This window comes from Thalassophryne amazonica, chromosome 6 (genome assembly GCF_902500255.1).
Source record: "Thalassophryne amazonica chromosome 6, fThaAma1.1, whole genome shotgun sequence".
NCBI lineage: Eukaryota > Metazoa > Chordata > Actinopteri > Batrachoidiformes > Batrachoididae > Thalassophryne > Thalassophryne amazonica.
Window position 1 is genome coordinate 54,685,413 of NC_047108.1, and position 144,179 is coordinate 54,829,591.

The 144,179-nt window shown below is 42.5% G+C and overlaps 2 protein-coding genes and 1 long non-coding RNA gene across 6 annotated transcripts in view; 2 read left to right on the forward strand and 1 right to left on the reverse strand.

Moving 5' to 3' along the window:
• The first annotated feature begins 22,369 nt into the window (after positions 1-22,369).
• On the forward strand, positions 22,370-113,912 carry LOC117512205 (solute carrier family 41 member 3). 3 transcript variants are annotated; one of them, XM_034172194.1, is made up of 11 exons: positions 22,370-22,533; positions 26,583-26,928; positions 49,128-49,235; positions 51,868-51,939; positions 64,061-64,205; positions 74,753-74,899; positions 80,038-80,182; positions 84,245-84,324; positions 99,937-100,071; positions 101,482-101,630; positions 113,630-113,912. In XM_034172194.1, the coding sequence occupies exons 2-11, from the start codon at positions 26,617-26,619 to the stop codon at positions 113,801-113,803; spliced, it is 1,467 nt and encodes a 488-aa protein (XP_034028085.1). In that variant the 5' UTR covers positions 22,370-22,533; positions 26,583-26,616; the 3' UTR covers positions 113,804-113,912. The 3 variants fall into 3 exon arrangements, with proteins under 3 accessions (XP_034028085.1, XP_034028086.1, XP_034028087.1); XM_034172195.1 differs by having other exon boundaries at positions 22,370-22,529; XM_034172196.1 differs by lacking the exons at positions 22,370-22,533; positions 26,583-26,928 and adding an exon at positions 35,593-36,008.
• A 17,450-nt stretch (positions 113,913-131,362) lies between these two features.
• LOC117512206 (carbohydrate sulfotransferase 11-like) overlaps positions 131,363-144,179 on the reverse strand; it is a 67,814-nt gene continuing 54,997 nt past the window's right edge. The window contains exons 3-4 of one of the 2 annotated variants that reach the window (XM_034172198.1): positions 142,440-142,601; positions 131,363-132,097 (exon numbers count right to left, since the gene is read on the reverse strand). In XM_034172198.1, the coding sequence (XP_034028089.1) occupies positions 131,414-132,097; positions 142,440-142,601 (846 nt within the window). In that variant the 3' untranslated portion in view covers positions 131,363-131,413. Of the gene's footprint in view, positions 132,098-142,439; positions 142,605-144,179 lie in introns of both variants that reach the window. The other variant, XM_034172197.1, reaches the window with a different exon arrangement.
• Positions 136,925-144,179, forward strand: part of LOC117512208 — a 25,401-nt gene continuing 18,146 nt past the window's right edge. The window contains exons 1-2 of the long non-coding RNA XR_004561241.1: positions 136,925-136,937; positions 143,725-143,729. This is a non-coding gene — a long non-coding RNA (uncharacterized LOC117512208). The remainder of the gene's footprint in view (positions 136,938-143,724; positions 143,730-144,179) is intronic.

Here is a 144,179-nt window from a genome sequence, read left to right on the forward strand (position 1 = left end):
AATGACTGTGTCAAATGAACAGTTACTTTGGGAGACTCAGATGAGGAGTGCCACCTGAGGTGAGGGAATGTCAGCTACAACATTTTGACCATATGGCATGCTTCCTTTGGCATGATCCAGCATGCTGGACCCCAGCAACAAGAAAATCAGTCTGCCATGTGACTGTGGAAGACCGATTTCTACTTTTACTCTGTCGGGATGAAAGGATGTCTGTCTGGGTTACTTTTCAGGATTTGGGGTGATTCCATGAAGTTATGGATGTGGCAACAAGCAGCATCAGTGCATGGGCCCAGACCCGCCCTTATCTAATGAGTATATGAATGGACTTGGATTGAAGGAAAATTCAAGTACTTATTCACATTACTTTTGCCACAGGGTAAACACATTGTGCTTGAACAGGTGTTGCCTTGTGGATCTTGGTAAATGGGCAAACACACCTTATCCAGATCATCAGGTCAGGTCTAGAATTGTGCTCATTCTGCATTTTGCCACATGCACCAGTTCATAGAACTGCTTTGAATCCTGACTGGCAACTCTTTGTATCTCTCAAAACTAACCATCTGTCTGCCACAGTGAGGTATTATCTAGCGACACAATTGACAAAACAATTTACAAAATGAACATACAGGAAATTTTGCCGGTGCACAGGAAGGGAGGGTTGCAGAAGTAGACACCACACCCATCTCTGGATGGAACTGCACCTCAAACAGAGAGAAAAAAACAGAATCAGGCATCAGAACCCTGGCCGAATGTGCCTGAACACACCACGAGCGCACCGCCAGTGCTGCTGGAATATAGTCTGCTGAACTGCTATCGGACCGCAATCTTAGTGCATTCTTATTTGTTCTTACTGCATTCTGGCAGCTGTCCAGGTACTCTTACCGTGTTCCACCTACATTTGTACTGCGTATGGAGGCTCACTCACTCATCTTCAACCGCTTACTCCAATTAAGGGTCACCGTAGGCTGGAGCCTATCACAGCAGTCATAGGACACCAGCCTGTCGCAGGGCCACATATACAAACACATTCACACCTGTATGCACACCTATGGACAATCTAAAGTATTCAATCCACTTAACCTGCATGTCTTTGGATGTGGGAGGAACCCGGAGCACACGTTTGTGTGGGTTTTAAAACCACGTTTTAAAACCAGTTTGTTTTAAAACCCATCCATCCATCCATCCATTTCCCTCCGCTTTATCCGGAGTCGGGTCGCGGGGGCAGCAGCTCAAGCAAAGCCGCCCAGACCTCCCGATCCACACACCTCCCCCAGCTCCTCCGGGGGAACCCCAAGGCGTTCACAAGCCAGCCGAGAGATGTAGTCCCTCCAGCGTGTCCTGGGTCTTCCCTGGGGCCTCCTCCCAATGGGACGTGCCCGGAACACCTCTCCAGCGAGGCGTCCAGGGGGCATCCGGAAAAGATGGCGGAGCCACCTCAACTGACTCCTTTCGATGTAGAGGAGCAGTGGCTCGACTCCGAGCTCCTCCTGAGTGACCGAGCTCCTCACCCTATCTCTAAGGGAGTGCCCAGCCACCCTGCAGAGGAAACTCATCTTGGCCGCTTGTACTCGCGATCTTGTTCTTTTGGTCATGAGCCAAATCTCATGACCATAGGTGAGGATCGGAATGTAGATCGATCGGTAAATCGAGAGCTTTGCCCCCCTACTCAGCTCTCTCTTCACCACGACGGTCCAATACAGCGACCGCATCACTGCAGATGCTGCACCTATCCGTCTGTCGAGCTCACGCTCCATCCGTCCCTCACTTGTGAACAAGACCCCGAGATACTTAAACTCCTCCACTTGAGGCAAGGACACTCCACCAACCTGAAGAGGGCAAAGCACCTTTTTCCGGTCGAGAACCATGGCCTCGGATTTGGAGGTGCTGATTTTCATCCCGGACGTTTCACACTCAGCTGCAAACCACCCCAGTACACGCTGAAGGTCCTGATTTGAAGCCAACAGAACCACATCGTCCGCAAACAGCAGAGACAAGATTCTGTGGTTCCCAAACCAGACCCCCTCTAACACCCTGGCTGTGCCTAGAAATTCTGTCCATAAAAATAATGAACAGAACCGGTGACAAAGGGCAGCCCTGGCGGAGGCTAACGTGCACTGGAAACAGGTTTGACTTACTACCGGCAATGTGAACCAAGCTCCTGCTGCGGTCATACAGGGACCGGATAGCCCTTAGCAAAGGACCCCAGACCCCGTACTCCTGGAGCACTCCCCACAGGGTGCCCCGAGGGACACGGTCGAACGCCTTCTCCAGATCCACAAAACACATGTGGACTGGTTGGGCGAGCTCCCATGAACCCTCGAGCACCCGGTGGAGCATGTAGAGCTGGTCCAGTGTGCCGCGACCAGGACAAAAACCACACTGCTCCTACTGAATCCGAGGTTCGACCATCGGTCGAATTCTCCTCTCCAGTACTCTGGAATAGACCTTACCGGGGAGGCTGAGGAGTGTGATCCCCCTATAGTTGGAACACACCCTCCGGTCCTTCTTAAACAGAGGGACCACCACCCCAGTCTGCCAATCCAGAGGCACTGTCCCCGATCGCCACGCAATGTTGCAGATGCGTGTCAGCCAAGACAGTCCCACAACATCCAGAGACTTAAGGTACTCAGTACAGATTTCATCCACCCCAGGAGCCTTGCCACCGAGGAGCTTTCTAACCACCTCAGTGACTTCGGCCTGGGTAATGGATGAGTCCGCCTCTGAGTCCCCAGTCTCTGATTCCTCTTCGGAAGACGTGACGATGGGATTGAGGAGATCCTCGAAGTACTCCTTCCACCGCCCGACAACATCCCCAGTCAGGGTCAACAGCTCCCCACCCGCACCGTAAACAGTGCTAGTGGAGAGCTGCTTCCGCCTCCTGAGGCGTCGGACGGTTTGCCAGAATCTCTTCGAGGCCGACCGATAGTCCTCCTTCATAGCCTCCCCGAACTCCTCCCAGACCCGAGTTTTTGCCTCTGTGACCGCACGGGCTGCGGCACGCTTGGCCTGCCGGTACCTGTCAGCTGCCTCTGGGGTCCCACCTACCAACAAAGATAAGTAGGACTCCTTCTTCAGCTTGACGGCATCCCTTACTTCCGGTGTCCACCACCGGGTTCGGGGATTGCCGCTGCGACAGGCACCAGAGACCTTGCTACCACAGCTACAAGCGGCCGCATCAACAATGGAGGTGGAGAACATGGTCCACTCGGACTCCATGTCTCCAACCTCCCCCGGGATCTGGGAAAAGCATTCCTGGAGGTGGGAGTTGAAGACCTCGCTGACAGAGGGTTCTGCCAGTCGTTCCCAGCAGACCTTCATGATATGTTTGGGCCTGCCAGGTCTGACCGGCTTAATCCCCTCCCAGCGGATCCAACTCACCACCAGGTGGTGATCGGTCGACAGCTCTGCCCCTCTCTTCACTCGAGTGTCCGAGACACGTGGCCGAAGGTCAGATGATACGACTACAAAGTCGATCATTGACCTCCGGCTCAGGGTGTCCTGGTGCCACATGCACTTATGGACACCTTTGTGCTCGAACATGGTGTTCGTGATGGACAAACTGTGACTAGCACAGAAATCCACAGAACACCACTCGGGTTCAGATCGGGGAGGCCGTGCTTCCCGATCACCCCCCTCCAGGTCTCACTGTCGCCGCCCACGTGGGCATTGAAATCCCCCAGGAGAACAATGGAGTCCCCAGTCAGAGCGCTATCTGGTACCCCTCCTAGGGACTCCAGGAAGGTCGGGTACTCTGCACTGCCGCTCGGCCCATAGACCGAGACAACGGTGAGAGACCTGTCCCCGACCCGAAGGCGTAGGGATGCGACCCTCTCGTTCACCAGAGTGAACTCCAACACATGGCGACTGAGCTGGGGAGCAATAAGCAATGCGACCCCAGCTCTCCGCCTCTCCCCGTGGGCAACGCCAGAAAAATGAAGCATCCAGCCCCTCTCCAGGAGTTGGGTACCAGAGCCCAAGCTGTGCGTGGAGGTGAGCCCAACTATCTCTAGTCGGTATCTCTCAACCTCCCGCACAAGCTCAGGCTCCTTCCTGCCTAGCAAGGTGACATTCCACGTCCCAACAGCCAGGGGCTGTGAGCATGGACCGGGCCGCCGGGCCACCCGCCCTCAACCGCCACCCAATCCTCTCTGCACCCGACCCCCATCTATAGTGCAGTGTTTTAAAACATTTTGATAATTTTCTAATGCATTTTTTGGCAATATTTTTCAAAGAAAGGTTGGACGGGATTTTATTAATATCATTAAATGATTCAAGGAATCTGGAGAAATTTCAGTGTGTAAAGGGCAAGGGTGCATGCTAAAGCTGAACATCCATGATCTCCGATCCCTCAAATGGCACTGCATCAAAAACCATCATTTATCAATGGTTTATACAAATATATGAACAAGGGATTACTTTGGAAAACTTTTAACAGAGTTACACTGACAAATGTCAGTTAAAACTTTGCTGTGCAAAAAAAAGAAGCCTTACATATGTTAAACTCGTCTTTGTGTCAGGTTCGCTGGTCTAGGATGCACCAGTGTTTCAGATCTTTTTTGTTTTTGTTTTTTTTGGGTTTTTTTGGAAGAAATGGACACTGTCTGCTGTGGACTAAAGACGGAAAGCAACATCCAGACTGTTATCAGCAACAAGTCCAAAAGCCAGGGGGGTTGTGCTAGTGTCATTGGCAAAGGTAATTCACACTGTGATGGCAGCATTAATGCAGAAACGTACATTGGGGTGTAAGAGCACCATATGCTGCCTTCAAGGGAACATCTTCTATAGAGATATCCAAGTACATTGCCCTCCAGAAGTAGTACTTTAACACTTGGTATTTTACACAATCTAATTTGTTTATGCCATTTCAAATACAATAAACAAAAACAAAAAAATTCTAAAATTATCTTCCTTAAACTCAAACTGAAAGCAAATCTCTACAACCTGATATAATTTAATTAAAAATATTAAAGCCAAGATGATGGGTTTTAAGTAAGGGAATGCTTTGGTATATTATCTGGAAATAATCAATTTTATAGCCAGTTTTCTTCAGACAAATCAGTGGATGAATATATGAACATTTCCAAGTCAATGAATATGTCTTGGTCTTCAACTATGAAGAAATCAGTTACAAAGAAATACAAACAGTATGACACGGGGCAGCACGGTGGTTTAGTGGTTAGCACTGTTGCCTCACAGTGAGAAGGTCGTGGGTTCAGTTCCCGTGGCCTTTCTGTGTGGAGTTTGCATGTTCTCCCCGTGCTTGCGTGGGTTTCCTCCGGGTGCTCCGGTTTCCTCCCACATCCAAAGACATGCGGGTTAGGTGGAATCTTTAAAAGTGTCCGTAGGAGTGTGTGTGTGTGTGTGTGTGTGTGTGTGTGTGTGTGTGTGTGTGTGTGTGTGTGTGTGTGTGTGTGTGTGTGTGTGTGTGTGTGTGTGTGTGTGTGTGTGTGTTTGTTTGTCTATTTGTGGCCCTGCGACAGACTGGCGTCCTGTCCTGGGTGTACCCCACCTCGCGCTCTATGGCTGCTGGGATAGGCTCCAGCCCCCCGTGACTCTTAATTGCACTAAGCAGTAGAAGATGAATGAATGAATGAATGAATGACACTATGTGGTAAATCTGTGTGGAGAAGACAGTTCTCAAAAAGTGAGTGACTGCAAGAAGGAGAAATGGTAAATGGACTGCATTTATATAGTGCTTTTCCATCTGCATCAGATGCTCAAAGCGTTTTACAATTATGCCTCACATTCACCTCGATGTCAGGGTGCTGCCATACAAGGCACTCACTACACACCGGGAGCAATAGGGGATTAAAGGCCTTGCCCAAGGGCCCTGAGTGATTTTCCAGTCAGGCGGGGATTTGAACCCATGATCTTCTGGACTCAAGCCCAACACCTTAACCACTAGACCCAGACAACCCAGAAGAACTTATTTGCCCTATTGAGATATCCCATAATCCCTTGCGTGCCAGAGTGTCGCTGCAGTCAAAACAACATAGAGAAACCACATGATGACAATTGCAAATGGACATTATACTACTAAAACGTATTTTTTATGCTTTTCATCACATTAATAAGAGACTCCATGCATGAGACCCTGAAAACTTGCTAAACAAATATTCCAAATAATCCGTGTCTGCTACGTTTAGCCTGCATGGAATTTAATAAATGCAAACCGAATTTCAGACATCTTATTTATATTAGTCTGGAACAAACTGGACAAACAGTGCTGTAAAGGACAATAATCAGGACGTTAAAGAACAAACTTCACTTTCCAACAGAATGACATGAACAGGAAGCGATCGTGGCTCACAGCAACTCCCATTGAAAATAACGGAGAAACAACCTGAGCTTCTGGCATGTTTACATAAAACAAACACAATAACAACATCTATAAACCCAGATAATATATTCACCAGAGTTTTAGGTACAATATACAAAGAGTTTTATGTTGCGATGTTAATGCTGTTGTCTGTGTGCAGCAATTAAAGTGCAGCCCGATCAGAGCGTTTCAGTGCAGTTCTCAATGTTACTGACATCTTGCAGAGGCGAACTCTCCAAAGTTTTGTGAGATTTTGCGGGATTTGAAACCTCAATAGGGCAAATAGGCTTCTGTGGCAGTGATTGGAGAAACTGTGCATAGTGCATGTTTTACATTTTGTATCCCCAATTATACAGCTTCATGATGAAGAGGTATAGAGGAGGATTTTCACCAAAACATCAAATCCAGGCTTACATCTTAGAGGTACCTTTTGATAAATTGTAGTTGTACAGGCCTGGATCCAGACCGGTTTGGACCGATGCAGTTGCATCGGTCAGATTTTTTTACGCATCGTTCGTCATCGGTAAAAAATAAATCTCGAATAATTACTTTCAGGCTGTACTTTCAGGTTTTCTTTATAAGAAACTCCTCATCTATACCTCTTCATCATGAAGCTGTATAACTGGTGATACAAAATGCAAAGCATGCACTATGTACCGGTCCTGACGAGGATGGACAGGATTGGGAATGAACATATCAGAGCGACAGCTCAGGTGGGACAGTTTGGAGACAATGTCAGAGAGGTGAGATTGAGATGGTTTGGACATGTGCAAAGCACAGACCCAGGGTATATAGAGAGAAAGATGCTGAGGATGGAGCTACCAGGCAGCAGGAGAAGAGGGAGGCCAAAGAGGAGGTTTATGGGAGGACATGCAGGTGGTTGGTGTGACAGAGGAAGTTACAGAGTACATGGTGAGATGGAAACGATTGATGTGCTGTGACGAACCCTAATGGCACCAGCCAAAAGAAGAAGAAGAAGAAGATTGACTGACGGATCTAACAGGAGGCGCAACTGTAGCGCAACATGCCAGAGGGACTTTTCTTCATCCATGACAAGGATTTTATTGTTTTCAGATGTCATTTTCTGCAGGGCGTGTTGATGAATCTACTACAACTAAGAGGTAAGACTTTATATTTATTGTGTGTGTGTGAATTTACACCGCAGGAGGACCACAGGTTTCAGCCAATTAATGGACAGCATCAATTGACGTATTTTGACTTATGAGAAAGCATGTAAAAATCCATAAATTAGCCACATCATTGTTTAAGACACAGTGTTAAAAGCGTTTGAAAAAGTAGCGGCTTATAATCCAGAAATTACGCTATTTACATCAGCGTGTGTTCGCCATGTGTAGCTTTCTGTGCCCATGCTACATCACAGCATTCTGCAAGCGATCCGGGGAATTTTTCTGACTTTCAGAGACGGATATTTCAGTTGTAAGAGCTCCTTATTTTCATTTATATGCATCTATCATTAGTTTATAGCACAGTCTATCTTCCCAGGTGTATTTTATCAGTGAGTTTACTTTTCCTTTAATAGTATGAAAAGAAGAAGTCATCAGAGTGATGTGCACATCAGCAACACAGTGATGAGCAATGAACACACCCACGTTTTTGTAATTATAAGGGTGGATATGAAACCATGCGCAAAGTGATGCGTAAAATGGCACTAACAGTGGCTGTGTTAGCGTCAGAGGACCTTATAAATGGTGCAATCTGACGTGAGTGTATACTCAGGGAACGCAAGGATTTTCTTGCAAATGACGATATTTGGCTCGCAACCCGATGTCGATTACCAAGGCCACTCATACTGGAGTTGTGTGCAGAACTATGGCCGGCCCAGAGTGCAGTGTGGAGAGGAGCCAGGAGGCTGTCTGTGCCTACACAGGTGCTGACCACACTGGGCTTCCTGGAAAAAGGGGCATTCCAGTGTAAGCCGACCGATTAGTCAGGAGTGTGCCAGTCAACCTTGAGCCAAGCCATGCCAGCTGTGTGGAACGTAATCATCCGAATGTCATCCAGGTACGTCACATTCCAACTATAAAGCGCCATTTGCAGTGAGAGCTGGTTTCCCGAGCTATTGGCTGCACACATGTTCACATCATATGTGATGCGCAAATACACATCAGCCTGGTGGCTGGTACGGTGCTTGCTGTGTAAATAGTGTATTCATGTAATTGATCTAACAAAACCAGCATGGCCACATTCGGGCATGTGCGCATTCAAATATGTTTTTTATTATTATTAATGTTATTTTTATTATTTTTGCTTGATGGTGAGAGCTGCAGAGCTTCTTAACAGGCTTCCTGTGTTCAGTATTTGTCAATAAACGCATGTGTAAGTTGTGAATGTCACATTGTCAGCAGAGGCGCACCTCACCTTTTTTATGTCAGTGTGTGTGCTGTTCTGAGCTCACAGTGTGTCGGCCTCACACATACACGCTCTGTAGCTCCCATGAACATTTTTCCAGTTTCATGAGCATACCAAATAAATTCCCTGTGTGTCTCCATGTAATTTCCAGTAAGTCCCTGCGGCTGCTCCCTTGTTTGCACTCGGGGTCGCCATAGCAAATCTAAGGTGGATCTGCATGTTGAACTGGCACAGGTTTTACGCCGGATGCCCTTCTTGACGCAACTCCACATTACATGGAGAAATGTGGCAGGGGTGGGATTTGAACCAGGAACCTTCTGCACTGAAACCAAGTGCATTAACCACTTGGCCACCACCCCTGCAATTTCCAGTCATTTATAGTATAATTTCTTTCCTGTGTTCATGTTGTTTGATGTGACATCATAGGGAATCCCTGCTTAAAGGGCCTATTTACATGAAATGAAATATTTAAATGGGGCGTGGCCAGGGAGGAGTGTGGTTCCACGTTGAATGCCACATTCAGTTGGATCTACAAATAGAACGTTCGTGGATCCATGCCTACACACACTTTGATACATCTGAATGTTTCTGTGCTTATGCCAATTTCTGACTTTTAGTGTGTGCCATGTTTTAGTAGGAAATCCACGCAAGTCTTTGTACATGAGGCCTCATTAACTCAAACAACTGTATGTTGGAATAATATATGTGTGCCCACTTTTTCACAGTCTGGAAGAAGACCTAAACTGTTACCTTCAGCTGAGAGGAAATTTGACTTGATGTTCTGAAACAACCCATTTTTAACCACCAAGGCACAAGCGAGTCTTGAATTTCTTCTGGAGCACTAGTGTCATTGTCTGTAGTCAAGTGAGTTTTGCACCAACATGGACTGAGAAGCTGCAGTTCAAGTTCAAAGCCCCTATCCGAAATCAAATACTTCATGTCAAATCAAATGAAGCCTGGAAACGTGCTGGTGCCAAACTTTACTGCACCCATGACACCACGGACAACCACCCAGACAGAGAACCAGCCCATCCTCACATCTCAGTTTTTTCCAACAGGACAATAACACAAAACACATATCAAAGCTGGTTGTGGAATGGACAAAGCAGGCTAACATCCTGACCTTAACATTACTGAATATATCTGGACAGTACTAAGACTGTCTGTGCCAGGAAATCAGCTAATTTAACTGAACTCTAGCAACTGTGTCAAAGAGAGTGGCAAAGTTTCCAACCATAATTTAGTGTGCTGAATGTATCATTATGACTGCAATTTTGATTGCTTCTTTTAATGTGTGATAAAACTAAATATATTAAACCTGTTCAAGACATATTTTGTGTGGTCATTCTGTCTCGGAAACAGAACAGCTCAGAGAAAACACTGGATGCCAAATTCTGCTATGATGTCCAAAATGAATGTATGTAAACGTCTGACCACAGCTGTAAGCTAAGACGATTTCCTGGTGGTAAGATAAGATGTGCAGTGAGTGCAAGCCCTGAAATTTATACATATGCATGTATATTCTATGGAGTGTCTTTCACAATTGCTCAACAAAATATCCTCAAATTTATGAATTGATCCCCAAAAAAAAAAAAAAAGAACTGTGGGGATAAACACTTGGACTTGCACCTGATCAGTTATGAAAGAATGCCCATTTAATGTCAAAGCTATGCAGAGTAAAATAAGAAGAAATTAAGTTAATATTAACTCAGACTGGAGTGATACCGTACGGTCTATGTGTAATATTACGTTCCAACTCCAGTACTGAGAAATGAAGCCAAGTGCTTCCACTTGGCTTGCAGTTCCTTGGAAGTTTTGGCTCCAAAAGAATCATTCCCATAGACTCTCATGTTAAAATGTCCAAAGTTACAGCAGAAATAATAATGTTTACAACCTGGTACAAAATACGATTTTAGTCCCGTATATGAGGGAGGTTTTTCTTTTTTTAATAACTCAGTTTAAGATATTTTAATCTATAAGACTGGAGACTGAACAGGAATTTGTTTTTGTTATGAATAATTAGTGTCATGGTCACTTCGAGTATGAGCTGTGTGTCTGAGTCAGGGTCCCACTCAGAGTGGCTGCTACTTAGCTGCTGGGGACTCAAGTTAAGTCGATTGTCCTGTCTGAGTATCTTATTACAAATATCTGAGATTTTGTGGCTTGCTGTGCAGTGAATTCTACAAAGGAACCATCACAGTGCTCAGTGCTGAGTATAATTTAAATTATATGTAAGTACCATTTGCATAAATTAACAGGTAGTATGGTGACATTAGGTACACTGAGAGTGCAATGGTAAGGCAATGTGCTGGTCTAACGTTTAAACGTCCACACTCAAACCATCTGTTCTGAAAAACACCACCCAGTGCACAAAAACAAGCATAAATCGAACACCTGAACCAAAGTTAGTCTGTTAGCTATTTGGAAACTGCGAGATAGAGGGGTGGGGGTGTAATTCAGGATTCATTTATCCCATGCATGCTAATCTGACCCACATGTAGCAGCTTGCTCTGCGTTGTGTTGTTTTCAACTCCTCCCACTCGCTGCACTTGGGATGCGAATTCAAGATCTCCAACATGGGAGGCTATCTGACCAATCGGCTAACCAGTCACACTCACCCCCCCCCCCCCGAATCTCACTCCCATTTGGGTCACGGCACCAATGTAGTGGCTTGGTCTGCATTGTGTTGTGCTTGACCCGCTACACTTGGGATGTAAACCCAGGATCTCCAGCATGGAAGGCAGATGATCTGACCAGTTGGCCAAAAACCGGACTTTGGCCTGCGTGGCCACAGTATCCTTTGGCTGTTGTGGGTGTGAGGCCTATTGACTACCACATGCACACCTTTGTCACATGTGCACCACCTTTTTGCATCTTTAGCGTTTGGCTGGTAGTTAGATGGACTGCCGCAACATTTGAAGCTGCCCAACTTCAGCTTGAAAGACGTTCTTCAGAACACCTACAGAAGGCTTCACAGAGAGTTTGTCCTCTCTCTGTACAGTCTATCTGACACTGAAAGTTTTTGGTTTTGACATTATGAAGATCTATATATTGATCTGCAAGTTTAGTGTGCAAATTTTTTTCTTTTACGTGGAAATCACATATTGATTAGCTTGGCAGATGGATCGGGGCTGTGTCGGAGGACATTGTACCAGACCATCACATATGATCATGAGGTTTGGGTAAAGACTGAAAGAAAAAGGTCATGGATACAAACAGTGGAAATGAAGTTCCTCTGGCAGGTATCTGGACTTACACTCTGAGACAGGGCGAATCAGAGTAGAGACCCTGCTTCTTCACATTGAAAGGAGCCAGCTGATGTGGTTTGGGCATTTGGTGAGGACACTCCCTGGTACCCAGTGAGATCTTTCAGGTACATGCAACTGGGAGGAGGCCCCTGGGAAGACCCAGGACATACTGGAGGGATTATATTTTCCATCTTGCTTGGAAACACATCAGGATCCAGAAAGAGTTAGAGGACTTGGGCTGAGGATAGGGAAGTGTGGTGGACCCAGATAAGCAGCAAAAAATGAATTTGTGGACATCAGCTTTACTGAGCACCGACCAAGCAAATATTTCTTTCCCCACATGAGTTTACAAAGATGAGAAACATTTTTCTTCTTTCAAATACCATATTTTATACAGATATGACATCACAGATTAGCTACAAATACACTGAGCTAGCTGAGATGCTGTACGGTAAAAATGTCTATTTAAATGATGTCACCCATATCTCAGGTTGTTACAAGTCTTATAACCACTCCACAGTTCAGAGCATGCCTGCAATGCAAAGAACGCCTTTTATTTTCACATAAGTTCACATTTGTCGTGCATGTGTGAACTTCGTCTCTGCAAAAAGGTGTTAATGAGGTGCTGAAAATGCCAGAGCCGACACATCCGCCGTGATCTGACGCCAGTGAACTTCACAAAATGCACAGTTGACATACAACTAAGAAGAGAAAAAAAATCTCATAAGATAGAAATGTACTAGGAAAAACACGAGGTCATCTTCATCTTTCCTGGTTCTAATTATAGTTAATGTGAGTTGAAAATAAACTGTGTGGTTGTAAACCAGATTTCCATAACCTCCAGGGATTTTCCACCTCTGAATACAGATTTAAAAGTGATCCATAAGTATAACACAGATCATATTTCTGGAAGATTATGAGCTTGTTCTACACAGATGCTTACAGATGCCATGTAACTGAAACTCACAATACCTTCAGCACCTGAAGGTTCAGGGAAATTTCTCATCAAACCTGTCAGATTTAACACGAACCACTTTACAACAGTCTTTGTTGTGATTGTAGAATTTCAGAGATGGACTTAACTTGTCAAATACAATTCTAGAAGCCAAATTATAGTTATATATGCTGAACACATTTGTTTGCATTTTAGCTTCACTGTCATGTTGCAAAAAAAGTGAGAATTTTGCCAAATAAATTAAATTATCTACTTTAAAATACCCCAAAAAGTTCTTAAAGAAGGCACTTGTGAGGGCTTTTTTTAATCCATGCTGCCATCTAGTGGTCAAATAATGACTTAAAATACTGCATGTAAAAATGATCTCAATTAACAAAAAATCTGAAAGACTAAAAATAGCCTGAATAAATACTCACGTCCTTTAATATAACCATCACTAATACAATGAGTTGGTTTTAGATTAGGATGCATACTGAATATTTAATCCAAATATTGGAAAGAGTGTAGCACATTCTGTTAAATCAGTCTAGAATAAACTGTACCCAAAGCAGACTGTAGGGAGATCAGCAGGAAACAACTCTCAGATTATTGCACTTCTGCTTCTGCTTCTGGAATATAACAATGTTTGCCTGTTGCTTCACCAGTCACAGCTTTCAGTGCAGCAGATTAGAGAATATTTACAGAGGAACCTTTCAAATGCTGATACAACCACCAAATTTGGTACAAATACTCCTTAGACATTACTCTTGAAAAAGCAGACTATCCACTTGATTTTGCAATATCAAATCAAATCAAATCAAATCAATTTTATTTATATAGCGCCAAATCACAACAAACAGTTGCCCCAAGGTGCCTTATATTGTAAGGCAAGGCCATTACGGAAAAACCCCAACGGTCAAAACGACCCCCTGTGAGCAAGCACTTGGCAACAGTGGGAAGGAAAAACTCCCTTTTAACAGGAAGAAACCTCCAGCAGAACCAGGCTCAGGGAGGGGCAGTCTTCTGCTGGGACTGGTTGGGGCTGAGGGAGAGAACCAGGAAAAAGACATGCTGTGGAGGGGAGCAGAGATCAATCATTAATGATTAAATGCAGAGTGGTGCATACAGAGCAAAAAGAGAAAGAAACACTCAGTGCATCATGGGAACCCCCCAGCAGTCTAAGTCTATAGCAGCATAACTAAGGGATGGTTCAGGGTCACCTGATCCAGCCCTAACTATAAGTTTTAGCAAAAAGGAAAATTTTAAGCCTAATCTTAAAAGTAGAGAGGGTGTCTGTCTCCCTGATCTGAATTGGGAGCTGGTTCCAGAGGAGAGGAGCCTGAAAGCTGAAGGCTCTGCCTCTCATTCTACTCTTACAAACCCTAGGAACTACAAGTAAGCCTGCAGTCTGAGAGTGAAGCGCTCTATTGGAGTGATATGGTACGATGAGGTCCCTAAGATAAGATGGGACCTGATTATTCAAAACCTTATAAGTAAGAAGAAGAATTTTAAATTCTATTCTAGAATTAACAGGAAGCCAATGAAGAGAGGCCAATATGGGTGAGATATGCTCTCTCCTTCTAGTCCCCGTCAGTACTCTAGCTGCAGCATTTTGAATTAACTGAAGGCTTTTCAGGCAACTTTTAGGACAACCTGATAATAATGAATTACAATAGTCCAGCCTAGAGGAAATAAATGCATGAATTAGTTTTTCAGCATCACTCTGAGACAAGACCTTTCTAATTTTAGAGATACTGCGCAAATGCAAAAAAGCAGTCCTACATATTTGTTTAATATGCGCATTGAATGACATATCCTGATCAAAAATGACTCCAAGATTTCTCACAGTATTACTAGAGGTCAGGGTAATGCCATCCAGAGTAAGGATCTGGTTAGACACCATGTTTCTAAGATTTGTGGGGCCAAGTACAATAACTTCAGTTTTATCTGAGTTTAAAAGCAGGAAATTAGAGGTCATCCATGTCTTTATATCTGTAAGACAATCCTGCAGTTTAGCTAATTGGTGTGTGTCCTCTGGCTTCATGGATAGATAAAGCTGGGTGTCATCTGCGTAACAATGAAAATTTAAGCAATGCCGTCTAATAATACTGCCTAAGGGAAACAGGTATAAAGTGAATAAAATTGGTCCTAGCACAGAACCTTGTGGAACTCCATAATTAACCTTAGTCTGTGAAGAAGATTCCCCATTTACATGAACAAATTGTAATCTATTATATAAATATGATTCAAACCACCGCAGCGCAGTGCCTTTAATACCTATGGCATGCTCTAATCTCTGTAATACAATTTTATGGTCAACAGTATCAAAAGCAGCACTGAGGTCTAACAGAACAAGCACAGAGATGAGTCCACTGTCTGAGGCCATAAGAAGATCATTTGTAACCTTCACTAATGCTGTTTCTGTACTATGATGAATTTTAAAACCTGACTGAAACTCTTCAAATAGACCACTCCTCTGCAGATGATCAGTTAGCTGTTTTATAACTACCCTTTCAAGAATTTTTGAGAGAAAAGGAAGGTTGGAGATTGGCCTATGATAGCTGGGTCAAGTGATGGCTTTTTAAGTAATGTTTTAATTACTGCCACCTTAAAAGCTTGTGGTACATAGCCAACTAATAAAGATAGATTGATCATATTTAAGATCGAAGCATTAAATAATGGTAGGGCTTCCTTGAGCAGCCTGGTAGGAATGGGGTCTAATAGACATGTTGATGGTTTGGAGGAAGTAACTAATGAAAATAACTCAGAACAATCGGAGAGAAAGAGTCTAACCAAATACCGGCATCACTGAAAGCAGCCAAAGATAACGATACGTCTTTGGGATGGTTATGAGTAATTTTTTCTCTAATAGTTAAAATTTTATTAGCAAAGAAAGTCATGAAGTCATTACTAGTTAAAGTTAAAGGAATACTTGGCTCAATAGAGCTCTGACTCTTTGTCAGCCTGGCTACAGTGCTGAAAAGAAACCTGGGGTTCTTATTTTCTTCAATTAGTGATGAGTAGTAAGATGTCCTAGCTTTACGGAGGGCTTTTTTATAGAGCAACAGACTCTTTTTCCAGGCTAAGTGAAGATCTTCTAAATTAGTGAGATGCCATTTCCTCTCCAACTTACGGGTTATCTGCTTTAAGCTGCGAGTTTGTGAGTTATACCACGGAGTCAGGCACTTCTGATTTAAAGCTCTCTTTTTCAGAGGAGCTACAGCATCCAAAGTTGTCTTCAATGAGGATGTAAAACTATTGACGAGATACTCTATCTCACTTACAGAGTTTAGGTAGCTACTCTGCACTGTGTTGGTATATGGCATTAGAGAACATAAAGAAGGAATCATATCCTTAAACCTAGTTACAGCGCTTTCTGAAAGACTTCTAGTGTAATGAATCTTATTCCCCACTGCTGGGTAGTCCATCAGAGTAAATGTAAATGTTATTAAGAAATGATCAGACAGAAGGGAGTTTTCAGGGAATACTGTTTAAGTCTTCAATTTCCATACCATAAGTCAGAACAAGATCTAAGATATGATTAAAGTGGTGGGTGGACTCATTTACATTTTGAGCAAAGCCAATTGAGTCTAATAATAGATTAAATGCAGTGTTGAGGCTGTCATTCTCAGCATCTGTGTGGATGTTAAAATCGCCCACTATAATTATCTTATCTGAGCTAAGCACTAAGTCAGACAAAAGGTCTGAAAATTCACAGAGAAACTCACAGTAACGACCAGGTGGACGATAGATAATAACAAATAAAACTGGTTTTTGGGACTTCCAATTTGGATGGACAAGACTAAGAGTCAAGCTTTCAAATGAATTAAAGCTCTGTCTGGGTTTTTGATTAATTAATAAGCTGGAATGGAAGATTGCTGCTAATCCTCCGCCTCGGCCCGTGCTACGAGAATTCTGGCAGTTAGTGTGACTCGGGGGTGTTGACTCATTTAAACTAACATATTCATCCTGCTGTAACCAGGTTTCTGTAAGGCAGAATAAATCAATATGTTGATCAATTATTATATCATTTACTAACAGGGACTTAGAAGAGAGAGACCTAATGTTTAATAGACCACATTTAACTGTTTTAGTCTGTGGTGCAGTTGAAGGTGCTATATTATTTTTTCTTTTTGAATTTTTATGCTTAAATAGATTTTTTTTTTTTTTTTTTTGCAATATGCAGCCAGGTAGGGGTTAATGAAGTATTACACAGGGGTCAAAGTTAAAAGATGCCCCGATCCTATTGAAAAGTTATACCACATTGTTCGTCTGATCATAAAGTTCCAAAAAGGTATATCTTGGACTATTTTTGATTGAATGTTATGAAGTTATGGGGTAAAAACAGCAAAAACGGTGACAAAGGTCAATTTCAGTTTGTACAGGGGGCCAAAGTTAAAAGTTAAAAACAGAAGGTGAAAAACATTTTCTTCCGTATCTCTGCAACCATTGGAGAGATGATCTGTGCATAGTGCATAGTGTGCATACTGCATGTTTTGCATTTTGTATCACCAGTTATACAGCTTCATGATGAAGTGCTACAGAGGAGGGTTTTATTAAAAAGATGACCTGAAAGTTCAGCTACAATTTGCCAGAAGGTACATCTGAGATGCAAGCCTAGATTTAATGTTTTGGTGAAAGAAAATCCTCCTCTATACCACTTCATCATAAAGCTGTATAACTGGGGATACAAAATGCAAAACATGCAGTATGCACAATTTCTTCAATCACAGCCACAGAAGCCTGTAACCTCTTCTGGGTTGTCTGTGTCTTGGTGGCTTTCCTCATACCGCTGTCAGACATAGCTGGAATCACACAGAGTGGTGTCGGACTTATGAATTGACGCACATCCGAGAGGTGTCGGATTTCAGTTCCAAAATGTTCTGATAGCCATCTGCGGAAGTCCACACAGTTGGTCAAAATAAGCCGGCGGCCCCAAGTGTGACGCACATGTTCATAATTCTCTGGGCACTATCGAGAGAGGAGACCTATCCGACGGCGGTCCATGTGTTATCTGAGGACCATCTAACCGCAATTTACATATTCCGATTGCAGCAAAATGAGATCCAAAATGATTTGAGTGCATACGAGGGAACCTCGAGATAGATCTGGCGTGGCATGCTTCCCAGTATGACCTGCATGTGCCACGTATAATAATGTCCAAGGAACTGTTGAAATTTATGTGGCACACTTCATTACAATAATAATTATGAATAATTATCATGTACAGTGAATGTGAACAGTGGCTATCAAACTGAAAGCTCCGTGCGCTGCTTTCAGTTTGGTTTGGTATCGCAAATTTGAACAGGCTGTTATATCATCAATAGACCTTACAGTACAGATATTTGTCCATTCCTTCCCATGGGCGAAGTAAATAATGTGAACTATTGTCTCCATCATAACATGGGCAGCTGCCTCTCTCTGTGCTGCACAGTAACACGTCATTGCGTGCGTCAGGCTCGGAGCTGGACAGATCACATGCTGTAATACAACCCCAATTCCAATGAATACACCACAAAGACAAGATATTTAATGTTCAAACTGATAAACTTTATAGTTTTTGTGCAAATATTTGCTCATTTTGAAATGGATGCCTGCAACACATTTCAAAAAAGTTGGGATGGGGCAATAAAAGACTGGGAAAGTTGATGAATGCTCAACGAACACATAATTGAAACAGGTGAGTGTCATGATTGGGCATAAAAGAAGCATTCCCAAAAGACTCAGCCATTCACAAGCAAAGATGGGGCGAGGATCACCACTTTGTGAACAACTGCGTGAAAAATAGTCCAACAGTTTAAGAACTATGTTTCTCAACATTCAATTGCAAGGAATTTAGGGATTCCGTCATCTACAGTCCATATTACAATCAGATGATTCAGAAAATCTGGAGAACTTTCTACACGTAAACGGCAAGGCTGAAAACCAACAATGAATGCTCGTGACCTTCGATCCCTCAGGTGGCACTGGATTAAAAACCGACATCATTGTGTAAAGGATCTTACCAAGGCTCAGGAACACTTCAGAAAACCATTGTCAGTTAACACAGTTCGTCGCTACATCTACAAGCGCAAGTTAAAACTCTACCATGAAAAGCGAAAGTCATACATCAACAACATCCAGAAACGCCACCGCCTTCTCTGGGCCCGAACTCATTTGAAATGGACAGACACAAAGTGGAAAAGTGTGCTGTTGTCTGATGAACCCACATTTCAAATTGTTTTTGGAAATCATGGACGTCGTGTCCTCCGGACAAAAGAGGAAAAGACCATCCATATTGTTACCAGTGCAAAGTTCAAAAGCCAGCATCTGTGATGGTATGGGGGTGTGGTAGTGCCCATGGCATGGGCAACTTACACATCTGTGATGGCATCATCAATGCTGAAAGGTACATCCAGGTTTCGGAGCAACACATGCATCTAAGCAATATCTTTTTTCATGGACGTCCCTGCTTATTTCAGCAAGACAATGCCAAACCACATTCTGCGCATGTTACAACAGTGTGGTTTCATAGTAAAGGAGTGCGGATACTAGACTGGCCTGCCTGCAGTCCAGACCTGTTGCCCACTGAAAATGTGTGGCACATTATGAAGCGCAAAATACGACAACGGAGACCCCAGACTGTTGAACAACTGAAGTCATACATCAAGCAAGAAAGGGAAAGAATTCCACCTACAAAGCTTCAACAATTAGTGTCCTCAGTTCCCAAACGCTTATTGAGTGTTGTTAGAAGGAAAGGTGATGTAACACAGTGGTAAACATACCACTGTCCCAACTTTTTTGAAACGTGTTGCAGGCATCCATTTCAAAATGAGCAAATATTTGCAAAAAACAATCAAGTTTATCAGTTTGAACATTAAATATCTTGTCTTTGTAGTGTATTTAATTGAATATAGGTTGAAGAGGATTTGCACATCATTGTATTCTGTTTTTATTTACATTTTACACAATGTCCCAACTTCATTGGAATTGGGGTTGTATATGTTTACCTTCTATCTCTGGAGGAGATTTATCATGGTGCTCATGGCAGGCCATTACACCATTAATAAACATGCATCTTACCTCCAACAGCGGTCCAGGAGTGTTTCACAGTGCAGGATGTGGACATGAAGCCAGGATGGCAGCCTGTGGTTAGAATCCTCTCACCCAAAAGAAAAAAATGAATTCCATGTGATAATGCAACCATCCCAGTGTCCAGAGTTGCATTGTGCTGCTGAAGTCAACTTTCCAGTCCGCCTAACCTGAGTGTCTTTGGATGTGGAGGAAGCCAGAGCACCCGGAAAGAACCCACAGAAACACGGTGAGAACATGCAAACTCCACACAGAAAGGCCGAAGGCAGGAATTGAACCCATGACCTTCTCACTGTGAGGCAACAGTGCTAACCATTAAGACACTGTGCTGCCCCTGATTATCCTGTCATAAGTCAATATTATGACATCAGACCAAAGCATAGATATGAGCCTGTTTCCCACCACACTACATGAACAAGAGTTCTCTGCCGCTTAAAATGAGAATTTGGCTTTGTGATGCGTTTTGCTTTCTGTGGACCACTGAACAGTTTATTCATTGTCCTCTCTTAGTTATTTACCATGCTGATGCTACAGGTCATTTGACTAACACCACGGTGAACTCTGGATGAGCACTCATGGTGCTGCTTTTACTACAATATATCTTATTACGACAAAGTTCATATATGCTTTAGACATGTCTAACTCTGCATTTCCCGGTCATGTGTACAACTGCGGTGTTTCCATACTTTGGATTTTGAATTTGACTGCACATGTGAACTCTGGCTGTTCAAGATTATCGTTTTGACATCTGCTTGAAATGGAGATGACATGACTTAATAGTCAGATTAAGTCAACAAGAATATATTTATTATATTGCTGGATAAAAGTGACAGTGTTTTTACACTTAAAAGTCTAAAATGAAGAAAATTTATTTGAATTATATTGATCCTGGTTTTTAAAATTTATTTTAACATTCTAAAAAACAAATGTTCCAATACTGAAGAAAGTCAGTCCCACGCCCATTTCGATAAGTATGAAACATTTGTTGACATATACAAGGCTAAGCACTTCACGCAAAAAAAAAAAATAAAAAAAATGAAATAACATGAAAATTTCTCTCAACAGAAATACTGGAGCACAGACTTCTTAGATGACAAAAGCTTGAATGAGGGTGCAGCACAAAAGTCTGTTGGTTCACAAAACGCAATCACATTTTACCCATATTGCCATGACCACAATATTTTAATGTGAAAATGAATTAATTCCTCTCTCTTTTGGAACAGCCTCCATGCTGTGCTTCTGATGAGGGCAAGGGATGCACCAATATGATTGCAGATTTCCAAATTAATGGATATTTAGTGTTATTTTTTTTATGGATTATTTTTTTATTAGGATTATTATTTGGTGGCCCACTAGGCCTGTACTACTAGAGGAAACACTGGAAAGAAAATGATGCCAAATCAAGGGCCAGGCAGGCAGAGACAAACATCAACCTACTTATTTGCTCTCTCTCTCTCTCTCTCTCTCTCTCTCTCTCTCTCTCTCTCTCTCTCTCTCTCTCTCTCTATATATATATATATATATATATATATAACTTTACAAAGAGCCAGAAGAAAGAAGCACTGTATTAAAAAAATGTATTGGGGGGCTATAATTAGTGTATTCCTTCACAAGTACAGATGTGGTGTTCAAAGCACCTTTTGTAGTTTATTTGTCATAAATGAAGAACTGGGACGGCGTATAGCCGCTGAAGGAAAGAAACAGGAGGGGGGATATCCTTATCTGCAAAGGCCGTGAAATTCAAGAAGGTGCCTCAAGAGCCATGCGCAGTAACTCATGCACTGCACACAGCCACACTGTGAGCTTCAAATAAGCATACGTACAAATATATATATATATATATATATATATATATATATATATATATATATATATATATATATATATATATATATATATATATATATATACGAGCGTATATATATATATATATATATGAGCAAACAGAAAGTGCAACACTAACATTTACTACAAGATCATTTGCAACAGGCAGCAGTGGAAACAAAGGTAAGAAACAACATCTCAGCAAACTGCTCTGCTTTCGTACACAGAAATAATGATATTTAATCAGTCTTAAGTTTGAGTAATTAGTATTTTTATAGCTAACACTTTAAGGTTACATGTTTTAATAATACAATTGTTTCCAGGGGGCCCCAGGGCCTACAAACGTGTCCCAGCAAAGGACTATAACTGTTTTTATTTTTATTAACATTATTTATTATAACGCATCAACTCAACAGCAGCACTAATTCTAACTTGTGTTCAGTGACAACAGGGTTTTAATTTGTATGAAGTCGTTCAAAGACATTAAATGGAAGCAGCTGTTCAGTTTCTCCACAGGGGGCGGGACTACATGTCGACACTGTCGCGCTCGGCTTTTTGTTATCCAATCAGAAACCGCTTAGCTGTGTATCCATTGGTTACCGGGGCAGCGCTATTATGGGATGTACAGATGGCAGCCTGCAGCGGCGGACTGCTTGTCAATAGTTTGTTTTATTTTAAATTTCGTCGTTCTCGTCCGCCTTTAATGGATTTGGAAATAAAGCCCGTCAGTTCCCGAGGTTTCCAGGACTCTGTCTCCGATACAGTGCGTAAGGGGAGTTTTTATTTGTATCTTTAAAGCAGCGCTGTAGTTCTGGTGTTATGCTCTTGTTTCAGTGTTGGAATAATATAAAATCACATGTTCTCTCTCACGTTGGTCCATGTTTACGAACATATACCAGAATGTTCGGGAACGTTTTGTGGTTAAACGTGCGTGATATTGCAGACTTTTTACAATAAGTATTTATTATTTTGGCACACATGTTTTTGACAAGTGACAAAGTATGAAACAGTGGGAGGGGGAGGGTCCAAACCACCACCGCGCATGTGTAAGACAGGCTGGTCAGGTAGAGAACTAACAACTATAGCCTAAAAAAAAAATACTTAGGATGACAATGATAATTTTATCTTATGTCAATGAAAATTTGAAAAGGGGGGAAAAATAAGGTGTCTGGACAATTGGAAAAGCCTCGTAGTAATGATTCAATTTAGTGTGACTTTATACCAACTGATAGTTTCACTGACTTTATCATAACATAACAGTTAAGTGTGCATGTATGCCCTTTTTATGACATGTTTAATAAAAGTCAGGTATTAAGAATGCACTATATATATATATATATATATATATATATATATATATATATATATATATATATATATATATATATATTTTTTTTTTTTTTTTGCATCATCATGTGACATCCTTGATATTAAAGGGGGGGGGGCATCAAAGGTCACACAGAGTGCCTGAAGTTTTGTTTGCTCTGATGTTATCAAAATCAAAAGTTAATTTATTCAATGAGGGTATAATTACACACTTAATGATCAAAATTACATAAAAAGAGAATTTTCTTTTGATCAACCGAAATTAAAAGGAGGGAAAACCTATCATGTCATTTTTTTCAAAATGGTAATAAAATTGCAATGAATCAAATTGTCCTTTTTTGGTGGGAGGGACATGCACGCGGGCTGGGGTGCAGCTTAGCCTTTCTTTGGGATAAGTAAGGGGGCTGTGAAGGAAAAAGGTTGAAAGCAACTGCTGTAACTGCTTTAGTTTGTTTAATCGTAAGCACATATCATATCATCGCTTTCCTAAAATAATTGCCTAAGTCATGTTTTCATGTTTTTGAGAAAACACAAAGGAAAACACAAGAGCTTCAGTGGCTGAGTAGAGTTTCATTTTCCTGAAGCAGTTGCCATTTTGAAAATCTCCTAAAATTGCTTAAATCACATACTCTTTTGACTTAGGCAAAAAGTCACACTCTTGAGATAGATAGATAGATAGATACAACTGGGGTGCAATTGCTTGCTCTCCTCAACTGAAGATTTAAATGATTTTACTACAAATGGCTAGCATCACAGGGAGATGATTTAGGCATAAAATTTCACTTTTGGGAAAAATCACTTAGGCCAGTATTTTAGGAAGGTGACAATATGCAATTTCTACTGTTGAGCATAAACTATCAGGCACAGTGATTTCATCATTAACACTAAACACTCAAGCATAACTACAGCAGCACAACTGGGTCAACAGTCCCTCAGTCTTGGGACTCAATCTGAATTTGGCTTTAATTGCATTTTTCAAATCTGAATTGTGACTTATATGCCCTTCAGTTTATATTGTGTCATATCCATTGTTTTGGAATTATTGACACTTAATGATCAAAAATGCCCTATTTCCAGTATTAAATTTTAAGGAGGGGTGGTACGGTAGCTTAGCCTTAGCACTGTTGCATCACAGCAAGAACATCCTGAGTTTGCTTCAGACTTTGTTCTTTCTGTGTGAAGTTTTCTTGTTCTTCCTGTGTTTGGTCTGGCTTCTTCCCACCTCCAAAGACATAGATGTTAGGTGACTAGGAAACTTTAACTTGATGGCATGTGTGAGTGGGAGTATGGATGTGTTTGACTGTGTATATGTGCCGGCCCGACTAGGGGCCTGACCAGGGTGTTCTCTGCCTGTCACCCAGTGACTGCTGGGATCTTTAACTGGAGTAAGTTGCTCCAGAAAATGAATGACTGAGTTAAATGATAATGAACTCATGAATTCAGAACCTGATCAAAAACATACCAGATTTGCATTTTCCTCTGAGATGACTTCCACACATGTGCCTAATCAAGGACTTCATGGTGCAGGGATGTTCCTAGAGTACACCGTTCATGTGTGCACTTAAATGTAGGGTGACAACTGCAACAGTCATGTTCAAACATGACTCTAAAAATCCTGTCAGATAGGCTGTGTAATTATTTGTCATCTTATTGATGCGGTTGTGTTTTTTCTCATTACATTACAGAGAAATGCCTGTTAGAAGGCTCCTCTCTCTCTGCAGTGCCATGATGGCTTTTTAAACATAAATTCAATGTCGCTGACATTAATGAGCGAAGCTCTTCACTATCTGTGTATATATCATCAAACAATAATTTAAAATTGTATAATGGTTGCATAACCTCAAAGTAATAGGCTGCTTCACAATTGTTGTTACGATTCTTTTTTTATGACAATATTGTAATAATGTAAAGCCCTTCACCCTCTATGCTATACTCACCATGTTCCTTGAGATTTAAATTATAGTTAAAACTTCGACATAAAAGACAAATTATTGAAGATCACAGCGCTTCCGATTTTTTTTTTTTTTTGTAGCAATGAAATGTAAATTAAAAAGCTGAAATTGTAGCAGGCATATTTGTCTTTTGAATTAGAGATCAGTCCCACATACAATTTTTGGCATAATTGAGAGTCACAGTCACACTTTTCTGGCCTTTCTTTGTGGAAATTTAAATTTTTCAAATATTTTATACTTTAAAATACTCAGGTAAGCTAATCACAATGCTAGGAATACTCACAAATCAGGATAGGCATTGATAAGATTTTATCAATATCAATCCGATTCCCTTATCAATACCTCTTGTGAATTTTCTGTGCACAAAAAGTAGGATTTACAGGTTTTCTATGTGGTGGGCCAGCTACTGCTGATGGTGTCAGATGTTGTCCGTGTCAATGAATGGTGGCAGCTACAACCAGGGGCAAATGATGGATTACACAGGGGTTAACATGTAAATGCTCTAGTCATGTTGAAAAGTACACCATATTATTTGATCACATGGATTCAAAAAAGGTGTAGTTTGGACTTCCTATGAATGAATGTCATGGGGTTACAAACAACAACAGTGGTGACAAAGGTCAGTTTCAATTTGTACATGAATCAAAAATTGAATTTCTCCAGTTTTGGTAAAAGTAATGCAAATGAATGGTTTAGCTAATAGGGGTGTAAAAAGGAATAGTTTGCACCATCTCTTATGCATAGTTAACATGGTTCTGGGTAACATATGCCCTAAGTTGGAATGGAATGGATGTCGAACTTGTTTGACGATTACTTTCAGAAAGCAAGCACTCAACACTTTAACAGTTCCATTTATTAGTCTTATTTGGCCAACTAATAATTTGTGGTCAAAACAATTCTCAAATTTTGGAGGGGAAACAAATGATGAAAATTACTATTTGAGGTCATTGGAATTAATAAGTGGAAACAGGTTTGACTGTGTTGAATGCTTGGTATGCAAAGTAAGTCGTGTAATTTCCTGACCCAGACACTATCTTCCCCAGAAATGTGATCAAAATAACTTTTAAAATATTAAGTTCAGTCAAATGGGGTACTCACAAAGCTGCTGCTCTTGACTGTCAAGTGGTGACTTAAATGTTGTTTTTATTGTTTAAAAAAAAGCATTAATGTAGAAAATCAATGAAGTTGAACTAAATCCAGCTCTCCTGCTTTGGATAAAAATGTCAGCTAAAACAATGAAATGTCAAATGTTTGAGATAAAACCTCTCATCTATTACATGTCCTGAGGCTCCAGACGATATTTTACCATAGGGAATTCAACAATATATGAATATCATTAATCTTTTTAACTAATTCTCAAAAAATCAATTCAGTTATGTATTTTGCTAGCCAATGAGTGAGTGGCTTTGAATGTTTTGTTACTACCTTTACTTACTGTCAGGGAGACCAATGGTTTTCTTTTATTCTTTTCCCCAGAGGCTTCCATAAAACATTTCATGTATCTTGTGAAGGCCTCTTGAATTGTCATGTGTTCACAGATTAAGCAACCATCACGGTCATCACACCACCATTATGCCAAGTGAGGATAAAGCACCACAACAGACCCGCCAGAGGAGGAAGAACAAAAAGTCCCATTCTAAGGGGAAGAGTCACACTGGGGGTCCCAGGGTGCACGTAGAAGACAGCATAGATGGACAAGATGACCTCATCTTACCACCCGTCCTCCAGCCGCTTCCGAAAAAGCCAGTGGTGGAGAGACCCAAAGTGTCTGTGGCCGAAGTAGAGGAGGAGTCCTCTATAGCCATCTGTCTACAGGTGGTTTTTCCGTTCTTGCTTGCTGGGATGGGTATGGTGATGGCTGGCATGGTGTTGGACAATGTAAAGGTGAGTACATCATCACGCATCCTGTTTAAAGACAGTGGTGTCACACATCTCACTGCACAACTGACAGTGTCAAGTATCTTGTTCGTTCTGGATAACAGATTGCATGTGTATTGTAGAATCTGATGGTGTACTGCAGCGGTTATCAGTCTTTTTTGTGCCCTCCTGCCCCAAATAATTCAACCGGAGACTAATTATTCCCCCTCAAGTTCTTATATTTAAATACTTGAGTGGCCTGAAGAGATAAACCTGTGTAGTATTTCTGAAGAAGTAAGATACATTTTTGAGAAAATCCTGAACAATCATCTGCATCAGAATTAGACCTGCAGTGATTAATCGATTGTTAAATTAACCAACAGCTATTTTTTGCCAAACGTATTATATCCATAATGGAAATGTAATCAGTGCAAAACCTTTTAAAATATGATGGGAGAGGAAGGAGTGAAAACATAAAAGTGAGAAATCAGCCTTTTGCGGTGTCTGATTTAGCAGGTACACATCAGACAAAATGACAGAACAAAATGATAGGTTTGATATCGGCCTATAGTAATTCTTCAGGAGACCAGGATCAAGGTTTGATTTATAAAGTATTGGATTAATCATTGTGGATTTAAAGCATTTAGAAACAGATCCTGAGGTTAGTAACAGATTAATAATTTCCAATACAATTGGCCCAATTTTAGGCCACAGGTCCTTAAACAGTTCCTTTGGTGTAGGGTTGAAAAGACATGTTATGCATTTAGCAAAAGTTACAAGTTTCATCAGCGCACTCAATAGATCATTGAATAGTTTTAATGAATGGTTGAATAGTTTTGAATAAGAAATTTTCCAAGTTATTTGTTTTCAGCTTCTTAAATGTGAAGGGTTGTTTTTTTTAACCTTGATAACTAACTTTAAATTCCTTAGAGACATTGCTTTGAAGTTATTCAAGAATTTGAGATGGTCTGTTGCACAAGCACATGCATATGTATACAGGACATCTTAAATTTGAGTAACTTCAAAGCAATGTCTCTTTTCTTTTTTCATTGCCTGATTTTATATGTGTGTGACCACACTGTGATTCATGTCCTTCAGAACATCTGAGTGTGCCCTCTCAGTAGCAATGCCGCAAGTGCTTGTTTCTTGAAAGCTATCACTTGTGTCAGAGTAATTGGGGGATACAGTGGTCCCTCGCTATGACACGGTTCACCTTTCGCAGCCTCGCAGTTTCACGGATTTTTTTAGTCCAATTTTGCATGCTTTTTTTTTTTTTTTTTACAGCGCATTTTGTTCTGCGTCCTCATCAAGCAGGCCGGTCGCAGCTCCGTGAAGGGAGAGTACGCGCATTGTGTTCTGCGTGTCTGTTTATAAGAATCTTCTCGCCCAGAAGAAAAAAGAGCGCCAACAACTACCCATAACTGTGTTCTTCACTCGGAAAAGACACCCGCACCGAGGTGTGACTCAGTGGAAAAAGGCGCGACAGCGGCACGGCACCAGGATGAAGAGGCGCGATCAGAGGAACTGTGAAATACTGGTCAGTCACTATTAATAATTTCTTATGTGTCCAACCTCGTAGGTTGATCGTTAAAATTAAATTCATTAGTTCTAAAAGGCATCATAATTATTTGTAGGAAAATGTTCTATTTTTATTTCTCAAAAAATGTTTGGGCCTGAAAACAGGTTGGTCTTATTTTTCTACTAAGGTTTGAACTTTGAGAGTGTTTACACACGAGAGAAAAGTGAGAAAATGTTAATGCCTATTTGAGAAAAGTGTATAAAGTGTGTATTGAGGGGTTTTACAGCCTTAAAACGTCTATAATAATTGTAAAAAATAACGCTGACTACTTCGCGGATTTCGCTTATTGCGGGCTATTTTTAGAACGCAACTCCCACGATAAATGAGGGACCACTGTATATTATTCCCACAACATGCTCATAATTAAGTTCTAGACCTCAGGAGGCTCCCAGCCACCATGACCCCATCCGTTCTCTGCTCAGGACAGCATTGGGGAGGTGTGGTGCACACTCTGTCCCACTTCTTCCTCAACTCCTGATATTTCGGAGGGATACTGTTCAGTGCTTGGACCCTGACCAATGTGCATTCTACATCAGGCAACTTTGAGCAGACCACAAAGCATTTTATTCATGCCACGACTATCATAACAAGAAAGTTCACATTATTTTAGGGGGGAGGGACCACGACCAGATGCATGTAGGACACAGTGTTCTTTTGTGCATAGTTATATCCAGGCAACTAAAGCAAATACCTGTGACACTATCAGCAGGTTGTGAAGACACATTAGCAACACAACATGTAGATATCTTGTAGCCATTTGTTCAAAAATAAGTCTGCATTGGTCAGAGTTTTAGCACAGACTTAATGGGCTGCAGCCAGATGATCATTTTGACAGATGAATGAAGGCTCAGTGTCAGTTACGTCAAGAAGGCTTATCAATGCTAAGGGGAATGGTTTGTTTGACCCTGTGTCCAGGAGAGGGATTGTTTTGGTGGGGTCAGCATTACAGCTTAGAGTGTCATTGTCAGCTGTTCTCATTTCAGATCACAGCTGATTTTTGTGTAAGAAATATGAATGCCATGTCACATTGAAGATGACTTGTCTCCAGTCCTTGTCCCTCTGGTGATTCAACAGGGTGGTGATAATTCATGTATGCAGATTAGGTATACAAAAAAGTTCTTCTAATCTCTGAAAAATCTCCAGTTATTCAGCTGACAATCATCTTGCTTAAATTATTTCCTCTTCACGCATTTTCCCATGAATAAAATTAGTTTGCGACCATCAAGTCATCAGTTATCAAAACACTGCTGGTTGGATGATGCTAGTATTTGTCGCTGTTATTTAAATCTTATGATTGCAAATTTATTAGCAAAATAGTACATGATTCTAACTACATAAAATAACATGACATCTTTTGAGGTTTTTTCTCCAGCTCCCATAGACTTACATGTAGGACGTGCATTAGTTTATTGTACTGTATCCCACCACATAGGTGCAATAGAAAACATGTGGCTTCACTTTCTGTTTATCAGACACACTGCTGTCTGCTTTATATTTTGATAGAATTTACTTCCTTTTATCCTCTCACTCTCCCACATTGATAAATGGACTACGTCTCTACAGTATTCCCATGTGGCCTCCTGCCATTTTGTCCTTACCGCATCTGCTGCTGGCTTCAAAGTGATGGCAGAGTGATAGTCATGAGTTTGGCTAAGCACTGTGTGTCAAAGCAAAGGGGATATAGAAGGACAATGCGAGTCATCACTCTGAATGGAAGCCAGATAAAGACAAAAACTCTGTGACCACAGCACTTGATAGTTATTGCTGTTAGAGGTCAGATTTTTAAATATTAATCCCCGTCTCAACCAGCACACCTTGTTGTCATAATAATTAATGAATTTGTTATTGCTCACTCTACTTTAAAAATGTTGGTACTCAATGATGCAAGTGTTTTTTGATGCCTCCATTGTGTTGGCTTGGAAATGCTCGTTGAGGCTGTACTATGCTACTGAACTCTAAATATCGTCACAGTGAAATGAATGTCCCTGTGATGTGTGGTGTGGTTGTACTGAAGCTAAAAATGGCCATAGTTGCTAAGCCTCCACAAAGCTGTCGATGTCAGTGTTTGAGACAAATGTCAGCATTGCAAAGTGGTGACAAATCAAATCATGTGGGAGAACAAATGACTGTTAATTCATGCATAGAAATGCTGAATCACAAAGCTTTGTGGGCAACTGCATGCTGTGTTGTGTATCAAGGATTAAAAAAAATGAAGCAGATGTGCAAAATGAGTTACAGCCATGAATTTCAACAGTTTTTCAAAAAACTAAAGCGGGGCATGCAATAAAAATCCATCTGCACAAAACTTAGTGAAAGGTTTTGCTTTAGACTATAATACAGATATATAATGACCTCTGTAACTCAGAAATGAATGCATCAATATTGAGTAAAAATTGGCAGAAGTATAATGGTTAATTTTCAAGTTGCACCGGCGTCTTGAAACCGAGACTTCCGGTTAGGGAGCCTCTCACTCGCGTATTTGGCGTCATTAGAAACAACAGCTCAGCTGTCAGATTTCTGAGGAGTGAAATGGCCACTGGAGGTGAATTCCACATCGTATCAGTAAGTAATTTTGTTGTTGTTAACCCACAAGGAATGAGAAGGCGTGTTGCAGTGGTGTGAATGTCGATGTAAAGCCCCGGTCATACGGTACTAATGAAGGACGCCAAAACGAAACAAGAAATCTGGATTTACGTTGACTTTCGGAGACATCGTTTAACTGTCGTCCAGCTTTGTTCCTGTAGCTGGCGCTTCATCAAAATTTTCAAACTGTTGAAAAATGTGAATGAATCCCAGCAACAACTTCAATTCGCACGTTTTCCATCTTGCTTTCTGTCTTGACGGTTCCTCATCGTTTGCGTAGTTCCTGTACCGTCAGCGTTCTGTTTGACTGTCGTCCAACTTTGTCCAACCTCCCAAGTCCGACGTCTTGCACGAACGTTTACGATATCTAAATGGATCAGTAACTAAAGACTTGATGAGCTGAATGTGACTCGTCCATGTGTGGGATGAAAAACAACGTTGTCATACAGAAACAATAGTGGCAAACCGCGTCTCCCTAACCAGAAAGAGTTGTGGCGTTATCACGCATGCGCGTAGGCACTGCTCTAGCGGCAACTTGAAAATCATCCATTCAGATTCACTTTGGTGAAAGAAATTGCTGTGTTGATATAAAACAGTCAATATGCGACATTCACGCATGTGGAAAAGAGTAGTGGAGTCTCAGCTGAGAAGAAATTTGAAAATCTGTCAAAACAGTGGAATGCATGATTATGGGCACTCTTTAAAGTAACGCCACTAAATCATCACTTCCACAGCCAGTTTTCTTTAAGCAAGTCAGAGGGAGGACACATGAACACTTCCAAGTCATTGAATATGTCAGAGTTCATTTCATTCATTCTGAAATGCAACCATTTTTGTGCTGTATGGTAAATCTGTCTGTGACAGGCAGTTCTCAAAACACAAGTGATGGTGCAAGAAGGAGACGGGTGAGGGAAGCCACCAGAATACCATTGACACTTCTGAAGTAGTTAATGCCTAATGTGGCTTTGATTAGAGAGACTACACATAGTGCAACTGTTGTCTCTTACATCACCAGTGACACAGCTTCATTGTAGAGGACAATTTTCACTCACTCGTCTTCAACGGCTTTGTGTCATGGGAGGACATTTTTTTTTTCTTTTATTAAAGAAAGAAGACATATAGTGAGGAAAATAAGTATTTGAACACCCTGTGATTTTGCAAGTTCTCCCACTTAGAAATCATGGAGGGGTCTGAAATGAGTTTCCTCCGCAGGGTGGCTGGGCGCTTCCTTAGAGATAGGGTGAGGAGCTCGGTCACTCGGGAGGAGCTCGGAGTCAAGCCGCTGCTCCTCCACGTCGAAAGGAGTCAGTTGAGGTGGTTCGGGAATCTTTTCCGGATGCCCCCTGGACGCCTCGCTGGAGAGGTGTTCCGGGCACGTCCCATTGGGAGGAGGCCCTGGGGAAGACCCAGGACACGCTGGAGGGACTACATCTCTTGGCTGGCTTGGGAATGCCTTGGGGTTCCCCCGGAGGAGCTGGGGGAGGTGTGTGTGGATCGGGAGGTCTGGGTGGCTTTGCTTGAGCTGCTGCCCCCGCGACCCGACTCCGGATAAAGCGGAAGAAAATGGATGGATGGGTCTGAAATTTTCATCTTAGGTGCATGTCCACTGTGAGAGACAAATCTAAAAAAAAAAATCACAATGTATGATTTTTTAAAAATAATTTATTTGTATGTTACTGCTGCAAATAAGTATTTGAATACCTGTGAAAATCAATGTTAATATTTGCTACAGTAGCCTTTGTTTGCAATTACAGACGTCAAACGTTTCCTGTAGTTTTTCACCAGGTTTTCACACACTGCAGCAGGAATTTTGGTCCACTCCTCCATACAGATCTTCTCTAGATCTTTCAGGCTTGGAGTTTAAGCTCCCTCCAAAGATTTTCTATTGAGTTCAGGTCTGGAGACTGGCCAGGCCACTCCAGGACCTTGAAATGCTTCTTACGGAGCCCCTCCTTAGTTGCCCTGGCTGTGTGTTTGGGGTCATTGTCATGCTGGAAGACCCAGCCATGACCCATCTTCAATGCTCTTACTGAGGGAAGGCGGTTGTTTGCCAAAATCTCGCAATACATGACCCCAACCATCCTCCCTTCAATACGGTGCAGTCATCCTTGTTATGTGTCGACACGGGTTGAGGAGCGGACCTGCGTCTGACGGAACCCAGCGCTAAAACAACCAGAAAGCGGTTCCAATAACAAAACAATTTATTTTCCCCCTTTGGTGCATAACAAAGTGTACAAACAAAAACTGCGTCGGTCTGGCGGAGTGAAGGACGGCACGCTCTCCAGCACCCAAAAGGATCGAAGCCCAGCGCTTCTGGACCCACGTTCACCGCCAAACACCCCCCAGGTGGACACGACAAACCGACTCTGCGAAGGATAGAAAAGGTGAGGTAAGTCAGCAGCTACAACTAATATCCTTCAAAAGGCACACACTATCAGCAACACATTCAGGTCCGAATTCAAGCTTTATGTAAATGAGCAGCTTCTCACAACAGGTGGAGGATCATCAGTCCGCATGCCACGGCAGTGAGAAGCGAGCTGCACAACTCTCATCAAAGTTCAAATATACTGCGTAACAAAATACCAAGTTACTGTTAACAATTATTCAGATAATCAATCACCTCTGATGTGTGCTGACAGCATGTGTCCCTCACCCTTCCTCCTTCACAGGCACGATGTGTCAAACCCAGGCGCGGTCCTCAGCATCTCACAAACGAACATCAGAAGGTCGAGTTCCCGGCAATTCTGCTTGAATCACACATGACTTAAATGCAGAACGCCATCTCATTATCTGCTTCAGCTGAAAGTCTTTAAGGTTGCACGTGAGCACCATCCACAGGTGCTGCACATCATGTTGATGAGGGTGAAGGACTCTTCTGCCAGCACCTTCTCCACAGACAAATCAGTTTGCATACCACCTGGAGAGCAAAGAAAAGAAAAGAACACCAAAATGTCCAGCCACACCCCCCCAACACACAACAATCCTGTCCCCTTTGCAGAACAGCACCCCCAGAGTATGATGTTTCCACCCCCATGCTTCACGGTTGGGATGGTTTTCTTGGGGTTGTTCTCATCCTATCTATTTGTAGCCCAAATTACTACCACTGCAAGCAGGTAGCTGTTGCTAAAATATGTGCTAGTTATTTAAGATTCAAATTATTTTCTCCATATGAAGAAGATAAATGTTAATTTGTTCAGTTTAATTTGACAGAAATTTCAAATCAATTTCAAAATGTATCATTGGCAATAAAACTGAATACGTTTTTGTGTGAAGTGAGTGAAGAGTAATGTTTTTGTTGTTTTTATAGGTTCATGTGATCTGAAATCAGTGTTTTAGTCGAGTGAAATACTTTCAAAGCAGGTCTGGGTTTTAGTAATATTTGTTTCTTTGGCCTTACATGTGTTAAAGAAGAAAAAAAAAAGAGAAGGACACCAGGTTCGAGGATCCATGTGCAAATAAATCAGGTGGAATAGAGCTAGAGATGGAGAGAGAGAGAGAGAGAGACACCACACACCAGACTGTCTGAGAGAGAGAAGATGAGTCATGATGGAGAGATTGTATAGGGTTTGAAATTTATTCAGGGGGAAACACAGCGAGGTTGATAAATGAAGGAGAGAATGACATAAATGTTACAGTAACAAAGTTGGGATCCAATGACAAGAGAGAGTTCTTGTCTGAGCCGGTAAAGCGGTCATTTCCACCATGAGTTTGCATGTCAGACAGAGCAGACAGCCCTGCCTCCTTCTCTGCTACGTCACAGCAGAGCAGAGAGAGCAGGACTCTCCTGATGCTGAAATGAGAGAAAGCATATATGCACAGTCAGAGGAAGAAACGATGATCGGAGTCCATCAGAAGCAGGACTGTGCATCTCATTTGTTGGCCTGCTAGAGCGTCATTACTATTACGGATCTCTTTCAGTTTTCTTTTTCACCTTCACTGTGAGCCTGCCAGAAGAGAGCAGCCTGAGCCAAAAGGATCCTTCTGCCTTTAACCTTTTTGGACTGTCGTCTTGCACCTGTCAGCAGTTGCAGGAGGTGAATGGGAGCTCAGTATTAAACTAGTTCATGGAGATTTAAGAGTGGATCATGTGGACTAACTTGGGCCAACAAGCATAGAACCAGAAAGGATCTGGGATGACATCAAATAGATTTTGGAGGAGGTCAGAGAAAATGGAGTTATTCTTGATTACAGCCATAAAAAAAAAAAAAATCAACTCTTCATCAGCTGGCTCACTTACAACTTTTTGTGTGTCTGAGCCAGCGATGCAAAATGCAAATTCTTTTATTTGAATTTAACTTTTTCTTAATTAATTCTCCTTCAAAGGCAAATTGACTTTGGGTAAAGGTATGACTGTGAAACAGGCTTTGTTGTCAGATGCTTTTACAGGAAGTGATGACATCTGAAGTAAGAAAATTTGTGACTGATCTTTATCGGTGGTGCTGACAAATGGATATGTCATCCCTGCTGACTCACCACTCATGGCTGTCTTCAGTTGCCCTCAAATGAAGTCTGTAAATTTTGATACCTTCAGACCACATGAAGAAACATGAACGTGTCATTGTTTGTCTAACTTTATTTTTAACTCATTGGCTTCTTCTTCAGCGTTGGCCTAAGTTCCTTGACTCCAAATACAATAGAAGTGAAGCAAGTTTACCTTCTTCTTGTGAAAGTAACAAAACTCCCTTATTTATGTTCACATTGACCTTAGGGTTACCATGGGATAACAACACATTGAATTCAATTAGTCAAGATGACAGTCACTCGCCTAGAACTGGAGCTGCGCTACCAGGGCAAGAAGTTACGTGGAGTGACTTGGAAGTTGACACGATCTGAGCATGGCTTCCTCCCAGAGAGCTCCTGGCTCATCGCTGCTCAGGTTATAGTGCCGTACCTGGTGTCAGGACTTGGAATGGTCTCTGCTGGTATTGTTATGGATCTCATACAAGTATGAAAAACCATTTTTGAAGTTGTTTTATGAGAGCTGAATAAATGGGTGAACTGTTAGCTCAGTGCAGGCTGGACAGGAGTTTGATGGCATTGATGAATAAATACTAATCAAAGTAATGAATGAATGTGAAAATGGTGTTAATACAGAGAAGAAAACATGAGTTCCACCTGCTGGTGGTAGACACAATGTTTACACCGCTGATGTATTCAGGTAGTTATTAAGTATTGTTCTCAAATAATTATGATTTAGACAACAGGACTGGTTTCAACCATGACTGGTCATTAATTCCATCCATCTCCAAAATGACTCACAATCCTGGTTATACATGATTGGTTACAGCAACTTCAATACAAAGAGATTGTCCAAGTCTACTCAGGAAAATAATTTATTGGTATTTGGGTTGACGCAAAGATGGGTATAAGAAATAGGACATTTAATTTGACAGATGGGTGGGTGGACGAATGGCAGTGCTGATGAAGGTTGGAGTTTTAGCATTTCTACTGCATTCCTGTGCTGCTTTCTTTTTAACAGACAGTGGAACTTCATATGAAATCCACCAGTCTGAGCTTTCTAAATCAGATTTTGACTTGGGAGAGCCTTGGGACATAACTTAATAAGAGGTTGGATGATGACAAGAGAAAGGAATAAAAAGGCGGCCAGAGTGCGACAGAAAGCCATAAGGAGCTTTGATTTCTACTTGGAGAAACACGCACAACTGCTGATCCTCCCAAAAAAGTAGTAATCAGGACATAGTCTGCTTCAATTCTGAAATCTGACAGGATCAAGGCAAGTTTAGAAGCATGCACTGGTGCTGAGCTTGGCTGCATCCACAACACCACTGGGTCACTTTGGGACCTGGATAACAACCATGCAGGCAGACAACTGGTCCATTCCCACAGCTCCAAAATAAAAAATTATCTGCAGCAGCCAAGTGTAACATAGGTTTCCCCTTGGCCTTCTCCAGCTACTGGGGTCATCAACACTCAGGCACCTGTGTGCTGGATTATGCACAGAGAAACAGGCCACATGTCCAAAATATCGTAGCTGATGCTCCCTCACAATGCAAGTGATACTCCTCATGCTTGTCTCTCTCAGTAACTACTCATTTTATACAAAGTCATTCCAGTGGTACCCAAGGATCCTTCGGGAACACCTCGTACCAAAAGCATGCAGTTGTCATCTTAGGTTACTGGCCAGCAGCAAAGTCTCACAACCACACAGCAAGACAGGCAGCACCAGCACATGAAAGACTTGGACTTTCATTCACCTACAAAGATAATCAGCATCACTAAACACCTCTGTCCAGTGACCTCGTGACTCCACAAGCTCTTCCCAGGCACCTCTCCATCCCAGAGGCTGAGGACCCAGAGACATGTACATACTGTCGAGATAAGTGAATGTCTCTGCAAGTTCAACTCTTTCACCACATACAGATGCACTTCTGATGGCTGTGTCCAGGGAGTCATTAAAAGAATCTTGATCTTGATCCAGGACAATCTCAAACCCAGACGCACTGATTCCTCACTCAGCTTCTCAAGTGATGCAATCAGAGTATCCATTCATTCCACAAAGATCACAACATTGTCTGTGAAGTCAAGGTCAGGAAACCTTTCCTCACCAACGGAAGCATCCGAGTCACTGGTTTCCACAACCCTACCCAACATCCAGTACATGCAGGCATTGAACAGTGCCAGAGCCAGAACACACCCCTGTGTACACCTGTCCCTGTGTTGGCAGGATCAGGTGTACACAAAGTGGCATGGCTGTCACCTTTACAGCCACTTTTGTTTCGACATATTAGGGCATGGATACATGACTATTTTCAAGTCACTGAAAATATCTTGGACATGATTTACAGTAATCATGAAGAAGTACAAACGTTATGGTACTCTAGTTGCAAGATGACAAATACGTAGGGAATCCACCAAAACACTGTAACAACACTGAAGGAATTATAGGCTTCTGTAGCTGTGATTGGAGAAACTATCTCAACACTTGTCTGTTGCACTACCAGTCGCACATTCATGGATGAGTGAAACTTGATGGCTTTGCTTTCTTCCACTGTCACTCAGTTTTTGAGAACAGCCAACCCCAGGCAGAATTCTCAAGTCCAAGATACAGTGACTTGGAAATGTTCATGTTTCCCGTCCCCTGACTTGTCTAAACAAAAACTCACTGTAAAAGTGGTTAGTTGTATGAAAGGTAAGCATTATATTTAGTTTATCCAGTTCATTATGGACTCTGGAAATGGATGGACTTGATATCCAAATGGCTGTAATTCTTAATGGTTTAAGCAATGCGTGTTAAATGCTTTGAATTAAAGCTCCTTGTCCAGTTAATATGTATATTGATAATAACACCATATCCATATTTTTTTCTCTTTCTTCTGATTAATAGAGGAAGTGTGTAAACTTGGCTCCTGTCCAGTCACACATAAATAGCAACAGTATTATATGATAAGTGGGCCATGACCCAAGATAGCATCCTAATGCATCAGTTAGACGTAGCAGTCCCTAAGAGCGCAGTGCATAAATAGACCGGCACCCCACACCGAGATACACGACCATACACATGTTTACCTTCCCATTCATTCAGTCTTCACCTGTGCTGTTGTTTGGCTAACTCAAAACCTCTTCAGTATCGCACTGCATTTGTAAAACTGCAGTTATTTCTAAGAAATGGAAAAAGAAACCCTCAATTCAGTTTTTTGTTTTTTTTTAAGTAAATGCACAGGAATCAAAGATGTACAGTATTTATGTAGGTATGCAGCTGTAGACTGGTTAAAAAAATGAGAAAATGTGCTGCTTGACAATTCAAGAAGCATTTTTGGGGAAAAGCAGGTAAGCCACTTTTTCTGGGGTAGTTTTTCACACTGAACACAAATCTGCGTTCTTACAATTGACTGTTGGAACAGATGTTTGCATCATAAGTTTATTTTGCACCTGGTGACCTTTAACCTTAATTAGGAGTTTAATTAGTTAAATTGTGCAATAAAAAACTATGCCTTCACTGCAAAGGCATAGCTCGTAACACTGGAGTTAATTGTTTTTGGATTATCGATAATGCTTCAGAGGTTTTAAATAAATTTAAAAAGTTAAACAAAAAAGTAGCTACACATTTTGATAGTTTTTGATTTTTCCACCCTGTATACTAACAACCAACATGACCAACTTATATATAGTATCAGTGAACTAGTCAGGGAAGCTTTTAGAATTAGAGGTTCTAAATATATCATTATTAGAAATGATAGCACAACATATTGGTCTAACACTACATCAACACGTTATCATAATATAACTGAGGAAAATATGATTGAGCATAGACAATATCTACACTCAACAAAAATATAAACGCAACACTTTTGGTTTTGCTCCCATTTTGTATGAGATGAACTCAAAAGATCTAAAACTTTTTCCACATACACAATATCACCATTTCCCTCAAATATTGTTCACAAACCAGTCTAAATCTGTGATAGTGAGCACTTCTCCTTTGCTGAGATAATCCATCCCACCTCACAGGTGTGCCATACAAAGATGCTGATTAGACACCATGATTAGTGCACAGGTGTGCCTTAGACTGTCCACAATAAAAGGCCACTCTGAAAGGTGCAGTTTTGTTTTATTGGGGGGGGATACCAGTCAGTATCTGGTGTGACCACCATTTGCCTCATGCAGAGCAACACATCTCCTTCGTATAGAGTTGATCAGGTTGTCAATTGTGGCCTGTGGAATGTTGGTCCACTCCTCTTCAATGGCTGTGTGAAGTTGCTGGATATTGGCAGGAACTGGTACACGCTGTCGTATACGCCGGTCCAGAGCATCCCAAACATGCTCAGTGGGTGACATGTCCGGTGAGTATGCCGGCCATGCAAGAACTGGGACATTTTCAGCTTCCAAGAATTGTGTACAGATCCTTGCAACATGGGGCCGTGCATTATCCTGCTGCAACATGAGGTGATGTTCTTGGATGGCACAACAGTGGGCCTCAGTATCTCGTCACGGTATCTCTGTGCATTCAAAATGCCATCAATAAAATGCACCTGTGTTCTTCGTCCATAACAGACGCCTGCCCATACCATAACCCCACCGCCACCATGGGCCCCCCGATCCGCAACATTGACATCAGAAAACCGCTCACCCACACGACGCCACACACGCTGTCTGCCATCTGCCCTGGACAGTGTGAACCAGGATTCATCCGTGAAGAGAACACCTCTCCAACGTGCCAAACGCCAGCGAATGTGAGCATTTGCCCACTCAAGTCGGTTACAACGATGAACTGGAGTCAGGTCGAGACCCCGATGAGGACGACGAGCATGCAGATGAGCTTCCCTGAGACGGTTTCTGACAGTTTATGCAGAAATTCTTTGGTTATGCAAACCGATTGTTTCAGCAGCTGTCCGAGTGGCTGGTCTCAGACGATCTTGGAGGTGAACATGCTGGATGTGGAGGTCCTGGGGTGGTGTGGTTACACATGGTCTGCAGTTGTGAGGCTGGTTGGATGTACTGCCAAATTCTCTGAAACGCCTTTGGAGACGGCTTATGGTAGAGAAATGAACATTCAATACACGAGCAACAGCTCTGGTTGACATTCCTGCTGTCAGCATGCCAATTGCACGCTCCCTCAAATCTTGCGACATCTGTGGTATTGTGCTGTGTGATAAAACTGCACCTTTCAGAGTGGCCTTTTATTGTGGGCAGTCTAAGGCACACCTGTGCACTAATCATGGTGTCTAATCAGCATCTTGATATGGCCTATCTGTGAGGTGGGATGGATTATCTCAGCAAAGGAGAAGTGCTCACTATCACAGATTTAGACTGGTTTGTGAACAATATTTCAGGGAAATGGTGATATTGTGTATGTGGAAAAAGTTTTAGATCTTTGAGTTCATCTCATACAAAATGGGAGCAAAACCAAAAGTGTTGCGTTTATATTTTTGTTGAGTGTATACAGAGGTTGGCAACAGAATTTTCAAACAAACAATAGGGATACCTATGGGAACAGATTGTGCTGCACTTTTAGCTAACCTTTTCCTTTTTTATTATGAATATAATTTTATGAAAGATAAACTTAAAACTAATACCCAGTCAGCAAAAAGCTTTAATAATACCGTTCCTTACATTGATAATCTACTTACTAAAATAACCCTAATTTTGAGAATGAAATTAAAAATATTTATCCATCAGAATTAGAACTTAAAAAGACTACAGAAAACAATAAAAAAAAAACTCTCATACTTAGATATAGAGTTGAGCATTACAGATAGACAGTTTAGAACAGCCGTTTTCGACAAACGGGATGATTTTATCTTTCATATTCATATTGTAAAATTTCCTTATATGAGTAGTAACATACCGAGTAAACCTACATATGGTGTTTACACCTCTCAGTTGGTCAGAATTGGTTGTATCGGTGATAATTACCAAAGTTTTTCCATTAGACACCATAAACTTACTAGTAGATTAGTAAAACAAGTGTTTCTGTATAACATATTGGTTCTTCAGTTTAAAAGATTTTTTAATACATATCAAGAAATAATATCTAAGTTTGGGGTTCCCATTAAAAAGCATGTAGAAGATGGAATTTTTTTCTACATATATTAGCTAACCATAACCTAAAAATTAGGATAAACGTTAGATAAAACCTATAACATATTATGTCTGACCTTTTGTTTATATAGTTGCACTGCTACAATTGCAGCTTAGCCTATTAGCTATTAATTATCTAATAACCTGCCTCGGCCTCATTCACCTTGTATATATATGCCAGTTTAATGTTTAATGTTTTAAGTGGTTACCAGGCCTACTACTGTTTACGTTAGCTACATAAATGTTCGTTAGCTTACCTGGAATTTATCCCTCTCCGTCATGTTAGTTATAGGCTAACCTGGCCTACATGTTGCTGCAGCCACAAGCCTCGAGCTCTCTTTAGCCGGGAATATTCCACGTTTATATCCTTTCACTAAGGTACTTATTTCATGTCTCCATATACATTTCAACATGCTTTACTTTTTCTTGCCCCCCCCCCCCCTTTTTAATATTATTATATTTATGGAATAATTGGAGGAGTGGGGTACAATTAGTTATACCTAACAGCTAATGTTAGCTTATCTAGCCGGCTGTAGCACCGTTTATCGTAGCATCTAATATAGTTGTTTTTTTTCTGTTTGAATACCCACGTCTTGTTAGCTTGCTAGGTACGGTTGGCTTATTAACGGCTAATTTAGCTCTTCTAACTATAACTAGCTTATGTTCGTTATTTACAATTTTATTTTACATGGTGTAGATTTTTAATGATTCATCAGTTTGTGTTCTTTAAAAGATATCAATATATAGTACCTAAGTTCTTAGGTTTCCATTTGATAGTATATACATTATGCTTTTTATTTACCTATAGTATGCTAGCATAGTTACTTTAGATAGATACCAATTCACGTTACATCATAACTTCTGTTTCTATAATAAAGTACCAGATTTATAGCTTAGCCTACTAACTATACTTTTACTACTAGTCTACATACTAAAATACCTATACTACAATCTTCTCCTGTATTAATATTTAGGTTTTAAAACCTACTCTTGTATATTATATAGTACCATATTTATTGTATATGTTGTTTATTACCCTCATATTTAAATAAGTTATATATATATATATATATATATATATATATATATATACAACCCCTGGCAAAAATTATGGAATCACCGGCCTCAGAGGATGTTCATTCAGTTGTTTAATTTTGTAGAAAAAAAGCAGATCACAGACATGACACAAAACTAAAGTCATTTCAAATGGCAACTTTCTGGCTTTAAGAAACACTATAAGAAATCAAGAAAAAAAGATTGTGGCAGTCAGTAACGGTTACTTTTTTAGACCAAGCAGAGGAAAAAAATATGGAATCACTCAATTCTGAGGAAAAAATTATGGAATCTCCCTGTAAATTTTAATCCCCCAAATTAACACCTGCATCAAATCAGATCTGCTCATTGACATTGACCCTATGCCATGACATTGACCCTATGTGTGTTTTTGCAAGGAATGTTTTTGCAGTTTTTGCTCTATGGCAAGATGCATTATCATCTTGAAAAATGATTTCATCATCCCCAAACATCCTTCCAATTGTCCAAAATATCAACATAAACTTGTGCATTTATTGATGATGTAATGACAGCCATCTCCCCAGTGCCTTTACCTGACATGCAGCCCCATATCATCAATGACTGTGGAAATTTACATGTTCTCTTCAGGCAGTCATCTTTATAAATCTCATTGGAAAGGCACCAAACAAAAGTTCCAGCATCATCACCTTGCCCAATGCAGATTCGAGATTCATCACTGAATATGACTTTCATCCAGTCATCCACAGTCCACAGTTGCTTTTCCTTAGCCCATTGTAACCTTGTTTTTTTCTGTTTAGGTGTTAATGATGCCTTTCGTTTAGCTTTTCTGTATGTAAATCCCATTTCCTTTAGGCGGTTTCTTACAGTTCGGTCACAGACGTTGACTCCAGTTTCCTCCCATTCGTTCCTCATTTGTTTTGTTGTACATTTTCCGATTTTTGAGACATATTGCTTTAAGTTTTCTGTCTTAACACTTTGTCTTCCTTGGTCTACCAGTATGTTTGCCTTTAACAACCTTCCCATGTTGTTTGTATTTGGTCCAGAGTTTAGACACAGCTGACTGTGAACAACCAACATCTTTTGCAACATTGCATGATGATTTACTCTCTTTTAAGAGTTTGATAATCCTCTCCTTTGTTTCAATTGACATCTCTCGTGTTGGAGCCATGATTCATGTCAGTCCACTTGGTGCAACAGCTCTCCAAGGTGTGTTCACTCCTTTTTAGATGCAGACTAACAAGCAGATCTGATATGATGCAGGTGTTAGTTTTGGGGATGAAAATTTACAGGGTGATTCCATAATTTTTTCCTCAGAATTGAGTGATTCCATATTTTTTTCCTCTGCTTGGTCTAAAAAAGTAACCGTTACTGACTGCCACAATCTTTTTTTCTTGATTTCTTATAGTGTTTCTTAAAGCCAGAAAGTTGCCATTTGAAATGACTTTAGTTTTGTGTCATGTCTGTGATCTGCTTTTTTTTCTACAAAATTAAACAAATGAATGAACATCCTCCGAGGCTAGTGATTCCATAATTTTTGCCAGGGGTTGTATATCCCTTTTTCTTGAGCCGCTTGGGTGGGTAGGGAGAGTTCCCATGGGATAAAAAAGCTTTTCAACCTACCATCCCTGGTTCTCAAGACCAGGCACCTAAGTGACTCTACTCTACTCTTTTCTACTCTTCTGTTTTACTCTTCCTTTTTAGATATACCTTAGTATACTTGCATAGTTCCACCTTAGAATTGGAATATAATATATAAGATATACCTACTGAATTTTCATGTAATCTGAAAGTGAAGGAAACAGTCGCTCAAATACAGAGATACGAGGGCTGTCCGTAAAGTATAGGTCCTTTTTATTTTTTTCTAAAACTATATGGATTTCATTCATATGTTTTTACGTCAGACATGCTTGAACCCTCGTGCGCATGCGTGAGTTTTTCCACGCCTGTCGGTGACGTCATTCGCCTGTGAGCACTCCTTGTGGGAGGAGTCGTCCAGCCCCTCGTCGGAATTCCTTTGTCTGAGAAGTTGCTGAGAGACTGGCGCTTTGTTTGATCAAAATTTTTTCTAAACCTGTGAGACACATCGAAGTGGACATGGTTCGAAAAATTAAGCTGGTCTTCAGTGAAAATTTTAACAGCTGATGAGAGATTTTGAGGTGATTCTGTCGCTTTAAGGACTTTTCACGGTGCGAGACGTCGCGCTGTGCTCTCAGGCAGCATCATCAGCCTGTTTCAAGCTTAAAACCTCCACATTTCAGGCTCTATTGATCCAGGACGTCGTGAGAGAACAGAGAAGTTTCAGAAGAAGTCGGTTTCAGCATTTTATCCGGATATTCCACTGTTAAAGGAGATTTTTTTAATGAAAGACGTGCGGACGGGTCCGCGCGTCGGGACGCAGCCGACGCGGTGCGGCAGCACAGGAAAAACACCTCCGTGTTGATAACCATTTGTAAAATCCAGGCGGCTTTTGATGGCTTTCAGTGGAGTGAGTATATGAGAAATTGTTTATCAGCTGGAGATGTTCCAACTTGTCCTCAAGGCTTCCAACAGAGGTGTTTTTCCTGTGGCGGAGCGTCGCGGCGGCTGCGAGCCGACGCTGCAATCCACCTGCACGTCTTTCATTAAAAAAAATCTCCTTTAACAGTGGAATATCCGGATAAAATGCTGAAACCGACTTCTTCTGAAACTTCTCTGTTCTCTCACGACGTCCTGGATCAATAGAGCCTGAAATGTGGAGGTTTTAAGCTTGAAACAGGCTGATGATGCTGCCTGAGAGCACAGCGCGACGTCTCGCACCGTGAAAAGTCCTTAAAGCGACAGAATCACCTCAAAATCTCTCATCAGCTGTTAAAATTTTCACTGAAAACCAGCTTAATTTTTCGAACCATGTCCACTTCGATGTGTCTCACAGGTTTAGAAAAAATTTTGATCAAACAAAGCGCCAGTCTCTCAGCAACTTCTCAGACAAAGGAATTCCGACGAGGGGCTGGACGACTCCTCCCACAAGGAGTGCTCACAGGCGAATGACGTCACCGACAGGCATGGAAAAACTCACGCATGCGCACGAGGGTGCAAGCATGTCTGACGTAAAAACATATGAATGAAATCCATATAGTTTTTGAAAAAAATAAAAAGGACCTATACTTTACGGACAGCCCTCGTATTTACAAAATAACATGATTTTTATTTCACATTTTTCTTTTTTTTTCTCAGATTTTGAAAGCCTGTATGAACCTTATTATACTCGTACAAAATATTGTAAAATAAGTTGTGTATCTTGATTGAAGATGTCAAATAACACTTTTTAAAAAATGTTGAATTTTGCACTCTTGACCTTTGACTCTTAATTAGTGACCTTATTAGGCATTTTATGGCTCATCAAACAGATTTGTGTTCAGTGTGAAAAACTACCCCAGAAAAAAAAATGCTTTGCCTGCTTTTTCTCAAAAATGCTTCTTGAATTCACTTTTCCTAGAAATATAACCAGTCTGTCTGACACACACACACACACACACACACACACACACACACACACACACACACACACACACACACACACACACACACACACACACACACACACACACACCAGTCTTGGCAGCAGCTTTATTCTTTTTTATGGGGATCTATTTAAGGATCTGAACTGGCTTGGACCTGTCAGCTGCACTTGAAGTCAGACATTATGAGGCAGATGCTGAGAACCATAGTGCATCCAGAAAGCATTCATGGTGCTTCACTTTGCCCACATTTTGTTATGTTACACCCTTATTTCAAAATGGATGAAATTCATTATTTCCTCAAAATTCTACACACAACACCCCATAATGGCAATTTGATTTTTGCAACTGTATAAAAAACACACCTTAGGGCCCCTTCACACTCTGTGCGAATTTGGTCCAATTGTGCATTAAGTGCCCATGAAGCAGGAATTGTATGCAAACTGTAATTTTGTAGCTGCTTCCAACGCCTTGTACACATGTTTCTACAACTATTTGCACACAGCAGCTGGTGAAAGACAGAGTGTGCGCTGTGCCAAATGTCAGGTGACACGCACGAACATCTAACACCGCTCGCATGGCACTTACAAAATATTTGGCCATTTGCACTCTTGGCATGGTAACAGTCTGCAGACAATCATTGTTGTACTGGTAGTGAAATTTCTCTAAGTGTCCCACGAGTGTGGCTTTGGTGTGTGTGCTAAAAACTGACAGGAGGTGTGGCTGCCCACTGAAGCAGCTGTAGAGATCTGTCATTCTGGACATCCCAGCTGGACAGTACTGTGTTTGGATGGACATGGACTAACAACTGACCACTGTGACACACGTGTGTATGTTTGCTGTCATCAAGTGGACAAATAAAAACATGTCACTGTGGCTACAGGCTGCAGCGAGCGCACGGTGCGTAGTTGGACAGGCTGCCCCAGGTTGAAATGGACCGTCAGATCATAACACGCAGTGGGCGATCTGACTGTCACGTCACCCACGTGAGCTCTGTTCCACATGACGCAGTGTCCAGTAGCACATCGTCCACAAGAAACACGTGTTGGCAGGACACGCACTAGCAAATGTAGACATGAATGAGACGAGTGAACTGCTTCTCATTCATGGCATTTCATGACTGTGCATCAGTGACCATGGGTCATTTGCAGAGGAACAGATGGATCGTATTTGTAATTGCTCGCTTAATGAGAGGGATTTGATACAATACAATGCAATGTTTTTTATATGGTGCGTCATTTTTATTTTTTTTTAAATACGTCCATGTGCTTCCTGATATGAGGCAGTTTCCAGCACCTGTCACAGGACAGCGATGGTAGCTCACTGGTAAAGTTTCCAACTGGCAATCAGAGCTTTTGGAGGGCACGGGTTTGAATCCTGTGGGTAACATGTATTTTTTTTTTTTTTTTCCAGCTGCAGCTGTTGGCACTGTGTTCCCACGTGCACCAGCATTGTGCATGCCTGCCTGTTGGCGCAATGTTTCGTGGTGCGCATAACTCACGCTGTTTCACTGTATTCTACCAAACGTCACACTATGTGTGAAGGGGCCCTAAGAAATTACAAGTACATAAGTATTCACACCCTTTGCTCAATACTTGGTTGATGCACCTTTTATAGCAATTAAGCCTCAAGTCTTCTCTAGTATGATGCCACAAGCTTGGTGCACCTATCTTTGGGCAGTTTTTCCCATTCCTCTTTGCAGCATCTCTCAAGCTTCATCAGGTTGGTGCACAGCCATTTTCACATCTCGCCAGAGATGTTCAATCAGATTAAGGTCTGGGCTCTGGCTGAGCCACTCAAGGACATTCACAGAGTTGTCCTGAAATCACTTCTTTGATATCTTAGCTGTGTGCTTAGGGTCATTATCCTACTGACAGATGACATATTGTTATCGTAAGTTTATCCTTGCCAAGATGTCGTCACGCTGCCCCCATGTGACCGTGTGATGTCATGTTTTTTTTTTTTGTTTTTTTTGTCCTGAACACGATAAGGTAGTAAATGGACAAGAAGAGCATTTCTTCCATAGTCTGGTGTTTAATAGTACTAAGAGTTAGGATACAAAAAAGGCCCTTTTACCCCATCGCTCAATTTATAAGGGCAGCTAGTTCTAGGAAGAGTCCGGGTGGATCTGAACTTCTTCCATTTATGGATGATGGCGGTCATTGTGCTCATTCGGACCTTCAAAGCAGCAGAAATGTTTCTGTACCCTTCCCCATATTTGTGCCTCGAGGCTACCCTGTCTCAGAGGTCTACAGACAATTCCTTTGACTTCATGCTTGGTTTGTGCTCTGACATGCACTGTCAACTGTGGGACCTTATATGTAGACAGGTGTGTGCCTTTCCAGATCATGTTCAGTCAACTGAATTTAGCACAGGTGGACTCCAGTTAAGCTGTAGAAACATCTCAAGGATGATCAGAGAAATAAATTTAATATATTTTTAATAAATTTGCAAAAATCTCGAAAAAGCTTTTTTCACATGGTCATTTTGGGGTATTGTGTGTAGAATTTTGAGAGGAAAAAAAGAATTTTGTCAATTTGGGAATAAGGCTGTAACATAAAAAATGTGGGAAGAGTGAAGCACTGTGAATACTTTCCAGATGCACTGTATGTTTTTGTACACCCATTGAACCTGTGCAGTATGACATGCTGTATTATAATGCTCAGAGATGTGGAAAAGTAAGCTCCTGGGTTTAGCTGGAATACAGTATATGATGATGCACTTATTTTACTGCATGAGTAGAGGATGAAGTTTAGATGATACCACAGCAGTTGATGGGATGATGACTGTGATAATAATTGTAACAATGTACCGACTGCAATAATAATTACAGCAAACAAAAGGGCACCCATTGACTTCAGAAATTGAGCTTTTTAAATGGAATGATTAAAACAGGCCACGTGCTTGGTGATGGCAGTGAGTTGTTAATATATGGTATGTCAAAATAATGTGTGAATGTTAAAGACTACAATTTTGAATTTCTTGTCTTGCAGCACTGGGAAGTATTTAAGGTGATCACAGAAGTGTTTATTCTTGTGCCTGCACTAGTTGGACTCAAAGGAAACCTTGAGATGACCCTGGCTGCTCGCCTTTCTACAGCTGTAAGATGAACTCTTAAATCTTCTTTTCTCATCTTGTGCTTTCATAGTTTTCACTCCTTATGTTTACTGGATTGTTTTATAACTTAAGAGAATGATTTTCTTTGTTTTTTATTTATTTATTTATTAATTTTCCATCTTATTGTAAGTTTATCAACCATTGTTTTTTTGTTTGTTTGTTTTTTAGTACAGTCTTATGAAAACAATGCTAATAAAATGAGTAAAAGGTTTTTACTCATGGATTGGATCATGTGTGTGTGTGTGTGTGTGTGTGAGAGTGACAGGGAGATATTAATGATAAGTCATGACAACTTGCTTTTCTGTTGTGTTGGGGTGGTGTCACAGAATTCATGTAATTTAGGTGGCCATGTATTAAACTTTAATTAAAAAAAATAATTTAATTTTGTGTGGTGTCTAATTAACTTTCTTCAAAAAATGGTGTGGCTTTATGCTCGACCCTGGGCCCTCAGATGTGCAAATATGGTATTAGAAGTGTCACTGCTCATACTTTTCTCCATCCCCCAAAAAAGGGAGTTTGATCATTTGGTTAATCTGTATTGTGTTTCCCACCTGTCTGATCCAGTGTCCACATGGGTACCTGCCCTGTTAGACGTTGAATTAGTGACATCGCTATTTCCTAACTCTTTATAAATCAGGGCTGTGAAAACTCCGCGGATCGGCGGGATTCCGCGGTAGGGCTGCAGCAAACGATTACTTGGATCATCGCTGAATCTGATGGGGTTTCGACACGATTAATCAACTAATCGGATTAGCGGGGAATTTTTTAAAAATGTGCCAGGGAAACAATTTTTCTCTCCTTCCATCACTTTATTTAACAACAGAACATTATTTGAAAACTTAAAATACTTGAAAATCAACAAATCGTCAAATGTCCCTTGGCTGTTGAAATATAAAATAATAAAGAATAAAACAGTTTATAAGAAAGAACAAAAATAATTATTTTAAATGGCATTGCTTTATCAAAGTGCTGAGTTGCCATAAAACAACATTGAAACATATAAATGTTATAAAATATATGGTGAAAAAAGTGGTATTTTTGTTGCTGCAAATCAGCAATTAGCATAACCAGTTACTGTAGATATTGTCTACAAGGAATTCTATATGCTCAATCATATTTTCCTCAGTTATATTATGATAACGTGTTGATGTAGTGTTAGACCAATATGTTGTGCTATCATTTCTAATAATGATATATTTAGAACCTCTAATTCTAAAAGCTTCCCTGACTAGTTCACTGATACTATATATAAGTTGGTCATGTTGGTTGTTAGTATACAGGGTGGAAAAATCAAAAACTATCAAAATGTGTAGCTACTTTTGTTTTGTTTAACTTTTTAAATTTATTTAAAACCTCTGAAGCATTATCGATAATCCAAAAACAATTAACTTCAGTGTTACGAGCTATGCCTTCGCAGTGAAGGCATAGTTCGTAACACAAGTGAAATGGTTTGACTGACTCACATCCATAAGTAATTTCTAAGCAAGATTATTCTCATTTTTTATTGCACAATTTAACTAATTAAACTCCTAATTAAGGTTAAAGGTCACCAGGTGCAAAATAAACTTATGATGCAAACATCTGTTCCAACAGTCAATTGTAAGAACGCAGATTTGTGTTCAGTGTGAAAAACTACCCCAGAAAAAGTGGCTTACCTGCTTTTCCCCAAAAATGCTTCTTGAATTGTCAAGCAGCACATTTTCTCATTTTTTTAACCAGTCTACAGCTGCATACCTACATAAATACTGTACATCTTTGATTCCTGTGCATTTACTTAAAAAAAAACTGAATTGAGGGTTTCTTTTTCCATATCTTGGACTTGAGAATTCTGCCTGGGGTTGGCTGTTCTCAAAAACTGAGTGACAGTGGAAGAAAGCAAAGCCATCAAGTTTCACTCATCCATGAATGTGCAACTGGTAGTGCAACAGACAAGTGTTGACATTAATCTACACTTTCTTTCATTGAAAAAAGACTGTGGCTTTGAATGAATTTAGGCTACATGAATTTACACAAGAATGTAAATTATTTTTTATTGTAGACTTTTTTTCATGGGAAAAAAGACATTGTGGCTTTGAGTGGCTTTACAGGAATTTACACAAGAATGTGTGGCTTTTTACTATAAGGTATTGATATTTTACCCTGATTTTTAAAATATTCTACAAGCTTTAGCTGTGGTTTTTGAAATACTTTAACAGTCTTTTCAGTCTTCATGAATTTTATGTAGTTTAATTGTTCTGAGTTAATGCATAATTTGGTTTGCAATTAAAAGGAAAATCACTCCAGGTCCTACTTCCATTCTGTTATTTCAACATGATCATTGACAGTGAAAGGTTGAATCTAGGATCATTTAAATATGCACTAATATTGAGATTTGTTCTTCCAGGAGATTTTGAAAATGTATCCGTAGATGAAAATTTAATTTGGTTTCTGGGGCCCCACAAGGTCCTAGACCCCGGCTCCTCAGGGGGTGTGCCCCCTAGACCCCCTGCGAATTTTCCTCGGATTTCACAATTTTCATTTCACAGCCCTGATAAATTTACCATTTATTATAAAGTGTGTTTAAAAAATGATGCTTCTCCCTCAAGATCATTGCAGTGTTTTTGTCTCTGATTTTAGGCCAACACGGGCCAAATGGATGATCCTGTTAAACAATGGAGCATGGTGTGCAGCAACATGGCCCTAATACAGGTAACATTTAAACCCTAAACTCTGGCGAGTTAATGTATGCTTTTACTGATGGCAGTATTGGTAGTCTATATCCACATTTGGAAAGACACAAAATAATAAAGCTGATATTTTATCATAATGATGATGAACAGCACATATGGGGCAGCATAGTCTTGTTTGAGGGTGGGCAGTAAAGGGGTTAAATGAAAGAGCATATGACGCAGTAATCCTACTTCTGGGGACAGCCCCATTATCATTATTCACATGAAATTTCACTAAATCTTACCGACACAACCTCTCCCATTTTCCTTGTCTTCCTTTCTGCACTAGGAACCAAAAGAAAAAAAAAACCTTTGCACTTTTCAGGACTGCTTCAGTGATTGTAGCCACAAACAAAACTGTACACCATCTTTTCGTGTGAAGTGATACTGTGTTTATGTTGCGCAATGGCAGGCTGTCTCCGGAAGCGGTCACATCCTGTGATATCACGCAGGGGTTCAAGTCTCACATTGGTAGCCTGTTGTAGTCTGTAATGGGAATTTTCAGAGGGCATCATGCAGCATGAAATCCAAGACATTCTACAGACTGAGGGGAATCTTGCTTTGCAAGGGAGCTGCACTGTCACCATGGCGCGTAATTGCTCTGCACAAAAAATAAAACTATACCAACAGGATTACCACTTTTATGTTAACTGCATGAGCTATAAAGCGTATGGTAATGTGTTCAGTAAAATAATGGGTTTACTAGCTTCCTGATCATATTGCATGAACTGGAAGTCAACAAAATTTATGAAAAGGTTTTCAGGGAAATATGAGTGAGCAGCACTGGAAGCATAAAGCTGTACAGTGCCACTTTTCATATGATGATCACCCACCGGACCTCCACAAGTGTGACCTTACAAACCATGGTACAGTTCCTAGTGATACTGGACGAAAAGCAAATTGTAACTACAGCCATAACTAGTGCCAATACTGAAAGGGTACTGTTATGGTTGCAAATTTCAATTACAGTTGCTTTGGAAAAGTGTCTTTAGACATATTACATTGACCCGGATTTGGATGATTGAAAAGATTAGCTGATCAATCACATAGTGTTTTAATTACTGTATTTTCCAGAGTATAAGTCACACCCGAGTAGAATTTGCAGTTGTTTAAAAAAAAAAACTCCTCTTGAAAAGGAAAAACCCAAGTATAAATTGCACTGGAGAGTGAACCGCACCTTTTTGTGAACTGCACCAACTTGAACCGGGGCATGAGAGCAGCCAAGCATGCCTATAGACAGAAAATCCTATCACACTTCACCGACACAAAAGAAAGACACAAAGACGCCTGTGGCAAGGCATTCAGTCAGTAACAGACTATAGCCCCCCCCCCCCCCCCCCCCCACCCTGCAAGGACAGCACAGACTTTCTTAACTCACTCAATGTCTTCTTCAGTCATTTTGAAGAAAACAACACCACCACTCCAACAAAAGCCCCTCACTGCTTGGACAGTGCAACACTTCAACTGGACCTGTCTAATTTGCGGAGGTCCCTTGAAAAAGTGAACCCCAGGAAGGCTGCTGGCCCTGACAGTATACCTGGGCGTGTGCTTAGAGACTGTGCTGACTCACTCACAGATGTTCTCACAGATATCTTCAACATCTCTCTGAGCCAAGCCGTCTTACCAGAATGCTTCAAAGCCACCACCATCATACCGCTACCCAAGAAATCTCCAGCAACAACTGTATATGACTACCGGCCCATAGCACTCACTCCCATTATGATGAAGTGCTTTGAAAGGCTGGTCAAGGCTCACATAACATCCAGCCTACCTGCCACTTTTGACCCATTCCAGTTTGCATACCATCCCAAGCGCTCCACTGATGATGCCGTAGCAGCAGCACTTCACCTCAGCCTGGCTCATCTGGAGAACAAAAACAGCTGTGTGCGGATGCTGTTCATTGACTTCAGCTCTGCCTTCAACACAGTCATCCCACAACACCTGGTGAACAAAGTGAGTACTATAGGTATCAGCACCCCACTCTGCAACTGGCTACTGGACATTCTCACCAACAGACCACAGAGTTGGCAAAAACTCCTCACAGACCACCATCATGAACACAGGGGTCCCCCAGGGATGTGTGTTGAGCCCTCTTCTGTTCACCCTGATGACCCATGACTGTTGTGCCAGACACAACTCAAACCACATCATCACGTTTGCAGATGACACAGGAGTAGTGGGCCTCATCAGCAACGATGACAACTCAGCCTACAGAGAAGAAGTACACCATCTCATCAACTGGTGTGACATCAACAACCTGTTCCTCGATGTCAACAAAACAAAGGAAATAACTGTGGACTTTAGGAAGAATCACAAGCCTCACACACCTCTCACCATCAATGGCAGTGCTGTGGAATCAGTGAAAAGCACCAAGTTCCTGGGGGTGCACATCACCGATGACCTGACATGGACAACCAACACCACCTCCCTTGTCAAAAAAGTACAGCAATGCCTCCACTTCCTACGTAGGATGAGGAGAGCCAGTCTTCCCCCTTCAGCACTCACCATCTTCTACAGGGGTGCGATTGAGAGCATCCTCACCAGCAGTCTCTCAGTCTGGTATGGCAGCTGCCATGTTGCTGACCAGAAAGCGCTACAGAGAGTGGTGAGAACAGCAGAGAAGATTACACGTCAACCCAACCATCCATACAGGACCTGTACCCATCCCGCTGCCACAGAAGAAAAGACCCTACCCACCCCTCAAACAAACTGTTTACCCTCCTACCATCTGGCAAGCGCTACAGCAGTATGCGCTGCAGGACTACCAGACTCAGCAACAGCTTTTTCCCACAGGCCATCAGACTGCTAAACTCGCTCCCGAAAGCAAGAGCATAACCCCCCCACACACACACTAGATACCTAAAGACTACTTTTATGTACATTCCTTTGCACAAAAAAAGTTTATAAACTTATTCATCTCTATGCTGCTACTCTGCACTTTTGCCACATTGCACCAATGTTGTAGTCAGTACTATTGCACTCCAGTAACATACCTCAGCTGACTACATTCTGAAACACTGTGACAGTCTTGGAAATGTATGCTCACTTTTGTGTATATGTTGTGTTGATTGTTGTTCTTTTACTGATATTTTATTTGTACTTTACGCTCGTATGTCTTAATGATGTCTCATGTCTAGTTTATATTTAGTTGTATGTCTGATTTAGCCTCACATTTGGAGTTTGAGGAAACGCAATTTCAGTCTTCTGTGTAATGTACTGTTGCATGGCTTGATTGACAATAAAGTTCACTTTGACTTTGACTTTTTTCTATATTATCAGCTATTTAGTATTTTTGTACATTGTTGCAGTGTACTTTTTATTATTAGCATTTATTATTTTATTATTAGTTTATTTAGTTTAGTGGTTTGAGTCCTGAGAAAGTCTGTTTAGAAATATTTATCCATTTTACTCCATTTAAGGCTTATGGGTGGGGGGCTGGAGCCTATCTCATCATTCATAGGACGTGAGGCGGGGTACACCCTGGACAGGATGTTAGCCTGTCCCAGGGCTTCATATAGACAGAAAAATGCATTCATACCTGTGCGCACACACACACACACACACACACACACACACACACACACACACACACACACACACACACACACCGACAGTTAGGCAAATGTGTATTTGATGCACTGTCAATTTTGCAGGTTTTCCCACCTACAAAGGATGGAGAAGTCTGTATTTTTTTTTTTTTGTAGGTACACTTCAGCTATGAGAGACAGAATCTAAAAAAAAAAAAAAAAATCAGAAAATCACACTGTTTGATTTTTAAATGATTAATTTGCATTTTTTTTTTTTTGCATGAAATAAGTATTTGTTCCCCTACCAGCCAGCAAGAATTCTGTCTCTCACAGTTAATTCTTCTTTAAGAAGCCCTCCTATTATGCACTCTTTACCTGTATTAATGGCACCTGTTTGAACTCATTACCTGTATAAAAGACATCTGTCCACACACTCAATCAATCACACTCCAACCTATCCACTGTGTCCAAGCCCAAAGAGCTGTCTAAGGACATCAGGGACAAAATTTTGGCAAACAACCTCCTTCCCTCAGTAAAAGCATTGAAGATGGGTCATGGCTGGGTCTTCCAGCATGACAATGACCTGAAACACACAGTCAGGGCAACTAAGGAGTGGCTCTGTTAGAAGCATTTCAAGGTCCTGGAGTGGCCTAGCTAGTCTCCAGACCTTAACCCAATAGAAAATCTTTGGAGGGAGCTAAAACTCCAAACGTGAAAGATCTGAAGAAGATCTGTATGGAGGCGTGGATCAAAATCCCTACTGCAGTGTGCAAACTTGGTCAAGAACTACAGGAAATGTCTGACCTCTGTAATTGCAAACAAAGGTTTCTGTACCAAATATTAAGGTCTGTTTTTCAATTGGATCAGATACTTATTTCATGCAATAAAATACAAATTAATTATTTAAAAATCATACAATATGATTTTCTGAATTTTTTCTTTTTTTTTTTTTTTTAGATTCTGTCTCACAGTTGAAGTGTACCTATGATAAAAAGAATTACAGACCTCGCCATTCTTTGTAGGTGGGAAAACCTGCAAAATGAACAGTTGATCAGATACTTATTTGCCTCACTGTATGGTTAATTTAAAGTTTCCAGTTCATCTAACATGGATATCTTTGGTTGTGGGAGGAAGCCAGAGCACCCGGAGGGAACCCACGCAAATGGCGAGACCATGCAAACTCCACACATAAAGGCATCGCTGGAGTGACTACACACAGAAAGGCTGCAAAGATTTAGTATTTTTCCTTCTTCTTTCTGAATGTGTGATTTCTCTGTACATACAGTAACAGTCAAAGGTTTAGACACACTTGTCCATTTAGTCACTGGCAGTCAGCCTTACAGTGAGCATGCGTACTGAGCTCCCATTGGGTTCTCATTTGGAGTAACATGACGGAACGACTTGAGCAAAGGTATTGCATCCAATTTTTCCAAAAGCTTGGGATACTGTCATAGAGACTTAGGACAAAATCCCTGATCACCAGACAAGAGTCTAAATGTATTAGCTGTGCTCAGTCATTTAAAATATGTTCTTGAAGGTGACAAGAAAAGTCAGAGAATCAAGGCCCAAAGCAACAGTTTTTATTTTGCTGGCAAACGGAAGCAGCTCATAGAGTCCCCATAAAACAGCAAAACATCAGGACCACTTCGAAAAGACAAAGCCACTTTTATACATTTCAGGTGTCAGTGTCTCCACCCAAAGTGGGTGACCCCAATCTTTACACCAATTAAAACAACTATTAATGACATCATTTATGCAGGTTTGATGAGACCATTTCATGGAAAATCACCAGGCCTGCAAAGTTCATCTCTAGGTCATCAGGCCCTGAGTCATGGAAATTTACCCCTCCTGTAAAACCAGAGTTTTTAATCCAATATTCATTTTCTTCAAAAATTAAATGCTTTGCTCATATTACACCCTTAAATCCAAATTCTGGCCTTATAGTTTCCTTTTGAAAGAAAACATAAATTTTGCACACAACATATGTTCTTCTAAACATCCGTTAACTTTTATCAGAAATGCATAACAAAACCATCTTCTGGCATTTGCATGTCATCATGATAACGTTGTTATTAGCACATCATCTGCCTTTGGCAAAACATTACACAACAATACTTAAAGCCCCTTTCATACCAGGGTCAACGTAGAATTGCATATTGTGGTGTACCATCTACACTGAGTTATGCAGCTCTACGCCAAGTTTAAGCAGCTCTATGCCGAGTTTTTGCTCACTACGCAACAGTATGCTAAGGTCTATGCGAGGAGGACAGGAAAAAGCCCTCCATAGAGGGCTGGACGCAGAAAGCACACAGTTTTTAAGCAATTCTGCACAACACAGCGCTACTGCATGCAAGTGTGCACAACACTGCGCAACTGTACACATCCAAAAACTGAGTGCGTGCATCCAGAGTGAATCAGCTGTCGAACAGGTGCAGCGTGTTTGTGGCTGCATGATCACAGAGCCCGCAGCGCCTCTGTGTGCTTTACAACAGGTGATCTAACTGGTGGACGTATGTGTGCTCAGAACAGGTAATCGAACCGTAACTCATAAATACAGAAACAGCAGGTCTTGGAAAAAAAGAGCAGAGACACAGCGCGCTCTCTCTCTCTCTCTCTCTTGCTCTCTTCAGAATGCTGACAAGAAACAGGATTTTTAAGTATGCTTTTGAGTTTAAATGGCAGTATTGTCTACTTTTTTGGGGGGGACACAAAACCGACTCTGAACTTTGCGATCTGTTTCATGTGTACAGACTTTCATTCACTCACAGAGTAAAGGGGCTTTACCTGTTCATTTCAGTCCGATGCACCTTCACAGTCTGAGGAACACTGTATCCACATGAAGCCTGATTTAGGAAACAAACTTTTAATTCCTTGTTGTGATTGGAAACGTAGTGTTCTAAAATGAGTCCCTCTGTTTTTCTGCTCCAGGTGTGTTTTCTCAGCTGTGTTGTGCTCTGATCACATCTGGTCAGACAGAAGCACTGTGATTTAAACTTCTAAAGCGCCAGTCAACTGTGATCAGGTCTGAACAAACCTCAATAAGCGCTGTGACTCTTTAAACTAAGGCGCCGTTGCTGTCTGAGTGATCATCGGACGACCTGATCGATCAGGTCCTGAAATGCTGTGATAACTTTTAAAATGCCATTTCTGTCGGTGTGGTCAGGGCTGATCACACCTAATTGCGTTCAACTGGCGCTTTAAAATTTTAAATCATCGCAGTGCTTCAGTATTCAGGTCTGATCAGCGGACCTGATCAGAAAGCAACCAGCGCTTTAAAATTTTAAAGTGTCACAGCTTTAAAAGTTTTAAGAGTCACAGCACTCCATTCATTCAAAGCAGCATTTTCCACAGCCAGACTTATCAGCATTCTGTACACAATGAAGATGATCCACAAAGACAAAAAAAAAGTTAAATTACTCTGTTTCTGACCTGTACCACACTGTGCAGTACCGACCTGAACCACTTGGTGGAAACAGGGCTGTCTTCAAGGTGTGACAGCTGCATTAATTTATGCCAGCATTTTTAATAAATGGTTTGACAGGGCCTAAAGCAACCATACGCTGCTATAATCAAGTCTAGGAATGCAACCATGGGCCATTACTCACCAGCCAACACAGGGACTACGCCAAATGTGCACAATTTTCTAGCGTACTCCATACGCATTTTAGTGCAACTTTATGCAAGCCCGGTGTGAAAGGGGATTAAGCAGAAACCATTTGCAAGATTCAATAGGCTTTTGGCAATGATGTCATGAATATACTGCAAATAAAAGAGTGGTAACAGCTTCAAAAATAGGTGTACATCAGTGGAGAGCAAAACACATTCCAGTAGGCCATCCACAAGCTAAGCTGACCAAGTAATTGAGAGAATACAGACTTTGGTCATGGATTTCAATTTTTCAATTTCAATTTATTTTCATTTATATAGCGCCAAATCACAACAAAGTTGCCTCAAAGCGCTTCACACAGGTAAGGTCTGGCAACAGAGCAACAGTGGTAAGGAAAAACTCCCTCTGAGGAAGAAACCTCAAGCAGACCAGACAGGGGTGACCCTCTGCTTGGGCCATGCTACAAAACATAAATTACAGAACAATTCACGGACGAATATACAAGAAATGCTATTGGCGCACAGGACAGGAGGATCGCCAACACGAACAAAGCCCGGGCCGATACGTAAGGTTTAATTAGGTCAGCTAGGTAGGAGGGTGCCAGTCCATGAATAATTTTCTAGGTTAGTAGCAGAACCTTAAAATCTGATCTCACTGGGACAGGAAGCCAATGAAGGGATGCCAAAATGGGTGTAATGTGGTCGAACTTTCTGCTTCGTGTCAAACGTCTGGCTGCAGCATTTTGAACCAATTGGAGACCCCTAATGCTAGACTGCGGTAAACCAGAAAATAGAACATTGCAGTAGTCCAATCTAGAAGAGATAAATGCATGGATCAGGGTCTCAGCATCAGCCATAGACAGGATGGGACAAATCTTTGCTATATTTCACAGGTGGAAGAAAGCAGTCCTAGTAATATTTGTAATGTGGAGGCCAAAGGACAATAAAGGATCAAAAATTACCCCAAGGTTCCTCACTTTGTCAGTGTGGTGTATGACACATGAGCCGAAGCTGAGCGTTAACTGGTCAAATTGATGCCAATGTCTCACTGGACCAAGAACCATCATTTCAGTCTTTTCAGAGTTTAAAAGTAGGAAGTTTCTAGACATCCAACTTCTCACTGCTGCAAGGCAATCTTCTAAGGATTTTATGTGAACGAGATTACCAGCAGTTATCGGCATGTATAACTGAGTATCATCTGCATAGCAGTGAAAGGTAATCCCAAAACACCGCAATATGTGCCCAAGGGGTGCTGTATAAAGGGAGAAAAGCAGGGGGCCTAAGACAGACCCCTGTGGAACCCCAAATTTCATGTCACTAAGGTTAGAGGTAGTGTTACTGTACAAAACACAGAACGACTGGTCAAGTATGACGTCAGCCATGCAAGGGCACTCCCAGTAATCCCAAAATGATTTTCCAGCCTATCAAGTAGAATATGATGATCCACTGTATCAAACGCAGCACTGAGTAAATCTAGGTAATACCTCAGTAGTGGCGCTCACATCAATAGCAGGGTGTAGTGGCTGGATTAAGGCATGCCGGGATATGTTTAACCTGATGTCTTCTATTTTCTTCCCAAAGTAATCCAGGAAATCTTGTGCTGTAAAAGGACAGCAAACTACAGGTGGTTGTCCATGCAAAAGTGTTGCCACCATGTCAAACAAGAACTTTGAGTTATGCTTGTTTTTGTTGATCAAATCAGAGTAGTAAGTCTACTTTGTAGCCAATAATGCATGCTTATAGTCTAAGATAGCATCACGCCACGCAAGGTGAAATACTTCTAATTTTGAACAACGCCATTTCCGTTCTAGACCTCTTGATTTATGCTTGAGGTCACGCAGATAATCATTGAACCAAGGTGACTCTGATTTGGGGGAGTGCGGTTTTAACACAGGTGGTGCAATCATGTCGAGTGTAGTTTTGAGCACTGAGTTTAAACTATCCACAAGTCTGTCTACTGACTGGGAACTTGTCAAATGTGAAGCTAAGACATCAGGCAGTCTAGCTTCGAGTTCAGTCTTAGTTGAGGAGTTGATGCATCGCCGTAAAGATATATAAGGTTGTTGTTCCACTAAACACGGCAGCGAAACTGTAAACTTAAAACGTGAGTGATCAGACACCACTGATGTAAGAGGCATGATGTCAATATTTGTGACAGCAATACCACGTGCGAGAACCAGATCCAGGGTAATTTCACTAATGTGCGTCGAATCCCGAATGCATTGCCGAAATCCTACTGCATCCACAATTTCCATAAATGATTTGCAGAGGGGATCAGAAGGCTTATTTATATGAATGTTAAAGTCACCAATGATCAGAATGTTATCTACACTAGTTGACAAGTTAGAGATGAACGCACCAAATTCATCTAGGAATTCAGAATATGGGCCAGGAGGCCTATATACAGTGACAAGGTAATACGACTGATTTTTATTCTTCTGACCGTGGCAATGTGTAATATCCTGAGCAGAGCGGAGAATCAGATGCTCAAATGAGTGATATTTGTAACCCCCAACAGCTAATAAGCTAAACCTAGATTTATAAATAAGAGCAACACCCCCGCCTTGCTTTGCATCACGAGGGACATGACTAAATGTATACGCTGGTGGGCAGGCCTCATTTAAGGGGAGGACAGCTGTAGGTTTAAGCCAGGTTTCACATAGCCCAATCATATCTAAGTGATGATCAATAATTAGATCATTGCTCAACAATGATTTTGAGGACAGTGATCTTATGTTAATGAGACCCAGTCTAAGGACCTCAGTGGGGTTGACAGTAGAACTGTTTGGGTTTAGGGGTGGTTCCAGAGTAGCATATATAAGATGCCTAGAAGCAGGTTTGGGTTTAAGACATTCCACACGCATTGTAGGTACCAGACAAGAAATCTTTGCTATTGCTGGAACAACCACTGGGCCATCCTCAATTTCAACATCATCCAATATAGTAATGGGTATTAAGTTTGAAAAGCATATCACTCTATGATTTTTATGGATGATCATTGTGTCACCATTCAAGAACTTGCAGACAAGGTAGGGATAAGCACAGGTTCAGTATATTCCATTTTCGTGGAGTATTTGGGCAAGCAGACAGTGTTAGTGAGATTTGTACTAAAGCTGCTAATGGCAGAGCAAAAGCAACTGTGTGCAGAAGTCTTGCAGGACATGTAGTGCAGCAGATAACTGAAATAATCCTTCACATGGCGATAAAAGCACCAGATTTGGCATGAAGGTTCTTCATAAATCAGTGTTTGAGAAAAAAGTGCTGGCCACGTGAAAATCCAATATGACGGCCAGGTAGGGGTCAATGAAGAATGACACAGGGTCAAAATTAAAAAATTTTCCAATCATATTGAAAGCTATACCAAATTATGTGTCTGATCACAAAGATTCCAAAAAGGTATCGTTTGGACTATCTATGACTGAATGTTATGGAGTTATGGGGTAAAAACAGCAAGAATGGTAAGAAAGGTCAGTTTCAGTTTGCATAGAATAGAATAGAATTTATTATTATTATCATTGTACATGACACGAGAAAAAAATACTGTGCATGACAGTGAAATTAAATTAAGTTAAAGTTGCTAAAATTTTGGTAGAAAGTAGTGCAAAATATTGGTTGAACTAATAGGATTAATAAATGGAATAGTTTTGACTGTGTTGAATGCTTTGTTTGCAGAGTAAATGTCAAACAATGTTGACGTACATTGGATTCTATGGCATATGATGTATGTTACCCTGTAACGTGACAACTAAGCATGACACATGGTGCAAACTATTCCTTTTTAAACCCTTATTAACTCAACCAATAATTTGCATCACATTTTACAAAAATTGGAGCAGCTTTAACTTTTGACCCCTGTACAAACTGAAACTGACCTTTGTCACCATTTTTGCTGTTTTTACCTCATAACTCCATAACATTCAATCATAGATAGTCCAAATTATACCTTTTGAAATATTTATGATCAGACAAATAATGTGTTATACTTTTCAATATGATTGGAACATTTTTAAATTTTGACCCCTGTGTAATTCTTCATTGACCCCTACCTGGCCACCATATTGGATTTTCAAGTGGCCAGTACTTTTTTCTCAAACACTGACTTATGAAGAACATTCATGCCAAATCTGATGCTTGTATGACCAAGTGAACAATTTTGGCCAAAAGTCATACTTATCTGCTCTGCTAATGGCGGAATGCACAAACAGTGATTTCTGATGATGAGACCTGGGTTTATGGATACCAGCCGGAAACCAAATCTCAGTCATCGCAATGGAAGCATCCAACATCACAGAGGCCAAAGAAACCATAGTGGTTACGCAGCAATGTCAAAGTCATGTTGAGTGTTTGACTCCCATGGGGTGGTACATCATGGGTTCGCACCAGAAGGCCAAAATATTAATTAGCATGATCTGGAGGTTGCCCTGATGATGCTGTGTGCCGCAAACAATCAGATCTGTGGGCAGCGAAAAGTTGGTAACGCTATGCACCCACCCATTCTGCTCAGCTGACTTGGGCTTTCCTGGCCAACACAACACTCCTGTGATTCATCGGGCTCCCTACTCTCCTGACATGGCTCCTTCTTTTTTTTGGCTGTTCCCCAACAACAACAAAAAAAAAACTAAAAGGGACTATTTGAGTCGTGAGAAGATATCATATCTAACACAATGGTCCAGCTGTTCACCATTCCAAAAGAGGCCTTCCAGAAATGCTTCCAACAATGGCAGAACCACTGGTAGATGTGCATGTACTCCCAAGGAGACTACTTCGAAGGGGATTAGGGTTTTAGACCCCCAGGTGAGTAATTGTATTTTTTGTGGTCAGTAGTTAAATACTTTGTGAATGCACCTCATATTGCCGTACACTGTTACTCATCCCAGTCAATATGTCATGTTGACAAAGTATCACTGTCCTCTGGTGTTCTGTTGTTTAATCTGATAATAATGAGCTGTGTCTGTGTGTTTTATGCAGGTTCAGGCCACAGTGGTGGGCTTCTTAGCAGCCGTGGCAGCTGTGTGCTTAGGGGCAATTTCTCGAGGAGGAGTCGAACTCAACCAGGCAGTTGTGCTGTGTGCCAGCAGCATCACTACTGCTTTTGTAGCTGCCCTTGCCTTAGGTTTGTAAGCTATTGAAAAATACTGTGTAAATACCCTGAGACATTCTGTGAATATTTTAGGTGGTGCGTATGTGTGTGAAAAGTCGATGAGAAATATATATATATATATATATAATAAATAATGTGCTGGAAAATGGACTATACTGAACAGTAATTCTGTTGCAGTGTAAACATCTATATTATAATAGCCAAGTGGCCTCTGTTCGTGCATGTATGTGTATGGGTTCAATCACAGCAAAACCAGGGAAAGCTAGCATTTGCCATTTGGTGTAGTTTGGGTCAAGGATGAAAGCTGCAAAAACGTTACGTTGATAGGACAAATATTTTTGAGAAATTAGTGATTTTAGCTAACCAGTAAACAATAGACATTGTGCTGCAATGCACCATGGGAGTTTGGGGTTTTGAAGTTTTAAATGTTATCTTGGTTCATGTTAGTTTAACAGTGTTGCTAGTGTTATTAATTTGTGGTTTTGTAGATCAATTGGTTTAGTCACTTTAGTTGAATGTTATTTTGCTGTTATCATGAGTGAGTTCAGGGTTCTTACAGCATCATAACAGCGTAATGACCCATTACGCTGTTGTCTGAAGAAATTACGCTGTAGTTGGGCCATTAAGCTGTTTCCAAGGGTGTGTAGCAGAAAAATGATTATTTCAGCACAGTCAACCCACTCAATCGGCTGACTGTGCTGGAAATTATTAATCTCTCATTAACCTCTGGATCTGTTCCTAAATGTTTCAAAGCTGTATGATTAAATCATTACTTAAGAAATCTAATCTTGACCCTAGTGTATTGAAAAACTATAGGCCGATATGAAATCTATTATTTTGTTCTAAAATTCTAGAACAGGTGGTTTCACAGCAGCTCGTGGACCACCTTATTGAGAATAATCGTTTTGAGCCACTGCAGTCCTCTTTTAGAAAATATTCCACACAGACAGCTCTCACTAAAGTAGTGAATGATCTTGTGCCTGCAGTGGATTCAGACACCACTGCGGTTCTGGTGGTGTTAGATCTTAGTGTTGCGTTTGAAACTGTGGATCACCATATTCTACTCGATAGGCTGGAGAATTTTTAATTTCAACTTATTTTCATTTATATAGCGCCAAATCATAACAGAGTTGCCTTAAGGTGCTTCACATAAGTAAGGTCTAACCTTACTAACCCCCAGAGCAGAAAAGCAGGGGGCCCAAAAATGGACCCCTGTGGAACCCAAAATTTCATGTCATGAAGGTTAGAGGTAGTGTTACTGTACAAAATACAGTGAGAATGACTGGTCAGGTATGACATCAGCCATGCAAGGGTACTCCCAGTAATCCCAAAATGATTTTCCAGCCTATCAAGTAGAATACGATGATCCACGATATCAAATGCAGCACTGAGATCAAACAGCACCAGAACCGTAGTGGTGTCCGAATCTATTGTAAGCAGAAGATCATTCACCACTTTCGTGAGAGCCGTCTCTGTGGAATGATATTTTCAAAAACCAGACTGCAATGGCTCAAAGAGATTATTCTCGGTAAGATAGTCCACGAGCTGCCGTGACTCCACGTTGTCCAGAATTTTAGAGCAAAATGATATATTTGATATCGGTTGACAGGTTTTCAATACGCTAGGGTCAAAATTAGGTTTCGTAAGTAATGGTTTAATCACTGCAGATTTGAAACATTTAGGAACAGATCCAGAAGTTAAAGAAAGATTAATAATTACCAGCACAGTCGTCCCAAGGGTGGGCCACAGTTCCTTAAACAGTTTTGTTGGTATAGAATCAAATAAACAGGTTGTGCTTTTTGTTGATGTTATGAGTTTCATCAGCATGCCTAGTGAGATACTATCAAATTTTGTAAATCTAGGTAATACCGCAGTAATGGCGCCCACCTCAGTAGCAGGGTGTAGTGGCTGGGTTAAGGCATGCTGGGATATGTTTAACCTAATGTCTTCTATTTTCTACTCTAAGTAATCCAGGAAATCTTGTGCTGTAAAAAGAGAGCGAACAAGTAGTTGTCCATGAATAAGTGTTGCCACCATGTCGAACAAGAACTTTGAGTTATGCTTGTTTTTGTTGCTCAAATCAGAATAATAGGTCTGCTTTGTATCCAGTAATGCATGCTTATAGTCTAAGATAGCATCACGCCACGCAAGGTGGAATACTTCTAATTTTGAACAACGCCATTTCTGTTCGAGACCTCTAGTCTTATGCTTGAGGTCACGCAGGTAATATTGAACCAAGGTGACTATGTTTTGGGGGAGCGCAGTTTTAACACAGGTGGCGCAATCATATCGAGTGTAGTTTTGAGCACTGAGTTTAAACTATCCACAAGTCTGTCTACTGATTGGGTATTTGCCAAATGTGAAGCTAAGACATCAGGCAGTCCAGCTTCAAATTTAGTCGTAGTTGAGGAGTTGATGGATCGCAGTAGTGATATATAAGGTTGTTGTTCCACTAAACACGGCAGTGAAACTGTAAACTTAATAAGTGAGTTATCAGAGTCCACTGATGTAAGAAGCATGATGTGATATTCGTGACAGCAATACCTGTGCGAGAACCAAATCCAGGGTATTTCCACTAATGTGCATCGAGTCCCGAATGCATTGCCGAAATACTAATGCATCCACAGTTTCTATGAATGATTTGCAGAGGGGATCAGAAGGCTTATTTATATGAACACTAAAGTCACCAATAATCAGAATGTTATCTGCACTAGTTGACAAGTTAGAGATGAATGCACCAAATTCATCTAAGAATTTAGAATATGGGCCAAGAATCCTACATACAGTGACAAAGTAATACGGCTGATTTTTATTCTTCTGACCGTGGCAATGCGTAATATCCTGAGCAGAGCGGAGAATCACATGCTCAAAAGAGTTATATTTGTGACCCCCAAAAGCTAATAAGCTAAACCTAGATTTATAAATAAGAGCAACACCCCCGCCTTGCTTCGCATCACGAGGGACGTGACTAAATGTATATGCTGGTGGGCAGGCCTCATTTAAGGGGAGGACAACTGTAGGTTTAAGCCAGGTTTCACATAACCCAATCATATCTAAGTGATGATCAATAATTAGATCATTGCTCAACAATGATTTTGAGGATGGTGAACTTATGTTAATGAGACCCAGACTAGGGACCTCAGTGGGGTTGACAGTTGAACAGTTTGGGTTTAGGGGTGGTTCCAGAGTAGCATATATAAGATGCCTAGAAGTAAGTTTAGGTTTGAGACATTACGCGCGTGTTGTAGGTAGCAGACATGAAGTCTTTGCTATTGCTGGAACAACCACTGGGCCATCCTCAATTTCAGCATCATCCAATGTAGTAATGGGTATTAAGTTTGCAAAGCATATCCCTCTATGATTTTTATGGACACGTCTGCGGAAGCAGGCCACAGTCTCAACTTTCTTCGTCCCTGGCAGATAAACTGCACTATCACCATAGTGGACTTTCTGCACTAATTTCCCCACTAAGCTAATGGATTCCACACACACATTTGTCATAAGCCTTGCAGGGTCTCTAATCACCTGCTCTGTGGCCTGCTGTAAATTCCTAATGTTACCCTCCCTGTAGAGCTCTATCTATGTTCACAGACAACATGGCGGCGCCTTCCCCAGTAGGGTGGAGACGGTCCGGCATGAGCAAGCCACGGCGGCCCCAGAACGAAGGCCAGTTATCAATAAAGCTAAAGCCTTGCTGCCTGCAAAACTGCGCCAGCCACCTATTTAACGATGCCAGCCTGCTAAACGCCTCATCAGTACGCCGGGAGGGGAGTGGACCAGCGACTATTAATCAATGCCGACACATCTTTCTGGCAATGTCACAAGTCCTTTCTATGTCCATTTTTGTGATCTCTGAGTGCTTCATCCTGACATCATTGGTGCCGATGTGAATAACTATGTGACTATATTTCATGTCATGTCCCTTAGTCTGTCTTTCCTTCTGCAGCATCAGCAACCTAAGATGGGATGCAATGTCGGGAGCTCTGGCCCCAGAAATACATTTAACATCAACCGGCATCTGTAACCTGACTTTGCGGGTGATAGAATCCCCTATCACTAAAGTCCGGCGTTTCGGCCTGGAGACAGGAGTGGAAGTCACTTGTGGACTCAGAGAATTCACATCAGGCAAATCCAAGGGGGAGAACCGATTCACAGTTCGCAGTGGCGAGTGTGATCAGGTTACCACAACAGGGCACCAAGCCCTACGGGGCTTCCTCCACCTAGCCACAGTCCGAAAGCAGTCCTCCACAGCCGGCATTTCTAGGCTGATGCTAATGGGCTCGCTAGCCGGCCCAGCACTAACCTCATCTGGAGTGCCCGTAACATCTAACTCCACTGAGCTAAGAAGCTGCTCTAACTTACGGACACGGCTCTCTAAGAGAGCCACCGTATCTTCCAACATCACACAGGATTTACGGAGGGTGTAAAGTAGTGTACTTTGTGCACTAAGACGTTCAAGAGTATAGCCAAGCAAACACAAGCTAACCAATAATGGATAAGCTAACCACTCCTAAGGCTCATACAAGATTCACACAGACGTAAATAAGTGAATTAAAATTCACAGCAGTTACACTGAAAAAGTAGCAGTAGTATTAGACTTGTAGGAACAGCAAAAAAAAAAACCTCCTACAAACAAAACATTCATAAGATTAACACAAGAGTGAAGTACTAAGCTAAAATTCACAACAGTTACACTAAAAAACTAACAGAAGTATTAAAGAAACGGGGGGTCGAGCTACCTAACGCAAGCTACCTGCTAGCAAAAATGCTAGCCGCTCCTAATATTTATACAGGAGTAAAATAATGACCTAAGATTCACAGCAGTTACACTGAAAAACAGAAGTATTAAACAGGTAAAAAAAAAAGAAACAGCTATAAAAGTAATGGCTGGGGAGGGGGGAGTCGACATAGCTAGCGAATGCTAATCGCTACTGAATGCTAACCGCTACTGAATGCTAACCGCTAGCGATTCACAACAGGACTGTAGTTAAATAAGATTTAGAATAGATACACTTAACAACCAGAAGAGTGCTAAACAGAAATAAAAGAAATTAATACAACCGTGTAAAGTTCAGAAGAGCGTCGCAACAGCAAACAATCCGTCGAAAGCAAGTTGCCAGATCTATGAGCCAGCGTCAGCGTTCCCAGTGTTTTAGGATTACTGGGAATGCCCTTGTATGTTTGACATCATACCTGACCAGTCATTCTCACTGTGTTTTGTACAGTAGCACTACTTCTAACCTTAGTGACATGAAATTTGGGGTTCCACAGGGATCTGTCTTAGGCCCCCTGCTTTTCTCCCTTTATATAGCTCCCCTTGGGCACATATTGCAATGTTTTGGGATTACCTCATCATTGGTATGCTGATGATACTCAGTTATACATGCTGATAACTGCTGGTAATCTCATCCACATAAAATCCTTAAAAGATTGCCTTGCATCAGTGAGAAGCTGGATGTCTAGCAATTTCCTACTTTTCAACCCTGACAAGACTGAAATGCTGGTTTTTGGTCCAGCGAGACATCAGCATCATTTTGACCAGGTAATGCTTAACCTACGCTCATGTGTCACACATCACACTGACAGTGAGGAACCTTGGGGTAATTTTTTATCCTCCATTGTCCTTTGACCTCCACATTAGCGATATTATGAGGACTGCTTTCTTCCATCTGCAAAATATAGTGAAGATTCGTCCCATCCTGTCTATGGCTGATGCTGAGACCTGATTCATGCATTTGTTTCTTCCAGATTGGACTACTGCAATGTTCTATTTTCTGGTTTACCGCAGTCCAGCATTAGGGGTCTCCAATTGGTTCAAAATGCTGCTGCCAGACTTTTGACAGAAAACAGAAAGTTTGACCACATTACACCTATTTTGGCGTCTCTTCGCTGGCTTCCTGTCCCTGTGAGATCAGATTTTAAGGTTCTGTTACTAACCTATAAAGTTATTAATTATTATTATTATTATTATTTAATTATTTATGGACTGGCCTTTCCCTACTTAGCTGACCTACTTAAACCCTACATACAACCCTACATACCCTACTGGGCTCTGCATTCTCAGGGTGCAGGACTATTTTGTGTCTCTAGGGTGAATAAAAAGTCTGCAGGTCACAGAGCCTATCGTGCACCTGCTTTGTGGAATGATCTCCCGGCATCAATAAAAGTCAGATTCTGTAGAGACTTTCAAGTCCATACTTAAAACCATAAGAATTAACCATAATTAAAACCATAACTTATCTGTTGTTTCAGATGAGATGATTTCTTGATTAACATGATAATGAACCTTGGACATTTATTTTTAGACAAAATAGCATGAAAAGTAATGTGTACATTTTTAAGTCTGGTAGATTCCTTCCTTCATGTTTTCCAACCATGTAAAAAGACCCCGTAATTTATTATAAACACAACAAGAGATGTAACAATGACTGCAGTGTGTTTGTTCATTAAGATCTATCACTATTATTTATCATTTATTACTAAAATATGAATTTCACCCTTCTAGTGATTGTGACTGTTTCAAAATTATGCACAATAGGGGCAGTGCTTCTTCTACCTGTGCAAATGTCTTTTTGACTGAACTTTGACTTCATGGACATGTTTAATGATTCGTTCATTTAATGTTAACATAAGGAAAAACTTTTTCAAATAATTAAAATGTAGTTCATGTTTAACCCTCTGGAGCCGACACCGTTGTATATGATGGCTTAGACCGAGTTTTACTAAATTATAAATAACTTTCTAATGATATGAGATAGAAACTTTTTTTTTTTTTTTTTGCTGGAAAGTTAACTCTGCGGACTTTCGAGCCAGCCATCCACCATCTTTGTACTCCTCATAGAAGCTGTGTGATGACGTGCGCAATGTGAGTATCCAGTCGGAATTGGTTCACCGTCACAGGGTTTTCCAATATCGTCGTAGGGTAGAGCAGTCTCACATGGTATCCCAAAGATCATTTGTCGAAGAAATGTGTTACTCTCTGGCATATGAATGGTGTTTGAAGAGCCCCCTGGCTGCTGACTCCATGCGTAAAAGGGCAGCGTTGAGCATATGAATGAAGGTGATCAGCGTAAGAAGGCGTCATACAACCTCACGTGGCTGACCAAAGAGTGTCACTGGGAGAAATGATTCACTACTTGGCCAGGAATATTGTTGAATAGGCCTCTCTCGCTCTCACTCGTAAAGTGCCATTTACACATATGAATGAAAGGAGGGGGGAGGGGTGTTAACAGGGCCTCAAACTGAAGAGAGGCTGTTTACAGTGCAGGAACACATTCCAAGAGAGAGTCAAACTCCATGGAAGTAAAACGTTTGTGTTGTAAGCCTTTGTGTAATAGCAGACAGAAATTGCTTTGAGATGTGGCATAAAGACAAACAAAACACATAGACCATTTTGGATATATTGTTCAAAATGTGCATTTGTGTTTATTGTTAGAACATTTATTTTGTACATTCTGTTCTACAAGACCCAAAACTACCTTTATAAAGTGTCAAAATAGTTGTTTATTATAGTTTGCTGTGTGTTTTGAATAAATGTGTGAAAATTATTTTCCGCTTTATTTTTTCCTTTCTTATTTCTGATTGTAATTGAAAGTACAGGTTGTCCTGAAAGACATACTAGTTGATTGTGGGATACAGGGTGAGCTTTTAACAGCAATAATAAAACATTTATGCCAGGCGAGTGAAAATGCCTCGGACCCCAGAGGGTTAAAGAGCCTTTGTTTTATTTAGAAGCGTAGCAGTAGGTGCGAGTTTGCAGAGACGATAGGTGAGCTGGACCCTCAGGACATTTAACCAGATGGAGGTCTCCTCTGCAGCTTCAACCTCCAATTGCTGGAGTTTTTAGAGACACTTTCCTCACATTGTGAAGTGCAGACATGTTCTCTTCTTCTGTCTGGACTTCAGATTTTGGTATATTTAGACAAACAAAGAAGGCCCTTTATAAGTCCATAATGCAAACGCTTCAGGTGGGGGGCACGAAGCCTAAGCATCCCCTGAACCCCCGGCATTTTAAAGTGATTTTTCCCATCCCACTGAGAAAAAAGTCCTGCTGTGAAAAAATCCAGCTGAGAACCCTGGACTTGTGTGTCATGTTGGTATCATTATTACTTTAAAAGGCACACACAATTATGTAATAATAAATGGCTTCACCTAACTACTATCCCAGAAGATAACAAAGGTTTTCTGTATGATCAGTCATATTTTCTAAAACCTGGGCAATATTTCACACATTCTGCCAGGGTATGTCAATTGTAAGCAGAGCTGCACATGTTTATCAAGGAAGATCAAAAAGACCTTTTAGCTGGTTGCCAGGCTGTGGTCTCGTGTGGCTCTGAGCGCTTTCATGTCTGTGTCAGGTCTTTGTGTATGTCAGTGTTGTCCTATATGCTTAATAAGTTGAATGCCGTCTGTTACTGTAACACAAATCTACCTATGATTATCAATAAAATAACCTGAACCTGAATTATATCCTGCAGCATTGGGTTATTGTTCCACACAAGGCTGGTCATGGCATCATGCTCAATCCCGCACTGACAATGTTTTGCAGCAAACAGCTGGCAATCTGAGCCTCTTACATTTTTTCTTTTCTTTTTATGCTGTATTATAGTGCTGTGCTAGTATGGTCCAAACAGTGGAACCAGCTTTTTGGGTGTTGCATAACTCGCTCTTTTAACTTATTCCAAATGAGCTCTTAGTTCTTCCAGCAACTCCAATTGGCATTGCTTGAGAGGTGATGTTTTTAAGGTTATGTCAATTGTTTCCTTCAGTCATTCCAAAAATACTAACTCAAATGCGGCCAAAAAACTTTCTCTATCTTGTCTTCCATTATGCCTTTGTCTCCTCCACACAACAACAGTGCAACAATCTAGAGCTCGACCGATATATCGGCCGGCCGATATTATCGGGCGATATAAGCCCTTTTCAAAGTACTCACTATCAGCTGAAATTTTGTCGATAGAACGCCAATAATTTCTCATAAACAGAAGTTACTGAAATCATGTTTGTGTTGGAAATGTAAAATGTCCTTGCACCGTTTGTCCAGTAGATGGAGCTCTGACTCCATTCAACTGAGAGCTGCTTACACCCCTGCTTAAATGTGTTCATCACTGGCCCCCGTAGTTCGTCATCACACTGCACTGATCGGCTAACAAAAGCATACAAGTAAGTTTATAAGGATGTTGTTTGTAATAACTTTGCGATTACATTCACCCCACATTTCTCCCGTTTCAGTTCAACTCAGTTTGATTAACTCAGTTTATGTAGTAATGTGTCAAATGTGCTTTATTGCGTCGGTCACTCTTTTTATTAAGCCCACGTTGTGTAGACCTTATTTCTAGCATGAAAAAATTTCATTTACTGCTAAGAGGTTGAAACATTCAGATTCACTGGTCGTCCGGAAGGGTTCTGGGAATTACTGCCGTTCGCCATTAACCGTCTGGGTCCGACGATGGCTGGGACCAAGCTTTACTAAATTGTCAATAACTTGTAAATTGTATTTCTGCTTTTAGCTCATACCTTTCTTGTTAAGGGTCCAAAAAAGAACATTTTATTCATAAAAAAAAATAATAATAATAACATCGGCTGATTTATCGATTATCGGCATTTTTTTCATCCAAATATCATTATCGGCATCAGCCTCAAAAAAAAAATCCATATCGGTCAGGCTCTACACTCGTTCAGTTTGCAACTTGTTTTCAAATGTGTTAAATACAGGTGCCATCACAATCCCCTGAAATTGCTTTCTGGCTTGGTAAATCACACTGCATTAAAATAACTTATTTGCATTTTCACCTCCCAGTACTATGGGGACTCAGCTCGGCACAACCCAAATTGTATTTTCATGAAGGCAAACATACTAAATGGAAAATGCATGTTATTTTGCTCATTTGAGTGATGCCATCTTTCACATTTGTTTGTGGGTGATGTGGAGATTGCACACATTTTTATACACACAAACCTTTATTAAACTAGGCCAACAATGCATGCGAGTCAGTCCACTTAGTATTTTATTCCCACTTGATTGATATGAAAAATATCTGTACTTGTCAAAATATGCATAATCTGAGTGGCTTTGTTGCACTCTGCATTAACCACAATACACCTGTTCATCACACAGACTTGAATGTTTGTTTCTACCAGTATCTTGTACCACCTGTTTCCGTCTGTAATTAAAGCATCATTCATTGTTTGCATCAGCATAATTGGTTTGGTGTTTAAAGGACCTGAAGTCTGATGGAATTAAGTTGCCACTGGTTCAGGTTTTTTAGTGTTTTCAGTCCTGTTTTATATTTCCAGTAGGCTCTCTCTCTTTGAGGATGACTGATGCTCTGAAAATTGCCATTATAAACAACACATTTCAATTGAAAACTTTCTTCAGCATAATGTCATCTTGTCTCCCTGACAAAGGCTGTTATTAACAACACGTGTGTGTGTGTGTGTATTTTTATGTGATAACAGTTTTGCTGTTTTCCCATCATCCTCTTTTCAGTTCTGTCATTTCACACTTTGTCACTGCTCTCCTGTGTCTGTTCTCACTTTTGATCTGTTTTCCACAACAGGCCTGGTGATGATTGGTGTGATCATCGGTTCCAGGAAGGTGGGGATCAACCCTGACAACGTGGCCACTCCCATTGCTGCCAGTCTGGGTGATTTGATCACCCTGTCCCTCCTGGCTGGGGTTAGCAGTACACTCTACAACTACATAGGTGAGGGTCACTGTGGGCAGAGTCATAAAGGAGATGGAGATTTTAATTCTGGTCTGTCGTTTTTAATTATATTTAGTGAAACCATAGTTACTCACAGCATCACCTAAAAGTCTACACACTTGATTCTGTCCTCCAGTTGTTATCTCTTTGAAATTTACAATGCCTCTGGAAAGTATTCACAGTGCTTCGCTTTTTTCACATTTTGTTATGTTGATCTGATCATCTGATCATATGATCATCCTTGAGATGTTTCTACAGCATAATTGGAGTCCACCTGGGGTAAATTCAGTGGATTGGACATGAATTGGAAAGTCACACACCTGTCTATGTATAAGGTCCCACAGTTGACAGTGCATGTCAGAGCACAAACCAAGCATGAAGTCAAAGAAATTGTCTGTAGACCTCCAAGACAGAATTGTCTTGAGGTACAAATCTGGGGAAGGATACAGAAACATTTCTGCTGCTTTGAAAGTCCCAATGAGCACAGTGGCCTCCATCATCTGTAAATGTAAGCAGTTCAGATCCACCAGGACTCTTCCTAGAGTTGGCTGCCCATCAAAACTGAGTGATTAGGGCAGAAGAGCCTTAGTCAGGGAGGTGACCAAGAACCTGATGGTCATTCTGTCAGAGCTCCAGCAGTCCTCTGTGGAGAGAGGCAAATATTCCAGAAAGACAACCATTTCTGCAGCAATCCACCAATCAGGCCTGTATGGTAGAGTAGCCAGATGGAAGCCACTTCTTAGTAAAACACACATGACAGGCCGCCTGTAGTTTACCTGAAGGACTGTCAGACCATGAAAAATAAAATTCTGTGGTCTGATGAGACAAAGATTGAACTCTTTGGTGTGAATGCCAGGCGTCATGTTTGGAGGAAACCAGGCACCAGCCCTACAGTGAAGCATGGTGGTGGCAGCATCATGCTGTGGGGATGTTATTCAGTGGCAGAAACTGGGAGACTAGTCAGGATTGAGGGGAAAGCTGAATGCGGCACTATACAGAGACATCCTGGATGAAAACCTGCTCCAGAGCACTCTTGACCTCAGACTGGGGCGACGCTTCATCTTTCAGCAGGACAATGACCCTAAGCACACAGCCAAGATATCAAAGGAGTGGCTTCAGGACAACTCTGTGAATGTCCTTGAGTGGCCCAGCCAGAGCCCAGACCTGAATCTAATTGAGCATCTATGGAGAGATCTGAAAATGGCTGTGCACCAGTGCTCCCCATCCAACCTGATGGGGCTTTAGAGGTACTTCAATGAGGAATGTGTAAAACTGCCCGAAGATAAGCGCACCAAGCTTGTGGAATCGTTGCTTGAAGCTGTAATTGCTGCCAAAGGTGAATCAACAAAGTATCGAACAAAGGGTCTGAATACTAATGTACATGATTTCTTTGTTTTTATTTTTAATAAATTTGCAAAAAAAACAAAACAAAAAAAAAACATTCATGTTGTCTTTATGCCGTGTTGCGAGTAGAAGTTTTGAGAACAGTTCTTTTTTTTTTTTTTTTTTTACTCCATTTTGCAATAAGGCTGTAATAAAATGTGGAAAAAGTGAAGCACTGTGAATACTTTCCAGGTGCATTGGATATTGTACACAAAGGTTACAGCTGTCTCTCAAGTGACTTGATGGGTCTTCATCAGCCACTCAGGTCATGGCCACAACAATATACAGTGGAGAAGTACTGTACATATTTCACAGTATCTTAGTAATATTTTGCAATCACTTGGTTCTGCTTTGATCAGCTGTTAGGAAAAGTTGACTCTAGAATTACTGTAGAATAAGTACAAATGCTGCTATGAATTCCTTTGTTTTATTGTCAGGTACATACAGGTTATCAAACTGAAATATGTTTGTAACTTTTTTTGGTCAGTTTCATCATTAGAGCACAAGGTGGCAGCAGAAATCAGATTTTAATGTTTCTGTCCTTCATACTTTTCACTGAAATCATCACAGTGCATTTTTGGTAGGTGATGGAAATCCATGATCTGGTCATATGTACTTTAATATGTGTCTTCTTGTGCATGCATCTCCTACATTCATGGCATTCACCTCAGTTTGTCTACTTTATCATCATTTCTTGTCAAAAAGTGTGCATTTGTGATCATATGCACCATAAGTGTTATACCCCCTGCAAATAGAAATGGCGGGGAGGCGGGTGTGTAGGAATCACCCTGTCCATTTATCTGTTCAGTTCATCTGTCCATATGTCTTAAAAGTACAACTCTTGATAAAACAGGTTGGTGCCTTTCAGTGAAACTTCACACAGTGCTGGTGCAAGCAAATAAAAAAGCAAATGTGGGGCAATGTCTTCAAAGGGACATTGATCATCTGCCTTTTTTTCTAAATAGAAATCACATTTTTCGAATACATGTTTAATCACAGCTGTTAAGCTCTTCAGTACATAAGTTAACTACTTTATTAATTCAGACATTTTGTCTCAAAAGACTGACTACCCCAGTATATGTGATGCATGCAAGCAACTAATATGGCAGAGCGGGGATATCATTTTTTGACCATTTTCAGATATCTGTGCAACCCAAATCATAAACTCTTGGGACTTGATAAAGCAGTCAGTTACATTTAAGGCATGTCAAAGATTACACATTGTTCCAACTACACATCCTAAAACCAAAGTCCTTTGTTCATTGCAATAAAATGTCAAGATGATATTGCATAAGAAAGCATTCTTCTTAGGGTAGTATTTCACCAGGCTGTGACTTTGGGAAATAGTAGGAGACACAAAATTGTGACAAAACACATGAATTAGCAACAGTTTTCTCCTGGAATCGCACTGAAATGATGACATGTTGGCACACAATGTGCTCGGCATAGCTGTAGGATGCTCCTTTACTGCTATTATGTGAAAAGAGGATGTGGAAATTTCCCCAGCTGTAGCTACAGATGACAAAGCACTGCAAATAATAATAAAATAATTAATAATAATTAAAAAAAAAAAAAGCCTAGCACAGCTCCACAGAGTAAATGGGGGGGAAAAAAGGAAGAAAAGTGTACTGTTTTGCTTGGTGACCGCATACTCACTGATGGCAGCAACATTGTCCAGCAGAGCAACAGGCTGCTCCATCTTGTCGGTGTTGTCCCCACTAGATCCACTCTCCTCTTCTCCAGTATTGAAGGAGTAGTAGATACAGATATCCTTCTCACTTCTCTGGATTGACCAGTATATAATCCTCTACTGAACGGGCTCCGGGATCCACTCAAAGTGCTGCTCCTCAATGCATACAGGCACCACGATCTTCTGGAAAGGCTCCTCGATGTGCTGGGATGGTCACCTCTCTGCGAATTGCAGAGGATAATGTAATAAAATATTACACTTATTACCTCTGTCAACAAAGTTTTCACCCCCTACTTATTTGTTTGTGTTTTGTCTGTTTGTTATGAACAGCCTGGAATCCACAATTTTTCATATATCTTTTTGAAATTTTTACTGAAGATTCATATCCTGATAGGCAAGAACTGATTTTCAATGTCATAGGTCAAAGTGAGGAAAATTGGAAAAGTCCCTATCTTTAACATTGAATACATTTTCACAAATTCATAGCTCTGTGAAAATAGATCAAATTTGTTTCATATTTGAGAACGGTATGTAGGATGGTATCCTTTATTGGCTGACAAAGTTTGATCCAGATCTGATACAGATTACAGATTTTGTGGCCATTTAAATTTAACATTGAAAACCCCATTTAATATATATTTTACATTATACCTTAATCAAACATGCCCCAGTCTTTCTCATATTTGAAAGTAAGGTGCAGACTGGCACTCACTATCACCCGACAAAGTTTGATCCAGATCTGATCCAGAATGTGGATTTTGTGTCCATTTTAATATATTATTGAAAAGCCCATATAGTGTACATTTGCATTATATCTCAAACTAAAGTGCCTCAGTCACTCTCATTTTTCTGTTATGGATTTACCTACACCACCAAAATTGGATGGAGGTTCCAATTTTATGCGTGTTTGTCTTTCTTCCAGTTATCAGTCAGAAACAATGTTCTGTGCACCACAAAAAAAGGAAAAAAGATATTTTATACACCACAGAAAAATTGTTCAGATATGAAATTTGTACTTTATGGAGTAGTGCAAAAAATGGATGTGTGTGTACATATGGATATGTACATATACATGCTGGACTCCGAAAAATGATGCCCACCTCTTCCACTATTAGGAATATTTAGACGGCTTTCGGTGGCTTTTCAGTCATGTGACTATCCGAGAAATTGTGGAAGAGGTGGGCATGTCACAACATGTCCTGTGATGCTTCAACACGGTGGCGCTTTTGCTCTGCCATCAGCTTCGTGGCAAAGCCATCTGCATGAATTTTCGCTGCAACTCTTTTCATGGCCAAATCTTCTGTCACAGTGGAATGTGCCGAAAAAGTGCTGATGTCCACCTCTTCTGCAATTTCTCGGACAGTCACACGACGGTCCTGCATCACCACAGTGTTCACTTTGGAAATGATCTGGGCATTTCAGCATGTTGATGGCCACCCGAAGCGCGGCTCGCTCTCCACCGTTGTGCGGACGTCTTTAAACTGCTTGTACTGCTCCTTAATCTGTGTGATGCCCATAGGATCATCACTGAAAGCCGTCTTAATAATCCGAATGGTTTCCACTTGGCTGTCGCCCAGTCTCTGGCAAAATTTGATGCAGTCGCGCTGCTCCAGTCGTTCCACCATTTTCCTTGGAATGAAAAAACGACGAGAGACTCCACCCATCCTCACACAAAGGCTGCTTACAAGCAAATGACACAATCGACAGGCGTGAAAAACTCACGCATGCGCACGAAGGTTCAAGGTTGGCTCATGCAGCATGTGATTCAAATCCATCAGGTTTTTGAAAAAAATAAAAAGGTCGGATACTTTTCTAACAGACCTCGCATGAATAAAGTACACTTTAAAAAGTGGATGTAAACATTTAAGGCGGTGATTGTGAAACACTGGGGCACAGAAGCCAGTGCTGTTAAGGTGCTAAAGGCTGGACAAGGTTTTTTTGGTTGTTTCTTGTCCCGGGGGGGACTTTTTTTGAAAGTCTCATTAATGTATATTTCTAATTAATGACAGCAGGCAGACTTGTTTTCCATCACTTCACTTCATACATGTTTCTGTCCCACTCATAGACATGTGGTATCTGTCTCTGCTGGTGTGTCTGGTCTTCATTTGTCTGATCCCACTGTGGGTGGTGGTGGCCCGACAAAATCCCCAGATCAGAGAGGTTCTCCGCTCAGGATGGCAGCCTGTGATAATCGCCATGTCCATTAGCAGGTAAACACATTGTCATTTTTTAATGCATTAAAAGCTGCTTGGTCGACGACCACCATGACCTGGACCCAGAGAAGCGGCAGAAAATGAATGAATGAAATTAATCAAATCTAAATCATCATGACAATAAAATAAAAAGGAACATTATGGACTAGGTGTGCAACGGATCATATAACCCACAGTTTAAATCATGGTTTTTAGTCATAGAGCTGATCATTTTTCATGGAGGCAAAAAGAGGTAGACAAATTTCACTTTGTTTTCCATTTCTGAGAATAAGTGAAACAACAATAAAACAAGGAATTTTTTGCCGGTGGTCCTCCATTACAAACAATGTGTCCAACATTTAATAAAATACTTTGTTATATTAAATTGCAATATAAGCAGTACTAGTAAATAAAAATAGCCTTTTTTAAAATCGTAAAAACAGAAAGCAAAGCAGATATAAGTTTATAACTTAAGATTTTTTTTTCCAAAAAGGTACGGATGTTTAGATTAGATCAAACTTTATTAATCCCTTGGGGAAAACACCCTCAGGGAAATTGATATTCCAACAACATTGTATAGCAGCACACGGAGTATCACAAGTGAAAGTAAAAAACAATTTGCAAATATAAATACCAGAAATACTGCAAACTACTGGTTTACTGGCTACTACTGTTCCTCTCCTTCCCTTCCTCTGTATTCCTGTTCTCGTCCCCTCCTGTCTACACTGTGGTGAGATTGTATTGACAGTAACTTTATTTATGTAACACTTTCAAGATAAATAAATAAATACATTTGTACTCCAGAGCAGGCAGACCACTCAGGAAAACTCTTTGTGATTTTATCTTTTTTATTTATTTTTTCCTGGAGCTCAGTTAACTCTCAGCCACTTTCACTCCACCTGTGCGTGGCTCAAGATGATGAGTCAAGCGCACACACACACACACTGTGTGCCTCTGATGTGGTGCAACTGTTTTTTAATCAAATCTGGTACACAACTTTTTACCATTTTGCAAGACATCCAAGAATAAGTTTACTTATAAGTTTCATCCAAGAATAATACACACACACAATTTGTATTTCACAGAATGTAAAATTTGCAACTATGCTTCTGTTCATATGCCTGCTGAACCTTGGGGGGGGCGGGGGGTCTGTACGAATTACTGATCATCTATAATCCATAATACCCCTACTATGGACTTCTGTTTAGCTGAGTCTTTTATAGACAGGTCTTTGTCAAGCAGTGTGTTATTAAAACTACACTTGAGCTTTTAAAACAAGTAATCTGTGCATTTTCATCAAAGTCAGTGGTTTACAAAGTGTGGGATGGGCTCCCACGAGGGCACATTGTAATTACAGGAGTCCTGCGAACATATCAGGGAAGTAAATTAGTTGCTTGTGATGACACCACTGCACCGCACCAGTCTCCACCCTCATGTGGTTTGGTGCTGAGTGAATGTTTGTGCAGTGACTGGAGTGCTAATCCATCCAGCAGCTCTGTGGAGAGATTCCTACAGGCTGAGGACCACCTTCAGATTACTGCCATACCCAGGATGGAGCAATTTGAGGTTGAGTGTCTTGCTCAAGTGCACTTCACAAAGACAGGAATAACTCGTTGGTTGGAGACAATGCTCCACCTACTGAGGCAAAGAGTGCTCTGATGAAAGGCTATCATAACACAAGTTTGAAAGGTTTATTTAGACAGAAAGCACAAATGATGCATTTTTCCACAGGGAAATGAATAATAAAAAATGTAATTAAGAAGCACATGTCAGTTAAAAATAAAATTTCACAATCTGTTGTGCTCTTGGCTTCCTTACCAGCGTAATGCACTTATTACATCCGCCAAGGATGTAATGAAATCAACTGCATCTGTCTTTCTGTCTGTCAGCAGGATTACGTCAAAACTACTGCATGGATTTTGACAACGTTTTTACCACAGATGCATATGAGGCCATGGAAGCACCCATTAGTTTTTGGAGCTGATCCAGATTTGGATTCTGGATCAAGTTTCACTTTATATAGGCTTTGAAGGATTACTGTGAGCAGGATTACATCAAAACTACTGCACCGATTTTGGTATGTGTGTGTGTGTGTGTGTATATATATATATATATGTGTGTGTGTGTAAAAATACAACCCCAATTCCCATTCTTGCTTAATGTACAACTTCAGTTGTTCAACAGTCCGGGGTCTTCGTTGTCGTATTTTGCGCTTCATAATGTGCCACACCTTTTCAATGGGCGACAGGTCTGGACTGCAGGCAGGCCAGTCTAGTACCCATACTCTTTTACTACTAAGCCACGCTCTTGTAACACATGCAGAATGTGGCTTGGCATTGTCTTGCTGAAATAAGCAGGGACGTCCCTGAAAAAGATGTTGTTTGGATGGCAGCATGTGTTGCTCCAAAAGCTGGATGTATCTTTCAGCATTGATGGTGCCATCACAGATTTGTAAGTTGCCCATGCCAAGGCCACAAACACACCCCCATACCATCACAGATGCTGGCTTTTGAACTTTGCGCTGGTAACAATCTGGGTGGTCTTTTTCCTCTTTTGTCCGAAGGACACGACGTCCATGATTTCCAAAAACAATTTGAAATGTGGACTCATCAGACCACAGCACACTTTTCCACTTTGCGTCTGTCCATTTCAAATGAGCTCAGGCCCAGAGAAGGCAGTGGCGTTTCTGGATGTTGTTGATGTATGGCTTTCGCTTTGCATGGTAGAGTTTTAACTTGCACTTGTAGATGTAGCAACGAACTGTGTTAACTGACAATGGTGTTCCGAAGTGTTCCTGAGCCCACGCAGGATGATCCTTTACACAATGATGTCAGTTTTTAATGCAGTGCCGCCTGAGGGATCGAAGGTCACGGGCATTCAATGTTGGTTTTCAGCCTTGCCACTTAGGTGTAGAAAGTTTTCCAGATTCTCTGAATCTTCTGATTATATTATGGACTGTAGATGATGGAATCCCTAAATTCCTTGCAATTGAACATTGAGAAACATTGTTCTTAAACTGTTGGACTGTTTTTTCACGCAGTTGTTCACAAAGTGGTGATTCTCGCCCCATCTTTGCTTGTGAATGGCTTAGCCTTTTGGAGATGCTCCTTTTATCCCCAATCATGACACTCACAATTAGTGTCCTCAGTTCCCAAATGCTTATTGAGTGTTGTTAGAAGGAAAGGTGATATAATACAGTGGTAAACATACCACTGTCCCAGCTTTTTTGAAACGTGTTGCAGGCATCCATTTCAAAATGAGTAAATATTTGCACAAAAACCATAAAGTTTATCAGTTTAAACTTTAAATATCTTGTCTTTGTGGTGTATTGAATTGAATATAGGTTAAAGAGGATTTGCAAATTATTGTATTCTGTTTTTATTTACATTTCACACAACATCCCAGCTTCATTGGAATTGGGATTGTACGAGGTTGGGGTTAATTGGGGTTACCTCGTATATGGTAAGGTTAGACCTTACTTGTGTGAAGCGCCTTGAGGCAACTTTGTTGTGATTTGGTGCTATATAAATGAAAATAAATTGAAATTAAATATAGACTTTGAAGGATTACGTCAAAACTACTTCACGGATTTTGACGAAATTTTCAACACAGATGCATATTAGGCCAGGGAAGACTCCAATAAATATTGGAGGTGATCTGCATCTGGATCAAGATTTCACTTTATATAGGCTTTGAAGGATTACTTCAAAACTACTTCACAGATTCTCACCAAATTTGCATCACAGATAAATATTCAGGCATGGAAGACTCCATTAAATTTTGGAGGTGATCCGGATCCGGATTGGCAGACATCAGAAATCTCTGATTGCTCTTGTTAAAAATATGTTTCTAAAACATTTTGTGTCACTGTGCTGAGAATTTTGCATGGGACATGGATTTGATTATATTCTGGTCGCTGGCTGATGTGTTCCTCTGCTTGATGGTAAAAGTATGGCAACAACTGATCTAAGTTATCCAGTTTGTACAAAGATCCAATCTTTAAAAGTCAAACAGTTGTCAACCTTTTAGCTGTCAGACTGTGTAACTCTGACGGCAACCACATTTTGTTCTGTTTTACAGTTTTGGAGGCCTTATACTGGACAAGACAGTGAGTGATCCAAACTTTGAGGGCATGGCTGTTTTTACACCTGTCATTAATGGTAAGCAGCAGAACACCAACACAGAACCACATTACTGTGCCACAGTCATGTCGTTCTAAGAACTTGAGGCAGTTAAATGTTCTTCCACATTCACTGTGAATCAAGTTTAAGATTTTACAAGTTAACATTACATAAAATGAACCCATCTAGTGATTGCTTTGAAGGAAAACATCAATCTACAAAACATTTGGAGTGGTTTTAAAATGTTTTAAATTGTCCATCATTTGAAGTCAGAGGGCTAAAACATGCAGAATTGGCACTGACAACACTTGGAAAAAAATTAAAGAATCACCCAACAAAGAAGGTGTTTATGAAAGGTGCCTTGACAATTGCACAAATTTGATCAGTGCACTGGTACGCAATCTGCCATGCCAGAGAGTAAACTCTTTGTAAACCCTTGTAAAATGTGCGCGGCTGGGGGCAAAGAAAATTTTGAAATGTTCAAAATCTTTGGCACGCATTAATTTTGTGAACTCGATGTGAACATTGCACAAAAAATTCACTGTGTGTTGCTACGAGTCACTGCGTCAGTGATGCGCATCACTGCGCAGCTCATTTGACGAGATATTAAATCTATAATAAACATAATTTTACAGATACTCATAAGAAGGAATGAAAATGCAACTGTTTTCCTAAGCCATTACAATATAAATATTACAATTAATTACCTTTTGAGATGATTCCAGATGCATTCTCCACATCATGAAGTACACGAGAATGGCTCCAGCTACAGAAAATTCCTAAAGGTGGTTTCATCAGCCAGGCTCTGAGAGCAAATGATTATCCCGCTATGAAATAATTATTTTGTATAATGCAATTTCCAGCGACAAAGTGCAGCATTCATCGGAACACAGCAGGTCGCATTGGCACAACGAATGGCAGTGCAGGAGTTGGTGCTTTAAGCTTCACTACTTTGATGCAAATAAACAAATCACAAATATAAAAAAAAATGTTTTGTTCAATAGTTGAACATTCTGCCTTTATGAGACATACTTAAAATTGTTGGAATTAATGGGTTATTACATATTTACACATCAAGTAGAGGAAAAATGCAAAGAGCGTCGCTTAATGAGCTGACGGACTGGACTAATTGAAAGGAAATGGCCACAACAAAAGAATTGAAACAATGGAAAGGTTGTAAAACTCCCCCAATAAGGAAATCCAACACAAAGTGTGTTAAAAGATGCTGGTTGTAGCCAGTCAACTGTGCAAGTATAAGCAACGTGGAAAGGTTATACCAACAAAACATGCAGGTCGACGACAGAAGAGGTTAGTGTCAGGATCGAAAACTCAAAGCAATATGCCTTGATAATAGAAAATTCACAACAAAACAAATCAGTGGAAACAGTGGAAACATTCAATGAAACTGATACTTGATGGTGAGCAAGCGAGTGATTCAGCATTGGCCAAAGAGATGAAGCTGGAGCTTTTGTCTGGTTTTCTTTTTAACAGAACATATCAAGTTGACTGTCATTTCATTTCATTTATATAGCACCAAATCACAACAAAGTTGCCTCAAGGCACTTCACACAAGTAAGGTCTAACCTTACCAACCCCCAGAGCAAGAACAGGTGACAGTGGTAAGAAAAACTCTGATGATTTGAGGAAGACACCTCAAGTAGACCAGACTCAAAGGGGTGACCCTCTGCTTGGGCCATGCTGCGACACACTTTGTAAAATGAACTTACAGGAAATTTTGCCGGTGCAGAGGACGGGAAGGTTGCAGAAGTAGACACCACTCACATCTCTGGCTATACGAAAGGGAAAATAAGTGTGTCTTAAGTCTGGACTTGAAAGTCTCTACAGAATCAGGAAGCCAGTGAAGAGATGCCAAAATGGGTGTAATGCGGTCAAACTTTCTGCTTCCTGTCAAATGTCTGGCAGCAGCATTTTGAACCAGTTGGAGGACCCTGATGCAGTGCTGTGGGTTTTTCTCCATAAAATAAAAACAGACATAGGGATGTTTGGGTGGATTTTTCAAATTTAGCACCTTTAGCCAGCACTGGAGATCCTCGTCTTTCAATGGAGGAGGGAACAAGTTAAATGCTCGTCCACAGCATTCAGGTCTCTCCTTTCCATGTTCAAAACATCATTCTGAAAGCGATAGTTTCCTCTTCTTCCAGTTGTTGTGGTACTCATGAACTGAACAATTAATGCTGCTCATGTTCGGACACTTCTTGTGTACTGTGTTCCCACGTAGCTAATCATTAGACGCAGTGGCAAACCGGAGGTTGTTTGACAAAATGGAGCCGCCCACCCTAACTTCCTGAATAAGGTGAATACTTGCATTGCTAGATTTTATTTGTCTGGCTGAACTCCATAACTGCTGCTGAACTGTGCTGGCAGTGCACCAACTTCCCACATGTGCAACTTTTAGGCTGCAACCAGTGGACTTTCTCGTTTGTCTTTTTTTTTTTTTTTAATTAATTATTTTTTTGGGGTCATTTTACTTTATACGCATCATAACACAACTGCAGTTGGCTTATCGGTGTGGAACAGCACTTCACATGGGATTTAATTATACCAGAGGTGGATTATGCTTTTGTCATCTGATCGAAGTTGCCAGCACACAGCGCAGCCGGGTGAAAGGGACTTGACCAGCTGTCTGCACTGCACTGTGGAATGCGAGGTACGTGAGGTGAGTTCCATGTTTATTTATGTCGTCATGTGCTGGGCAAACATTTCTGCATCATACCTGCTACAGACTTAGGAGGTGAACGTGTAATGACACATGCGTTACATCGGTGACATTGTGTTCAGCTGCATTGCGCCGCTGCACAGTGCCTCTGATACGCATCCAGTGCCACTTACATGTTATTACATAACAATATTTCCTTCACCCTCCCTGGCCGGTGTCTGGTGGAGGTGGACAAACGTAGCACAGCATGTCGGCAGGCTTTGCTGTGACCGATTGATGTCAGAGCTCAATCAGAATCAGAAGTTGTTTATTGCCATTGCCAGTGAACAGGATTCACAGACTAGGAATTTGCTTCGGTACAATGGTGCAACATTAAGAAGAGATAAAATGCTAGGATAAAATATAACATATGTGTCAAAATAAGATAAATATAAGATAAAAAAGAAATATGAAAGGCTGTGTGCAACAGAAAAACAGAGAAACAGAAAAAACAGTGCAGTGGGAGGAGTGCAATTAAAAACCAAAGTACATTGTTTAAGTGACCCGTGATAAATGATAAAGTGACAGAGTTAAGCTTAAGGTGACTGAGTTATGAGGTGTCATGAGTCTAACGGCAGAGGGGAAGAAAACTGTTCTTATGGCGGGAGGTTCTGGTCCGGATGGACCGTAGCCTCCTGCCCGAGGGGAAGTGGTTTTGAATAGACCGTGTGCAGGGTGAGAAGGGTCAGCTGTGATCCGACCTGCTTGGCCCAGAGCCCTGGAGACGTGCAGGTCGTGGAGAGATGGAAGTCTACAGCCGATCACCTTCTCAGCAGAGGCCACAATGCGCTGCAGTCTGTGTCTGTTCCTGGCTGTGGCCCCGGCATACCACACCGTGATGGAGGAGCAGAGGATGGACTCGATGATGACCGTGTAGAACTGCACCATCAGCTGGACAGGCAGCTTGGCCTTCTTCAGCTGCTGCAGGAAGTACATCCTCTGCTGGGCCTTCTTGATGAGGGAGCTGATGGTTGACTCCCACTTGAGGTCCTGGGTGATGGTGGTGCCGAGGAAGCGGTGACAGACCACAGTGGTGATGGGGCTGTTGATGAGGGCGAGGGAGGGCGGGGGGCTGTGGCTTTCCTGAAGTCCACGATCATCTCCACTGTTTTCTGGGCATTGAGCTCCAAGTTGTTGCTGCTGCACCAGGTCACCAGCCGGTCCACCTCCCTCCTGTAGGCAGACTCATCCCCATCCGAAATGAGTCCAATGATGGTGGTGTTGTCCGCAAACTTGATGAGCTTTACAGAGTCGTGGCTGGAGGTGCAGCAGTTAGTGTAGAGGGAGAAGAGCAGAGGGGAAAGGACACAGCCCTGTGGAGATCCTGTGCTGAGAGCCCGAGTGTTCGAGACATTTTTTCCCAGCCTCACACACTGACTCCGGTCTGTCAGGAAGTCTGTGATCCACCTGCAGGTGGAGTTGGGCACGTGGAGCAGAGAAAGCTTGTCCTGGAGCAAAGCTGGAAGGATGGTGTTGAATGCAGAGCTGAAGTCCACAAACAGGATCCTAGCGTAGGTTCCTGGGGAGTCCAGGTGCTGCAGGATGGAGTGCAGGGCCAGGTTTATGGCGTCATCTACAGACTTGTTGGCTCTATAGGCAAACTGCAGGAGGTCCAGGAGGGGGTCGGTGATGGACTTCAGGTGGGATAAAACCAGGCGTTCGAAGGTCTTCATGACTACAGATGTGAGAGCCACAGGACGGTAGTCATTAAGTCCAGTGACGCGTGGTTTCTTGGGGACTGGAACTATGATTGAGGACTTGAAACAGTCTGGAACATGGCATGACTCCAGGGAGGTGTTGAAGATCCCCGTGAAGACTGGGGCCAGCTCATCAGCGCAGTGTCTTAGGGTGGCAGGAGAGACACAGTCTGGGCCCGGGGCCTTACGTGGATTCAGCCTTTTGAAATGTCTCCTCACGTCATCCTCTTGGACCGAGAGGGCAACAGGGGGAGTAGGGAGGGCAGCAGTGAGAAGGGGGAGGTCCAGAGTGTTTGAATATCCAGTTGTGTGGGGGGTGGGGAGGTGTGAGTCCTTGTCTTCAAAGCGTGAATAGAAGACGTTCAGGTCGTTGGCCAGCTTCAGGTCGTCAATAGAACGAGGTGCTTTGGGCTTGTAGTTGGTGATCTCTTTCAACCCCCTCCACACAGAGGCCGAGTCGTTGGCAGAGAACCTTTGCTGCAGATGTGAATTGTACATGGATTTAGCCTTTGCCACCTCCTTGCTAAATCTGTACTTTGCACCTCTATAGCTGTCTCTGTCTCCTTCTCTGAAAGCCACCTCTTTCTGCTGACAGAGCTGCTGGAGTTTAGGTGTGAACCAGGGCTTGTCATTGTTATATCTCACCCTGGTACGCTGTGGGATGATGCTGTCTTCACAGAAATGAATATATGACGTCACAGTGTCCGTGTAGTCATCTAGACTGTGTGTTGAAGCCTCAAACATATCCCAATCCGTGGTGGCCAAGCACGCGCGTAGCTCCTCTACAGCTTCATTGCTCCACACTTTAGACGTCCTCACAACAGGTTAAGAGAGTTTAAGTCTCTGTCTGTACATGGGGATCAAGTGGACCATCACGTGATCTGAAAGTCCCAAAGCTGCACAGGCCACCGCGCGGTAGGCGCCGCTCACTGTCGTGTAACAATGATCTAACGTGCTCCCTTCTCTGGTCAGGCATTTAACAAACTGTTTGTATTTTGGTCATTCCTGACTGAGATTCCCTTTGTTAAAATCACCGAGAATTATAACAAGAGAGTCCGGAAAGTCTCTCTCCACGCTCATAATCTGATCTGCGAGTGCGCGCTCGGCCTCGTGCATGTCCACGCTCGGTGGAATATACACAGAGCAAAGTATGAAAGAGTTAAACTCACATGGAGAGTAGAACAGTCTGCAGTTTATGAGGAGATATTCCAGAGAGGGACAGCAGTGTTGGGAGCTCACAGTCACATAGGAGCACCAGGCGTTGTTGATATAGAAGCAGTATTCTCCACCTCTTGTTTTTCCACCAGAGAGTGCTCGGTCTCTGTCTGTGCGGAGGAGTTGGAATCCCTCTAGTTGGAGCGCGCAGTCCGGTGTCTGTGCATTTAACCACGTCCTCGTTGAAGCACAGTACACAAGATGAGGAGAAATCTCTATTCTTCTTCATCAGCAGTGCCAGCTCATCCATCTTGTTGTGGAGTGAGTGGACGTTGGAGAGAAATATCCCAGGTAGGGGCGTGCGCGTGCCCCTTCGTCTCAGGCACACGAGAGCTCCAGCTCGTTTTCCTCTCCGCCGTCGTCTCACTTTTTTGGCCAAAAAGTGAACCAGTTCAGCTGCAGGCACTAAAAAAACTGGCGTAATGTCCGTGGGTGTTGATGATTTGATGTTTAGAAGCTCCTCGCGGGTGTAGGGACACGATGACACATGATTCACGCACAAAAACAATCAACCGCAATGGTTAGCCAATCAACCGCAATCAGATCGTTTCAGATCCTGTTTATGCCGCCATCGGAATATGTCAATTGCGTTCAGATTACACATGGATTGCTGTCGGATTGGTGTCCCATCTTGATGGCACCCGGAGAATTATGAACATGTGCGTCACACTCGGGGCCGCCGGCAGATTTTGGCCAACTGTGTGGACTTCCGCAGATGGTTGTCAGAACATTTTGGAACTGAAATCAGACACTTTTCAGATGTGCACCAATTCATAATTCTGACGTCACTCTGCGTGATTCCGGCTATGTGTGATGGGGGTATTATTGTTTGGTTAGCCACTTTGTTTTATTAGTCTTAGTGAGTTCCAGTTTGGTTTTGTCTTAGTGTTTATTTTCTTATTGTTCTCTTATCAGTTCCTGTGTAGTTTTGTTTCAGTACTTATTTTCAGATGGTTTGATTCTCAGTTCTGTTCTAGTTTGTATTGCCAGTTTGTGTTTCCTTTGTGTAGCCATTAGTTGTCATTGTCAGTCAGTGCTTAATTTGTAAAGTGGGAGGTCCCGGAGCGCAGAGGATGGGTGGCTCCGGTGCAGAAAAAAAAAGAAGGGGGGGGGGGGGCTTGCGAACAACACACCGAAAATAAATTGGGCATTAATAACACTAGTCACACCAAATCCGGATAGAGTACAAATTCCTGTTTAATGATGTACAGTGGTCCCTCGTTTATCGCGGGAGTTACGTTCTCCGCGTTCACACCGGGCGCGACGCGAGCGACTGCAGCCACAGGTTGCCATGTAATCCCTATGTAAGGACGCGTTTTGGCACCAAACCGCGCAGCGCGACGTGAGTGAAGCAATTTTGAGCGTTTTGCGCGTTTGTGGCGTGATATTGCGTCGCGTCATGTCATGTTGCCTTCCTCCCCAAGTTGAAAAATCTAAACTTTTTCGTCTCTTCGCGCCGCGATGACCAATCAGGGACTGAATATGTAGTGACGTGGAGATGTCTGGAGTTTGACTGAAGATGTGAACATGTCCTGTATCTGGTAGCAGCCTGTGAGCAGGACTTATGTCTCTTTTGTCCTTTATTTCACAATCATGACAGTTTTTGGAGCGAGCAGCAGCACCACAGCAGTGGGAGTGGAGTTTCTTTTTCTTTTTATTTTTACGTGCGCGCGCGAGGGAATCATCCATTACTTTACTTATTAACTACACAGATGTATAATAAAGCAAATGGTGACTGGTTTCTAAAGACAATTATGACAAAGTTTTTTGGGAAAGAGCGAGGACCAGCCTCACAGCAAGCCGCAGAGTTTCGTTCTTTCTTCTTTTTTTTTTTATGTGCGCGCGCGAGTGAATCGTCTGTGTGGAGAATATTTTATTAACTACACAGATGTATAATAAAACAAATGGTGACTGGTTTCTAAACACAATTATGACAGAGTTTTTGGGGGGAAGAGTGAGCTGCAGCAAGCAGAGTTTCTTTTTTTTTATTGTTTACATGTGTGCACGTGAACGGGACAGTTGGTCCTCAAACTGGGTCCCGCAGAGGCGGAAGGACCGCTGAAAGCGGCCGTTATCCAGACGCAGCTCCTGCATCAAATAATGATACTCTCTGTATTGGGAGCTTTTCACAACAACTCGCTCCGTGTGATCAAGGTCCGTCATGATGACTTGACGCCGAGTGGAATGGAAGCTCCTCCTATTTGATGACGTACCGGGGTGAATTTTTGCAGCGAAAGTACACCCAAGCAGAGCGACACACCAGGCGAAGGAGGCACGTCCGTCGCCATGCGACCCCCACGAATTTGTAGCGTCTGATCGCGCCCGGTGTGAACGCAACACGAAATCCACGAAGTAGCGCTATTATAGATGTTTTAAGGCTGTAAAACCCCTCACTACACACTTTTCTCAAACAGGCATTAACATTTTCTCACTTTTCTCTCTTGTGTAAACTCTTTTTTCTTCTATGCGAGAAGATTATAAACAGACACACGCAGAACACAATGCGTGGCTCTCCCTTCACTCACTGCCTCCGGGTGTACGGATGCGGGACCCGCAAAGAATTCTCTCTTGGTGACCACGGAGCTCTGCGGCTACGGTCAACATCCGGATCAAAACAGCGAGCGTAGCCTCTGGACCTGTTGCCAGATTTGGCGCAATTCAGCACAGCAGACAGGAGGGCGGCGGTGTAATTGGCAGTGAGAGCAATCGCGGTTATTTTTTTTTATATTTTGTTAGTCAAGAGAGGTGGTGGATCACGGATCCAGTATAAATAGCTGGCAGAGCCAACGTTAAAGGTTCTGGAGCATGCGTCCGAGGTTCCGGAGCGTGCTCCGGCTTGCTCCCCCTCAAATTAAGCCCTGTTGTCAGTAATGCTTTTACTTCTCACTTACACCTGCGACTCATCCTGTTTTTGTCTGCCTCTTTCATGCACTTATACTCTTGCACATGCCTGTTTCGTCTTTGTCTGTCTGCCATGTTCACTCCTTTTCTTGCCTCTCTTTTCCCCTCTTGGGTTCACCTGACCACACCTCCTTTCCAGATCCTTCTCCCACCACATGCATCTCATTATCCAATTACCACCTGTCCTTATTTAAACTGCTTCTGTTCACTTCCTCTGTGCTTGTTTGTCGACTTTGTCACTTACCAGCTCATGTCACAGTTCAGTTGTTTGCCTAGCCGTATATCTTGACCCCTGCTCTGTTTTTTTTTTTTTTTTTTTAACCTGCTTTTTGCCTCTGCTCTGATGCCCTGTCTGCCCGCATAGTGACCCTGCTTGTTTTGGACCACATTGTATTGCCTCGCCCTTGCCTGTTACTTTTGCACTACTGTTGACTGCTTGCTTGTGTACCGTACCTTTGTCAGCATTAAAGATCCTACCTTTTTACTCATACGCCCTGCCTGTGAGTCTGCATGTTGCGTCCAGCCTCTGTCAGTGCCTCGCTACCTCGCAGCCTGACAGAGTTTCACTCACACTGCTGTTTGGTGGAAAATGGATTGAGACATCGTGAAGCAAAAAAAAAAAAAAAAAAAACCCTTCCGAATATGTGGTTTGGCATTTTGGGATTGGCTGATTATAGGAGAAAGGTTGACAAAAACCACTAATAGTGCACATCCACAGTACTGTCACAGCTAGTGCCCGACAGCAATCACTGTTTCTCATTTTGTCTCGGCCTGTCTTCCGTTATCTTCATGCTGTCTCTCTCTAACCATCTGTTTCTCTCTCTGTCTTTCTCACACACTGCATTCCCCTCAGCTAAATGCTATCTTCATCACTCTGGTTTCAATTTCCCATTTTACTTATTTATGTTATGTGTCGGACGCAGCTCGGAGAACCGACCAGCGTTTGAAGGACCCAGTATGAAATAAGCAGAGCACGGTACAAAGGCTTAACTGAATTTAATACATAACAGTGATCATAATAATAATAAAAGGTGCGGTCTGGCGTGGTGCGCTCCCAGCAGCGCTAACGGTCCGGAGCCAGAAGCTGTTTCGGACCCAAGGACCCCGCCGACACCCCCCAGGTGGCCGCAACAACCGAGTCTGTGAAAGAAGGAACCATTATGTGAGTCCACACTCTACACACAGAACACTTAAAGGTGTACAAACAGCAAACACTTCCTGGCTTGATTACTGATCAGCTTCCAACCTGCAGGCATGGAACATCCCGTTCACAAATCACCACCGCAGTGGAAGCTGATACATGACTAACATACAGTTCAATACAATAAGGTGTGAGGGACACCACATTTACTGACTGTATAACTGTTAGTCACAAAATCCAACGTACCTCAGGAAGTGTGCTGACGAGCGTGAGACCTCACCCTCTCCTCTTTCACAGACCGTGCATCAAACCTGGACATTCTCAGCGTCCGCTGCTGATGAGATGGCTCCCAAGACGACGATCTCACCCGTCTGGTCACAAGGTCGAGTCTCTGGCAAATGCACACTGTGCACTTCAGTCTTAAATGCCAACATACTCCAATCCCTCCAGATGCACCTCAGCTGTGAGTCCTGACGAGTCGCAGGTGATCAGGGTGAAGTCCTACCAGCCTCAGCAACACAGCCACTCAGTCCCAAATGCACGCCACCTGGGAGGAAACACAAAAGGCAAACAAACCGGCAGCCAGGCCCCCCCAGCCATACAACAATTTATCTATTTTTCTCCAGTGCTGTGCATGTAAACCAATATTTTGTTTTACTTGTGTTTTACAAGTGTTTTCAATTTCCCAAAGAACATCTGTAGAGGTAAAGATCTAGATCAGTGTTTGATATCATGGAGTTATGCACATATAGTCTTGCCAAAGGCAAAATTAAGATGATTTTTGTAAAACTGCTATGATTTTTAACAGTCCATTGATTCATTTTCTATACCTGCTTACTCCAATTAAGGGTCATGGGGTTGGAGCCTATCCCAGCATTCATAGGGTGAGAGACACATGACTCTGATTGCTGTCAAACACACCTATGCTTAATTGCCTATGTACAATCCCTTTCAGCCAAACTAAGGTGTAACATCAAGTGCAAAGTAAGTTGCAGACCTTACTTTGCTCTTTGATTTTTTTGCCGTGTGCTTTACAAAGTTGAGTGCCAAATACCAATGTGAATCTGACTGTATCTGCTGTGGTCACCCCGAACAAAACAGGAGCAGCAACTTTACAAAGTTGAGATGGACATGCACCAAATGCATGTAAACTGTGCACTTCAGACTGTGCGCTATAGATTGTCACAGTAGGGCTCTTGGTTTTCAGTGAAGATGTACGAGATGTACGATGATGGTCGTACATGATGATCGTACGAGATGTACGATGTACCTGCATAAGAAGGGGTTAAAGCCCAAGGACATTCATGCGGATATGGTTGCTACATTAGGGGATGAAGCTCCCTCCATATCTACAGTGCAGAAGTGGGCAGCTGAATTTAAGAGGGGCAGAGAGAGCCTTGAAGATGACCCAAGGTCTGGGAGGCTTGCAACAGCCACAACCCAGAAAAACATTGACCTTGTTCATGAAATGGTGATGGACGACAGACGATCGATGATTAATCAGCTAGCAGATGCTGTGGGAATATCCCGTGAGAGAACTGAACACATTCTGCATGAAGAACTTGGAATGTCAAAGGTGTCAGCTCGGTGGGTGCCACGTCTTCTGACGCCTGATCAGAAAAGCACCAGGCTAGTCATGTCGAAGGTAAACTTGGCGCAATTTGAAGAGAATCCAGCCAATTACATGGAACGTTTTCGTACCCAGGATGAGTGTTGGGTTCACCACTTTGAACACCCAAGGTCACCACCTCCAAAGGAGGCCAAGGTCGTTTCGTCTGCGGGGAAGGTCATGGTTTCAGTTTTCTGGGATGCCAAGGGCATTGTGTTCATGGACTATCTTGAAAAGGGACAAACCATAAATGGACAGTACTATTCTAACCTACTGAGACAGTTACGCGAGGCTATCAAAAAGAAGCGACCAGGAAAGCTGACGAAAGGGGTGCTGTTTCATCAAGACAATGCCCCAGCTCACAAGTCAACAGTGGCCATGGCCACTATCCACGAGTGTGGATTCGAACTGGTAGATCACCCACCATACTCCCCTGACTTGGCACCCTCGGACTTTCATCTGTTCCCAAACCTGGAAAAAAACTTGGCTGGGAAGTACTATCGGAGCAATGATGAGGTGATGGCTGCCGTTGAGGACTATTTTGACTCTCAAGATGAAAGCTTCTATGCCAAGGGAATCGAAGCACTCAAGCACCGCTGGAAGAAGCGTGTGGAGTTACAGGGAGACTATGTAGAAAAATAACCCTGAATTTGTTCAATTCGACAACTGCATCATAGTCAGCCTTAGAACTTTTCAGCCTACCCTCGTATGGTCAGTTAGTCATCCTGCTGCTGCTGTACAAGCAGCATGTTGTAATTAACTGACTGTAAAAGTAATTAGTTAGTTGTTATATTAAAGGGGCTGAGTCTTTTTTCAATCCAGTATATTGTCTTTCTTTTTTGTTATTTAGTTTAATTCATTTCAGAGTGTCGTACGTCTTATATAGGCCCCGCAGCTCATTGGGCACTGGTGCTTATCCCTGTCTTCCACAGACTAAAGTGGATGAGTCTATGGCTCCCCCTGGACAGACACTGTAATGATTTTTGCACAACCAGTGTATCATGTCAGAACTTTTATGATTTCATGGAGTTTGTTTCATGGAGGATGCATTAGGATTTTGGCAACGCATTCAGGATTTGACGCACATTAGTGGAAATACCCTGGATCTGGTATTGCTGTCATGAATATTGACATCATGCCTCTTACATCAGTGGTCTCTGATCACTCACTTATTAAGTTTACAGTTTCACTGCCGTGTTTAGTGGAACAACAACCTTATTTATCATTACAGCGATGCATCATCTCCTCAACTAAGACTGAACTAGAAGCTAGATTGCCTGATGTCTTAGCCTCACTTTTGACAAATACCCAGTCAGTAGACAGACTTGTGGATAGTTTAAACTCAGTGCTCAAATGACACTCGACATGATTGCACCACCTGTGTTGAAACCGCGCTCCCCCAAATCACAGTCACCTTGGTTCAGTGATTACCTGCGTGACCTCAAGCATAAAGCAAGAGGTCTAGAACGGAAATGGCGTCGTTCAAAATTAGAAGTATTCCACCTTGCATGGCGTGATGCTATCTTAGACTATAAGCATGCACTACTGGCTACAAAGCGGACCTATTACTCTGATTTGATCAACAAAACAAGCATAACTCAAAGTTCTTGTTCAACATGGTGGCAGCACTTATTCATGGACAACCACCTGTAGTTCGCTCTCCTTTTACAGCACAAGATTTCCTGGATTACTTTGAGAAGAAAATAGATAACATTAGGTTGAACATATCCCAGCATGCCTTAACCCAGCCACTACACCCTGCTATTGAGGTGGGCGTCACTACTGAGGTATAACCTAGATTTACAGAATTTGATGCTATCTCTCTAGACATGCTGACGAAACTCCTAACGTCAACAAAAAGCACAACCTGTTTATTTGATCCTATACCAACAAAACTGTTTAAGGACCTGTGGCCCACTCTTGGGCCGATTGTGCTGGAAATTATTAATCTTTCTTTAACTTCTGGATCTGTTCCTAAACGTTTCAAATATGCAGTGATTAAACCATTACTTAAGAAACCTAATCTTGACCCTAGTGTATTGAAAAACTATCGGCTGATATCAAATCTATCATTTTGCTCTAAAATTCTGGAAAAAGTGGTGTCACAGCAGCTTGTAGATTATTTTACTGAGAATAATCTCTTTGAGCCGCTGCAGTCTGCTTTTAGAAAATATCATTCCACAGAAACGGCTCTCACTAAAGTAGTGAATGATCTTCTGCTTACAATGGATTCGGACACCACTATGGTTCTGTTGCTGTTAGATCTCAGTGCTGCATTTGATACAGTGGATCATCATATTCTACTTGATAGGCTGGAAAATCATTTTGGGATTACTGGGAGTGCCCTTGCATGGCTGACGTCATACTTGACCAGTCGTTCTCACTGTGTTTTGTACAGTAACACTACCTCTAACCTTAGTGACATGAAATTTGGGGTTCCTCAGGGGTCTGTCTTAGGCCCCCTGCTTTTCTCCCTTTATATAGCACCCCTTGGGCACATATTGCGGCATTTTGGGATTACCTTTCACTGCTATGCAGATGATACTCAGTTATATATGCCGATAACTGCTGGTAATCTCGTTCACATAAAATCCTTAGAAGATTGCCTTGCATCAGTGAGAAGTTGGATGTCTAGAAACTTCCTACTTTTAAACTCTGAAAAGACTGAAATGATGGTTCTTGGTCCAGTGAGACATCGGCATCAATTTGACCAGTTAACACTCAACCTAGGCTCATGTGTCATACATCACACTGACAAAGTGAGGAACCTTGGGGTAATTTTTGATCCTTCGTTGTCTTTGGTCTCCATATTAGAAATATTACTAGGACTGCTTTCTTCCACCTGCGAAATATAGCGAAGATTCGTCCCATGCTGTCTATGGCTGATGCTGAGACCCTGATCCATGCGTTCATCTCTTCTAGATTGGACTACTGCAATGTTCTATTTTCTGGTTTACCGCAGTCTAGCATTAGGGGTCTCCAATTGGTTCAGAATGCTGCAGCCAGACTTTTGACACGAAGCAGAAAGTTTGACCACATTACACCCATTTTGGCGTCTCTTCACTGGCTTCCTGTCCCAGTGAGATCAGATTTTAAGGTTCTGCTACTAACCTATAAAATTATTCATGGACTGGCACCTCCCTACCTAGCTGACCAAATTAAACCTTACGTACCGGCCCGGGCTTTACGTTCTCAGGGTGCAGGACTACTTTGTGTCCCTAAGGTGAATAAGAAGTCTGCGGGTCACAGAGCTTTCTCTTATCGTGCCCCTGTTCTGTGGAATGATCTCCCTCCACACAATCAGATTCTGTGGAGACTTTCAAGTCCAGACTTAAGACGCACTTATTTTCCCTTTCATGTGGCTAGCATACTGGTGCAGTTTTGTTTTACGCTTTTTACACTTTTAATTCATGTTATTAGTAATTGAAGTGGGCCGCGGCCTCAATGTCACCTAAATTCTGGGTCTTTTAGTGAAGCTTAGAGCTAGTGGCCGGCAATCACCTTAGTATTTCTTCTGTTTTCCTTGTTGATTAATGCTGGCAAATTATACAGTATTTTTTGTCTTTCTGATGCCTGATTCTGTTTTTTCTCTGTTTAAGGTGCAGCTCCATCCAGAGATGGGAGTTGTGTTTGTGTTGGTGATCCTCCTGTCCAGTACACCAACAGCAATTCTTGTATATTCGTCTGTGAATTGTTCTGTGAATTATTTCTGTAATTTATGATTGTAGCATGGCCCAAGCAGAGGGTCACCCCTTTGAGTCTGGTCTGCTTGAGGTTTCTTCCTCAGAGGGAGTTTTTCCTTACCACTGTTGCTCTGGGGGTTGGTAAGGTTAGACCTTACCTGTGTGAAGCGCCTTGAGGCAACTCTGTTGTGATCTGGCGCTATATAAAGGAAATAAATTGAAATAAATTGACTTGAAAAATTTGTTTTCTGCCAGTACATGCGTCGCTGTGTTTCTTAACTATTAGGTTGAACTTCTGTGCAATGCTGTGATGACATCTTTACCATCTTATTGAAATGGATTCTGTTTGTGGTAAATCCAGCCTGAGTAATAATTGAATTGAAATTGTGTGTGCCGACAGGGATTAAAAAGGTCAAAGTTTGAGTAAAACTGTTGTACTGATTGTAAACTGTGCCCTTTGTTGGTAAGGACATTTTGTTTCAGTTTGTAAAGCTGTTACAAATCAATGCCAGGTTTGGAAAAGCGTCCCCTTCTGCTTTTTATGAAACTTTTTTTCCCCCTCACACAGTAGGTTTTGATGTTTTTAAAGATCCACAGCTGTAATCACTTGTTCAAAGCTCCCTTCCTTCCATCTCTCACATTAATGTGCCCACATAATCACTGAGTCTGTTTTGTCCTCCTCTGTCTAGGAGTGGGTGGTAACTTGGTGGCCATCCAGGCCAGCAGAATTTCCACCTACTTGCACTTCTGGAGCATCCCAGGTGTGCTGCCCTATAAAATGAGGCAGCATTGGCCGAACCCTTGCATCACCTTCTTCTCCTCAGGTAAGAACGGTTGCATGTAAATTCTCTCAGCACCTCGTTGGGCAGTGTACACTAAGAACCACCGTGGAATGATTCTGAAAACACTATTAAACAATTAAAGATAAGCAGCAGTTTTATGCTTATTCCTCATAATGGGTCATTTCTCTGTAGCCACAGAACCAGATGAATCTGAGAGTTCATATTTACCTCATTCACGCATCTGTTGAAGAGGTGGGAAGATGCACAAGCGTGGCCAATATTGCATTTGTCGGAATGCCCAAACCTCCATATATGTCAATAAAATATCTGATTTCATCACAAATAAATAAATCACAAATAACTCACCCGTTTGGTGCCAGACAGTGCCACATCTGTTCCACTTTGTGCAGAATTCTTACTGCAAATGCTCAAGCTGATGTCATTGTCATGTGAGTACTAACGCACATTGGTGGTGATGTCACAGGCAAGATGCAGAAGCGATGAGAAAAACATTGTGAAAACTAATTTTTTCCTTTTTAAGATGTGCTGGGGTCACAAAATTAATTTATTTGAGGGTGGGCGTTCCAACTTTAATAAAAAAAAAAGGGGGGTGGACATTCCAAAGTGTGGATACAGTATATTTGATGCCCTTGATTCTTCTGTCCTTTCTTACTGACACAGAATGCATTTCTGTGGAAAATTGGCTGGACCAATCACAGCCATCTATTTGATATGGGGTGGGCTTTATATGATGAAAGACAGGTTCCATCAGTACTGCTACATTCAATGAAACTGGGACATTGGAAATTTGTTGGTTAAGAAATGTTGCTTGTGGCTTCGACTCCGTTATTGACCACTTCTGACTTTGGGTCGTTTACATTCTGTGTGGCTGAACAGTAACTTTCGTTTGTTTGAACACCTGAAACACTTCATCGATTGGTGTCCTCAAGAGCAAGATATCTAAGTGTTGTCAAAAGGAATTGCACCAGTACAAAGTGGTAAATGCTTCAGCTTCCCAACTATTTTTAGTGTTGCAGGTGTTAAATGCAGCAATGGATATGTTAACAAATGAAATGAAGTTGACCAGAAAAAAGAAATATCTTAGATTCATACTGTCTGCAAAGAAAATAAGTCAGTGTAAGAATTGCAGCATTTTTAGCATTTTCCATATTGTCCCAACTTTTTAGAAAGTAAATGGGTTAATTTATTGGTTGAATTCAAGCTAAAACTCTGTCCTACAGACACATCTTAATTGTTTCATTTCAGAGGCAAAATTAGAAAAATTGTGTCAATATCCAGCTACTTGATGGACCCTATTGTATTCTATTTCACTGTCAAATATTTGTATCACTTCATTGAATCTCACGATTCAACGACGTTTTGGTGCCTCACCTGGACATTTTTTTATTTTGTTTTTTCTAATAATCACATTGATCCTCTTCTGTCTCTCAGGGGTGAACTCTAAGTCAGCACGTGTGCTCCTGCTGCTGGTCATCCCTGGTCACCTGGTCTTCCTCTTCGCCATCTCTCTGCTCCAGGGAGATGAAGCACCCATCACCATAGTCTTCACCATCTGCTACCTGTGTGCTGCTCTGCTGCAGGTAAAGGTTTTGACACTCACATGCCGTTATGGTCCCACCTTCCAAGTACTAAGAGTATTAAATTAAAATGCATACCTCCACCCACACACGGGTGAGATGTAATTACTGTTGTTGAGCTGACTGAGCGATGTCCTTCCTTACCTACCTTAGCATCTTTTCTTCTCCTTCTAATGTTGGACTGCATTCTGAACCCATGCACATTTACTGCAACTTTTATGGCACAAAATGTTTGCGTATGTAATCGGAGCTGCCTTAATGCATGATGCTCAGTTTTATGGACAAAAACTCTTTAAGTACCAACATGGTGATTTTTAATTGTGTTCCAGAAAGAAGTGAAAGTAGTGGGTAGGACAAACTATTTGTTACTTGACAGCTTGTTGCTGTGCTTGGAAAACGGTTGTCAGCAATGGAACAACTATTATGATTATTTGAAGCTTGAACATGCAAAGTGGCCCGTACGGTTGTTTATAATGAGATCAAGATTTTGCTTGTCATTCAAGTTTTTATTAATTTTCCTTTTTCACAGAACCAAGAGTTTCTAAACAACGCAACAAAGCAAAATTAAAAAAACAACAAAATGTGCATACAACAAAATAATCAATGGCACAATCATGGTATTTTGATGACAGCAGAGTCTTTCTCTTTAAAAAATGATGTGAAATATTTTCATGGTTTGCTGCCTTTATCATAGACATTATGTACTTTGGAGATGAATGCCTCATAGGCCGCAGTCTCTGACATCAGTGTAATCCAGTCCTCTAGTTTAGGCCTATGGGGACTCTTCCAAATCTGTAGGATTGATCTGGCGGCCACTATAAATGCAGCCATCAAAAATCCAAACAGTTCTTTCGCAGATGAAGGGGGCAGGAAGGACTTGCCTCCCAACAGGCACAACTGCGGTACTGCTGGAATAATTCTCTAATTAGTACATTATATCATTTAAAAAAGGTGTTATCTATTGTTATTGGTATCATCATTGATATATAATTAAATTGAGGAGCAACCAGCATTTTAACGGTGTTAATTGTACCCCACAGAGTAAGGTTCAACAATTTCCACTTATCTAACTTCATTTTCAGCTTTTGTAGTAATGGCTCCATATTTATTGAGATTATGTTAGTCAACTCTGAGCATAACCTAATACCCAGATACTTCATTCCAGCAGGAACCCACCTAAACTGGAATGGAGAAAAGAGCGGGTGGAGACATCCCTTTGACACGGGCATAGCTTCTGACTTTTGTCAATTTATTTTATAGCCTGATAATTCTGAAAATTTGTCAATTGTGTATAAAACCTTTAGAACTGAAGAGGAAGGATCTCTCATGAAAAACAAAATATCATCAGCATACAGAAGCATTTTATGCTCTTCCGAACCATGGATTACTAATGCTAATACCATGGATTACTAATGCTTTTATCATTTCTAACTGCGGCTGCTAAATGTTCTAAAAATACTATGAATAGTAGGGGACTCCGAGGATCCCCTTGCTTTGTCCCCCACCTTAATAAAAAATGGTGATCCCAGTCCCTTTGTTTAAAACTGCCACCCTAGGCTCAGAATAAATAACACTCACCCATCTAATTAAACCTTCACCAAACCCAAATGCTTTAAGAGTATATTTAAGAAAACTCCATTCTACTTTATCAAAGGAATGAGATCAAGATTTGACCAAACTTTAAATATGTGATGGTTCTGCCATGGTTACGTCCTCCTTCTCAACAATAATGTGAGCATAGCTGTTTGTGTTTGAGCAAAGCTGAGAGTCACTACAGGGACAAAACATGGCAATGTTCGCCATTATCGCAGCACACAGCTGGATCTCATGTCCTTTGGTATCTGTTAAATTCATCTGATGTCTCTGGCAGTCTGTTAATCTCAAATTTCATATCTGTTGAAAACCAGAGAATACTTTCACAACCTATAATACACAATGTGCACTGATACATGGCTGTCATGATGTGGTGTGATACCCTTTTTGCACATTTGAACATTCATGTGTAACCCATGGTTATTTTGTCCAAGTCACTGTTTTATTTTTATTTTTTCCTTCAAACATTGCAATTTTTGTTCAGTATTGGTTTTTCGCATTTACCCTGAATGCACCGTAGTGCTGTTCTGCAGCTCAGAGCTGAGTCACTTTTTTTTCACGGCATGAACCTACAAGGAGCGAGGTAAATTTCTCTGTACATTCCCTCTGTCGAATGCGTGAAACAGTTCTTTGAGCCATGATTTTGAACATTAAATCTGTTTTGTAGATGCACAAAGTGTTGTGGAAGTTTGGTCCTGTAACTTTTGAGCCCAGGAGAGTGAATTTATTTTATGAAGAATATCCTGGCGGGGGGGGGTATTGGTACAATCTGCTCCCACGGACTGAGCCATGTCATCTAAGGAGTGGATGCCACCTGAGATGTCTACGCAATCCACCTGTCTCCGAAGAGGGTGGTAGGACAAAAAACAGATTTCCCACATCGTTCGGAGGATCCACCCCCCCCCCCCCTTTTTTTTTTTTCCTGAGATCTCAGATATTTTTATTTTTTGGGTCAGGCCTGATACCAATCAATCAATCAATTTTTTTATATAGCGCCAAATCACAACAAACAGTTGCCCCAAGGCATACCACACACATAACTGTAGCTTTTGGAAACTGTGATTATTGGACAATTGAGCTAACAGTGTCTTGATGTACTCATTCAGCCAATCACTGATATAGTGAACTGAACACTTCCCTGTGAGAAGGTGTCTTCCCCAGCAGCTGGAAGATTGCGCTGATTATTCCACTGTTGAAGAAGATGGGGCTGGACCTCATTTTCAAGAACTTTAGACTGGTTAGTAACATGTGCTACATGTCCAAGCTTGTAGAGAAGGCCGGTCTCACACAGTATGTTCCTCACCTGAGGCAGATCAACAGATTCTCTAGCAGGAACTCTGCGTACAAGGACTACCATAGTACAGAGAATTTGCTCGTGAAGATCCACTCAGATATCATCAATGCTATGGACTCTCAGAAGGTGACACTACTGGTCCTATTGGACCTATCTGCTGCTTTTGACTTGGTGAGCTTGAACATACTGAGATCTTCCAAAGCCAGTTTCACATATCAGGAAATGTGCTTGCCTGGTTCCAGTCCTACTTCCAGGTTAGGAATGAGCGTTATCATCATCAACAACGTCATCTCCGATCGCTACAGATTGAAGTACAGTGTCCCACAGGGAAGTTGTGCTGGTCCAGTTGTGTTCCTGGGATACCTGTGCTCCCTGTATGACATTATCCAGAAGCATCTGCCCGTAGTCCAGGTTGGCAGGTACGCCAGTGACCATCAGTTGTACCTGTCATACAAGTCTCGTGAAGACAGTTCACAGACTGATGCTGTTAACAGCCTCTATGCCTGCATCTCTGGGGTCAGAGCATGGATGTTGTCCCATTGTTTGAAAATCAATGATGTGAAGACAGAATTCATGCTCCTTGGAACTCAACAACAACTGACTAAAGTGACAATTCAGGATATCAAAGTAGGAGATTCATTTATTAAAACAGTTCGTTCCCTGAAGAACCTTGGTGGTGTGTTTGACCAGCATCTCAAAACGACAAACCATGTTAATTACATCTGTCAGAAGGGACATCACCAACTCAAGCGGATACAGCAAATTAGGAAATATCTTGATAAAACAGCTGCTGAAAGGGTTGTCCATGCATTTGTCACCTCTAGTATTGACTATTGGAATGCCCTCCTGTATGGGGCGCCTAAATGTGTCATGAGCAAGCTGCAGAAGCTTCAGGACTGTGCTGCTCGTGTGGTATATGGTGCAAGAAAATACGATCATGTGAGACCTCTGTTGTGAGACCTGCACTGGCTATCACTGTCATTCCACATATCCTTCAAGATTGCACTGCTGACCTACAAGTGCATTAACGGACTCAGACCAACGTATCTTCAAGATCTGATTGAGGTTCACAATCCACTGCAACAACTACGCTCCAGCAGTCAACTCAACCTGAAGGTCCCCAGGTGTAACACCCAGGTTGGTACTCGTGCTTTCACGTGGACAGCCCTACAAGTGTGGAACTCTATCCCTAGTCATATCAAACTACTTGATTTGGACAATTTTAAAAGACAGTTGAAGTCACATTATTTTAAGCAGGTATTCTGAGTCAATTTTAGTATTGTTATTTTCTTTTGTGTTTTTATTTGTAGTCAAATTATTTTAATTTTGTTATGTTTTAATCTTTTAAAGATTGTAAGTGCCCTGAGATTGTTATATTTTTGGTGCACACGAAATGCCAAGTAAACGGTGAATATTAGGTGCACTCATCTGAAATGGACAGTATTATTTGGTGCACTTATGGACATTTAATGGGATTTCATGAAGCATGATGAAGTTGCATATTCGATCTGAACTGAGATGAAAGGTCACATGTTTATTTCATGTTCCGCATGTTAATAGTTCAGTACATTTCACCATTTTTTCCTCTAAGTGGTTGTCAGCGTCTAAGATGAGACATTTTGGAGTTTCTTGAAACTAGATTGTTAGATACTGAAGATTTTCCTGACTACTCAGTCAAAAAGGGTGACACATGCATTCACCAAGCAACCCGAAGATCCACTGTCAGTTACAGCCTCACAAAGTTGGTATTGACTGATTGGATTATTTGCAGGATTTCTCAAAATTTAACTTGTCATTTTTTCACAAGACTTTGTTGCTAAACTGAGTTCAAGATGGAGTAGGAACCATTTCCTTTACCTTAAATAACCTTGAGGTCAAACTCAAGGTCACAGTTTTGGCCTTGTGCAATAAGAACATTTTTCCAAAGATTTTCCACAGAATCAGAGCCAATGGGCACAGAGTTCCTAATAACACAAAGTCACATGTTGGCTTTCAGAATATCCCAGTCAGATTAGACTTTTTGTGACCTTGAAGGTCAAAATTAAAGTCACTCAGATTCTGATCTTCTATAATGGCTACATTATGTTAGATAGACAGTTACTATTAAACATGAATAGGAAGGCATATGTGTGTTTTCAGAATAATAGAGGAAATACATGGTGGATAGAATGTATAATGCAAAAGATAAAATAAATGCATTGACCATATTATATTAGTCAGAGAAAGAATTGTTTAAAAAAGTACTGGCCCATGGTGCTGTTATTTTTTGAAAACAGTGATTATCAGCTTTAAAGTGGATATGACACTTAAAGACAACATAGTCTTATTACATGTAACAAAGGTTATATAATTCGGTCAACCTAAACGTTTTAGGAAAGTGTACGCGGTTCTCCCGTTATATATAACATTTGAATGTCCCGCCACTGAAAAATGTGCATGCCCCGTGATCAGCTTTCTGCTGAGCACCAAGCCTAAAATACGTCACTACGTGTAGACCGTATCGGCTTGTGCGCCTGGCGGCCGTTGTTTACACTTTGTTTAGTGGCAGAAACTTTGATTAAACACAGCTCTCAGGGACTTGTTTGTCGAAATGCCTGACCAGTGTGTCGCAGCATATTGCACAAACACAAGGGCGAAAGGTTTTAGCCTTTTCAAGTCCAGGCAGATTGATAGAAAGCCGCGCTGTTGTGTGATGCACGAAATGTCTGGCTGCCGCTCCCTGAGCTCGCACACACACATTTGCTCCCGACAGCAGACAGTTTCCTCTACCGTCTCCATGTTCTCACCGCTCACAGGAACACATAAAATGTCAACCCCAAATAATATGTTCACAATAATCTTGAAATGATCAAGGAACTTATGTAGTAAACACGGCGCCGGCATGTAAACACAGCCCCGGCACGTTCACTGTTGTTTTCGGCGATCTTTTTCAAAACTTTCGCCATTTATTTCCCATTCTTTTGTGAAAATAACATAACTAAACACGGATGAATGCAATGCCAGGCACTCAAAAACAGCAAAAACCCGAGGGTATTGACGGTGGTCCGCAAGTAATAGCTACACTGTCGCGGCTCCGGAACAGTAACAAAGGCAGTAAACAGACGCTCGAATCGAAAATGCTATACAGTAATTAGAGTGTTACAAACAGCAGCAACAAAAATCAAAGCCTCCCTTACCATTCCATATTCTGCAGCCTTTCAAAATCCATCAGAATTGGCACGTCTCTTGCCTCTGCTTCGGCTCCGCCATAAACACCGTCGGCATTATTTTCACTGCCAGAATGATCCTGGTTTGAATGTTCGTCCGAAAAATACAGCTCCAATCTGCAGGGTCTAATCACTGCTGCGACATCCTCAGGATCCGAGTCAGAAATAATCCACACTTGAAGAGGAGTCAGAAAAGTTCTTGATCTCGTCACTGTCCATGCTGAGGTCCATCTGTTTCTGTTGTTAATATAACAGACAAAGACGGGACTCTCCATTCTGTGATGTCACGGCATCACGTGACCACTGAAGGAGCGCTGCAAGCATGCTTTCCAATAAACACACTTTTGAGAAGCTGTACAAACTTTATTTTTCAGTGATAATGAATAAAAACACTTTCAACTTACTATACTGTATGTATATTTTGCTATTTATACCAGTTTTTCCCTAATTTTTGAAGTGTCATCTCCACTTTAAATGTGCTGTTGTTCAGTACTCTGCTGAAGAAATGAAAAACTTAGATTAAAATACATGTAGCATCAAATCCAGTGATATTATTTAAGTCTGTATTTATTGTCTTTCAGACATCATCCATGTCCATTCTCATGTTAACTGAATCCCATTCATCTTGACACATTAGGGGCGTGGCCGCTACAAGTGACAGCTCATGTGTTGACGCTGTGGTGTGTTTGAAACTGTCAGCAGCTACTGTGAAGACAACTTTTGTTTTAGCATTTTTATTGCAGATATCTGTCATATGTCCTGTGTGGTTAATTCCCTGAAGGCATAAGCCAAGACATGTGGAATCATGGTGTGATGTAATTTTGGATGCTAACAGTGTTAGTATATGTGACTTTAGATCATTAATCGACGATTAATGAAATAAGCGGGTCATAAATTTCAATAATATAATTTGATACGATCACATGGAATGATGTCTGGAAGATGGATGCATGCTGCGTACTCCATAGGCCATCTAACCTGGACTGCTGGGTCCTCATAGAACAACCAGCATGTCTTCTTTGTGGCCTGCTAGGCATGCTAACAGCCTCTTACTGAAGGCTCCTATCCCTGGAGGCATGATCAAGTTCTCTGGTCAATAGCCCATAACATCTGCAGTACTCTCAACAGCTGCCGGAAAATAGAAACGACCAAAAGCATCATTTGCTTTGCCAAATAGGGACAAAGACGATCAAAGATCCACTAGAAATCAACCTTTCTTGCTCTTTACTGTGCACAACTGGGAAGCTGGTGGCTGACTTGGGGAAGCAGTTGCGGTTTCCTCCACACATCACAGAGACCACACTTTGGCCAGATATCGTATTGTGGTCTGACTCAGTGAAGCAAGTAATCATGCTTGAGCTTACTGTGCCATGGGAGGATTGGGTGAAGGAGGCTATTGAGCAGAATAGAAACCTGTGTGAACAACTGTTGCTCCGTGGAGGTTGGGTGTTGCAGCTTTGCAGATCAGTCCCTTTGCAAACTATACACTACTCAGGGAATCAAGAGAGGGAGATGAAGAATAGCCATCTATGCTATCACAGACGCAGCAGAGAAAGCATCCCGATGGCTCTGGTTGAAGACAGCAGGTCCATCCATGGTTTGCTGTGGGGGCAGGCTGAGGTCCGATTAACTCTGGCCAGGTCACCTGGGTGAGTGTGTGTTGTGTTGTTTGAACACACCCGAAACGCCTGATGACCCCTGGTAACATCACTGATAATGTGTCCAAGCATCGCATCAGAACCCCCACTCAGACCCCCAAAATATGATTTAACAAACACCCAAACCAAGGTGAAACCTGTTAGCTGAGCTTGTCTGTGTTCAGGTTTCATTTGTCTTCCTCGGGTCATATGCCATCCCCTCATTACCCCATCCCTGTAGAGACGGTGCCTGCTCCCAGACCACCAATAACCAGTAAAAATCTATTTAAGCATAAAAATTCAAAAAGAAAAAATAATATAGCAGCTTCAACTGCACCACAGACTAAAACAGTTAAATGTGGTCTATTAAACATTAGGTCTCTCTCTTCTAAGTCCCTGTTAGTAAATGATATAATATATTATATATATGATATAATATATAATATATCAACATATTGATTTATTCTGCCTTACAGAAACCTGGTTACAGCAGGATGAATATGTTAGTTTAAATGAGTCAACACCCCCGAGTCACACTAACTGCCAGAACGCTCGTAGCACGGGCCGAGGCGGAGGATTAGCAGCAATCTTCCATTCCAGCTTATTAATTAATCAAAAACCCAGACAGAGCTTTAATTCATTTGAAAGCTTGACTCTTAGTCTTGTCCATCCAAATTGGAAGTCCCAAAAACCAGTTTTATTTGTTATTATCTATCGTCCACCTGGTCGTTACTGTGAGTTTCTCTGTGAATTTTCAGACCTTTTGTCTGACTTAGTGCTTAGCTCAGATAAGATAATTATAGTGGGCGATTTTAACATCCACACAGATGCTGAGAATGACAGCCTTAACACTGCATTTAATCTATTATTAGACTCAGTTGGCTTTGCTCAAAATGTAAATGAGTCCACCCACCACTTTAATCATATCTTAGATCTTGTTCTGACTTATGGTATGGAAATTGAAGACTTAACAGTATTCCCTGAAAACTCCCTTCTGTCTGATCATTTCTTAATAACATTTACATTTACTCTGATGGACTACCCAGCAGTGGGGAATAAGTTTCATTACACTATAAGTCTTTCAGAAAGCGCTGTAACTAGGTTTAAGGATATGATTCCTTCTTTATGTTCTCTAATGCCATATACCAACACAGTGCAGAGTAGCTACCTAAACTCTGTGAGTGAGATAGAGTATCTCGTCAATAGTTTTACATCCTCATTGAAGACAACTTTGGATGCTGTAGCTCCTCTGAAAAAGAGAGCCTTAAATCAGAAGTGCCTGACTCCGTGGTATAACTCAGAAACTCACAGCTTAAAGCAGATAACCCATAAGTTGGAGAGGAAATGGCGTCTCACTAATTTAGAAGATCTTCACTTAGCCTGGAAAAAGAGTCTGTTGCTCTATAAAAAAGCCCTCCGTAAAGCTAGGACATCTTACTGCTCATCACTAATTGAAGAAAATAAGAACAACCCCAGGTTTCTTTTCAGCACTGTAGCCAGGCTGACAAAGAGTCAGAGCTCTATTGAGCCGAGTATTCCTTTAACTGTAACTAGTAATGACTTCATGACTTTCTATGCTAATAAAATTTTAAGTATTAGAGAAAAAATTACTCATAACCATCCCAAAGACGTATCGTTATCTTTGGCTGCTTTCAGTGATGCCGGTATTTGGTTAGACTCTTTCTCTCCGATTGTTCTGAGTTATTTTCATTAGTTACTTCCTCCAAACCGTCTATTAGACCCGATTCCTACCAGGCTGCTCAAGGAAGCCCTACCATTAATTAATGCTTCGATCTTAAATATGATCAATCTATCTTTATTAGTTGGCTATGTACCACAGGCTTTTAAGGTGGCAGTAATTAAACCATTACTTAAAAAGCCATCACTTGACCCAGCTCTCTTAGCTAATTATAGGCCAATCTCCAACCTTCCTTTTCTCTCAAAAATTCTTGAAAGGGTAGTTGTAAAACAGCTAACTGATCATCTGCAGAGGAATGGTCTATTTGAAGAGTTTCAGTCAGGTTTTAGAATTCATCATAGTACAGAAACAGCATTAGTGAAGGTTACAAATGATCTTCTTATGGCCTCAGACAGTGGACTCATTTCTGTGCTTGTTCTGTTAGACCTCAGTGCTGCTTTTGATACTGTTGACCATAAAATTTTATTACAGAGATTAGAGCATGCCATGGGTATTAAAGGCACTGCGCTGCGGTGGTTTGAATCATATTTATCTAATAGATTACAGTTTGTTCATGTAAATGGGGAATCTTCTTCACAGACTAAGGTTAATTATGGAGTTCCACAAGGTTCTGTGCTAGGACCAATTTTATTCACTTTATACATGTTTCCCTTAGGCAGTATTATTAGACGGCATTGCTTAAATTTTCATTGTTACGCAGATGATACTGATTGTCTTACAGACAAAGACATGGATGACCTCTAATTTCCTGCTTTTAAACTCAGATAAAACTGAAGTTATTGTACTTGGCCCCACAAATCTTAGAAACATGGTGTCTAACCAGATCCTTACTCTGGATGGCATTACCCTGACCTCTAGTAATACTGTGAGAAATCTTGGAGTCATTTTTGATCAGGATATGTCATTCAATGCACATATTAAACAAATATGTAGGACTGCTTTTTTGCATTTGCGCAATATCTCTAAAATTAGAAAGGTCTTGTCTCAGAGTGATGCTGAAAACTAATTCATGCATTTATTTCCTCTAGGCTGGACTATTGTAATTCATTATTATCAGGTTGTCCTAAAAGTTCCCTGAAAAGCCTTCAGTTAATTCAAAATGCTGCAGCTAGAGTACTGACAGGGACTAGAAGGAGAGAGCATATCTCACCCATATTGGCCTCTCTTCATTGGCTTCCTGTTAATTCTAGAATAGAATTTAAAATTCTTCTTCTTACTTATAAGGTTTTGAATAATCAGGTCCCATCTTATCTTAGGGACCTCATATTACCATATCACCCCAATAGAGTGCTTCGCTCTCAGACTGCAGGCTTACTTGTAGTTCCTAGGGTTTGTAAGAGTAGAATGGGAGGCAGAGCCTTCAGCTTTCAGGCTCCTCTCCTGTGGAACCAGCTCCCAATTCAGATCAGGGAGACAGACACCCTCTCTACTTTTAAGATTAGGCTTAAATCTTTCCTTTTTGCTAAAGCTTATAGTTAGGGCTGGATCAGGTGACCCTGAACCATCCCTTAGTTATGCTGCTATAGACTTAGACTGCTGGGGGGTTCCCATGATGCACTGTGTTTCTTTCTCTTTTTGCTCTGTATGCACCATTCTGCATTTAATCATTAGTGATTGATCTCTGCTCCCCTCCACAGCATGTCTTTTTCCTGGTTCTCTCCCTCAGCCCCAACCAGTCCCAGCAGAAGACTGCCCCTCCCTGAGCCTGGTTCTGCTGGAGGTTTCTTCCTGTTAAAAGGGAGTTTTTCCTTCCCACTGTTGCCAAGTGCTTGCTCACAGGGGGTCGTTTTGACCGTTGGGGTTTTTCCGTAATTATTGTATGGCCTTGCCTTACAATATAAAGCGCCTTGGGGCAACTGTTTGTTGTGATTTGGCGCTATATAAATAAAATTGATTTGATTTGATATGGTCTCACCCATGCTCCACCTCTTTCCCCATATATGGGTGTGGACCCGCTCATATACAGAGGAGGACAGACAGACACACATTAGGTGCTTTAGATATATGATACCATTGCATTTGACCATGAGTGACCTTGGAGGTCAAAATCAAGGTCTTTCCAACTTTTATTGCAGATTGAGGCAAAACGGTGCCTGGTACACCCATAGTTACTATTAGAGGTGAATAAAAAGTCATATGTGGGCTTTCAATGTGTTCATTGCATTTGACCTTGAAGGCTACAGTCAAGGCCCCTCAAACTTTGATCTCTTCTGCTGGCTGAACTGTTCAGGTAGGCACATGAAAATTCAGTAAGGTATATCTTATATATTATATTCCAATTCTAAGGTGGAACTATGCTAGTATATAAAGGTATATCTAAATATCTGAAAAGGAAGAGTAAAATAGGAGAGTAGAAAAGAGTGGTTACATTAGACATGGAGAGGAAGACGTATGTGGGCTAAAAATCTGCAACATGTAATTTGACCTGGAGTGATCTTTAAGATATTCAAGGTCAGACCCAGGATTCACCTTCCCCACTAATACACTGTCCTTGTGGCAGCAGGCTTAGCAGTCTCTGGAGTGTCATTCTCTAGTTTTCATTAATTGTGTGACGTTTGTGTTTTTGCCATCAGGTGGGCATCCTCCTTTATGTGGCCGACCTCATCGTGCGCCTGATGTGGAGACGCAGTCTGGACCCTGACAATTTCTCCATTCCCTACCTGACAGCCCTGGGGGACCTGCTGGGCACTGGCTTCCTGGCGCTCTGCTTTCGCTGTGTGTCTCTGGTTCAGGGTCTACTTCTCTGAAATTATCTGTCTTAACCTCCAACTCTCATCCTGCCACTGTTTTGCTGCAACACTTGTGTTCTGTTTAAAGGGGAATGCTTTAGGTTGGATAATAAAGCACTTTCATCTGGGTTCGTTCAAAGGAAGGAATCTTTACAGAATTATTATTTATTTATTTTTCCTGATGTAAAACACACCAAATCCTCTGAAAAAACAGCTGTTCTCTTTCTGTTACTACACTGCGAACGGGATAATTCCTGTTTCTGTTTTGGGCATCCTGTTGTAACTACAACTGAGATTGTTGCTGTGAGCTCCAACTCTGCTCATCTTTTTGGCTTCATCTGAGAAAAATTCAATTCCCTGTAAAATCACAGCATCAACATGAGAGTTGTTGAATTTTGTGTAGTTGGACATTTTTTTTATCAGAGGCTGTTACCCGCTGGATGAATGAAGGGGTCATGTACCGTAGTTGATCTGTTTGTCCGCAATACATCAGAACAGGACTCTGAAACAAAAGCATTTGATAACTTAAATCCTAATCGCTAAAATGTTTGACACAAAAGCATTTGATAACTTAAATCCTAATCGCTAAAATGTTTAACCTTTAGTATGACCTTATCAAACAGCAAAATAGAATTCTGGGCCAATAATGTTGCCCCTCCGCCTCAAAATTTGATCAGTGTTTTATGACCTCATCACATTACAGGCAAACATCCCCAAAAAGCTGCCCCACACCCTCCTCTCCCCCAAAATCATAACTTCATGGTGAGCTGCACCCTCCATAAATGTTGGTTTGTTGGAATGTTACTTATGGCTTTGACTCTGTTATTGACCACTTCTCACTTTGGGTAGTTTACTTTTAGTGTGGCTAAACTGTACATTTCATACCAACCTTCGGTACTTAAAAGTGAAGCAAACGCTGAAGTGGCAAATGTTGCAGTTCCATGAACAACCACTTGAGGGTGGTTCTAAAAGACAGTCACTCCTCACAGAAGCTCATGCTTTGTCCAACTTTAACAGACGTAAATATGCTCACAGCCTGGTTTTTTTTAATATAGTTAGCGTCCTTGTTTAGGACCGCTGTACAGGGAGCAAATTTTGATACTTACTTATCCCATTTTAAGCCATAAAGTTATGAATAATTAGGGCCATGGTCATTTTATGTGGCAGTTAGTGTGCCAGGCAGCTGCCTGCTAGAGGCAGCTAGCTTTTGTTGACTCAACCATGTTTGTCTTTAGGAGAATTTTTGACAAATATCTGATATATTATGGCTTGCCATGTAGTTAAGTGCACTAATGGTGTTGTGTGGGCCGCTGAAGAGGAGGTACTGCTGGCCCACCACCACAAGATGGCGCCCTGCTTGAAGTGCGGGCTTCAAGCACGAGAGGGTGTCGGAGCAACCAGGAGTGACAGCTGTCACTCATCATCCATACCAGCTGTCACTCATTCACTTCTCATCACCACCACCATAAAGGCCGGACTGCAACTCCACCTCCCCGCCGAGAAATCAACTACCATTCAGGTAATTTCTCTGCTGACTGACACTGTGTGTGTTTAACCTGAACTTCTATTGCAGCCGTTTTCCTGGAGTGTTTCCTTATCTGGAGGATTGGCGTTTGGTGTGACAGTGACGGCTTCGCCTCACACCCCAACTCAGATAAGTGGTTGACCAGGAGCTGCACGAGTGTGTGTGATTGGAGGTGGAGGTTCTCCCTCCTTTACGAGGGCTGTCAATAAAGTTACGGTCCTTTTTATTTTTTTCAAAAACTATATGGATTTCATTCATATGTTTTTACGTCAGACATGCTTGAACCCTCGTGCGCATGCGTGAGTTTTTCCACGCCTGTCGGTGACGTCATTCGCCTGTGAGCACTCCTTGTGGGAGGAGTCGTCCAGCCCCTCGTCGGAATTCCTTTGAGAAGTTGCTGAGAGACTGGCGCGTTGTTTGATCAAAATTTTTTCTAAACCTGTGAGACACATCGAAGTGGACACGGTTCGAATTTTAACGGCTGATGAGAGATTCTGAGGTGATACTGTCGCTTTAAGGACTTTTCACGGTGCGAGACGTCGCGCTGCGCTCTCAGGCAGCGTCATCAGCCTGTTCAAGCTGAAAACCTCCACATTTCAAGCTCTATTGATCCAGGACGTCGTGAGAGAACAGAGAAGTTTCAGAAGAAGTCGGTTTCAGCATTTTATCCGGATATTCCACTGTTAAAGGAGATTTTTTTAATGAAAGACGTGCGGACGGGTCCGCGCGTCGGGACGCAGCCGCCGCGACGCTCCGCCACAGGAAAAACACCTCTGTTGAAAGCCTTAAGGACAAGTTGGAACATGTCCTGTCTGTTAAACAATTTCTCATATACTCACTCCACTGAAAGCCATCAAAAGCCGCCTGGATTTTACAAATGGTTATCAACACGGAGGTGTTTTTCCTGTGCCGCCGCACCGCGTCGGCTGCGTCCCGACGCGCGGATCCGTCCGCACGTCTTTCATTAAAAAAAATCTCCTTTAACAGTGGAATATCCGGATAAAATGCTGAAACCGACTTCTTCTGAAACTTCTCTGTTCTCTCACGACGTCCTGGATCAATAGAGCCTGAAATGTGGAGGTTTTCAGCTTGAACAGGCTGATGACGCTGCCTGAGAGCGCTGCGCGACGTCTCGCACCGTGAAAAGTCCTTAAAGTGACAGAATCACCTCAAAATCTCTCATCAGCTGTTAAAATTTTCACTGAAAACCAGCTTAATTTTTCGAACCATGTCCACTTCGATGTGTCTCACAGGTTTAGAAAAAATTTTGATCAAACAACGCGCCAGTCTCTCAGCAACTTCTCAGACAAAGGAATTCCGACGAGGGGCTGGACGACTCCTCCCACAAGGAGTGCTCACAGGCGAATGACGTCACCGACAGGCGTGGAAAAACTCACGCATGCGCACGAGGGTTCAAGCATGTCTGACGTAAAAACAAATGAATGAAATCCATATAGTTTTTGAAAAAAATAAAAAGGACTGTTACTTTATTGACAGCCCTCGTACTTAAGGCAGACTGTGGGATTACTGAGTGTGCGAACTCACACTCATCTGGACTGTCTCTGTTTTCTGCCAGCAGTACCGGGTCTGACTGCTGAAGACAGCGGCCACCTGGGGCGCAAGGCTTGGCGGCTCCGGTGTTCTTCAGCTCCGTTGGTGGTGGAAGCTGTGTGGGGATCCAGCTCTTCTCTCTCCAGGCGTCTTCTATCATCGAGCCTGCCCACACGTCACCTGGTGTATGATTGACAGTCCACCATATTGTTATTGTCTTACGTTGTTGTGCGATTCACAACATTAAATTGTTACTTTTGGCTTATCCATTGTCCGTTCATTAACGCCCCCTGTTGTGGGTCCGTGTCACGTCACTTTCACAACAGGATTTCTCGGCCAGCGTCATGGATCCCGAGGGGCGTCAACCATCGCTTGAACAGCCAATGGAAGAGCGAGGTGCACAGGCGCCAGCAGGAGGCGTGTTGGGTGAGCTGCAGCACATCTTAACCGCCTTTGCCGCTCGGTTGGACTTAGTTACCGAGCAGAGCGGTGTTCTCGATCACAGGATAGAGGCTCTCACCGCCCAGGTGGAAGCGCGTGCTCAGGGCGCTGCTGCAGCACCTCCTCCTGCTGACCGTGTGCCAGAAAGACATTCCGCTGGTCGTTCAACGAACCCCCCCACCTTCCCCTGAAGCATACATAAGCCCTCCGGAGCCATACGGAGGCTGTGTGGAGACGTGCGCGGACTTCTTGATGCAGTGCTCGCTCGTCTTTTCACAGCGTCCCGTCATGTACGCGTCAGACGCTAGCCGGGTGGCTTACGTTATAAATTTGCTTCGAGGAGAGTCACGCGCCTGGGCTACGGCGCTTTGGGAGCAGAATTCACGGCTCCTAACGGTTTATACTGAGTTTGTGAGGGAGTTCCGACAGGTGTTCGACCACCCTCATAGAGGCGAGACCGCTTCAAGTGTGCTGCTGTCGATACGGCAGGGGCGTCGGAGCGCAGCGAAATATGCAGTCGACTTCCGCATCGCGGCAGCGCGAGCCGGCTGGAATGCTGTTGCGCTCCGTGCCGCCTTTATAAACGGACTGTCTCTGGTCCTTAAGGAGCACCTGGTGGCGAAGGACGAGCCGCGGGATTTAGATGGGCTTATCGACCTGGTTATACGGTTAGACAACCGATTAACAGAACACCGACGGGAGCGAGACGAAGGGCGTGGTCAGGCACAAGCCGTCCCTCTTCCTCCCGGGTCTGAAAGGGAGCTGACTTCCCCACGCTCCACTGCCAGGGCTCTCCACGTGACAACAGCTCCCCCTGCTGACGTTGCTATGGAAACGAGCAGGGCCAAAAAACGATCAGATCAGAGACAAAGGAGGCTGATCCGTGGAGAGTGTTTTCTCTGCAGCTCTACCGAGCACACACAGAGAGAATGCCCCAAACGGTCAAAACAGCAGCACTCGTCCTTAGAGACTGGGCTAAGGGTGGGTCACAATACCCATGCGGGGAAACCCCGTAAATCTGCACGAATCCCAGTCACGATCCTGAGTGGGGATCTAACCCTTCACGCCCCAGCACTGGTGGACACGGGGTCGGAGGGGAATCTGCTGGATAGCAGATGGGCAAAGGAGGTTGGGCTCCCTCTAGTGGCCTTACCGTCACCATTGTCGGTGCGGGCACTAGATGGCACCCTTCTTCCACTAATCACACACCAGACTCAGCCAGTGACATTGGTGGTGTCTGGGAATCACAGGGAGGAGATTGTGTTTTATGTAACACCTTCTACCTCCCGAGTGATTTTGGGTTTTCCATGGGTGTTAAAACACAATCCCCGGATTGATTGGCCGTCTGGGGTTGTGGTTCAGTGGAGCGAAACCTGCCACCGGGAGTGTTTAGGATCCTCGGTTCCACCCGGTGTGACAGCTAAGGAGGAGGTTTTAGTCCCCCCCCCAATCTGGCGGCGGTGCCGGCTGAGTACCACGACCTTGCTGACGTCTTCAGCAAGGATCTGGCACTCACGCTGCCCCCGCACCATCCGTACGATTGTGCCATTGATTTGATACCGGGCGCTGAGTACCCATCCAGCAGGCTGTACAACCTCTCACGTCCGGAACGCGAATCAATGGAGACCTACATCCGGGACTCGTTAGCTGCCGGGTTGATCCGGAACTCCACCTCCCCGATGGGTGCTGGTTTCTTTTTTGTGGGCAAGAAGGACGGCGGACTCCGTCCATGCATTGATTACAGAGGGCTGAACGAGATCACGGTTCGCAACCGATACCCGTTACCTCTGTTGGATTCAGTGTTCACGCCCCTGCATGGAGCCCAAATTTTCACAAAATTGGATCTTAGGAATGCTTATCACCTGGTTCGGATCCGGGAGGGAGACGAGTGGAAGACGGCATTTAACACCCCGTTAGGTCACTTTGAGTACCTGGTCATGCCGTTCGGCCTCACCAATGCGCCCGCGACGTTCCAAGCATTGGTTAATGACGTCTTGCAGGACTTCCTGCATCGGTTTGTCTTCGTATATCTAGACGATATACTCATCTTTTCTCCGGATCCTGAGACCCATGTTAAGCATGTACGTCAGGTCCTACAGCGGTTGTTGGAGAACCGGCTGTTTGTGAAGGGCGAGAAGTGTGAGTTCCACCGCACTTCTTTGTCCTTCTTGGGGTTCATCATCTCCTCCAACTCCGTCGCCCCTGATCCGGCCAAGGTTGCGGCGGTGAGAGATTGGCCCCAACCAACGAACCGTAGGAAACTACAACAGTTCCTCGGTTTTGCAAATTTCTACCAGAGGTTCATCAAGGGCTACAGTCAGGTAGTTAGCCCCCTGCCAGCCCTGACCTCCACAAAAGTCCCCTTCACCTGGTCGGATCGGTGCGAAGCCGCGTTTAGGGAGTTGAAACGCCGGTTCTCGACTGCACCGGTTCTGATGCAGCCCGATCCCAAGCGCCAGTTTGTTGTTGAAGTGGATGCCTCTGACTCAGGGATAGGAGCCGTGCTATCCCAGAGTGGGGAGTCCGACAAGGTTCTCCATCCATGTGCCTACTTTTCCCGCAGGTTGACCCCAGCTGAACGGAACTATGACGTCGGCAATCGGGAACTTCTTGCAGCGAAGGAGGCTCTTGAAGAGTGGAGACACCTGTTGGAGGGAGCATCGGTACCATTTACAGTTTTCACGGACCATCGGAACCTGGAGTACATCCGGACCGCGAAGCGTCTGAACTCCAGGCAAGCCCGCTGGTCGCTGTTCTTCGGGCGTTTTGACTTCCGGATCACCTACCGCCCCGGGACAAAGAACCAACGATCTGACGCCCTGTCCCGGATGCACGAAGAGGAGGTCATGACCGAGCTGTCAGAACCCCCTGAAACCATCATCCCCGAGTCCACTGTCGTGGCCGCCCTTAGCTGGGACGTGGAGAAGACCGTCCGGGAGGCCCTGACCCGGGGACCGGTCCGAAGAACAAACTGTACGTCCCACCAGAGGCCAGGGCTGCGGTCCTTGACTTCTGTCATGGTTCCAAGCTCTCCTGTCACCCAGGGGTGCGAAGAACCGTGGCAGTGGTCCGGCAGCGCTTCTGGTGGGCGTCTATGGAAGCCGACGTCCGGGAGTATGTCCAGGCCTGCACCACCTGCGCCAGGGGCAAAGCTGACCACCACAAGGCCCAAGGCCTCCTCCAGCCTCTGCCTGTGCCTCGTCGCCCCTGGTCTCATATCGGCCTGGACTTTGTCACGGGCCTCCCGCCGTCCCAGGAAAACACCACCATCCTAACGATAGTGGAGCGGTTCTCCAAGGCGGCCCACTTCGTGGCCCTCCCGAAGCTCCCGACGGCCCAGGAGACTGCAGACCTCCTGGTCCACCATGTCGTGCGTCTGCATGGGATTCCATCAGACATTGTCTCGGATCGTGGTCCTCAGTTCTCCTCCCAGGTCTGGCGGAGTTTCTGTAGGGAACTGGGGGCCACCATCAGTCTCTCGTCTGGGTACCACCCCCAGACGAACGGGCAGGCAGAGCGGACTAACCAGGAACTGGAGCAGGCCCTCCGTTGCGTGACCTCCGCGCACCCGACGGCCTGGAGTGACCATCTGGCCTGGATCGAGTACGCTCATAACAGCCAAGTCTCGTCTGCCACCGGCCTCTCCCCATTTGAAGTGTGTTTGGGGTACCAGCCCCCATTGTTCCCGCTAGTGGAGGGAGAGGTCGGGGTGCCCTCGGTCCAGGCCCATCTGAGAAGGTGCCGTCGGGTGTGGCGTACCACCCACTCTGCCCTGCTCAATGTCCGGACGAGGGCCAAGAACCATGCAGACCGCCGGCGTGCTCCGGCCCCTGCGTATCAGCCTGGGCAGGAGGTTTGGCTTTCCACAAAGGACATTCCCCTGCAAGTGGAATCCCAAAAGTTGAAGGACAGATACATCGGACCTTTCCCCATCCTCAAAGTCCTCAGTCCAGCCGCAGTGAAGCTGAAGCTGCCAGCTTCACTGCGGATCCACCCGGTTTTCCATGTGTCCCACATCAAACCTCACCATGTTTCACCCCTCTGTACCCCCGGACCGGCGCCGCCTCCTGCCCGGATCATCGACGGGGAGCCGGCTTGGACCGTGCGCTGGCTCCTGGACGTCCGTCGGAAGGGCCGGGGGTTCCAGTATTTGGTGGACTGCGAGGGGTATGGACCCGAAGAACGCTCCTGGGTGAAGAGGAGCTTCATCCTGGACCCGGCCCTCCTGGCCGACTTCTACCGGCGGCACCCGGACAAGCCTGGTTGGGCGCCAGGAGGCGCCCGTTGAGGGGGGGGTCCTGTTGTGTGGGCCGCTGAAGAGGACGTACTGCTGGCCCACCACCACAAGATGGTGCCCTGCTTGAAGTGCAGGCTTCAAGCACAAGAGGGCGTCGGAGCAACCAGGAGTGACAGCTGTCACTCATCATCCATACCAGCTGTCACTCATTCATTTCTCATCACCACCACCATAAAGGCCGGACTGCAACTCCACCTCCCCGCCGAGAAATCAACTACCATTCAGGTAATTTCTCTGCTGACTGACACTGTGTGTGTTTAACCTGAACTGCAGCCGTTTTCCTGGAGTGTTTCCTTATCTGGAGGATTGGCGTTTGGTGTGACAGTGACGGCTTCACCTCACACCCCAACTCAGATAAGTGGTTGACCAGGAGCTGCACAAGTGTGTGTGATTGGAGGTGGAGGTTCTCCCTCCTTTACTTAAGACAGACTGTGGGATTACTGAGTGTGCGAACTCACACTCATCTGGACTGTCTCTGTTTTCTGCCAGCAGTACCGGTCTGACTGCTGAAGACAGCGGCCACCTGGGGCGCAGGGCTTGGCGGCTCCGGTGTTCTTCAGGTCCGTTGGTGGTGGAAGCTGTGTGGGGATCCAGCTCTTCTCTCTCCAGGCGTCTTCTATTGTCGAGCCTGCCCACACGTCACCTGGTGTATGATTGACAGTCCACCATATTGTTATTGTCTGTACGTTGTTGTGCGATTCACAACATTAAATTGTTACTTTTGGCTTATCCACTGTCCGTTCATTAACGCCCCCTGTTGTGGGTCCGTGTCACGTCACTTTCACAACAAATGGACCATCAAAGAATAAATTAATATATTAGCTTTAGCTTATTTAGCAATGCTGAGATAGGGGGATGTGCTTGCGCCTCCTTTGTCCCACTCACGTCACTGCAATCTTGCCCACCCTCCACCTCTTTACCCATTTATGGGTTGCCTGATTGTTGGGTGGAGTTGGTGTCACAAAGGTGACATTTGGAGTTGTGGTGGTGTGTCCACATTACTGTGGAAAAGCTGTGTGCCATAGTTTTTGTTTAGTGAGCCATGTGCTGAGTTGTGTGTTGCTTCACTCATATGGGAAGACAACTTCGTACCCCATCCTGCCTCCAACCACTGTCTCATTTCAGCCAGTCAAGTATTTAGTCATCTGCAGCTGTCAGCGGTGCATCACTAAACTTTGTGTATGTTTCTATGCTATAATGCTAAACAATAGCTTTCGTTACATTCCTGCTTCCATTGTAGTTGAAAAATTTTTGTTAATAAAATATTTTGTATTCTTATTACTGGAAAATTCTGAACATGGACTCACATTAACTATGAGTCCATGTTCAGCAGCTTAAAACAACATCTTAATGAGTTTTGACGTCATCTTGGAGTGATGGTGGTTGGAAACGAGTGCAGTATTATCAAAACTGCCATGAGCTACTGGTCCATTAGTACATCTGTGTTCAGCAGTAGCACATGGGGGCATTATTTTCAGCTTTGTCTGTTCCGTTGTCCATATGTGAACAAAACCTGAGTTTTGATTCTGTTTGGACCTGGTGGAATGATTGATGGTCAGCTAAGAACAAAGCGATTGACTTTTGTGAAAAATCCTGTTAAAAGTCAAGGTCACAGGCCAAGGTCACAATTTTGGTCTGGTACTTGCATATTGGGGATATTTGGAATAGCTGTTTTAAGGAAATCTTTAAAGATAAAACTATGGTTACTATGAAACACAAATATGAAGTTGTATATCACCTTTCTAGTGCCACATGACCTTTGAACTTGGGTGACCTGAAAAGATCAAACTCAAATTCATTTAACAAGCAATTTGTAGCCGGTATGGATTAAGCATGGTGGAAGGGTTGTGTGTTAGTCAAGAATAAAGTGGTTCATTTTTACATTTTACCATGAATTGTAACACTGAATCACAAAGTGTTAGACGTGTACAGTGAGAGTGTTGCACTGTGAGCGCTCATTGTAGTTGTAGATTTGGACACAAATTTGTGTAAAGAAAAAAGTGGAAGTAACAGTTGCTCAAACTTCTTTACTGCACAACCCCTCACAATGCAGGAAATTCACAGTGAGTCAAACACAGAAACTGAGTTCCAAGTTATTCTTTAAACATCCATGATTACTAACATCCACACTTCTTTAAATTCAATTTAAACTCAGTACTCAGAGCTTAGTAATGTATTTTACTGGCTGGTTTGGGCTCCTCCAGTTACACTGTAAAACAAAAGTGGAAGGAAGTGTTGCATTATGGGAAGCCATTACTTCTGTTTGTCCTTCAGCTGTCATTAATGCTTATGTCAGCTTTACAGCTGCAGCGAGTTTAGTCTGTCGCCTCATTAGTTGACAATAACAGTCCCTTTAATGAAGCCTTACTGTTTGCTACTTTTTCAGAACTACACCTCTCCCAGCAGCAGCACGTGCACATGCTTCTCTTCACACAAATTATTTATCAAGCATTTGTTAAGGTGCAATATAAATGTTTGGGACAATGGGGAAATATCTGCTGCCAAAACATGAACTACCAAACAGAATTTACAACGGATAATTCGAGGGAAGTATGACTGTCTACTCTTGTGTGGATAAGCATTATTATGGTGAAGAATTGCATATGCGCACAGCTTTTGCAAAGTGTCCACTTATTGGTTGGAGTTGACAGTGTTGCCATATGAAGATTATATCCTCACACCTGCACTTGATGCTGTGCATCTGTGGCTGTTATGGAGCACGACCTCTGGCCCTGCAGACTCTTCATGGCTGGACCTTTGCCCTTCATAGTCCCCGCCCACCTCCTGACTGCACTGACAGGTTCTCACCATAGACAACACCCACTCAGTGATGAATGTTCATGGTTGCACAACCTCCTCTGGTGGGAGGCATTCAATAACAGCACATTGTATTAAACGCACATCCAGGTCTCCACTTTCAACCAACTACCATGTGCACCTGTTCCTTCCGAGGCAATTCTCTGTGTGCCTGAAGTTGCAGGAAAACAACATTTGGTGTAGCAATCATCAATAAGTAAGAAATTATTCTCATAGCAGTTTCACTTCAGTATTGCTTGCTGTTGAAATAATTACACTGGGGCAAAACCATTCAGCTTTTTGTTTCCCCTTTTCTTTGATGCACTAATTTGGTGAAGGTAATTACACAACTGTAATGGGAATTTTTTTTTTCCTTGGATGAGCAGGTCTAATCGATACTTATTTCCTAGACTTTTGTACAAATGTGTCAGATGATTTGATGCAAAAGAAGGCAGTTTACCGTAATGTCCGGTACACAAGGCACACACTATAATTTTACATGTAAAATGAATGTTAATGGGCAACAAACTATCTGCAAGTGGGCCTTAGTCAGCCCCTGGTCTGCCAGTTTGTCACCCCTGCTTTAGGCTTTAGAGTTTATTACTAAACACCTGCATCTTTAGTATAAAGATCCACAGGAAGCTTTTCTGATGCTCAGGTTTGATTTTCCCACAAAAGTGTAGATGTGCTCTCGAAATCAATTGATACCTTCTGTGTTGAACTTGTACAAACAAAAGCTTCTTTAAAAGACTGGTTTTAGAAAATGAAATGCTAGATTTAAATGTTCATGCTGCCTTGCTAAAAGCTTTTATGTGCCACAATAGATTAGCAACAGTAGACATGTTGTTTAGAGCCTGGTGACTCTCACTGTGAACTCTGTGTCGTGTTAAATTCAGACAACTTAGAATTTGTTGTTTCAACATAAAAGTGTCCCAAACATCACACAGTGCAAAAGTCAGATTAAAACTTTCTTCTTTCTTTTGGTAGCACATCTAAAGATTGTGTTGGAAACATGTGTTAGCATTATTTAAATGTTAGGAGCCATTCCTCTCATGCGCTCTGTGGGTGAAGCTTTGTACTGTACGCACATGTTGACACTGCCACATCACTACACGTGGACACATGCTGCACTGAAATGTCTTTGTTTTTACTAAAATTACAGTATTCCCTGTCTGCGTGCAGATAAAATGTTGAATCAAATGTGGCCAATGTTTTGACTGATTTGATTTTTGTGCCAATGGCGTTCTATTTTAATAAACATACTGTGCAGAGCATGCAAAGCCCCCGAGCCTTAGTGTCTGAAAACGTAAAGAAAATGTACATAAATGCATGTAATTCCTAAACAGTGAAAGTGATATTTTTGTTCAATTCCTAGAAAATAAGTTGAAAATCTACACAAGCACAATCTAATGCATATGCACCAAACTGACTCCAGAAAGGGCAAAAGCTGGTGCAAGTTTTCTTTGTAACCACCCACTCCACCAGGTGATCTGACTGATTAACATCACTTTGAGCAGATAGGATGAGTTCATCATTGAAAGCACCTGGCGGAGTTGAAAACCTGCATCCTCTTGGCCCTTTCTGGAATCAGTTTGACACCTGTGATCTAATGGCTTCATTACAGCTCCACTGTGGTGGTGTACAGAGGCAAAATTAGGTCAATTATATCACTTTTCAACTAAATGGACCTGAGAGACCTCATGAAACTCATCCAGAAGAAAAAGCTGCAGTTCCTTGACTGGTCACTTAAGGCTAGCTCCAAAACAAAGCACATTCCCCCAGGACTCCATGTTAAAATGTCTAACATCACAGCGGAAATAAATATCTTTACAGCCTGGTACAAAAAAACCAAAACAGTTTTGGTCTGTATTTGGTGTTTCGCATTTGTGAAACTTGCGCTGTCTGGCGGTCCGTGACTCACACAAAAGGTTGGTTTCAGCGGAGTTCTGGGGCCTGTACTACGAAGCGGGGTTACTGGCTTATCAGGGTAACTTCGGGAGTAAGTTGATGACGTGTGGAGTAACTTCCCGGTTAACCCGTACTACGAAAGGTGGATAGGTTTTGATTGAGGTATGCTGCCATGGCAATTTACGCTGTGTGCCAAACCTGCTCCGAGCAGGTTATGTTCTAGGTTAGCTTGAGGTTTTCACTTAACCACTCCCTTTATAAGTACCGTCCATCCACCTTCAATCACTCTGAAGACAATGCCGGCCTACCTCGATGATCTGTTTGATATTGGGCACAAATTGTGAGGGGCTCTCTTTGCAGGGCGAGGGTTTTTAAAGACCGCCAGAATCCGCTGACATACCCGGACAATATTCTCTATGAAAGATATAGATTCTCAGCCGAGGGAATTCGTGATCTTTGTCAGCTGATCGGGCCAGAAGTCTGTAACATCACCCATCGTACACTAAAAAAGACTGTTGTTTTTACAGGAAAACACTGGCAGCTGTGGTTACCAGGGAATTCCTGTAAAAAATACAGCAGGTAAATGTGCAAAAAAAGAGAGCTCTTGTTTGTAGATTTAACAGTTCCTTTAATGTGAGTCAGCCGTGGTTCATTCACTGTAAATCCATATACATATTATGTCTGTAATGTTAGCTACCGTGCTGCTGTATGTTTTACAGGAATTCCCTGGTAACCACAGCTGCCAGCGTTTTCCTGTAAAAACAAGTCATTTTTTACAGTGTAGCAATGCCCCGACGATCGAGCAGATAATGTGCCTTGTGCCTATTTTGCCAGTGGACAATTTATGTATTCCATCGGTGATGCTGAACATCTGAGCAAGAATACTGTATGTCGTATGATTCGCAAGGTAGTACTTGCTCTGTCTAAACTGTTGGATGCATTTGTCGTGTTCTCCCTGGCCATTTTTCCGCAATGCAAATCAAAGAAGGGTTTTATGCAATCGCGGGTAATTACTAATATCAAAATAGGTCTAATGCATGTCCATTAATTAGGCGAAGTGGGGCTTATCAAGCTATGAATATAAACCTACCGTTCTGAAGGATGTTTTTATATTTCATCTTCACCTGCTGCCAGGTGCGTTTGGCACTGCTATTGCATCTGACATGATTAGGATTAGGAATAGCAATCATACAGTCAAGGTAGCCTATTTAGGAAACATTAAATTAACCTAACATTTATTAGTAGGCCTATGCTCACTTCTGAATCGTGTTGCATCTGGGTGTAATTAATGACAGAAGGTCATTTTTTTACACATATTAGACATTCCACAGGTTAATCATCTGTAACAGATTTGAGGAACAATTGAATTGTACTTACGCATTTATCCGATCAGCAATACGTTGCCAACAAGCCTGTCTTGCTTTATTGGCAGACGATGTGTTTGATTTCCCCCTTAACATTAATTTAAATTCCTCGTAGCTCCGCATAATAATCGTGCATTCTTCTTCAGTAAAGTAAGGTAACCGCGCCATCATTGAAAAATGGTGATGTGCGCTGCAACCTGCCCCTTTTATGTGAACGCGCATAAACTCCAATTAGGTTAACACAGGTTCAATAAATCAACATCTTATTCAGCGTCGTAGTACCGATTAACACCACTTGAGAAAACCAGGTTTTGTCAACCCCGGTTTAAGAGGTTGACCCTGGGTTACATCTGTGTAAGTTAACCCCGCTTCGTAGTACAGGCCCCTGGTGTCAGGAGCTCAGCACTCAGTGTCAACGCATCTCGTGAAGTATGGACAATAATACAACGTCAGGGCACAGCAGAAGTCCATCACTGGTGCTACACTTTCTCTAGATAACCCTCTCAACTTGGGAGAGCGCCCGTGAAGTCACTAAATTAACGCCATCCACATCCTCGCTTTGCCATTGTTAACATGCGCTGTGAGACAGCAGAACTCTGCTGGCACCGCGGTGCATTTTGGGAAGCACAGGGGCATTATGGGAAACACTGAAACACAGAATAGTTAGTTTCCACATGACACGTGTGGTTTGATCCCCCCACCACCACTAACTTCTTACCTTAAGCTGTTTTAAGCCATAAAGTTATGTATAATTAGGGGCGTGGTCATTTTGAGTGACAGCTGCTGGGCCGGCTTGTAACATTGCTTCTGAACACTGCTGTTAGCTGTTGTAAGGTGGCTGTCTGTCGTTTTGACCATTTTTTTTTTTCTTTTTTACAAAACACATGTGGGTTGTTGTGTGATTAAACATCCTAACAGATCATCTAAGATGTCCCAGCTGCAAAATTCACACCAAGTGAAATGTAATGTTTTAATGTTATATGCTAATGGCATTAATACTTTTAACAGCTTCATCTGTTAGATCCCGTTAATGTATGATTAGTGAGAAAATAAGTGGCTCATAACTTTTAATGGCCACACGAAAGCAAACCTTTGGGAACCACAGACTGCTCCTCAAAATAATGATTCAATAAACACTTAAACGAAGGTTAGCCTGTTAGCTTAGGTCAGTTCAGGCTTCTTTTATCATGTAACTGAACCACCCACACTCCACCACCTCATTCATTTATGGGCTGCTGCAAACATTGCAGCACACAGGCACAGGCTTCAGCATTCTTTATTCTGACTCTTTCTGAGGACTTTTCCCCCCTTTCTTCCGAGGACTTAATAATAATAATAAAAAAGTCAGCAGTCCTGCAAAAATCCTGTATTTGGGAAAAATTCATAACAACAATTGCATCTCGTGACCACATCCTGGACAAACACTTCATATTTCACATTCACAGCTTTGTGCCACAATGCCACAGGTTTTATTTCAGAATGTGATATTTATCACCGTCACTAATCCAGCCAAAAGAATATATACAGAAAAACGACTAAAGGTGCCTCACCACGGGTGTGACACTGCACCATCTATTTATTGTGGTATTTGCTTAAACTCCTTTTGCATTCTGTGGTCATCAAAGCAACAGGATGCTGTCAGGTTGTGGAATAACACAGATTACTAAAAACAAAAATTCTGCATGCAGCAACTATATGACGGTGCAAACTACAAAGATGAAGCTCTTAAAGCTCAAATTAGAGGCATAAAAAGACAGCGTGTCCTGAGGGGTGAGACCTCAGCAACAACAAATATTGTACCAAAGAATTATTTAAAAATAAACAAGTCAACAAGTCATATTAAAACATTGTAGCTCTGAGTGTTCTGTTCCCATTTGACCATTGTTTAGTTTGTGAGTAATAACTTTTTCATGAAAATGCTTTAAATCATGTTTATCTGAAACTTACAATCACAAAGTAAAGGTAACACATTCTGACTATACTTAATGCATGCTGTTGGTGATGTACCATAGTGGTGCACTCTATTTTTGTAAAATAACTTTCATATTTAAATATGCGTTTTCTTCAGGTGAACTATAGGACGAACCTTTCAAGTTGAACAAAATAGGCTAACATAAAGTAAAACACATTTAGTTTTAAATTACTGAGGCAGTCGTTGATACAAAAATCATAATACCTTCAAACCTTATACATACATTTCTGCCAGGGCCCAAGCGTATCTGCCCTGAACCAAGTTGATGTCCATATGGGGGTGCTGTTTCACCATTGTCTGGTGAACATGGGAAGCAATGTCACCTGCTCCCTTGTTTTCATTTAGGGTCCCCACAGCAGATTACACGAGAAATGTGGCAGGGGTGGGGTTTAAACCCCTTTCACACTGAAACCAAACGCACTAACCACCTGACACCACCACTGCCCCAATATGGAAAGCGATGGAAGACTGCAAAATGCAGCAAAAGTTAGACACCATTTTCTCTAATGTACTCTTTAGGAAAGAATAAGTTTCCCTTTAGTTGTATGAATTGTACTGTAGCATTAAATTTTTTTAAAGTGCCATGAATAATAAATATTTCTTCATATCTGTATTATTATCATTGATTCTGTGATATTTGCTGAACTGGAGCAGTAACGACTGTGGCTTGTCTAACCATTCATGTCAGCATCCACCCAAACAACGGGACCACTGACCAGGGGCATGCTGGGATATATCCAGGGTAAACCACAGCTATGTGGTTGTTTGTTCAGTGTACCTTGCCGGCGCTAAAAACAGACAGAGATAGAGGAAAGATGGAAAGTGTTTACTGGAATTAGGGAGCAACCATCGCCCCTCCCAAAAAAATCAGAAGTGCACACGAGTAAAATCATGTGAGTGAGCATGTTTGATTGATCAAAATGGAAACTATATAACATAACAACAACAAAGTGAGCATCTGCCCATATTTCTATTTGGCTTCATTCTGTACAAAACTCAGATGGTGACAAACTTTCCATTTAAGTAAATATTCACAATGAAAACCATCCTTCCTTCATTTAAAATGAAGGATCAACACTTTCCTACAATAATAAATAGATTATGCCTTGACATACATAAATAAGACCACCCACGGAATGTTTTACCTATGACTCCTGTCAGAGAAGATCCCGCTCCTCCAAAGTGTGACTCAGAGAGGCTTATTATCTGCCAGAAAATCAAGCCATGAGTGGATCTGTGCTGTAGTGGGTAATGCTGGAATTCTGGAAATTCAGATTTTAACAACATATCAAAGTCAATAAAATGACACGCCTAAAAGAGTGATCTCAATGGCAAGTTCACACAAAATACCTTGTTGAAGTGAAATGAAAATCAGCAGTAAGAGCCACAATAAATACTAAATTCTAGGTGAACCTTAAAGGCCACACAGTGAGGACTGACCTGTAAAAACATTCAGTTCTGCTGGTTCATTCTGGACACACATGTTCAGGAAAATCATTTCATATTTTGGTCAGACTGCTGGTTGACTGCATGTCTTCAATATTTCTTTGAGCATGACAGTTTCACTCCACATAACAGACCCAAAGTCACAGAGTGAGCTCCGCCAGTTTAAAAAAGCACCTTGGTGCCATTTAGGAAGTTCGCTCAGGCAAAATAATAATAATAAAAAAAAAAACACAGCACTCTCCAATCAAGTTTCGTTTTGAGAGTCTGTGAGAAGTGAAAGTGCAAACAGACAGTATCACAGCCCCATCCACGGCCCTCTTCTTCCACCTCACCGAGGTCGGAGGTACTCAGGCGTGGAATAGTTAAACAAAAGGAAGTCCATGCGGTACAGGCTGAACAGTTTCTTGTGGTAGAAAGGACTAATATGTTTAAAGTAGTGTGCAGCCATGTTGCCATCAGTTCGGGTACTCTTACTAGAAGTTGGAAACTGAAGTGTCCCTTCAACACCGGCCAATCTGAGCACAGCTTCAGCATCCGGCTCTAGGGTCTCATACTTACCCACCACGTCATAGTGAATCAGACAGGGGTGGCACAGGGAGTGCACCCGCTCCCAGTGCTCATTGAAAGGTTCCTCTCTTTGGGTCCGTGGGTCAACAAGGTACTGCACAAACTCCTGGAAAGTAACATCACTTCCGTTTTCCAGAGCGCCTGGTTCTGGGTCAGGCCGGTGTCGGCGGATGATCTTGGTTCCATAGCGCTTGTGAAAAGCTGTGTTGTAGTTACGTGTGAACTTGTTGCGGTAGGCAGATACAAGACGCTCAAAGGGCTCACGCACAAAGATGAACTTGAGGTAGCTACGAAGCCGCTGGTTGATCTCAGCGACTGAGAGCTCGGAAAGCGTGTGGAGGTTGCCTGCCACATGGGCCTCACTGGCAGGGATGGCAAGGGGGTCGGTGTAGCGGCCATCACTGGACAGGACCATAAGAACACGTTTCCAATTGGTGCAGGCTACCTGGAAATAAGAGAGAACTATTACCCTTTTGACAAATACACAATAACAAAATGTCAAGAAATTTGGGAGCAAGAATTAAAGCAGGGTGCGGTACCCACCCTGTAAAGGTGTTTAATAAGAGTTATTCCCAATAAAAATGCAATATGAGAACATTTTTGGAAAATATGGCTTCTCTGGAACAAAATGACCCAAAGCACATCTTGTTATGATGCAGCAACCCTGATAACAATCCACTGAACCTACAAAAGGTTTTCAATTTTAAAGTTCTTCACTGTAACTTGACAACAATTACCTGACTGATGGGCCAGTGGCCCTACAACCATGTATTTAGCCATGGCAACAGACATGCTATCCAGTGTGTAAAATATGTGTCAAATGATTTGTCTCTCTGTGGGAATTAAGCTGTGCAGATCGAGAAAAAGTAAAGCTGATGACACATGATCAGGAACTGAACTCAGATCTACACAGTGGTAGCCCAAATACAAACCCACTAACCTACATGCCCTGCAATTAACTAAGGCCCTTTGACTGCTCCCTTGTTTTTTCACTCAGGGTCGCCACAGTAAATCCGAGGTGGATCTGCATGTTGAATTGGCACAGGTTTTACGCCGGATGTCTTTCCTGACACAACTCCACATTACATGGAGAAATGTGGCAGGGGTGTGGTTTGAATCAGGAACCTTCCACACTGACGCCAAGTGCACTAACCACTTGGTCACATGCGCTGCAATTAATGCATTCAAATCATCTGGGAAGGTGCAGGTTGCTGTATCTTCATGTCTCAAAAGTAACCATTTATCAACCACAGACAGCTAGGTGAAATATAGGCATCCCCTTGGCCTTTTCCAGTAGCTGGAGCCCTCAACCCTGATGCACCTGAATACTGGACCATCCCTGAGAAAGATATCACATGTAGTCCATGGGCCAAACAGCTTCTTGGTACCACTTAAAAGGACTAAACAAAACTTACAATCCAGCCTCATTATACCATGTATACCATGACAAAGATGCATGACAGCCATGCCAGGGTGGAAATTATAGCCAGGTAGGGGTCAATGAAGAATTACACAAAATTTAAAAAAGCTCCAATCATATTGAAAATGTACCATATTATTTGTCTGATCATAAAGATTCCAAAAAGGTACGAGGTGAGAAAAGTAACGGACCTTTTTATTTTTTTCAAAAACTATATGGATTTGATTCATATGTTTTTACATCAGCCAAGCTAGAACCTTCGTGCGCATGCGTGAGTTTTTCCATGCCTGTCGGTTGCGTCATTCGCCTGTGAGCACTCCTTGTGGGAGGAGTGGTCCAGCCCCCTCGTCGGATTTTCATTGTCAGGAAATGGCGGAATGATTTGGGCTTTTTTTCCCATCTGAATTTTTTTCAGAAACTGTTAAAGACAAGCAGCTGGAAACCATTCGAAAAATTTATCTGGCTTACGGTGAAAATTTTACGAGTTTCACAGAGAATAAGGACTGTTACTACAGCTTTAAGGACGGTCCACAATGGCGCACGGCGCGCCGCGCTCCGAGCCGCCATCGAGAGGCAGAAAACGCCACCTAATTTATAAACGGATGGCTGTGTGGAGCCGGGACCGTCGTGTGCAATTTCTCTGGTTATTGTTATGTGTCGACGCGGGTTGAGGAGCGGACCTGCGTCTGACGGAACCCAGCGCTAAAACAACCAGAAAGCGGTTCCAATAACAAAACAATTTATTTTCCCCCTTTGGTGCATAACAAAGTGTACAAACAAAAACTGCGTCGGTCTGGCGGAGTGAAGGACGGCACGCTCTCCAGCACCCAAAAGGATCGAAGCCCGGCGCTTCTGGACCCACGTTCACCGCCAAACACCCCCCAGGTGGACACGACAAACCGACTCTGCGAAGGATAGAAAAGGTGAGGTAAGTCAGCAGCTACAACTAATATCCTTCAAAAGGCACACACTATCAGCAACACATTCAGGTCCGAATTCAAGCTTTATGTAAATGAGCAGTTTCTCACAACAGGTGGAGGATCATCAGTCCGCATGCCACGGCAGTGAGAAGCGAGCTGCACAACTCTCATCAAAGTTCAAATATACTGCGTAACAAAATACCAAGTTACTGTTAACAATTATTCAGATAATCAATCACCTCTGATGTGTGCTGACAGCATGTGTCCCTCACCCTTCCTCCTTCACAGGCACGATGTGTCAAACCCAGGCGCGGTCCTCAGCGTCTCACAAACGAACATCACAAGGTCGGGTTCCCGGCAATTCTGCTTGAATCACACATGACTTAAATGCAGAACGCCATCTCATTATCTGCTCCAGCTGAAAGTCTTTAAGGTTGCACGTGAGCACCATCCACAGGTGCTGCACATCATGTTGATGAGGGTGAAGGACTATTCTGCCAGCACCTTCTCCACAGACAATAAATCAGTTTTCTTTGCTCTCCAGGTGGTATGCAAAGAAAAGAACACCAAAATGTCCAGCCACACCACCCCCAACATACAACAGTACCCCCCCTTTAACGGGAAGCCTCCCGGCGACCGAACAGACCAGGTCCGAGAACAGCACCTCCCTCCGGGGTCCTCGTCAGGAAGCAGACAGCGTAACGCTCCCAAGGTCCACCACAGACAACAGGACAGGGCACCGCAGCTGGAAGGCCGGCTGGCATCAACAAAAACCCCAAAACAGTCCCTAGTACAATCCAACATACAAGAAAAACATAAAACCCACCCAAAACCTCCCCAGGGGACCGTCCCATCCAACCCCGGGAAGAAAAGAAAAACTCCCAAATGCAAAAACCCAACGCAGCCCCACAAACACAATACAAACATAAATGCACAAAGAAAAATAACAAACAACCTCCCCAGAACGACCTGCAGTGCCCAACACCCCCCAGAAGGCCTTTACCACCAGTTCCAGGAGAAATAGCCAAAGCCGGAATCCCACAGAGGTCCCCAGGTACACATGGAGCAAACGGCGCCCCCCAGAGGACCGTACCATCAAACCCCAGGAGGCACCCTCCCCACAACCCAGGAACCCCAGACCCGGCCACACTTGGCTAGGCGGCCCCACAAGCCAATTCCCCCCCAGAGGACCGTCCCATCAACCCTGGAGGTGGAACCTGGAAGGAAAAAAAAACATCAAAGTCCAACCCCCGGAGGACTACCTTAAACAACTCCGGGGGCAAATAAAACAACCGATAAACCTGTTACCTTCCCCAGCACCCCGAAAGACCCCAGATCCCTCCCAGAGCCTTTCGGCGGCTCATTTTGGCGAACGGCACAAAACATCAAGCTGGGGAAGGGAACAGGAAAAACTAACCCGGCCCCAACCCCAAGGCGCAGCGGAAAACCGGAAATACGTCCGGTGCCCCAACTCGACCATACCCCAGCCTATCGGGAGGGGTGGAACTACCGAAATGGCGAACAGCAACAGATCGGCCCACCCCTCCGACTGAGGTATGTTCCCGCTGCACCACACCCCGGCAACACCAATGATGAACGGTACAAAGGCCCACCGAGGCTGGAGTGGAACCGGGCCCTAACCAAACCAAAAAAAAAAACACCCCTAACAACCCCCCCCCTAGGTGCAGTGGTCTTCTGAGAACGCTCAGCGTGACCAACCTGCACCACCCCACAACCTACAAGACGAACGGTCTTGGGGCGAGTGAGGTTGGGGTTAGGGAAGTAGGGAAATAAAAAACAACAAAACAAAACGACCCCAGACCCAAACAGAAAATACCTAAATACAAATAATAAAAACCAACGATTAACTGAGTCCAGGACGGGCTTCGAACCGCCTGTCGTTCACTCCACCAGACACGCCTCTGACTCCCCAAACAAGTTCTAACCCCTTTCAGAAAAAAAAAAAAACATTAGCCCGTACAATTTTTTTTTTGTGTGTGTGTATTATTTCGCCTGTCCCAGAACACCTGGAGAGACGTCACCACTATTCTTCTTGACGCTTCTATGACGGGGCAATATAACGGCTTCAGCTCGTCCGAGCTGCATGGGCTCATCTGCAAGAGGAGCCAGAGGTCCTGTCGGAGGAGTCTCAGTGGGGCGAAGAAGAGGCAGCCCAGATCTGTGTCGGGGAAAGCCCTGAGACAAAAAAAACCCGTTCTGATGGCCGCCCTCTCTCACGTCCACGCTCCTTCATCCGATCATCTAGACGAATCACCAACGATATTAGCTCATCTAAATCATTTGGCTCGTCACGGACTACTAGCTCGTCCTTTAATGGATCATTTAAACCAACCACAAACACTCTGCTTAATGCTGCGGCATTCCAACCGGACTGAGCAGGAAAAATTCGGAAATCCACAGAATAATCCGCCGCACTCCGCCTCCCCTGCCTGAGATTCAGCAACCGCTGGGCAACGGTATGAGCAAAAACCAGAGAACACTGCATCAAAAACGGAGCACAAGCTTCAACGTTTCCCGCATAAGGCTCCGGACGACAAATAATCAATTCGGAAGCCGAATCTCTGGGTGACAGAGTTATCTGCACCGGTATCGATGGTGCCGCAGCTGGAGCAGCAGGAAGCGGAACGGCTTGCGCTGCAAGCTCCATAACGCGGACATCTGTTTGTTTAATTTGGTTTGTGAGATGCTGTAATTGCTCCCATATTTTCTCCAAGTGTTCTTGAACTCTTTCGGCGAATGGAACCGCCTCTGCCACTGGGTCCATTATGGAATGGCCGGGAACTACTGTTATGTGTCGACGCGGGTTGAGGAGCGGACCTGCGTCTGACGGAACCCAGCGCTAAAACAACCAGAAAGCGGTTCCAATAACAAAACAATTTATTTTCCCCCTTTGGTGCATAACAAAGTGTACAAACAAAAACTGCGTCGGTCTGGCGGAGTGAAGGACGGCACGCTCTCCAGCGCCCAAAAGGATCGAAGCCCGGCGCTTCTGGACCCACGTTCACCGCCAAACACCCCCCAGGTGGACACGACAAACCGATTCTGCGAAGGATAGAAAAGGTGAGGTAAGTCAGCAGCTACAACTAATATCCTTCAAAAGGCACACACTATCAGCAACACATTCAGGTCCGAATTCAAGCTTTATGTAAATGAGCAGTTTCTCACAACAGGTGGAGGATCATCAGTCCGCATGCCACGGCAGTGAGAAGCGAGCTGCACAACTCTCATCAAAGTTCAAATATACAGCGTAACAAAATACCAAGTTACTGTTAACAATTATTCAGATAATCAATCACCTCTGATGTGTGCTGACAGCATGTGTCCCTCACCCTTCCTCCTTCACAGGCACGATGTGTCAAACCCAGGCGCGGTCCTCAGCGTCTCACAAATGAACATCACAAGGTCGGGTTCCCGGCAATTCTGCTTGAATCACACATGACTTAAATGCAGAACGCCATCTCATTATCTGCTCCAGCTGAAAGTCTTTAAGGTTGCACGTGAGCACCATCCACAGGTGCTGCACATCATGTTGATGAGGGTGAAGGACTCTTCTGCCAGCACCTTCTCCACAGACAATAAATCAGTTTGCATACCACCTGGAGAGCAAAGAAAAGAAAAGAACACCAAAATGTCCAGCCACACCCCCCCAACACACAATATATATCTCAATCTCACACATTTTTAAAACATGTTTAAAACTTTCCAAGTTGGTCACAATGTTTGACAACTCAAACATAGACAATATGTTATAAAAATCAGCAATAGGAGCCTGCCTGAACTAAAATCACCAAGATAAAACTGTTGTCTTTACTCATATCATCTGCAGTACTGAGTGGTACTATAAAGTGGGTTATCCCACAAAACATTTTCGAGATAATGGTACTGCAAAATTATGAATATAAGCTTAAAAATGATGTGTTATTCATAGCGCTGGACAGCAATCGCACTCCGGCCACCTCAACCTAACAATGCTGGATCATGGTATTGGGGGGAGACACACTCGCACGCCATTTGGGTTTGGGGACGGGCACTTGCATGCCATTTGTGTTGCTTGGTAACGGCACACTCGTGGGGCACTTAGAAGATGAGAGGCCATATGCACAGCCAGTTCAAATGTGACTGCCTGCACTCTACTCGTGCTGGCTGCGCAAATAGCCCCGCGAGTGGTGTTGGATGTTCGTAGGTGGCACCTGGACTTTGACTCCGGCTGAGAATGGATCAAATGGCCATTCGTCCGAGATTCGCCAACATGTGGCCGCTGGTGTGGCCACAGTTCGACGTGGCTGATGATTTCGTTCAGCTCCTCAGTCGCAGCACGATATGTCCGACCTGCGTTTGACATGATCAAATGGCAGTGTAAACTCATCTTGCACACTGTTCAAATGGGTTTCCACCGCAAGCGGCACGCGAATGTAGAGTGCATGTGCTGTGCCCAAATGGTTGTGGTGACAGCTGTGTGAGACGTTCGAGTCAGCTCTGATTTTTCACGAGTAGTACACGATTCCTCCTTCATGTGCCATTCGGCTTCAATCATGTTATGTGTGAAGGGCCCTAACCTGGGCATCAACCAATCTAGTACAGAAAATCTGCATGCTTGGTTTGGCTAAATTTACTGACACAACCCTATTCATTTACCCAGGCATGGGGCTAGCACTTAGGGCCCCTTCACTCATAGTGTAAATATGTACAACTCAGGGCGACACCCGTCAGAGCAGCTCGTATGAGCGCACCACGAAACATCGCCCTGACGGGCAGGCATGCACGATGTCGGTGTGACGGTTTGTGCACATGGGAACACAGTGCCACCAGTGTAGCTGCTGTGAAGAAAAAAAATAAATAAAAAATTTTTTAAAAATACATGCTGTGACAGTTTTGTGCACATGGGAACACAGCAGCTTTTCACAGCAGATGCGCAATGTGGTTACACATCACACAGCTGCTGTGAAAATAAAAAATAAAATGACATGCCACCCACGGCAATCGAACCTGTGCCAAACGCTCTGATTGCTAGTCAGAAACTTTACCATTGAGCTACAATTGCTGTCCTGTGATATCTGCAGGAAACTGCCTCATATCAGGAAGGACATGGACGTATTTAAAAAAAAAAAAAAAAAAAAACGCACACCATAGAAAAACACCACATTATATTGAAATACTGAATCCGTCTTATCAAGCGGGCAATACAAGTGTGATCCGTGTTCCTCTGTAGATGACCCATGGTCACAGACATACAGTCACGAAATGACATGAATGATGAAGCAGTTCGTTCTTCTCATGTCCACATCTACTAGTCCGGTGTGTCCAGCCGGCTGCACGCACGTGTGCATGTCTTGTGGATGCCGCGCTGCAGGACTGACACCACGTCATGAGGAACAGAGCTCACGTGGGTGGTGTGACAGTCAGATCGCCCACTGCGTGTTCTGATCTGATGGTCTGTTTCAATCTGGGAGCAACATGTCAATGTCCACGCCGTGCGCGTGCACGCATGCTTCCTGCAGCTTGTCACCACAATGATATGTTTTTACAACCCCTGGCAAAAATTATGGAATCACCGGCCTCGGAGGATGTTCATTCAGTTGTTTAATTTTGTAGAAAAAAAGCAGATCACAGACATGACACAAAACGAAAGTCATTTTCAGTCTTTTCCTGGTTCTCTCCCTCAGCCCCAACCAGTCCCAGCAGAAGACTGCCCCTCCCTGAGCCTGGTTCTGCTGGAGATTTCTTCCTGTTAAAAGGGAGTTTTTCCTTCCCACTGTAGCCAAGTGCTTGCTCACAGGGGGTCGTTTTGACCGTTGGGGTTTTACATAATTATTGTATGGCCTTGCCTTACAATATAAAGCGCCTTGGGGCAACTGTTTGTTGTGATTTGGCGCTATATAAAAAAATTGATTGATTGATTGATTGATTGATTTCAAATGGCAACTTTCTGGCTTTAAGAAACACTATAAGAAATCAGGAAAAAAAATTGTGGCAGTCAGTAACGGTTACTTGTTTAGACCAAGCAGAGGGAAAAAAATATGGAATCACTCAATTCTGAGGAAAAATTTATGGAATCATGAAAAACAAAAGAACGTTCCAACACATCACTAGTATTTTGTTGCACCACCTCTGGCTTTTATAACAGCTTGCAGTCTCTGAGGCATGGACTTAATGAGTGACAAACAGTACTCTTCATCAATCTGGCTCCAACTTTCTCTGATTGCTGTTGCCAGATCAGCTTTGCAGGTTGGAGCCTTGTCATGGACCATTTTCTTCAACTTCCACCAAAGATTTTCAATTGGATTAAGATCCGGACTATTTGCAGGCCATGACATTGACCCTATGTGTCTTTTTGCAAGGAATGTTTTCACAGTTTTTGCTCTATGGCAAGATGCATTATCATTGTGAAAAATGATTTCATCATCCCCAAACATCCTTTCAATTGATGGGATAAGAAAAGTGTCCAAAATATCAATGTAAACTTGTGCATTTATTGATGATGTAATGACAGCCATCTCCCCAGTGCCTTTACCTGACACGCAGCCCCATATCATCAATGACTGTGGAAATTTACATGTTCTCTTCAGGCAGTCATCTTTATAAATCTCATTGGAACGGCACCAAACAAAAGTTCCAGCATCATCACCTTGCCCAATGCAGATTCGAGATTCATCACTGAATATGACTTTCATCCAGTCATCCACAGTCCACGATTGCTTTTCCTTAGCCCATTGTAACCTTGTTTTTTTCTGTTTAGGTGTTAATGATGGCTTCGTTTAGCTTTTCTGTATGTAAATCCCATTTCCTTTAGGCGGTTTCTTACAGTTCGGTCACAGACGTTGACTCCAGTTTCCTCCCATTCGTTCCTCATTTGTTTTATTGTGCATTTTCGATTTTTGAGACATATTGCTTTAAGTTTTCTGTCTTGACGCTTTGATGTCTTCCTTGGTCTACCAGTAAGTTTGCCTTTAACAACCTTCCCATGTTGTTTGTATTTGGTCAAGAGTTTAGACACAGCTGACTGTGAACAACCAACATCTTTTGCAATATTGCGTGATGATTTACCCTCTTTTAACAGTTTGATAATCCTCTCCTTTGTTTCAATTGACATCTCTCGTGTTGGAGCCATGATTCATGTCAGTCCACTTGGTGCAACAGCTCTCCAAGGTGTGATCACTCCTTTTTAGATGCAGACTAATGAGCAGAGCTGATTTGATGCAGGTGTTCGTTTTGGGGATGAAAATTTCCAGGGTGATTCCATAATTTATTCCTCAGAATTGAGTGAGTCCATATTTTTTTCCCTCTGCTTGGTCTAAAAAAGTAACCGTTACTGACTGCCACAATTTTTTTTCTTGATTTTACAGTGTTTCTTAAAGCCAGAAAGTTGCCATTTGAAATGACTTTAGTTTTGTGTCATGTCTGTGATCTGCTTTTTTTCTACAAAATTAAACAACTGAATGAACATCCTCCGAGGCCAGTGATTCCATAATTTTTGCCAGGGGTTGTATTAATGTCCACGTAAGGACAGCAAGCAGACACACGTTCGCTACAGTGGGCAGTTGTTAGTTCATGTCTGTCCAAACACAGTATGTGGTGTCCCACTTGGATGTCCAGATCCACAGATCTCTAGTAGCCACACCTTCTGTCAGTTCAGTGCACACACCAAAGTGTCGGTGTGTGTGCCACACTCGTGGGGCACTTAGACAAATTTCACTACCAGCATGACAGGGACTGTCTGATGACTGTTGTTGTGTTAATAATGCGAATGGCATTTTCTAAGTGCCATGCGAGCAGTGTTAGATGTTCATGTGTGTTACTGGTAATTTGCCCAACAGCTGCCGCAAGAGGGATCGATGGTCTCGCACAGTGCACACTTTGTCTTTCAGGCACTGTTTTGCACACGATTCCTGCTTTATGCGCAAATCGACCAAATTCTTAGAATGCACCGGCTGTACACCCCAACGGATGAATTCTCCAAACATCCCTATTATTTTTTAGGTCAAAAGTCAATATATCAAAAGGTGGGATAGCTCATTTTCCCTCATCAGTGGCTTATCTGTTAAATATTAAACATTTATGAACAACTTGATTGTGACAAATAACCAAAAATACAGGAAAACAGGAGGAGACAAATGGTTTTCATATCAGTCTTTCCATGATTAAAGAAATGAATAAATAAAACATTTAAACAGAAAATGTATCTCAGTAACTTGAATTCCTCAAATTATTGAGTAATAGATTCCATGCTAATTTAAACCTGAGCTAAATGTATAGTAACTTGCTTCCTTTTGAAAGAAAACTAACATTCATCCATCCATGCCTTACTCCAATTAAGGGGCACAGGGTGGAGGGTGGGGTCGGCTAGAGCCTACCCAAAACTAACATTGTATTTACGAAAAGAGTTCATTATGAACTAAGTTGATCACTTTGAACTCAGGGTAACCAACCTTGGGCACATAGCAGTAAATCAGGCTGTGTTTATCATCCACAATTAGGTGTTTGAGGTCCTCAGGTGAAAGTACCCTGCGCTTTCTCGTGTGGCTCAGACATGCCTGCTCCAACAGTTCCCGGCGGCCTTGGAGAGACCTCTGTGCTGCCAACAAGTCCAGCTGCTTGCACAATGAAGACAGAGAGCGGATGAAAAATGGATGTGATTAAAGGGAGGGAGAAAAAGCAGAAATATAAACAGCTATTAAAACGTGAGATATATGATCAAGCTCACAATATTATAACCCCCACTGTTCCATACTGCTTGACTGCATGTAATATGTCTTAATCATTGTAAATATTTTGCGATGAAACATCAGAATTCACAAGATGCAACAGGTGATGTCAACAGATGATTGTTTTCATGATTTGGTACAAAAGCAGAATATAAGAAAGACAGAATCTTTGAGGAACAAAAATGGGCAGAGGACCTCCAGTTTGTCAAAATATGTGTGTGAAAATTATTAAAATGTTTCAAAACACTCATCACTCATCTTCAACCGCTTATCCGGGATCGGGTCGCAGGGGCAACAGCTCCAGCAGGGGACCCCAGACTTCCCTTTCCTGGGCAACATTGACCACCTCCGACTGTGTGATCCCAAGGCGTTCCTAGGCCAGCGTGGAGATATAATCTCTCCACCTAGTCCTGGGTCTTCCTCGGGGTCTCCTCCCAGATGGACGTGCCTGGAACAACTCCCTAGGGAGGCGCCCAGGCCCCTCGCCTGAGACCAATTTGCCACGCAAGACCCGACCAGGAGCACAAAGGCTCCATACAACACAGCTCTCAGGTTCATAGCAGCACACAAACCTCCAGAGTGGATGTTCCAAAACAATGATGCTCAAATAAAGATTGGAAGGGATTTGCATATTTCTCCATCTTCAGTGCATAATATCATTAAGAGTCAAAGAATATGGAGAAATTTCGGTGCATAAAGAGCAAGGACCCAAGCCTCAGCTGAACATCCATCATCATCATCCGATCCCTCAGACAGCACTGCATCAAGAACTGTCATTCACCTTTTATTACTTGAGGTGACCTTTGTCAAGCACTACAATTCAGAGTTAGATTCATAAATGACTGTTACATCTTTACTGTGCATAACAGAAGCTTTATTTTAACCTTGTCTAGATTCAAAAAGATTCAAAGAAATTTATTGTCATATGCACAATATAGAACATGAACATGTTCCCTGCACAATGAAATGTGTCTACTGCATTTAACCCAATCCTAATTGCCAGTAGGAGCAGAAGTCGCCATTAGGCGCCCGGGGACCAGCTCCAGATGTACATTCCTGCCTTGGTCAACAGCAGGGCTGAGCAAACCAACACCGACCCATAACAAACAACACACACACAACACACAACACAGAGGTCGGCCCGGTACATAAAACATATATATGAAAGCAAAACACGAGGGAAAAGGAGAAAAAAAAAACCCCTCATAGCTGCTGCATTACACAGCAGCAATGAGGAAAAAAAATCCCCATCAGCACAGAAAAACAATAATCACAGAGACAAAAACAAGGACACAGGACGACAACCGAGATTTGAAAGGACCAGTTTATCAGAACACCCCGGAGGCAGCCTGTTTGGCGCCGTCAACGGCCTTGTCCGACAATCCTGGAGGGGAAGGGAGCAGCCCTGCACAGTCTGAGCAGTCCTGAACAGTTCTAACAGAGCTGGAGAAGCTGAGGGGAGGG

What these genes read in the sequence shown, in the direction of transcription:
- LOC117512205 (XM_034172194.1), top strand. Translation starts at nt 26,617, where the DNA reads ATGCCAAGTGAGGATAAAGCACCACAACAGACCCGCCAGAGGAGGAAG. An exon ending in TACACTCTACAACTACATAG is followed by an intron (nt 74,900 to 80,037) that starts GTGAGGGTCACT and finishes TCCCACTCATAG; the next exon opens with ACATGTGGTATCTGTCTCTG. An exon ending in TTTTACACCTGTCATTAATG is followed by an intron (nt 84,325 to 99,936) that starts GTAAGCAGCAGA and finishes TCCTCTGTCTAG; the next exon opens with GAGTGGGTGGTAACTTGGTG.